Source organism: Mesoplodon densirostris, chromosome 9 (assembly GCF_025265405.1).
Source record: "Mesoplodon densirostris isolate mMesDen1 chromosome 9, mMesDen1 primary haplotype, whole genome shotgun sequence".
NCBI classification, from domain to species: Eukaryota; Metazoa; Chordata; class Mammalia; order Artiodactyla; family Ziphiidae; genus Mesoplodon; species Mesoplodon densirostris.
The window spans coordinates 18,595,959-18,737,180 of NC_082669.1; the positions used below are offsets into that span (position 1 = coordinate 18,595,959).

The 141,222-nt window shown below is 41.6% G+C and overlaps 1 protein-coding gene and 1 pseudogene across 1 annotated transcript; one reads left to right on the forward strand and one right to left on the reverse strand.

The window, feature by feature from the left end:
* The first annotated feature begins 16,651 nt into the window (after positions 1-16,651).
* Positions 16,652-46,468, forward strand: PIK3CG (phosphatidylinositol-4,5-bisphosphate 3-kinase catalytic subunit gamma). The gene is made up of 11 exons (XM_060108319.1): positions 16,652-16,696; positions 18,844-20,850; positions 23,947-24,012; positions 24,125-24,350; positions 25,799-25,902; positions 28,389-28,535; positions 29,933-30,023; positions 30,948-31,078; positions 32,059-32,170; positions 33,382-33,539; positions 46,190-46,468. The coding sequence occupies exons 1-11, from the start codon at positions 16,652-16,654 to the stop codon at positions 46,466-46,468; spliced, it is 3,366 nt and encodes a 1,121-aa protein (XP_059964302.1).
* A 32,526-nt stretch (positions 46,469-78,994) lies between these two features.
* LOC132496467 (large ribosomal subunit protein uL22m-like) lies at positions 78,995-95,755 on the reverse strand (annotated as a pseudogene).
* Between the last annotated feature and the right edge of the window lie 45,467 nt (positions 95,756-141,222).

The following is a 141,222-nucleotide window of genomic DNA, read 5'->3' on the forward strand; positions in this document are numbered from 1 at the left end:
TGCCGCAGAGCGGCTGGGCCCGCGAGCCATGGCCGCGGAGCCTGTGTGTCCGGAGCCTGTGCTCCGCAACAGGAGAGGCCACAGCAGTGAGAGGCCCGCGTACAGCAAAAATAAATAAATAAATAAATAAAAGGTACGGGAATATATTTATAGACCATGATTCTGTTGTGCAAAGAAAAAAAGGTATCTCGTTCCTGTAACTGAATTATTTTGCCTTTGAGCCTCTACTTCCACCAACAGGAAAAATTAACTTGCCATTTAAAGTCCCTCAGTCTTCTCAATTGTAAAAAGTCTCCTTTGGGTAAATATTTAGTTAACTTGAAGCTCAAACTCCCTATCAGAGAGTCTCTCCTCTTGAAGAGTCTAACCATCTCTCACATCCCAAATGATTTATGGGCACATGGAAGTGCACTTATCCTCACCACAGAGGAAGGGCAGGGAGGGCATGCTGCCCTGAGCTGGCCTCTGGGGTCCTCTCTGGCCTTTGCTGAGATGGACCCAGCTGTCCACCAGAATCAACTGGAGAGATTGTTAGAAATGCAGATTCCCAGGTCCTTTCTCTGGAAGTTTTGGTTCAGGGAGACTGGAGTGAAACTAAGAACCCACACTCTGAACAAGTCTCCCAGAGGGTTCTGATGTTTTCTGACCCTTGGAAAACACTAGCATAGCCCTGTTTCCTACCAAGTTTTGAACTTCCTGCTGTCCTGTAAAATAGGAAGGTCTCATAACCTACTGCCTTACACTAAGGTGGATGCACATGGTTTAGTATTGTCATCATCTTTGCTATTGTGAGGCATTTTGGGGCAGAGGATAGAAGGCATCCATGGTGAATCTTGGCACTGGTGGCAAATAGACGGATATTGCAATTTAAATATGCTAATCATAGAATTTTTAAAGCAGAAGTGAGGAAACAAAAGAAGAAAAAGAGCCTCTGGTATTAATTCCAGTTATTTCAATACCATTAAGAAGGAGGAGGTTCTAAGAAAAGCCACACGAAATCTCTGAGGAGAAGGAGGAACAGTAGCATAAAAAAAGTCAGAAAGAATTATATGAAATCTACTTTTACTAAAATCTACATTGAAACCTCTGATGATTATATCTTATTTTAAAACAGCTGGAAATAGAAATCAGCTATTTTTTTGGTCTATAACTGTGTAGCTTAAACATTAGATAAAATGTTTGCTCTTTCTCTGATATGTTACATAATAAAGAAGTTTAGGAGGACCTCCCTGGTGGTGCAGTGGTTAAGAATCCTCCTGCCAATGCAGGGGACACGGGTTCGAGCTCTGGTCCGGGAAGATCTCACATGCTGCGGAGCAACTAAGCCCGTGTCCCACAACTACTGAGCCCACGCTCTAGAACCTGGAACCCACAACTACTGAGCCCGCGTGCCACAAGTACTGAAGCCTGCACACCTAGAGCCCGTGCCCCACAACAAGAAAAGCCACCTCACTGAGAAGCCCGTGCACTGCAACAAAGAGTAGCCCTCACTCGCTGCAACTAGAGAAAGCTCATGAGCAGCAACAAGGACCCAATGCAGCCCAAAATAAATAAATTATTTTATTTATCTGGGAGAAGAACAGAGGCCCTCAGGCGACCTACCCGAAGAGGCGTGGCCAGATCCAAAGCTGAACCCCGGGAGCTGTGAGAACAAAAAAAAATATTGGGGGACTTCCCTGGTGGTCCAATGGTAAAGAATCGCCTTCCAATGTAGGGCACATGGGTTCGATCCCTGGTCGGGGAACTAAGATCCCACACGCCGTGGGGCAACTAAGCCCCTGCTCCACAACTATCGAGCTCGTGTGCCTCAACAAGACAGCCCACACGTGCCGCAAAATACAGAGCCCACGCGCTCTGAAGCCCGTGTGCCATAACAAAAGATTCTGCATGCCTCAAAGATGATCCCATGTGCCGCAACTAACACCCAACACAGCCAAAAAAAAAGGAAAACAAATAAATAAATAATGAGGTTTATAGCATCACTTTTGAAGCATTTTAAAATTAAATATTGTATTTTAATGAATAAATAGAACTGGTTCATACCACTTAATGTTGATATCAACAAAGTCTTCCACCCAAACACGTTTAGATTTCAAACCCCATAGAGTGATGTTTAACCTTTTAAAATCTGATGCAAAATCTTATGTCAGCCTATTTCTTCAAGAAGAGCCTTTACCTGAGGTAACAGTCAGAACATACTAGGTTGGACTACAGTTACAAACCGCTCCGAGATTTCAGCAGCTTGACTCACCACGAGTGAACTGGAGAGTTCTACTGATCCCAGTCTTTCAGGGGCCGGGTTGACAAGGTTCCATCTCAGCATGTGCTTCCAGGTTCTCCACAGCACAGGGAAGGAAACATGGCAACTTTTGACACACTTCTGCCCACATTCCATTGGTCAAAGCAAATCAGTGATCATCCTAACTTCAAAAGGGGTGGGGAATATCATCTTACCACCCGCCTCCTAGGAGATTGGAGTGTTTGTCACCAGCCCTAGTGACTATCACATCTGTTTTTGCCTTTTACCTCCTTTGGACCTCTGTGCCACATAACAATCCACACTATCTATCCCCCTGTTTGGGACCCATATTATTAATCCAACAAATTTATACTGTCAATCCAATGACAACAAAGCATTTCATTCTTTTAGAACCATTGATTTCAAGCAAGGTCTCTGTTGTTTCTTGAAACCACCATCCTTAGTATATCTCATTTTGTCAGGGCAAGGGTGCTGTGTGTAAGTTTAAAGAAAGAGACGTTGGTAGCCCCACTGTGGCAGAGGTGACTTGTTCACCAAAGTCTGAGGACCCTCCCTCCACCACATAGGATAGAGTTGCTGAGTTCAACAGGGCCTGTATTTCTCAGACCCTTGCAATAGGTGGGGTTACATGACTGAGTTCTGACCAATGAAATGGAGATGGAAATGCCATTTACCACTTTCAGGTCCAACACATATACATGCACCATCCACTGCTCTCATCTTCTGTCTGGATGTTGATGCTTGAGGCAACCTAGAAAGCCCCATGTTGGAGATGGCAGAGCCTTCAGCCTGGTCTTCAAATGACTACATGACCCAGACCTTCCACCAATTACCTACCCTGTTGATGATACATATAAACTTTTTATTAAAAATAGTTTTCTTTTTCAAGTTTATGAAAATGAACTTTTATTATGAGAAATAAACTTTAATAATGATGGCGTAGTAGGATAAATGGACAAAATGCTACTCCAAAAATGTGAATTTTTTGGTTGGCCTTGACAATGACAAAGTCAGCTAACATAATTCCTTAGCTTTCTACTAACCTCTCTCCAGTCACCTCTGTATATCCTCTGAATTACTGCCCTGTCTGATTAGAAGAGAATTTCCCAGCAAGTGAAGTAGGAACTGAATTATTATAGAGGAATTTGGAGACAGCAAGAGGAAGAACTGCCAGTTTCTGGTTCTGTAAAAGCCTTTAGTTATCACTAACCACTCAACATAGAAATAAGATATAATCACAACATCAATGACTGCCTAAGGCTGATGGGCCATATCCTAAGTGTCTCATGATAGAAATAATTCATAATGCATGAAATTAGATATACGATAGCACTTCAATTTTATCATGCTCATCAAAGCCCTGTCATCTCTAATATATTGTGGCAAACATAATGCTATGGCTTGGCCAAACCTACTTTCTTTCCCCCTGGGCACACGGATAGGCTGTATGTCCCAGCCACCCTTGGTGTTAGGTGGGTCACATGACAGAGTTCTGGCCAATGGAACGTGGGCACAAGAGCTGCGGGCCATTCTCAGACCCAGTGGAGGACTCAAGACCCACGGGGAGAGCAGAACCATGAGCTGGAAGGAGCTGGGTCCTGAACGAATGCTTAGAATAGCACCTGCCCCACCCAGCCAGCTTGGGACTATGATGTGAGAAAGAAAGAAACCACTGAGATCTTGTTATAGCGACTAGCACAGTTATCATACCCTCATGGATACATCAGGACTGCTGCATTTGCGTCAGAGAACCATGTGAAAGGTTAAAACTGAACGGGATGCTATGTAATAAAGTAATCCTCAATAAAGCTGTTAATCGAAAGAAGAAAGACCAGGAGCCCCTAAAGATGTACTCTAACCCTGCCCCTCCCCCGACCCTGTTAAATTTGGTTCTTCCCAGTTGTTTTAACACCTCCTCCAGAATGTTTCTTGCCAGGGCCAGGGCAAGAATACCATGACTTGGCCACAGCTCACCCTCTCTTGGCCTCTTCTCCCATTCTGGACTACTTGAGGAAATTTCATTCTTCTGAGCTTTGACGGCCATATATTATTCCTTCTGCTGGACTGCTCTTTCCCCCCACCTCTGCCTGTGAGATGTACCCGTTCTGCCTACCACCCCGAATGAGGCCTTCCCTTTGGAAGGCTTGGTTGGAAAAGACAGCCTCCTGCTGCAAACTGCTATTACCCTTTCCCTGTGCAGCTCTGAGGGTCCAGCTCATGTTCCCCGCTGCATGATCATGACAGGTGGACATCCTGTCTGCCTGCTAGGTTGCAAGCTCCTTGCAGACAGAAATCCATGTGCCAGCATTGGGTTGATATTCGATAATAAATGTTGAATGAGCGCACGAACAAACGGCAATGAATGCACAAGTCAATGAATAATTAAGTGGAATTCCACACAGCAGCTTGGATCAGAGACCCCTTTCCCTCCAAATGAGTCCACATGGGACCATGTTTCCTTTAGGACATTCTGCCCCGCCCGAGGGCCCTCCACTCTATATAAAGATGGAGTGTTTGGGCAGAGGTCACTGCTTTGAGAGGCAGACACGATGGTCCAGCACTGGCCTCCAGCTGAAATATCAAGATTCAGATAGAGAGGAGTCTGCAAGAATGTGGAGAAAAAAGAAGGAAATAAACCCCCAGTAATTAAGAAAATAGGGGAAGTCACTTAAACTTTAGACATTTTTAAGTAAAAATAATTTTAGGTAAGTACTAATTTTTGAACTTTTACTGACGTATAACACACATACGGAGAAGTGACCAGCTTGGGGACAGTTCCCAAATTGGTCACGCCGTGCATCCAGCACCTCATCAAGAAACAGACCATTATCAGCAGCGCAGAAGCCCCTCCCCCTCGAGTCAGTAAATACGATTTTAAAAGAAAAGGAAGGAAGGAAGGAAGGAGCGAGGGGAGGGGTGGCCAGGCATCCACTTTAAAAGAAAAGGAGAGGGCCTCCCTGGTGGCGCAGTGGTTGAGAGTCCGCCTGCCGATGCAGGGGACACGGGTTCGTGCCCCGGTCTGGGAGGATCCCATATGCCGCGGAGCGGCTGGGCCCGTGAGCCGTGGCCGCTGGGCCTGCGCATCCGGAGCCTGTGCTCCGCAACGGGAGAGGCCACGACAGTGAGAGGCCCGCGTACCACAAAAAAAAAAAAAAAAAAAAAAAAAAAGAAAAGGAGAAATGCTGCGGCAGGCAGGCGGGGACCCGAGGGGACGCTCCAGGGGAAACTCACAGCCTCACTGAGATACACCCATCAGGGCTTCTCCCGATCTGCTGAAAACTGTCTGGGCTTAAACAGACGCACAACATGGGTAACTGCAGCAAAAGCTGGCTGAGCTTTGGAGAGAAGAGGATACCTCCCAGGTACAGAGCAAGGGAACGCATGCCACTGTGTCCCCAGCCAGGAAGCAGCTGGCTCGGGACCCACGTCCCCAAACCCTTCCCACCCCCAGTCCGTGCCCCTGCACCCTTTCTCTAAACCTGGAGAGGCAGGGCACCCTCTGTGCTTCCTTCCAGCGGGACGTGACTCCTGCCAGACTCTATGCCAGGATGCAGGGCTTTGGAAGGAACATCCTGTATAACGGCCAGAGAAGCAGCTTCTATTGATATTTTGTCACCTCTGGAGCCTCAGGACCAGGGCTTTGAGAGCAGGCTCCATCCAAGCCGGTCTACTAAGTCTTCCCCTCTCCTAGGACTCTCTGCTCTGCCCTTAAACAGGAAAAATCCCAGGGATGAAGGAACCATCCCTGGCTTAGAAACTTCACTCCCTGTTTATTGCAAACAGCTTTGTCTCCGTCAGGATCATGGGACGTGTGTAAGAGGTAGATAGAGAAGAGGTAGGTGATTGGACAGGTGTGTAGGTAGATAGATTAAAATTATAGACAGTCTGCTGGTAATTCAGAAGGCAGGGTCCCAGGGATGGGTCTGGGTACCCACTATATGGGAGGATTTCCTCCTCACAAGGATGTGGTACAAGCAGTTTTTGGTCTTATATTTCTGTCGCAATTAATAAGGGAACAACAAAGAGAACTAATCAATTGGATCAGGCAAAGGGACTATAAAGGGGATATTTCTCAAGCATTGTATTGAACAGTTCCTTATAATTAACATTAGTCCAACTGGGGTCCTTCCCAAGTTCCATACTCTACACACCATTATCCTCGCAAGGTTTCTGTGCTGAGGTTTTAAGAGCAGGTAGATTACAGGGCTTTGGGTTAGAAGTTTCCATGGGAGGGAGGGGATGCCTGGGTTTCAGCTGATCTGGGAGGCTTCAGGGGTATCATCCAATATCCCTGTTGCTTCCTGTAAATTCAAGGGAATCCACTGACTTTCCAAGAAGAGATATTCCGTGCAGATTATCTAATCCACAAATAGTTACTGAGGCCGTCACTTTGTATGTGCCAAGCACTGTGTTAGGCCTGGGGAATTCCGTGCTGAACAGAGCGCTCACAGCCCCCAAGAACTCACAGTCTCGTGGAGGAGGCAGCCTGGTAGACAGCTGTCACCCCGGAGAAGCGCTATGACAATGACCTCTTAACAGCTGTGGGACCTGAGGCAAGCCACTGAACTCCCCTGTGCCTTACTTTCAACATCTGCCCGTGGGCGTCATAGTAACGCCCTTTTCCTTGGAACGTTGTGAGAATTAAATGAATTAACATATTAAAGTGCTTAGAATAATGTAAGACACGTGGAGAAGAGCTATGGAAGAGTTTGTTCTTGGTAGTGTTGATGTTACTGTTACTTCTGTGGTGATCACAAATGGAGGAAAGCTTTCCTAACCCTAATCTAGAAAGCCCTCCCAGGGGAGGTTATGCGAACTGCATACAGTGGTCTATCGGTATCCTCAGGGCACTGGTTCCAGGACCCCAGCAGATACCACACTCCAGGGATGCTCAAGTCCCTTAGAGAAAATGGCATAGTACAGTCGATAGACTATAAGGGATAGATCATAAAGGGTCTGATGTATCACGCCAAGGAATTTGGACTTCTAAAAATCAAGTTACAGAAAAATCTTTTCTGGAAATTTGTCGAGGGCTTACTAAACTTTATCGGCCAAGTTGAGCTGAACAAGGAAACTGAGAAAAGTGCCCTCAGTGGTCAATTTCTGATAATAAGAATGGAATGTCCCCACAGGCACCGGGATCTGACTATAGATCCTTGGGGTTGCATTGACAGTGACTGATTTCCTGTGGCTTCTTTTCTCTAAACTTTTACTATGATTTTTAATCACAGTCTCAATTTCAGTGCTTGTGATTGGTCTGTTCCTATTTTCTCTTTCTTCCTGGTTCAGTCTCAGAAGGTTGTGCTTTTCTAAGAATTTGTCCATTTCTTCCAGGTTGTCCATTTTATTGGCGTATAGTTGCTTGTAGTAATCTCTCAGGATCCTTTGTATTTATGCAGTGTCAGTTGTTACTTCTCCTTTTTCATTTCTAATTCTGTTGATTTGTCTTCTCCCTTTTTTTTCTTGATGAGTCTGGCTGATGGTTTATCAATTTTGTTTATCTTCTCAAAGAATCATCTTTTAGTTTTATTGATCTTTGCTATCATTTCCTTCATTTCAAACATCTGAGGCTGAACTAAAAAATATGAAAAGATGGATTCCAATGCTCTGTCAAGCTGCAAGATACCCACATGTCTGAGTCAGATAGCTACTCTACCCAGGAACAATAACCAATACCAGCTTCCCAACCAGTGTGCCTCAAAGGCAACCCAGGCCCTTGGAGATAAAGGCACTGTCTCATGCTTTGAGGAACCTCTTCCCTTTATCCCAGTGTCACAGTCAGTTCTGGCTGCTATAACAAAGTCCCATAGACTGAGTGGCTATAAAGAACAAATTTATTTCTCACAGTTCTGAAGGCTAAGAATCTGAGATGAGGGCACCAACATGGCTGGGTTCTAGTGAGGGTCCTCTTCTGGGTTGCAGATTGCTATATTCTCCTTGTGTCCCCACAGGGCAGAAACACAGCAAGAGGGTTCTTTGGGGACCCTTTTATAAGGGCACAGCCCTCATGACCTAATCACCTCCCAAAGGCCCCCCCTCCTAATAGCACCACATTGGGGGGTTAGGATTTCAGCATACAAATTGGGAGTTGCAGGGACACAAACATTTAGTCCATTGCACCCAGTGTACCACACAAATGTTGTTACTATTTACATGCGCCAGGACATGAAATAAGTTTGAGAACACAGGCCTGTCTTCTATGTCTTTCCCATATCTCCCAGTGCTGTCTTTCACAAACCCTCCAGTTCAGGGAACTGACCAGTTCACTGTCCCTCAAATACTTTTTGGCTTGAAGACTTTCCCCGCTGATTCCTCTTGCCTTAAATCCTGGACCTCCCCTTGCATATTTAAAATGCTTGAAATCCCACCCCAAGTGACCTCCTCCAGTAAACTGTTGTATTATGTAAGGACCGTGACATAATACACTTCTAAAACCACTAGGCCTACACATACTATCACATTGTACATTATTGTTTTCATCTGCATATCTTGTCTCTCTAACTAGACCACAAATACCTTCTCTGAAGGCTGTCACAAAGCAGCCTTCCTCATAGCAAATAATTCATTCTTCATCTGTTTCTAGACTGTTGTCACCTCTTACTCTGTTCTTATTTTCTAATCTGTTTGATCTTGTTGTTCCCATGATGGTTGGATGTGATAAAGATGGTCAGGCTATTTGATTGCATTATTTTCAGTCAAAATGTTGTGTATGTCTACTATATGGAAAACATGGTGTTGGATGTACGGAGATTCACAGAAGAGAAAAAAAGAAGAAAAGAGAAAAACATAGTAATAAAACAAGAGAGTGATAAGGCTGAGGGGGTTTTCTAACCTGAAAAATCTGGGGATACAAGAGGCCACAACTAGTAAAGAATTCTTCTGCATGGAGGAAATATCCACATACAGGAATGAGAATCTGGCCATTATTTCTCCCCTGAAACATTTACTACATATAGTCAAATTTTAGTGGCTATTTTAGGATTTGGGGAAGAGCAGGGTACTTACTCTCAAATCACCAGAAAAGCATGAAGTATCTGCAAGCTGAGTCAGAGAAGAGACAACCTTTGCATAATTGGACTTAGCTAAGTAGTTCCTACAGAGGCAAGGAGACCCAAGAGCCGGAGTCTAGCATTTCTGAAATAATTAGTGTGTGTGTGTGTGTGTGTGTGTGTGTGTGTGTGTGTGTGTGTGTGTGTGTGGTGTCTGGTTGGGACTTGGCCTCCTGGGTGTGACAGAGCCAGGGCAGGGAAGGAATCTGTTGAATGATCTGTGGAACAGAGCTGGTCAAGCTCCTGGTCCTGTGGTCAGCCCTACCAGCCCCAAACTCCCACCCAGCCCAGCTATCCCTCCCATTCTGGGTGAAGTACAGCTTGGCAAACTTCTAAGGTGTGGCTCCCTAGTCCCTCCCTTGAATCAACCAAGAACGCCAACTTTGAGGCTTCTAAAGCCGCCAGTTTCCTAAGGGTGTATTCCTATATACTTTGGGAAACTGGTAAGATCCCTCTAAATATTTGGGAGGGAGGCAGCCTTTGAGTTAAGTAGTTTGCCTGCTGATGTCAACTACTACAGCACTGTTTGTAGAAGGCTAAAATCCAAGAGGACTACTGTGAAAGGAAATAGATCAGATGACACAATCATTTATCTTGATGTCAGAATAACTGAGAGGAACTCGTAATTATCCATATCCAAGAAACCGTGAGGCCAAGGGCATTCTCCCTGTTGTCCCTGGGCCTCAGCTGGAGTCCATAAGAGCCTAGGTTGGAGGATGAACTCTAGTATAGGAAATCCTGGGATGGAGGAGAGGGGGTACTGGTTCAGGATCCAGAAGGAACAGAGGTCACCTGGGAGATACAGAGCTGCTGTAAAAGTGATGGAGGATGGCTTTTCTATGGATTCTCTACTCATCTGGGAATCAGGATCCCATCTCCCAGTGACCCTCTGGCTGACAGTGGGGCAGTGCTCAGCCTCCAATCCCTGGGACACCAAGAAACCTCCTTCTATTTTGTCTGCAGTCAATCATTGCTCTCAGTAAGTCTCCACCCCTAGCAGACACACAAACACATGCACACTGTATTTTCAGTCTGAGCCAGTGATATCTTGGAGACCAAATGCTTTGAAAAAATAGAGAACTATCTCACCAGCCTAAGGAAGTGAACTTCCAGACTTTGTATTTGAAAACGTTCAGCTTCACAACTCAATCCCCCGGATCACTGGGTTTCTCTTCCCTTATCCCTCTGTTACAGGGTATGAATAAGGAGTCACATGCACTCCCATGAGGGAAAATTAATTGATGGGTTTTGCAGGACTAATGGGTTTAATTTGGCTCTTTAAAAATCTTCCCACCCCCTACCCATAAGGATAACAGCTGATATTTCAGCAAAAACTCTGCAAGCCAGAAGGGAGTGGCATGACATATTTAAACTGATGAAAGGAAAAAACCTACAACCAAGGTTACCCTACCCAGCAAGGATCTCATTCAGATTTGACGGAGAAATTAAAATCTTGACAGACAAGCAAAAGTGAAGAGAATTCAGCACCACCAAACCAGTTTCACAACAAATGCTAAAGGAACTTCTCTAGGCAGGAAACACAAGAGAAGGAAAAGACCTACAAAAACAAACCCCAAACAATTAAGAAAATGGTAACAGGAACTATATATAGATAACTACCTTAAATGTAAATGGATTAAATGCCCCAACCAAAAGACACAGACTGGCTGAATGGATACAAAACCAAGACCCATATATATTCTGTCTACAAGAGACCCACTTCAGACCTAGGGACACATACAGACTGAAAGTGAGGGGATGGAAAAAGATATCCCATGCAAATGGAAATCAAAAGAAAGCTGGAGTAGCAATTCTCATATCAGACAAAATAGACTTTAAAACAAAGACTGTAACAAGAGACAAAGAAGGACACTACATAATGATCAAGGGATCAATCCAAGAAGAAGATATAACAATGGTAAATATTTATGCACCCAACATAGGAGCACCTCAATACATAAGGCAAATGCTAACAGCCATAAAACGGCAAATCAACAGTAACACAATAATAGTAGGGGACTTTAACACCCCACTTTCGCCAATGGACAGACCATACAAAATGAAAATAAATAAGGAAACACAAGCTTTAAATGACAAATTAAACAAGATGGACTTAACTGACATTTATAGGACATTCCATCCAAAAACAACAGAATACACTTTCTTCTCAAGTGCTCATGGAACATTCTCCAGGGTAGATCATATCTTGGGTCACAAATCAAGCCTCAGCAAATTTTAGAAAACTGAAGTCATATCAAGTATCTTTTCCAACCACAACTCTATGAGACTATATATCAATTACAGGAAAAAAAAACTGTAAAAAATACAAACACATGGAGGCTAAACAATATACTACTAAATAGGGCTTCCCTGGTGGTGCAGTGGTTGAGAGTCCACCTGCCGATGCAGGGGACACGGGTTCGTGCCCCGGTCTGGGAAGATCCCACATGCCGCAGAGCGCCTAGGCCCGTGAGCCATGGCCGCTGAGCCTGCGCGTCCGGAGCCTGTGCTCCGCAATGGGAGAGGCCACAACAGTGAGAGGCCAGCGTACCACACACACACAAAAAAAATATGCTACTAAATAACCAAGAGATCACTGAAGAAATCAAAGAGGAAATCAAAAAATACCTAGAAACAAATGACAAAGAAAACACAATGACCCAAAACCTATGGGATGCAGCAAAAACAGTTCTAAGAGGGAAGTTTACAGCAATATAATCCTACCTCAAGAAACAAGAAAACTCTCAAACAACTTAACCTTACCCCTAAAGCAATTAGAGAAAGAACAACAACAACAACAACAAAAAAAAACCCCAATGTTAGCAGAAGGAAAGAAATCATGAAGATGAGATCAGAAATAATTGAAAACGAAATGAAGGAAACAATAGCAAAGATCAATAAAAATAAATGCTAGTTCTTTGAGAAGATAACCAAAATTGATTTTCTTGACTCATCAAGAAAAAAAGGGAGAAGACTTAAATCACCAGAATTAGAAATGAAAAAGGAGAAGTAACAACTGACACTGCAGAAATACAAAGGATCCTGAGAGATTACTACAAGCAACTATATGCCAATAAAATGGACAACCTGGAAGAAATGGGCAAATTCTTAGAAAAGCACAACCTTCTGAGACTGAACCAGGAAGAAAGAGAAAATAGGAACAGACCAATCACAAGCACTGAAGTTGAGACTGTGATTAAAAATCTTCCAACAAACAAAAGCCAAGGACCAGATGGCTTCACAGGTGAACTCTATCAAACATTTAGAGAAGAGATAATACCTATCCTTCTCAAACTCTTCCAAAATACAGCAGAAGGAGGAACACTCTCAAACTCATTCTAAGATGCCACCATCACCCCGATACCAAAACCAGACAAAGATGTCACAAAGAAAGAAAACTACAGGCTAATATCACTGATGAACATAGATGCAAAAATCCTCAACTAAACAGCAGCAAACAGAATCTAACAACACATTAAAAGGATCATACACCATGATCAAGTGGGGTTTATCCCAGGAATGCAAGGATTCTTCAATATATGCAAATCAATTAATGTGATAAACCATATTAACAAATTGAAGGAGAAAAACCATATGATCAACTCAATAGATGCAGAAAAAGCTTTTGACAAAATTCAACACCCATTTATGATAAAAAACCCTGCAGAAAGTAGGCATAGAGGGAACTTTCCTCAACATTATAAAGGCCATATATGACAAACCCACAGCCAACAACGTTCTCAATGGTGCAAAGCTGAAACCATTTCCTCTAAGATCAGGAACAAGACAAGGTTGTCCACTCTCACCACTATTATTCAACACAGTTTTGGAAGTTTTAGCCACCACAATCAGAGAAGAAAGAGAAATAAAAGGAATCCATATTGGAAAAGAAGAAGTAAAACTGTCACTGTTTGCAGATGACATGATACTATACACAGAGAATCCTAAAGAGGCTACCAGAAAACTACTAGAGCTAATCAATGTATTTGGTAAAGTAGCAGGATACAAAATCCATGCACAGAAATCTCTTGCATTCCTAAACACTAATGATGAAAAATCTGAAAGAGAAATTAAGAAAACACTCCCATTTACCACTGCAACTAAATGAATAAAATACCTAGGAATAAACCTACCTAAGGAGACAAACGATCTATATGCACAAAACTGTAAGACACTGATGAAAGAAATTAAAGATGATACAAAGAGATGGAGAGATATACCATGTTCTTGGATTGGAAGAATCAACATTATGAAAATGACTATACTACCCAAAGCAATCTACAGATTCAATGCAATCCCTATCAAACTACCAATGACATTTTTCACAGAACTAGAACAAAAAATTTCACAGTTTGTATGGAAACACAAAAGACCCTGAATAGCCAAAGCAATCTAGAGAAAGAAAAACAGAGCTGGAGGAATCAGGCTCCCTGACTTCAGACTATACTACAAAACTACAGTAATCAAGACAGTATGGTACTGGCACAAAAACAGAAATACAGTCAATGGAACAAGATAGAAAGCCAAGAGATAAACCCATGCACATTAGGTCACCTTATGGGGTTTTTTTGTTGTTTTTGTTTTTTGTTTTTTTACAAAACAAAACATCTTTATCTGGTCCATTGGAACCTGAGTCTGGAAACACCCATGGAGAATCATCCTACAGGGATGGTACTGACAATTGATAAAATAGCCTCTGTGTCAGAAGAGCTGCCGTATGTACAGGGTTAAAAATACCCACAGCTCAGAGTAGAAGGAGGAATATAAAGGAGGCCCAAAGGCGAGTCTAGTGCTTCTGGGTGCTTCTCCAGCTGTAAACCCACCCCCCTGCAAGCCTCATGGGAAGCAAGAGGCCATAGACTTGGCCACCTGCTGCCTGGCGGCTGCAGGGGGGTGAGGCCAGGCAGCCCAGCCCAGGAAGCCGGCCTCAGTCATCCTGGGGCAGACACAGAACTCAGGGCTGAGCAGCCACAGGGAGGACGCTGGGCTTCTGAGGTGGGGTGGGGCTGGGAGGGGCTGCACCCTGCATGTGCCTGGATAGGGCTGGCCAAAGAGTTCTCCTGGACTCTGTTCCTCCCAGCAGAGGTCAGGTGGTGCTGAGGACAAACCCCCTCACCAAGCACAGGGCTGGGCCCGGGCTCAGGTCCACCTGACCCGCTGCCGCAATCCCAGCTTGGGGCATGGCTCCGATCCTGGCTGGCACTCCAGGAATAGCATAGTGTCCCTCCCCACCCCTGCTTGAGCCCATGGTCACCAGGCACCTGCTTCCTGGGACACTGCTGGGACCCCAGGAACCCCTGCTTGCCTCATGAGGGCTTGGGGGGAGATGGGACTTAGGGGCAAACTGGGGAGAAAAGGCTCCTGACCTCGTACCCACTGGGTGGGTGATGGAGAAGCCGGCACACTGTTCTGGGTGCACAGGCTGCCACGTGTGGACACCACATTGAAGCTGTCTGAGCAGTCTCATTGCACGTGCAGGTAAGACTTGGGGTGCTGGTTCTCCACCACCATGATGAGCCCCACCCAGCCGTGCGTCAGGTCACCTTATCTTTGATAAAGGAGGCAAGAATATACAATGGAGAAAAGACAGCCTCTTCATTAAGTGGTGCTGGGAAAACTGGACAGCTACATGTAAAAGAATGAAATTAGAACACTCCTTAACACCATACACAAAAATAAGCTCAGAATGGATTAAAGACCTAAATGTAAGGCGAGAAACTATCAAACTCTTAGAGGAAAACAGGCAGAACACTCTATGACATAAATCACAGCAAGATCCTTTTTGACCCACCTCCTAGAGAAATGGAAATAAAAACAAACAAATGGGACCTAATGAAATGTAAAAGCTTTTGCACAGGAAAGGAAACCATAAACAAGATGAAAAGACAACCCTCAGAATGGGAGAAAATAGTTGCAGATGAAGCAACTGACAAAGAATTAATCTCCAAAATATACAAGCAGCTCATGCAGCTCAATACCAAACAAATAAACAAACAAACAAACAAATCCAAATTTGGGCAGAAGATCTAAATAGACATTTCTCCAAGAAGATATACAGATTGCCAACAAACACATGAAAGAACGCACAACATCACAAATCATTAGAGAAATAAAAATCAAAACTACAAAGAGGCATCACCTCACACCAGTCAGAATGGCCATCATTAAAAAATCTACAAACAATAAATACTAAAGAGGTTGTGGAGAAAAGGGAACCCTCTTGCACTGTTGGTAGGAATGTAAATTGATACAGCCACTATGGAGAACAGTATGGAGGTTCCTTAAAAAACTAAAAATGGAATTACCATATGACCCAGCAATCCCACTACTGGGCATATATCCTGAGAAAACCATAATTCAAAAAGAGTCATGTACCACAGTGTTCATTGCAGCACTATTTACAATAGCCAGGACATGGAAGCAACCCAAGTGTCCATCAGCAGATGAATGGATAAAGAAGATGTGGCACATATATACAATGAAATATTACTCAGCCATAAAAAGAAACGAAATTGAGTTATTTGTAGTGAGGTGGATGGACCTAGAGTCTGTCATACAGAGTGAAGTAAGTGAGAAAGAGAAAAACAAATACTGTATGCTAACACATATATGAAATATAAAAAGAAAAAAAAAGGTTTTGATGAACCTAGCAGCAGGACAGGAATAAAGATGCAGATGTAGAGAATGGGCTTGAGGTCACAGGGTGGGGAAGGGTAAGCTGGGGTGAAGTGAGAGAGTGGCATGGACATATATACACTACCACACGTAAAATAGATAGCTAGTGGGAAGCAGCCACATAGCGCAGGGAGATCAGCTCGGTGCTTTGTGACCACCTAGAGGGGTGGGATAGGGAGGGTGGGAGGGAGAGAGATGCAAGAGGGAAGAGATATGGGGATATATATATATGTAGAGCTGATTGACTTTGTTATACAGCAGAGACTAACACAACATTGTAAAGCAATTATACTCCAATAAAGATGTTTTAAAAAATAAAAATGTAAGTAAAAATCTCCCCACCGGGCTGTTTCGCTAATATTGTGGCTATGAGGCCTTTCCTTCTACTGAGAACTAGCCAGAAAAACATTCTGTGTGTTTGTGTCTCATGAATGTATTTTTGGTTTAGGTCTACATCATTTTAATTCATTTCCACTCTCACACTTTTGACAAAATTAGTTCGAAGAGTAAAAACATATATAGTCAACTTAGCTCACGTTCGTGCTGGGCTGTGTGTGCTTTAACAGGAAATGCATTTCTGACACTTTTTAAATGAGCAATCACACGTATAATCAACTTGGTTAAAACTTCCTTCCTGGTAACTGCAACACTTCCTCTGCATCTGGATATGAAGGGAGACCCAGAAAAGCGGAAGAGTTTAGAAGCACACTGGGTAGGTTTGAATTTGTTTTGTTTTCAGAAATTAAACAAATGATCCTTCAACATCATCACCTCCGCTGCTTTATCAGGTATTGCTTCCTTCTATTTTTTGCCCTTTGTTGGGTCTGACTCGGCATAGTGACACTTCCTTCTCAGCCAGAAGATTTTTGTCTGGAACTGTTGTCTTTCACCTGATGATACTGCCACTGAATGTCTGTTTCATTGTCTAGTCCAACCCGTGTGTGTGGATATCCACAAGGTTCCGGCAATAGCTTTGCAGGTGCATCGGTCCTTTTTTGTTTTTGTTTGGGAGGAAGAGGGAGGGCGCGGGGGGCTGTGTCAGCAGCCTTCACGTTCTTACAAGTGCAAACTTCGCGATGAGTGTACTGAACAGTGTTTCTAACATCTTCTCGTAAAAGGAGAAAGCTTCACAGCCTCAACCATGAAGGAAAGCAGTGAGTATTGAGTCAGCCAGTTTTCTTCTGCACCTCGTATCTTGTAAGTGTATTTGATGTCATGGAGGCAGAAGTGATTGCTGTGTATTTGCATGTTGCCTAAATTTGGACCTATTTTATTTCAAGCTAGTGCCAATATTCCCATAACTTACAGTTCTCTTCTTTGTTATTCTGTAAAGTAGCAAAAGAGCACATAGTGAAGGTCTTAAGCTGTAAGAGACAGTCCTTTGGGACAGTTGATTTCATGTATTTACTAAGTGTAACTTCATAATATTTTAAGAGAGGGACTACTGACTTTAAAAGTAAGTTTAAACTGAGTACAGAAGTTTGGATCTAATGAAACCTGCCTTTCTTACCCTTTAATCAAACTCTCCTTTCTGGTATGTGTCAAATGCTCCACTATTTCTTAAGGAAATAAGTACTTATGAGTGTCACTGACATTAGTCCTTTAAGAAGTAAATAATATTTTCTGAAACATTAATTTTTGTTTCACTAGTTGATTCTTATTTAGAACATCTTACAAGATATTAAAGGATACTAAATTGTAAAATCAAAATACCTTATTCATATTTCAATTTTAAGATGTTTAGCATTTCAATCATTATTTGAAGAGTTTCTTACTGCAGTAAGTCACATTTATACTTAAATGCTTTGTGAAGGTAGAGTGGATAAATTGTTGAGAATCAATTGGTGAATTCTCGTTATACAGATGAAAATATTAGAGCAAAAAGAAGTTAAATAATCGATTGGGGCCCAAAAGCAGGTCCTTCCTTCCATCCCGTGGCTTCTCCAGAGGCAGATGGGATGAACTGATACAAAGTTAAAATTACCTGAATGTTCATATTTGGAGAGTACAGCCCTGGGGACTCCCCTAAGATACTGCCCTAACGGAGCAATGACAGCCACGATGCTTACACATTTCATGATTCACAGTTTTAAATATCTGCAAATGTTCTTGAGTGCAACTTCACCAATTCTGATCTTTCTGAGTTTTATCAATGAAATGACTACCTCTCCTAACAAGAAAGAAAAAAATGAAAAGAAAACAAAGACAGGAAGTTGACTAGGGAACAGATACCTGATCCAGAAAGTTTGAAAAGGGACTGTGAGGCCAGTTGGGCAAGGTGTCTGGGTCCCCTAGGAGACAAATGAGACTAAACGAAGAAGAAATAAGTCAAAGGCCTATTTTCAGAGGGGGGTTTTCGGCACCTCCCGTTGCACCTTATAAACCAGGACATGATCCTTTAACTGGATAATCTGACTCATCCATGCGCTTCAGTATGCTTAACAACAATTACCACTTAGAACTATGACAGCAGGTCAGACACAGTGCTAGATCAGTGCTTTACCTCTCTCTTTGAAAATTCAATTTTCAAACAAAAGGAAAGCAGAGAGAATGATTCATGAATCCCCATCTACCCATGGCCCATACTCAACAAGTATATTACCTTATTTAACTGTCACCTTACTTACCCCTCTGAGGTATTGCTGACCCCATTTGACAGATAGGAAACAGGCTCAGAGATTATTTAAAGGGCTCATGCCCCAGGTTCTAAGTGGCGGGGGCCAGGATTCCAAAGCCCCGGTACCCTCGTGCGCACGTCCTCGTCATTTGTCTACAGCTTCTCCTTCTGCCAGCTCGTGGGAAACCATAAAGGGCTCGTGCCTGCCCTGTGACTGAGCCCTCTTGTTTCTCCGCTCCCAGGTCACAGAGGGCATGGAGCTGGAGAACCATGAACAGCACGTGGTGCTGAGAGAGGACAACCGCCGCAGGCGCCGGAGGATGAAGCCGCGCAGCGCAGCGGCCAGCCTGTCCTCCATGGAGCTCATCCCCATCGAGTTTGTGCTGCCCACCAGCCAGCGCAACACCAAGACCCCCGAAACGGCGCTGCTGCACGTGGCTGGCCACGGCAACGTGGAGCAGATGAAGGCCCAGGTGTGGCTGCGCGCGCTGGAGACCAGCGTGGCCGCCGACTTCTACCACCGGCTCAGCCCCGACCACTTCCTCCTGCTCTACCAGAAGAAAGGGCAGTGGTACGAGATCTACGACAAGTACCAGGTGGTGCAGACCCTGGACTGCCTGCGCTACTGGAAGGTGCTGCACCGGAGCCCCGGGCAGATCCACATGGTGCAGAGGCTGGCTCCCTCGGAGGAGACACTGGCCTTCCAGCGCCAGCTCACGGCCCTCATTGGCTACGACGTCACCGACGTCAGCAACGTGCACGACGACGAGCTGGAGTTCACGCGCCGCCGCCTGTTGACCCCGCGCATGGCCGAGGTGGCCGGCCGCGACACCAAGCTCTACGCCATGCACCCCTGGGTGACGTCCAAGCCCCTCCCCGAGTACCTGCTGAAGAAGATCACCAACAACTACATCTTCATTGTCATTCATCGCAGCACCACCAGCCAGACCGTCAAGGTCTCGGCCGATGACACCCCGGGCACCATCCTCCAGAGCTTCTTTACCAAGATGGCCAAGAAGAAGTCCCTAATGGACATCCCTGAAAGCCAGAACGAACAGGACTTCGTGCTGCGCGTCTGTGGCCGGGATGAGTACCTGGTGGGTGAGACGCCCATCAAAAACTTTCAGTGGGTGAGGCAGTGCCTCAAGAATGGGGAAGAGATTCACCTGGTGCTTGACGCTCCGCCAGACCCAGCCCTGGACGAGGTGAGGAAGGAAGAGTGGCCGCTGGTGGACGACTGCACTGGAGTCACCGGCTACCATGAACAGCTGACCATCCACGGGAAGGACCATGAGAGCGTGTTCACTGTGTCCCTGTGGGACTGTGACCGCAAGTTCAGGGTAAAAATCAGAGGCATTGATATCCCTGTCCTGCCCCGGAACACGGACCTCACGGTTTTTGTGGAGGCGAACATCCAGTATGGGCAGCAAGTCCTTTGCCAAAGGAGAACCAGCCCCAAACCCTTCACGGAAGAGGTGCTCTGGAATGTGTGGCTTGAATTCAGTATCAAGATCAAAGACTTACCCAAAGGGGCTCTGCTGAACCTCCAGATCTACTGCGGCAAAGCTCCAGCTCTGTCTGGTAAGGCCTCTGCAGAGACTCCCAGTCCCGAGTCCAGAGGCAAAGCTCAGCTTCTGTATTACGTGAACCTGCTGCTGATAGACCACCGGTTCCTCCTGCGCCACGGGGAGTATGTGCTCCACATGTGGCAGCTATCCGGGAAGGAGGAAGACCAAGGCAGCTTCAATGCTGACAAGCTCACGTCTGCCACCAACCCGGACAAGGAGAACTCAATGTCCATCTCCATTCTTCTGGACAATTACTGTCACCCCATAGCCTTGCCTAAGCATCGGCCCACCCCTGACCCGGAAGGGGACCGGGTTCGAGCAGAAATGCCCAATCAGCTTCGGAAGCAACTAGAGGCGATCATAGCCACTGATCCGCTTAACCCTCTCACAGCTGAAGACAAAGAGTTGCTCTGGCATTTCAGATATGAAACTCTGAAGGATCCCAAAGCATATCCTAAGCTCTTTAGCTCAGTGAAATGGGGACAGCAAGAAATTGTGGCCAAAACATATCAACTGTTAGCCAGAAGGGAGGTCTGGGATCAAAGTGCTTTGGATGTTGGATTAACAATGCAACTCCTGGACTGCAACTTTTCGGATGAAAATGTAAGAGCCATTGCAGTTCAGAAACTGGAGAGCTTGGAGGACGATGACGTGCTACATTACCTGCTCCAGCTGGTCCAGGTAGGGGATGCACTCATCTCAAGGGATTTATCTGCATATGCACAGGTGCCCCATTCAGCTGTCTTCCAATGCCCCTTGTCCAGAGAGTCACGATCAGTCAAAGGAGATCTAATGAAACTACCTCAAAAAGTAGTAAGCTGTTCCATTTACTTTTTTACTGTCTTTGAGGGCTTGTTGACAAGCATTTTGATGACATTAATATTTCTGCTTTTTAGGAGAACCGTTCCCGTGGGAATACTTTGTTCTCATTTACTGTATCAATGATAGACTTGACTTATCAAATGCTCCCTTGTGCCAAGGCTGCAGGTGATCTACATGCTTTTCGTGTATTATCACATTTAACTCTCCCAACAACGATGATAGAGGTCAAGTTAATATTTGCATTTTATATATCAGGAAACTGAGGCACAGAGAGGCTAAGTAATGTGCCCAAGGTCACCTACTTTGAAAGACAAATTCAAACCCAGGAGGTCTGACTCCTGGCCCTGCTCTTTTCACTGCGTCCCAATATCTGGCATCAACCCAGCAGTGTCAGGATAGTGTGTCCTAGAGGAAAAACGTCATACTCTCTGATTGTATTTATCACAATTCGTAGAGTAACATCTCATATCTGCATGGGACCTTGAAAGCACCTCTCTTTAGATAGGTCTGGTACTGTGTGTCCATTCCTCTTCACATGCCTTTCCCTGGGGTCCAGAGAGACTAAATCATTTGCTAAACCCTTGACTAAATCAAGGGTTTCCTTAGGACGTTAAAGAAAGGAGGAAGAGTTCTCTTGCTCACGATAGCCATTCTCAAATTATATTGTGCTGCTTGACAAGGAAGAGGAAGGAAAGGACTTGGAAGGGAATTCTATTTTAGAGAGCAGAAGTGTTCATTCATTAATTCAACAACACAGACTGAATGCTTCCTCTGTTCTGGTTGCTGGATATAGAGCAGTGATCAAAACAGGGCTGGACTCTGCCCTAATGTAGCTTGTGGTGCATGAAGACTGACACCAAATGAGTACACATACAGGCAGATATTGAGTAACATGTTGTGACAGACACTTTGGGGAAAAGCTACAGAGTGTTATGAGAAAAGAGTCAGGGGTTCTGGGGACACTTGATTTAGATTGAGGAAGCCAGGGACAGCTCTGAGTTGGTGATGTTTGATCTGAGATGGTTAGGATTAGCCAGGCTGACTGGTGGACACCAAACTGTCTAATCATTATCTATATTTATAGGAAGTTTCTGAAGTTTTCTGATGCGAATTTTGGATACTCTCAACTTTGAATCTTCACCGTCCCATTAGGCAGATACTTGAAACGTTATATTTGGCCTTTGCTTTCATCTGTCAAATATAACCGATGTTTTTCTCTGCCATGAGTTCAGAGGCCGGCATAAACACTAATGAAAATTTTAGAAAAATCAAAGTATCCTCAGTTTTGTAGCTCTCCATAACAAAAAGAAAATAAAACAAATTTGTATGAGATCTGTTCCAAGTCCCAAGACTATCATGAATTATTTTACATTGTCATTTTCACAAGTAAACTTTGCAGCGTTGGAAAATGAATAGTGTTCTTCTTGGAAATGTTTAAGTGAAAGAGGTCAATAAGTAATATTAACATTGAATCTGTGGTCCTAAATTTGAAGAAGAGAAGTCATTTGTAAAACTATTTGAGACACTGCAGATATGGCCAAATGACTCATTCATTCCTAAGTAAAATGGTCTCCTGGTTGAGATCTTCATCATCTTTACAGAAGTGAAACATGAAGAATGTCAAAAAGGCTCACGTTTGGGTTAGAAACTTAACATTTCTGAAGTGACTACTGGTGGCTAAATAACCACAGTCTCAGAATTCAGATCTTAGCTGCAGTTACTGTGGCACCAGTTAGAGCACACCTCACCTTTGAAAGCATGGGGATAATTGAAATGTTATCAAGTCGGTATTGTTCTGATCATTTCCAAACTGAAAAACCAGAGTAAGGATTGGAAATCATACCAAAAAGCCCCCAGGCCCTAAAACAGAAAGTGGAATGGGAATATCTCTTATTTCTTAGGAAAAAAGGATAGACCGTATCTATTTATAAAGGAGATACTCTGAGATATTTAATTTTAAACCTCCCTTTATGCTTATACGTGACATCTACCCTGTAATTTTATATGTGCATGTCTAATAATCAATTTTTGTTAGTCTTACTGCTTTTAAAATTATGCACTATCGCAGACTTGCAGAAAAGTAGAGAATGGTGTAACAAATATCCATGCACCCATCAGAATTTAATTATTTTTTATGTTTTATTTTTAATTGGCTAGGCTGCAGCGGGCAGGGGCGGGGGTGGGGGGGCGAGCTTGGGACAGCCACCCAGCTGGGCCCTGTTTTCGGTCCAGCCCCTATTTTTCACTTGTCATTGGTTCTTCTTCCTGAGTCACAGGGCTGCCACCTATGTGAATATCTCTGTTATTAGCCAAGTGATGTGAAAACTACTAAACACTGCTGAACCTGAGGAGCCAGATAAAACAAGAGATTTTCAGACAAATAGCCCTGTATACACTGCATTATGGCGGGGAGTAATGACCCTTCCGTTGCAGTAGGAACCTGGGAGGCAGTACAGTGACTCGCCAGTGAGAGGCCAACCACACAACTTGAGCAGAAGAGAAGCTGTAGGATTTTTAGGATCTTCACATCTAACAAACATTTCTCTTCCTGCATGTACAGTATCCCCACTGTCTATTTTCTTTCCAACAAACGTTCTTCCCTTCCACCTTTATAGATATGTTATAGCCATCTCCACCTTTCCCTTCTATCTTTCCAGCAAATCAGGTAAGCCTTCATGGGAACAAAAGCCCTCACCCCTTCTCTCTGAAGTCATCAAAAGCACGTGATTGTGAGTCCAGAGTTCTGGCTTCTAATCCTGGTCCTTCTGCAAGTGGTTCACCCTGGCCCAAACTGTCCTTGAAAAGAAAGGATTGAACTTAAGTGACTGCTCAACTTCCCGTCGCCCTATCCATACAAACCCACTAAGGCAGAGCACGAGTTTTTCTCCGTTTCCTGTTTCCCGATTAATCAATGGAGAATGCAATCCCACAAATGCCAATGTGTTCTTCCTTTAGGCTGTGAAATTTGAACCATACCATGACAGTGCCCTTGCCAGATTTCTGCTGAAGCGTGGTTTAAGAGTAAGTACTTCCATTTTGATAAGAGCGTGACATTTAAAAAGTTACAGAGAATTGGCTGATAGATTTGGAGCATTAGTCATGATAATGGCAACCTTCTTGCTTTCACCCTCAGAACAAACGAATTGGTCACTTCTTATTTTGGTTCTTGAGAAGTGAGATCGCCCAGTCCAGGCACTATCAGCAGAGGTTTGCAGTGATCCTGGAAGCCTATCTGAGGGGCTGTGGCACGGCCATGCTACACGACTTCACCCAGCAAGTCCAAGTAATTGACATGTTACAAAAGGTCACCATTGATATTAAATCGCTCTCTGCTGAAAAGTATGACGTCAGTTCCCAAGGTACGGTGGCTCTGTTCTCTTGGTTCTCTTTCCAAATGCCTTTATCTCCAAATGCCATCAGTCCTGTGATCCTTCCTCCTTCTGGAACGCAAGTCGCACCTTCCTCAAGGTAGCCAAGAATACATTTTTTAATCTTCTGTCTTCATGGAGTAAGCGAATTTAAAGTTCCCCCTTTACAAGTTAATATTTTTTAAAACTACATATATATTTTAATGATGAATGTATAATAGATGTTAAACTCTTTGAAAACTTAAAACAGCATTATGCAGATGTAAGATGTATTTTTTAAGAGCAACTATGCACACACACAAAAAAGATTAGTTATTTCCAAATATCCTTTCTTCCCCATCTTTCAATACATGCATCTAATTTTCAAGTCCTCAGTCTTTTAAAGTAATGAATTATTGAGAAGTTATTTTAAATTTTTTATATATATGTATACATATACATCATATATAGCTATATGTACATATATATTTATATATATGTTCTTCCTATAAAAACATATATATCATCTCCTCTGTGTTCCAATGTTGTCTTCTTATCCCTAAGAAATCCTGTCCCTCAGTCCCTGCTTTAGGAAGGTTAATCACTCTTTATCTGTATTCCCATAGGTTTTGGTTGATACTACATTAAATTAAGGTCATTAACATATCTTTCTGGTCTATTAAACTGTATGAGCCTTGAAGCTAGGAATTATCTCTTATTCACATTTGTATATCTCGATCCACCACTATGGCTCATAATGGACACTCACAAACATACTCAGCGAGTATTTTAAATTTCTGAATATTTTGATTTGCCATTTTTGCCTTTGAATCTTTTCCAATAAACCAATAATGGTCTCTCCTAAAAATAATAATGGTAATAATAATCTTGCTTTTATTTTTATTGTAAGAATGAAAGAGCAACATTTGTACCAGCCTCCAGTCTGTCTGGTACCCAGGCAGTCGTTTTTAATTTATGTATTTTGCCTTCACAATTCTGAGGCTGTCATATTGCCTCCACACAACCTAACTTCCTCTTCTGAAAAAATTTCCCAAACCCTAACCGAATTCCATTTAATATGGTCTTCTGATACCTGTTTCCCAAATCAGAGGGCAGTTTAAAGCTTCACACGTTGGAAAGAAAACTACAGTAATTCCTTACCATTATCCATAAAGCATCCTTCTCCCTCTGACTGTCTGGGTATCCCATATATATTCAGATATTTCTGTCCCCTGTTGTAATGTGTGTACGTGGTTATGTTGCTCCCAGTAAGCCTGACTTATCCTGACACCCTCAATGGTTAGTTCCTCAAAGACAGAAACCTAGCCTCTCTTCTCCTGTTCCTCACCCTACCAAATATATAGAATGTTGTCAATACCTGCGGCCTCAGGAAATGTTAGAGATGATATTGGTAATTTCTTGAACTCACGTAAACTCTTGTGTGTGTTTGACAATTACAGTTATTTCCCAACTTAAGCAAAAGCTTGAAATCCTACAGAATTTGAATCTCCCCCAAAGCTTCAGAGTTCCGTATGACCCTGGACTGAAAGCAGGAGCACTGGTGGTAGGTATCGCCTTGATGTCTCTCCATGGTCTTTATGTCTTGACAATGGCTCTGCCTGCTTTGCTGGGCCTAGTGGATAAAAGCTGACGTTTATAGAGAGACAGGGAAGCTGGAAAGTCCCCAGATGGGCTTCCATCAAGAAGCCCTTCCCTAATTGCTAGATGCTAAAAACCTCAACACCAGGCAATCTTCCATCCATTTTGTTTTAAATCAGCTTTCTTGAGAAACCATTTGTAAATGAAATGTATCCATTGCAAGTGTACAGTTCAAGGAGTTTTGCCAAATGTATACAACCATATAACCATCGCCACAATCAAGATATAGAATATTTCCATAGAAATTTATAGAAAAAATTCTTTCATATCCCTTTGCAGTTGGTCCTTTCCTCCTTCCATCCTCCATCCCGGATGACAGATCTGTCTTCTATCATGTAATTTTGCCCTTTCTAGAATGTCATGAAGTGGAATCATACAGTATGTAGGTTTTCTATATGGATTCTTTTACTTAGCATAATGCTCTTAAGATCCATCCATGTTGCTGTGTGTCTCCGTGATCTATCCCTTTTTATGACTGAGTAATATTCCCTTGTATGGTTATACCACAATTTGTTTTCCATTTACCTTTTGAGTAAATATTTAACAGTGCGATAGTTGGGTCAGATGGGATGTGTGTGTATATAAGATACTGCCAAACTAGTTTTCCATTTTATAATGGCAACCGTGCCATTTTATATTCCCACCACAATGTATGCAAGTTCTGATTGTTCCACATCCTAGAGAACACTTGTTATCATCAGTCTTCTTAATTTTAGTCATTCAAACGGGTATGAAGTGGTACTTCACTGTTGTTTTTATTTGCATTTCCCTAGTGATGTTGAGAATATTTTCATGCTCTTTTGAGAAGTTTCTATTCATATCTTCCATTCACTTTTTTTTTTTTTTTTTGCGGTACGTGGGCCTCTCACTGCTGTAGCCTCTCCCGTTGCGGAGCACAGGCTCCGGATGTGCAGGCTCAGTGGCCATGGCTCACGGGCCCAGCCGCTCCGCGGCATGTGGGATCCTCCCGGACCGGGGCACGAACCCGTGTCCCCTGCATCGGCAGGCAGACTCTCAACCACTGAGCCACCAGGGAAGCCCTCCACTCACTTTTAATTTAGGTTACCACCTTCTTCTTATTTATGAGTTATTTATATATTCTGGATACAGATACTTCATCAGGTATATAGTTTACAAATATTTTCTCCCAGTCTGTGGCTTACCTTTTCATTTTCTTAGTAATGTATTTCGAAGAGCAGAAGGTTTTAATTCTGATTAAGTCCAATTTATCACTTTTTCTTTTATGCTTCATGAATTTCATGTCCTAAGAAATATTTGCTTCATCCAGTGATTCTCAACCAGGGGTGAACCTCCACCTCCTCCACCAAGGGGTATTTGGTAATGTCCAGAGACATTTTTGATTGTTACAACTGGGAGAATGCTACTAGCATCCAGTGGGTAGAGACCAGGGATGCTGCTAAATATCCTACAATACACAGGACAGTCCCCACTGCAACAAAACATTATCCAGCCCCAAATGTCAGCAGTGCCAAAGTTGAGAAACCCTGCCTAATTCAATGTAACAAATATTTTTTCCTAGAAGTTTTATAGTTTTAATCTCACATTTAAGTCTTTGATCCATGTTTAACTTTATATACAATTAGCAGTAAGCTTGCTCTCTAGCAAAAGCACACACTATCCACTGTCCTTTTGAAGTTAGAAATCGGTAGGAAAAATGATACATTAATACAGCTTCAAATTGTGTTTGGTTTTTTGTTTAGAGATCACGTCACATTTTTGATCCTTGGTGAATTTACTTTTGACTAAAACTCCTAAGATTTTCTCTTTTCGAACGAGTGGCTGCTAAACCACCTTTCTCCCACCTTGAATTTATTTCGACGTCTGGGGGTTTGGGGGAGGGGACAGGCATTGTGCCTGAATGCTAGAGTCTCATCTATTGCTGTTAAATTTCATCTTGTTACATTTGGCCTGGAATTAGACTGCATCTGATTTTTGACAACCATTTTTAGACACTATGGTAGCAACAGAACTCTTTTTTTTTTCAAACTAATTCTTAGAGGGAGGCCAGATATGTATAGACAAATAACAGCACAATTGCTCTTTGTTAGAGAGGACATGGAAGTACAAGAGTCCTACGGGAGGGGGGTATACAGACGATGGGATATGCCACACCTCTTAGGCACCTCCACAGATGCTTAGGGTTCCTTGCAACACACTTTGAGAGCCACTGGTTTAAGTGTTGTAACTTGCTCTCACTAGCATTTTTGGATTTGGTGAAAATGCCTTCTGCATTTTTACGCAAATCATTGAAAATCCTTTTCCAACTGGGACTTTGTCCGAGGTGTTTACCGAGATGCTTTGCAAGAGGGTGTGCATCTCCACCATGTGTCTTCAATTGTGTGTGGGAAACATGTGGCTGTTTTCTTACAGATTGAAAAATGTAAAGTGATGGCCTCCAAGAAAAAGCCCCTGTGGCTTGAGTTTAAATGTGCCGACCCTACAGCTCTGTCAAATGAAACAATTGGAATTATCTTTAAACACGGCGACGATCTGCGCCAGGACATGCTGATTTTACAGGTGTGCTGCTGTTAAGGAATTTTTTTTTTCAGCTATCTGAAACAAGAATTCTGTACTAGATCTAAAAACATGACTTCTACTGACCCTGTTCCATTCTCCTATTTTGTATGATGAACAGTGATCAAAGGTGACATAATAGAGTTTTCACTGGGGGAATATAGCCGTGGACCATTAGATATGAAATCTAGTGAGCCTCACAGTTCTGTGCATTCCTGAAGAGATGCATACCCAGCATTCCCGAATAACCAGATACACTTCCCTCCCCTAACCTCTTTCTTATACACCACATTCCTAGTGTGGTAACATGGAATAGAAACCTATTTACCCCCAAGTATCCACTTTATTCATATCTATAGACATAGCCAGACACTCTCGGATGCTCTCCTTAGATACATCACCTTTGGTACACATCCACATACACAAACTGAAGTGAATGATGTGATAGGAAGGAGGGAGAAGATGAACAGGTAGGTGATTGGAGAATTCATGCGGTTACATAACAAGAGTGAACAGATTATTAGAACAGAAGATGGATGGTGAAGGTATCAATGTTGATCATTTTCATATTATCTAACATAAACGTTAGCTTTGCAGATTTGTAAAGTAGTATTCTCTACACCCTAGTTTAATACTGTAGAAGTAACATAATTTCTAATATTTCATGTGATTTATTTAAAACAGGCAAACCATGGAATCTAAAATATGATACAGATGAACTTATTTACAAAGCAGAAATAGACTCACAGACATAGAGAACAAACTTATGGTTACCAAAGGGGAAAGGGTGGGGGGATAAATGAGGAGTATGGGATTAACAGATACACACTGCTATATATAAAATAGATTAACAGCAAGGACCTACTGTACAGCACAGGGAATTCTACTCAATATCTTGTAATAACCTATAATGGAAAAGAATCTGAAAAAGAATGGGAACAGTAATCATACCCACACTAGGGGCTTAATAAAAAGGATCAACATAAAACAGTCCTCGGTGAATGTCAGCTATCATTATCATCGTCGTTACTGTTGCCTTGGTTGTAGCCCAAGAGTGCCTTATGGATAAAAATGTGTAAAGATGTTAGAGTGGAACTTTTTCTATTGTGGTAAAATACACATAACTAGGAACATTTGAATAATAGATAAATCATGGCTAAAACCTACCCCCAGAGAAATCCAACTATTCTCTTCCCCAAGGTGCCTCTCAGGGACCCAAATTAACAGGCTCCCAAGGAAGGGAAACATGAGAGTACCAGGTTGATAAATAAAAGTACATTTGTTACTTACATATTTTATGTTCACTTCAATATTTTGTGTTACCAGAGAAGACTGTTGTTGTTTTTAACAGAGAATAATACATATTTATAATGGAAACGTTTTTGTGTTTTGATGCCCAGATTCTACGAATCATGGAGTCCATTTGGGAGACTGAATCTTTGGATCTGTGCCTCCTGCCATATGGTTGCATTTCAACTGGTGACAAAATAGGTATGTGGGGACCTCAGAAGATGAATAGACTGCTCATCTCATTTTAAAAGACCGCCATCCCATGGGACTTCCCTGGCAGTCCAGTAGTTAAGACTCTGCGCTTCCACTGCAGGGAGCACAGGTTCGATCCCTGGTTGAGGAACTAAGATCCCGCATGCCAAGCAGCCATCATCCCTTCAGTGTAGGCATTTAATAACGGAAAATTTACAATCATGATCCATATAAAAAGGAAGAAGATGTCCCAAGGCTGGTGCATGTGACTCAGTTTAATACGGACATGTTGAAAATATATGAATGCATGATTCAACTCCTTGTGACTGACTGTACATGGAAATGATTTTAGTGAGAACTTCTTCCTTCCTCTTTACTTCCCCACCGCTAAATTTTCACTCGTTTCATTGCACAGTAAACTTCTCTCTCACAAATAACATTTAAAAGTAGATGGAAAAATCTGTCCCTTGTTTCACCATCCCAGACTTTACATTATCAAAGCTATTACATACTCTCCTCTTAGGTGCTTTAACAGACATTTCACATTTTAACTTCAATCAAACAGATTTTTAGTCAAGTTTCCAATTTGAGAAGTAGAGAACATCATTCCCATTTGACCCTGAAATTTAAAAAAGGAAAAGGCAAAGGTTGCCAAGGGAAGAGGGATGTGTTTGGCACATTACTGCTTTTGCTTATTCAAAACCAACCCTTTCCTCTTTTCATTCAGGGAGAGTGAAAGCAGGTCCCACACTACTTCCCTATCCGCCTCCTTTTCTTTCTCTTCCTCCTAACAAAACCACCAGCACGAACCTGGAAAATAACCCTGTGGTTAAGAAAGCTCTCTCCCCTCCACTCTACAAAGACATAGCCATTCCTCCTCTGGGTCAGGCACTCAGCCCCAGTTCACATCAGACTCTGTGCATCTTCCTGCAGGAATGATCGAGATCGTGAAAGACGCCACGACGATCGCCAAAATTCAGCAAAGCACAGTGGGCAACACGGGCGCCTTTAAAGATGAAGTCCTGAATCACTGGCTCAAAGAGAAATGCCCTATTGAGGAAAAGGTGGGCTCCTGCTTCTCCCCAATCTGAAGGCTTCTGACAAGTTATCATGATACAGCAGAATAATGACATGTTTTTTAAGGGGTCTACCAGTGCCATGCCTCCTGACTCACTGGTGAAGCACCTTCCTCCTGAGCTCCTTGGGGTTTAAGCGCTTTCCCCTGGTGACACAGCAGATCTGTGCAAAACGGAGGTGCTCACTCAGACCTCGCTGAGCATTTGCTTCTCCTTTGATTATCAGGCCTGCTTTGCATAAAATTTGGTTCTGGGAAATAACTTGTTAGCACTTTTTATGACCATCTATTTCTGTCGTTGAGCAGAAAAATTCATTTACCACAGATAAACTCTTTACTACCTGGGAACACTACAGACCCTAAAAAGTAATTTATAATTTACCACTGCACCCTAATTTAAATGGTAAATTATGGATGCTCAAAATGTCACTTCCATTCCTCAGAAGTACATCCGCTGAGTCCTTCACAAGCTGTTCAGCTGCTGGTTAAAATTCTGTTGTAGAGGATTAGCACTTCTCATTTGCGTGGGTAGCAGTCTTTCGGGGAGGAAATATAATTAGTAGCATTTATTAGTCTGTTAAAATGTGGATTTGTGAACCCGTGCGTACTTTTAAGAGGTCACAAGCAAAACATATGTTCACCAACGAAGGAGGAATCATTACAGGTTCTGTATTGGCGTTGGCAAATGATGCATGGAAAGGCAGTGAACCCTTTGATTAAGTTACTGTTGGCCTTTGACTGTTGTTTCCTCCTCATGCTACTGTGATTCATTGTATCTTCACCTAAAATGTAAGTAGAGCAATGAGAAAGTTGGCTCCTAATGGACAGACCATTAATGGTATCAGGTACCACCAACTTGCTCTCTGAAAATGATTCCCAGAACAGTGTCTTTTGGGGAGTCCTTTGTAATAGATTCACGCTGCTCTTTGTAGTTAGGACACAACTAATATTTGGTTGCATTTTAACTAGTTTCAGGTGGCGGTGGAGAGATTCGTTTATTCCTGCGCTGGCTACTGTGTGGCAACCTTTGTTCTTGGAATAGGTGACAGACACAATGACAATATTATGATCTCAGAGACAGGTGAGTTTATTTTTTATAGAGTCATGTTTTTTGATTGTGGTCAAATATGCATAACATAAAATTTACCATTTTAACCAGTTTTAAGTGTGTACTCTAGTGGCATTAACTGCACTCACATTGTTGTACAACCATCACCACCATGCATCTTCAGAACGTTTTCATCTTTCCCAATGGGACCTCTGTACCCATTAAACACTAACCCCCCATCCCTGCCTTCCCCAGCACAGAGTAATTTTTAAATGGAGCTCAAGGTTGGAGCAAAGATCTAGAGGTCATTACTGTATAGGGACACAGAGGCTGTGACCACCCTACGGAGGACCCAGGAGTGAGTAACAGAAGAAGATGCAGCAAAGGAGAATTAAGAAGGACAAGCCAGACAGGAGCTAGAAAGCTAGGAAGGTGGGCGTGATCAACAGTGTCAGAGGGTGCAGAGAAGCAACAAAAAGAGTCACCCTTTTTTTGATACCCTTCAATCTAAAATGCCGTGCCTTCCTCACCTACTGCTCCTCGCTGGGTCACTGTCTACTCTGACAGTGGTCAGTACTGGCTGCATACCATGACATTTTCCTCTAAGAAATCTGGACCAATTTAAGAGTAGAGTCTGGAAAAAAACACCGTATCTGGGTAAATCGCTAGCTCTGTATGGGAATCAAGAGATAATGCATTTATGGATCATTCGTATGATAGAGAGCTCTGTAAATGAGAAGAGAGGAAGGGAATTGCGGTGGTGATGGTGCCAGTGGTAGAAATTGACCCAAAGGAGATTCAAAATGATTTCTTTCTAGCCTGCTACTCAAAAGTAAAAGGTAACTGCCCCTCCCCCAAACAGAGCGAAACATCAGTCTCTCCTGAGTTACAGAAAGAGCCTAAGAGAGTCTTGGGTATAATGATGACATATAAGCCAGAGAGTTTTGGTTTATATTTGTAAGAATAATTCTGAGACAAGAATTTTTTTAATGGCATTTGGCTGTCATTGAAAGAACACCAGAAGGATATCAAAACTACGCTTGTTTCAAAGAATGCTTTGTGGCTACTACTACACACACCTGCTAAGACAAAACACATCACAAGCAAAGAGTAAAAATAGCTCTCTCACCCAAGATAGCTCATTTTCAGGCAACTTCAAAATATTTCAAGAAATGAACAAACCAGGGTGCTGTTTGCAAGTGCTGATGCCAGTATAATGACGTCAGACATTTTCTTCTCTTAAGGAAATCTGTTTCATATTGACTTTGGGCACATTCTTGGGAATTACAAAAGTTTCCTGGGCATTAATAAAGAGAGAGTGCCATTTGTGCTAACTCCAGACTTCCTGTTTGTGATGGGGACTTCTGGAAAGAAGACGAGTCTACACTTCCAGAAATTTCAGGTAATTGGCCTCCCCCTCGACCGCCTACCAGGAACATCAACCAGATGGCGCCTGCAGCCCTCACCTCTGCCCACCCGCTTCGGGTGTGACCCACCCCCTCCCCCCAGTCGCCTCTCTTCCTTCCCCAAGTGCAAAATGATGCTTCTCAGTAAGCCCCTCTCCTAAAACCAGACAGCAAATAAAAGCATTCCATAATCAGTGAGACTGGCGAATTTAGCGCAGCAGGATGACACGGCCCTGAAGGACAGGGCTTTAAGGAAGAGCACCTGGCAGGCAGGCTTAGCCTTTGAATATTTACCTAATCAAGATGTTGCCTAGAAGATGCAAATTTTACGTATATTTTTCAGGACTCGCCAATGATGGTGAGCTTCTCCTGATTTTTGCTCCAGGTGTGTGTTTATCAGTTACTAACACAGGAAATGCTTGCTTGTCTCTTTTTGTAAAGGAGGGTCCCTTGTCTCATTTGAAACCTCGTCAGCTCAACTACAGGTTGTCCTGAGAGCCCTGGCTTGTCCCACTTCACCTGTCCACCAGGTCCTCCACGGGGCTCCCAGCTCCCTGGAGGGGGCGTCCACATTCGGCTTTCTCTTTCTATTCCTTCCTGGTCTACGTTCACTTTTGACTATCAAATGGTATTTCAAATACCCAAGGAGTAAAATGTTCACTCTTGCAAATTTAATAACTGTGAATGAACGTAACTCAGAAAAGTCATCATTGCTACTGCAATATACGTATTTTAGAGCCATACAAACACAAAACAGATCAGTAGAGGCAACAAGTGATTACTTTATGTGCACATTTGTCTCAGGCTCCCTTTAAATAGCCCCCTCCCTTAGCGCCTCTGAAACATGGTTTGATTGGTACCAGCACTTCAGGACTGACTCTTCCTCCTGCGTGTCTACTTGAGCACCACGTTAACCTTGAGAGATGACATGCGCCTTGACCTTCAGTGGAACAGGAACTGGGATGTCTTGTTTTGAAACCTGTCTGTGCTTGTTTGTTCTCCTGGCTGATTTTCGATGTGGTGGTTACCAGACTTCCCCTTCACAGCTCCAGGGGTGGTTGTCAGAGAAACTGAGATCTCTACGGCCAGATGGTCTTAGGATTTTTAGTGTGTTTTTCTGCGTAAACTCAACTGGGTTTCAGACTATTTCCAGGGATTTGACACATTTCAGTCCTGTGTTTCTTTAAGGTTAAAAGTCACACATTGTGACAATTTCCTGGAAGAGAAAAATGGTTACATACACACACACACACACACACACACACACACACACAAACCTGGAAGAGTTTTACCATTTAAAGGGGAGGCGGGAAATACTAAATTCTCCTCTCGTGGAGGTGGGGTTCATCTCCTTTGAACAAACACAGCAGCAGTAGTGCCATTTGAACACTCAGGCAGACACGAGGTCTTTTTGGCCAGTGGTTTTCTCCAGAACGACTGCCCATCTGTCCTGTTGTTGACAACATTCCCATAGACCCTATAGTGCCCGTGTCACTCCTAAAATCCCAGCAGTACTTCTCCTATAGTCTTTTTTGTTGTCATTTTAAGTTTCAAAATATTCTTTAATGAAGAGATTGGGGTTTGGGGAGGCCCCCCAGAGGTTGCCTCCCCATCTGGGCAGCTTCCACCCAAAGCAACAACTCTTTGCAGGGAGGCTGTCCTCTCCATCTGGGAGCATTTCTCCATCCTTCTTGTGACCAAAGCTTGCTTCTTGAGCATTTAGAACCTCTTTCATTAAAGCAACATCTAGGCAGCATGCGTACTGCCAAAAACACACCTTGGTAAATTTTATTGTACTTATATAGATGTCTATGTTTTGCAGTGTTGGCATACTCTCTGATTGAAGGTACGGACTTTAGCCTTAAACAGATCAGCCTGGCATTGTAGTTGAAAGGATGGGCTTTGGAGCAGGTCACCTCGAGCTTGAATCCCAGCTCTGCTGCTTCATCGCTATGGATGTGATGCACATTGCTTATCCTTTCAGAACCTTGGTTTCCTCATCTGTGCAGTGGGAATTCTAAGGCCCACCTCACGTGGGGGTTTTGTTAGGGATTATTTATGTGAAATATGTAGAAAGCTTGGCCTAGTGCCTAGTCCACAGCAGGAACTCAATCAACGGAGCTGCCACTGTCATATCCATCACAGGGGGTCCTCAAACTTTGAAAACGTTTAGGTTGAGAAGCCCTCTATGAAATGAGATCTCAAGCAGGTCTGTAACACATAAAACACAACGAAGTAGCATTGTTCCCGTTGAAGAGCAAGTGAAGGGTTCCGGCTCTTTCTCCCCCTCCTGCCCCCTTATCTGCTGGTCTCCAAGCCTTTCCCACCCTCCTCAGTCACATCAGGAAAAAGGCTGAACACATATACATATATGTGTACGATGCTACACCTGCAGAATTTCTAAAGTTTCCAGCTTGACCAAGATGAGCAGCGAGTTTTTTCATCTTTTGACTCAGACCTGCTGACAGTTTTTTGGTTTTTTTGGTTTTTTTGTTTTACATACTACTAAGCCTTCCAGAAGATATTCTGTTTCTTCGTGTTGTGCTCTCTTTTTGAGATGTAGTCCTTCGAGGTCAGGGAGCACGTCTCTCAACTCTCTAAATAGCATCCCAGGCTCTTGTAAAACAAAGCTGCCATTTCCAGGTAGGCTGGAAGATGTTGCATATAGTTACATTTTGAATGAAAGGCATCGTCTCCAGCAAATCACTAATTTTGCATTGATAAGTTTCATGAATGCACGCAGCACATTTGAATCACCTGTTGGGAAGGGTGGAGAAGAGATGGCCCACTTTTTGTTGAGCATGAGGGGAGGCTTCTCCACCAAGACTTAAAAACCTACCCAGCTCATGGTAAGAGGACGGAGTCAGGGGAACTGAAAGAAGAAAGTGTGATTCTGTCCCGCCTCCCTCTTCTGTCCAAGGTAGCTCGTTTAGCCTAGGACCAGATTCATGAGCTATTTCTAAAGAGGGCAGAGTTCACAAACAAGCCATAATAAGACAAAAAGACATAAAACCAAAGCCTACTATTTGAACCCAAGATTATCTGTTTGCCTTTGGAGCAGCATCCTACACACAGGGTGCTAAACAGATATATCGCAATGATGATGATTTTGATAAATCAATTCTCTACAGAAAAAAAATCTCTCCCTTACTAAAGAGAGAAAAAATTAAACAATGGTTTTCCCACTGGTAATGTATTTTAGAACCACTTTATTTGAAATGTCCCTGAACAATGATAGACATACTCAACATGCAAATACATTGATATCGTTGGCAAATGAAATTTGGCTTCTCATTTACTTTTATGTAAGAACGTGGGGTTTTTTTTTTCTCAATTTTAACAGTAGCAAATGCTTCCTTAAAAAAAAAAAAGCCAGCAAAATATTAAAAATATCAGGATATAAAATACCCACTATCCCACCTTCCAAAAATAACACTGTCAACATTTTAGTGGTTTTCCTTCATTCTGTAAATATTTGGTCTTTTACCTAAATAAGCTCTCTCATCAATGGTATCATTGTAGCTTTAAATGTTTCAAACTCGGTACTTCTCACTTGTTGTTTTGATTAGGAAAGGGATGACGAGGGGACATCATAATTGGAAAAACTCTGAATTTGAGTTTGGATCTGACTTCTAGTCCCATTTCAACCATTATCACCTTAAAGACCAAATTCATCAGAATTTGGTTAAAAACTGAACTTAAACAGCAGACACAATGTTACTCCCTTACTTTAAACCATTTAGTGGCTTCTCATCTCATTTTGAATCATATCTGAACATCTAAGCTCACCCTACAAGCCCCTGCCCACTCTAGCCTCTCCCCATGGCACCAGCCTTCCTTCTCTCACTGGGTCCGGGCGGCCTTCCTCTGCACCTGCCCCCAGTCTGGGCCTCCTCCCTGGAACACCCTTCACTGCCCTCTGCCCAAATGTCATCCCTCAGAGCCCTCTTCTAGATGCGGCCCCTCGTGTTATCCTGGCCACAGCGCACCGCGTGTTGCCTTCGGAGCATCCATCACAGCAGGTAGTTCCCGGCACCATCTGCTGCTTGTCCCTCCCTTCCCAGAAGCAGCTCTGGGCAGCAGGGCCATGTCTGACCTGCATCCCGCACGTGGGTCCTGAGACCTAGGATGCCCTCAGTAGGTACCAGTCGGTAGAGGAGCAATTCCTGCCCCGGGGAGGAGATGAATGAGACTAGAGAACCCCTCTGGTTTCTTCCTTCCCCACAGTACGTCGTATTCTGTGAGTTTATGAAGTGGTAACTCAGGTGCAGATTGACAAGCTGCCATTGCATGGCTGTCAGTTAATAAGCCTTCAAGATGCGGTTAAATACCACACATCCAGAGAGGAAGTAAGCCTAATTATGAAATCTACTGTTTTGGTAAATAATACAGACCTGTAAGTGTCATCTGGTGCCTAGTCATATTTGTGCGGCGATTTCCTTAGTGACATAAACATTGTTTCTTTTACCCAGTCAGAGCAGTAGTCGTGCCGATGGGACACTCAGGATAAACCTATAGTGTCCGTTCAACATAGGACAGTTTGCAAGGAGTGTGAAACTTGGCCTTGTAGGAGCAAGCAAGCATTGTGAAGATGTTCTTTGCACACAGTAGGAACTAAGCAAATGTGTGTTGTCAGATGCAGCTGAAGAAATCAGGGGAGTCAAGTAACCCCTTCACGTGCACAGCTGTGCACAGTAGGCGGCGATGAGCGTAGTCAAAAGGCACTTGCCCCTAGATGTCACTCTTAAGTAGGGTTTGATAGAAGTCTGGAGCCCCTACACGGTGTTGCTTTCATCTAGGAGGCCAGTTTCATCAGCCCCCCGCCGGGTCACCACCACGGGCAGGGTTGTCCCCAAGCCAGGGCATCCCCAGGCCCCTCACCCAGCAGGCTCAGCCCTGCCCGCAGTCTCTACGCAGAGTCCTGGCTCGGGTTCCGACGAACCTACGTTCAGAGTCCACCTCTGCAGTGGTCTCGCTCTCACCTCAGGTGCCAGGCTGTTGTTACTACTTCTGCCTTCAGTCCTGTTAACCTGCCCCTAGGCCTGAGGCCTCGCTGCCTCCTGCCATTCGCCTTGCTGGAGACTCCCGTGCTCTCCCTAACCCAGACACAGGGACCAGGGGGCCGCAGAGACCTTACCTCTGACACTCTTCCCCAGTCCTAGGCTCTGACGGCCCTTACTCGTCTGCACGTGTCTATACCTCCAACTGCCTGTACCTGGCGCCTGCCTGGCTGGGCTTTCTCAGCCTCCTGCCCCACCCTGTTTGAGTCACCAGACCCTGTTTGTCCCTATCCAAGATGGCACACCCATTCAACACACGACTACCTCTCAGGTCGTGTGCCAGGCCCAGGGAAGGCTTATGTCTTAGCAGTTGAATTCCCTTCAGATATGACTGTTCCCTAATTCACCCTGATTTTAAAGCAATGAATCTTGCCCCACATTGACCTTGACTTCGTCACATGAAGCATTCATTCGTCGTGCATGTGCGGATTATCTGCGGTGTGTTAGACACACTGCTGGGCCCAGGCGACGCGAGCAGGGGCATAGCCCCAGAGCTCAGCCGAAGAGATGCGCCCATAGCTCTGTAGTGAGGATTTCACCAACGGTTTGCAGAAGGAGCAATGACTCCTGTCCTGGCGGGTAGAAGAGGGCCGTGGAGAGAAGGGAATGTTTTTATCGGGGGCCTTAAGGTCCGAGTTCATCTTCATTTTGCCTGGCAGATGCAGGAAGTCAGAAAGAAGAACATGAGCAAGGGCATGACGTTAGGATTTAGTATCAGTATTTTAGGGACACAGAGTACCGTCGTCCAGAATGGATGGAACCTAGGTATACGTGGGCGTGTGTAGTGGAGTTTGAGGCGAGAAGGGAAATTTGGATCCAATTTGAAGCAGTGCATGGGCTGGATTAGGGGGTAGAGAGCCAAGCAAAAAAGTCACTTGGAGCTCAAATGATTAATCACAAATTAATGTAATAAAGGCCTATTATAAGTCAACCGGGAGATGAGTCTGTTGAATTGTTCCTAATATATTGAGTCGATAACGGATTTGCATCCTCTTGGGATTTACATCCTGGCCCACTGACGAGGTCGAGCTCAGCCTCCTGTATTCCAGTACTGAAGACTCCAGTACGTCCTCCTCTGTCCACACTCTCCATCAGAAGATGCCTTCAGAGAAGTGTCCGCATCAGCCATGGGTAGAAGCTTGCCTATGTCGGTGTGATTTCTCTGCCAGATGCAGACTTGCGTGGGCTTGTAGAATTGTTAGGACTTAGATGAGCTTGCCAAATTTTATCACTTTTCTGGAAAAGATATGAGCACAAGACTGGAAACGTGGCCTTGGACTGGATTTGTGCATTAATCCACCAGCATGCGGTGTCACTCGGTTCCTAAGATTAGACCCCTGTTACTTTTAAACATTTATCGAGATTAACCTTCTAACTGGCATCCTTCTCTCAGTGTTTAGTTTCTCTTAGAGAATTGTTTTGTCTTGCAACAGAATATTATCGAGGACATTACTCACCACGTTACAAAGTGTGCTTTTTATAAAGATCCTCTTGCAAAAGTTCTATCAGGTGTTAGAAAAGTTGTGTTTCTCCCAAACAAACAGTTTTTTTAAATCTTCTGAACATTGGATGAAGTAACTGATTCAATTTCCCTTTTGGCTGAAGATACATTTGAAGGCCGCCCTTAGCAAGAATATAGGATTTGTGATGTATAGCTTTAGTCTCTTTTCCAAACCCATTGTGGATCCCGTTGCTTTTTGTACCCACTTTTAATTAATGTTACTGTGACTTTTGTGTATCCAAATAATGCACCTTCAACCCTTTTTGAAACAAGGCACAAAAAAACACACACACATACATACAGTCTGTTTAGAATAGTTGACTAAAGTAGAACAGTTTAATTGTAGCTTTAGGTTTCTAATGAGCTTCTAGCTAAATCTTTGAGAAGATGGCAGTACAGCCCTTCCCCCTGGTAGACAGAGCCAGTCTGGGAATCATTTCTAAGTCCTTAAAGATGGCAATCCTAAGTCAAACTCCACAAATGCACGACCAAGTGTTGGACACACTCTTCTTTCAGATTTACCAGATTCCAGCATTACTAGGTCCTAATCATTGACCTTCTCTGTTTTGCCAAAATAACTTCTAAAGGCATTGCTTAGCCAACTCATTGATTTTTATTAAAAAAAGTGAAATTCTCTTTGACAAACCTTATTTTTTCTCCCCTGTCTCTGAGGAAGGAGACAGGGGAGAAAAACTAATAGTAATAGTAATGTGGCAGACAGAGGCTGCATTACTATTTAGGAAAATTAGGTGGGTGAGGACGTTTCTTCTCACTGATGAGTATATGTGAGTGTTGTTTCTCTCTCTCCTCTCAGCCTGGATTCTTTTTCTGGCGTTTCTGTTTTATGGCCCCGAGTCTACTTCCTCATTTTTGTAGCTGTGTACAGTAATATTTCACTTCCACTTTGTTTCTAGATGAGAATGGAGGCGTTTGGTTTTAAGAAAAATTAGGACTATTCCACATGACCTTGGACTGTCTAAAGCAGCCACAGTTCATTGGTGGTTAAAAAATTAATAATTATGCATAGAAAGGACTTTGTTTTCAGTATAGTAAACTGATAAGTTGGGCCAGTGAACGAATCAAGTCAAAGTGTTGACCCTGAAATGGTAATAGTTTCCTTTGTTCTTAAGACTTATGAGAGAGGGGTAGCTCTGTAAAAAGCAACCTTTCCTTTGGTACTGGTTGCTGTAATTAAGGCATCTGAATCAACTCTGAAATAAAGAGCAGATTGCCTACTATATAGGCTCAATCTACTTATTAGCTACTAATGGGTAGTGGTCCAGCCAATGGCAGTAACAATGTTACACTGTTCTCCACATTCACACTAGTTAACAAGTATCTTAAACCAAGTCCTGGACATCAGGTTCCTCCTTTCCCCCTTCTTCTCTGCTCCATAGTACGAAGCCTCAGCTGAGAAGGACAGGATGAGGATGCATGTGGTCAGTGGCCAGCAGCCCCGGCAGAAGGGAAAATTCTGTTGCTACAGCCAATAACTTCTGGGTGCTGTGCTTCCCCCCAAGCTCCCCAAGCCATATCCTCACAGCCCCTCAAACCACAGGCCTCTGCTGAGGCAGCATGGTCAGGAAGCTCAGACAGACCCTATGGCTGAGTCCAAGGGCAGAAATGAAACCCCTGGGGCTTGAGCAGGCAGAGCAAGGGCCCACCTGGGCCCCTCCTAGCAAGAGAACCATCTGCTATGTAGCCAGTGTGCTATATGCTTCCATCATCCCCCTCACCTCCTGGGGCCAGCGCCAAGACACCCCCTCCATTGACTCTGGTGGGAGTGGGGCTCATTTCCTTCCTGCCCTGGCCCAGCCCACCCCTAGGTCTCTGCTGTCGGAGGGGACTTTTTGGACAGGTGGTCTAGATGGCAATGTGACCTCCTCAGTGATGAGAGAAGCGTGTGACTTCTTACACTGTCAGTAATAACAGCCAACCCTTTACATAGCACTTGAATCTCCCCACAATCCCGTGACACGGGTACTGTTGTTATTATTATTCTGATTCTAAGATGAGGAAACCAAGGTCCAGGAGGTTAAGTAACTTCTCTGATGACAAACAGCTTGTCGATAATAAAGCCACGAGTTGAGTCCAGGCAGTGAGGTGTGACTGTGCGCTTTTAACCCCTGCTCCACACACCTTTAAGCAAAAGATAATTAAGTCTGTACCACGTCTCTAAGTCTGCACTGCCAAACAGAATTTACACAGTGTGTCTGACCAGTAGGGAACTTGTGGTTAAATTTGGAGATGAAATTTCGTTCTCATAGAAGTGACCCTTGGGTATGAAAATTAGAATTAACCGAATAAATTCAAGCCAGCAGAAATTCCTTATATAGGAGAGGTGGCCTTGGAGAACAACAGGACAGTTTCTTCCCTTTCATATGTCTCTCTGTGGCTACAGTGATTGGTGAATCGGTGCATTGCAACTTAAATATTTACTAAGCACCCATGGATTGGTGTTATAATGACTTGACCCCAGATTAATTTTCCTCCTCAAAATTTTCTTGTTCAAGAGTTTGACCACACAGTAGGCTCAGAGAGCAGGGGATTTGCCCGGAGCCCCCATTGTACAGAAGGCTAGAAACTAATTAAAAATCAGAATGTCCTCTAATTCAAAATCAAAAGGCATCCCCATATCTGCCCTTGTGAAAATTGTGCGAGTTGGCCAGTTAATGAGACTGTTGCCTGGGGTGAAGTCTGCCCCTAGCCTGTGTAATTGCCAAGAAATGAGAGAGACCTCACTGGGTCCTAGGCATGAGCAAAAGAAAATGATTTCCGGACGTAAGTGGAATCATTAAGAATGCAAGAGCGCTAATGCATCACAGCCGCTTCCAGGGCGCCAGAGGTGCCTGGACCAAGGCAGGAACAGCCCAAATAGTGTTGAGTCTCCTGCTTTGTGTTAAGTAAGCAGGGAGGAGATGCAGAGTTCATCTCCCCTCCAGGTAGGGAAGGGAGAGGACTAACATTTACTGAATGCTCCTTACGTACCACCCTCTATGTTGAGCATTTTATATATATTGTCTGACTTAAAAAATGCCAGAATAGTCCATGGGTTTTTGTACCTGGACAGGGTGATGCATACACAATCCAGCCTTGACATACAGAATGACACATGCCTGACCCCCACTATCATTGGGGTTACCCTGCCACGTTCAGGTGACACAGACAAGATCGTCTAAAAGCAAAAAGAAAAATCACTATTAAAATTTTGACCAGTAAACTTATATTCTTTATTTCTATGTAAGTATTTTGTGTCCATTTACCAAAATGGGATTGTACTAAATGTGATGTTTCATACCTGCTTTTTAAAACTCGCTTTTACATGCTTATTAAATACTCTTCTACAGGATCATTCTAGTAGTTACAGAGAGCTATGTAGATACTTTCATAAACCCTTTTTATCAATCTCCGAGTGTAGGATATTTAAGTTGCTTTCAAGTTTCCACAATGTTAAACAATGTTCTAATGAACATTCTTGTAGATAAATCACTGCAAAATTATCCAAATTTTTTAAAGATAAATACCTAGCCTGGAAATTGCTGGGTAAAAGGATTCTGACATTTTTTAAGTCAAGTTTATTGAAGCATAATTCAGAGAGAGCGGAATTCAGCCTTTTCAGGTGTACAGTTCTTTGAATTTTGACAAATGTATCAGTTATGTAACCACCACCACAATTAAGTTATATAACATTTATAAGTATTTTAAAGCTTTTGATGCATGTTGTCAGTCGTCTGCTAGGAAAAGTATACCATCTGCCATCTAGTCCCATCTATCATCAGGCTATGAAAGGTGAACATTAGAGATTATCCTTAAAAATTAAAAAAAAAAAAAGATTTTTCAATTTGGCATGTGAATGTTTCCATCTCATGTTCAGTTACATTTATTTGATTACTAATAAGGTTGCATATTTTTTCATATGTTTGTTATCTGACTTTATGTCTTATAGTATGATATACTATATCTTTGGCCTACATTTCTAGCCGACTGTTTATCTCTTTCTTATTGCTTTGTAAGAGCTATCAGGGGCTAGGGATGAAGAAGTGATCTGTCATGCTGCAAATATGTTTTCTCTCGTCATTTGATTCTTTTAATATTGTTTATAGCTTTTTTTTTGTCCAAATTTTGAAGTTTCCGTAATCTCTCCATCTTTTCCTTATGGATTCCACCTTGGAAATCAGCTTCAGAAAGCCCTTCCTTTCTCATTCCATGATTGTTTAAATATTTTCCCTTCTTCCATTTAAATGTTTAATTCTTTTGGAATTTATTTTGGTATATCACATGGGAGAAACTTTATTTTCCCCCCAAATTATGAGCCAATTGTACCACCCCTGTTGATCAAATAATCTGTTCCCCCACTAATCTGAGTCACCTTTATTATATATTTAATATGTACTTAGATATGTCTCTGAACTTTCCATTGTGTTCCACAAAATTTCTTATCTTTTTTGGAGAAGAATAGGTACTATATCACACAGTTTTAAATATTGTAGTTTTATAATGTGCTTTAATATCTAGGATGGCAAGCACTGTTTTTCGTTACTATACTTTTTCAGAATGTTCTCTCAGGCCCTAATTATCCCAGATGAACTTAAAAACATATCTGGGTTTAAATAGCCAATAGGAATTTTTATTCAATTTCATTATATTTATAGATTAATTGGAGAAAAATTTTTATCTTTATAATAAACAGTTTTATCACCGAGGAACATGCCATGTCACTCAACATGTTCAAGTTTTCTTTTACTTACTTCAGTAAATGTTTACAGTTTTTAAAAAATGGGTTCTGCATGTTTTGTGTAGGTGTTTATCTCAGGAATCATGGGCGTTTTGTTACTGTTATTCACAGCATCTGTCTTTTTACTTTCTAACTGGTGGCTCCTACCTATAGCATTCTATTTATTAATTTTATAGAAAGCTAGTTTAATAAAAACTAGTTACAATAGTATTTTAGTTTTCTTCCCCTTCAGTGTTCCTAGAACACAATGGTTATTTGCAAATACTAATGATTTTACCTTCACTTTTCTGATCTTATACATTTCTTTTTCCCAGACTCATTATTCAGAATGATTGTGACTGGTAATTTCAGATCATTCTTCACATCATTTCATTTTTGTCACATGTTAAATTACAGGTTACTTTTATAAAAATCAAAAGTGGGTTTTAATCCAGTACCTTATGATGAACTACTCTTGCAAGTTTCTGATAAACCCTAGTTGCCTATGGAGTGTTATTCTCTTAACATTTTACTCAGTATTTTATTTGAAATATTTAAACCTGTAATCATTCATTTCAGTTTTCTTTAATATGTCATCTTTGCCAAATTATGATATTAAGGTTGGACTATTCTGATTTTGTAAAATTGGGAACCTTGCAACTTTTTCTTCATGTTGGAACAATTTAATTGGCACGAGCATGCCTGTTGCTTCAGAAGTGGGCTTAACTCACCTGTCACCTACTCCAAGGCTTTTAGAGAAGGCACCAGCCATAGCATTGTTGAAAGCCCTCTCTCACTCAGTATTCAGAATTTATTTTAAATTTCCAAAGGTCATTCAACAATTTTGAGAGTCAGACAATGAAAAACTAATTCATCTGTTTTCTTAGTATAGGACACATTGGAAAATAAAGATGAAAACTACCTAAATCTCAAACACCACATTTCCGTCCCTTCTTTGGATTCCGTTAGCTCTTGGCAAACATTATTTACGCTTACATAAAGTTATGTGATTCCTGGATGGTGTTCAAAAACTGACTCATTCCTCTTCAGAGACTATAGAAATTTCCACCCTCATTTGCCTAGAAAAGAGATTGAAGTGAAAAGAGTAAGAAATAAGATGAAACTTACTGTATCAGTTAGTTTTCCTTGAGCACACCCTGGGTGTGTGCAACCACACTACATTGCTTCAGAGATTATAAAAGCAGTCTATGTTCTCAAGCTTTTCATCTGAGGCAGGAGACCTGCCTTGCTTGTGATGATTTCCTCGCAGGGACAGGATAATGCCATGTAAATTCCAAAACAGCCTGCTGGTCTTCAGCCTACTTCGATGCCATAACAACAGCTAACAGCGTTTTCTTTCCCTTTATCCAGGATGTCTGCGTCAAGGCTTACCTAGCCCTTCGTCATCACACAAACCTACTCATCATCCTCTTCTCCATGATGCTGATGACAGGGATGCCCCAGCTAACCAGCAAAGAAGATATTGAATACATTCGTGATGCCCTGACAGTGGGGAAGAGTGAAGAGGATGCTAAGAAGTATTTTCTGGATCAGATTGAAGTTTGCAGAGACAAAGGATGGACTGTGCAGTTTAACTGGTTCCTACATCTTGTCCTTGGCATCAAACAAGGGGAGAAACATTCTGCCTAATACGTTGGGCTAGAATTTAAAAGCTTTAAATCTGTACGGCGGTCCTCAAACTTGATTTAAAATGTCATAGGACATTATGAAAGCTGCCACTTGAGAAATATAGCTCTTTCTCTAGCTGAACTCTTCACTGGAGAAAAATATCAGCATGTCTGATTGTTTAGGTGATGTTCAATTTCAGCCTTATTTGCAGGTTTGTTTTTTTCTCATTTGTCTCCATGATGTTGGAGAACATTCTAAGTTTAAACAGCCTAATCCCTCCCTCACTGTGGCTGATGGTTTGACTATCACACTATTGAGTGCTTCTGGAAATTCTTTAGAATAATGGGTAGCATCTCTTTTCATCTGGGCTTCTTCTCAATTTGGGTTATCCTTGTGTTTCTCAGACTCTTTTCAGAAGAAAAAAATACGAGCATTGTAACCTTTGTCTCATTCCGTAAATGACACATCCAAACATCCCCTCCATGGCTGCAGATGTTAGTGATGTGCTAAAAGCAAGCAAAGCGAGCTAGTCTTTTCAGGGTCTTTTGTAATTAGGTTCTCTTACCATTGAGACCCAACAAACACAAAATGGAACATCTGAACCTTTGTACCCTGGCCCTTCTCTGCTGGTCTGGTTCCAGGGTTAAGAAGAGCAAAATTTGTCTCAACTCTGCCCACAGGGCAAACTCTCAAGTGCAATTATGATAGCCTTCTCAGCATAGAAACAGGAAATAACTAAAGGGACTCATTTGGGGCCTTTATGTTTCCACCCCCCCACTGCCTTTCTCCCTGCCTCTCTTCCTCACTTTCCACATTCTCACAGCTCTTTATGCAGAGTTGTGAAATCTTCAAGAATACCTTTACCCTAGAACTCAAAATTAGTTGAAAAGAATTTCTCCTCTAGGGATACTAGAATTTTAGGTACTTATTTGTAAAGATGTTTGGTGGAGTTTTTAAAAAGTACATTATTAAAGGAGACATTCCTGAATTTATGGATGTTTCCAAATGCCTTCATTTCAAATTTTGGTCTCAGCAGTTTTTTCTTTCTTTTTTAATGGAAGAAGATATTTAATATCTAAAACAGTTCTCCAAGTTAGGAAGAACACTACTTGCCCTATGCATCCTGCAGTTTAAAGGACTTGTACACTCCAACACATTCTTCAGATTTTCTAAAAATAATTCAAATGTCTTCTTTAAAAACTATTTTCATCTCTTAAATATTTTCTATTTATTGGAAGTGTTAACAGAGAAAGATCATTAAATTATTTATAAAATATTTTAAAATGACCTATAGTTAATAGTTGACATAGAAATAACTCTGTTAATGGTGTCTATGTTTAAGTTTAATGAGATATAAATATATATTTAATTTTTAAGTTTTCTAAATAGATACCTGTTGGACTTTGGTGTAGCCCAAACCTTTCAAGTATGCAAAAGCCCAGTAGTTCTTAACTCTGGCTGCAAATCAGAATCACCAGGGTTACTTTAAAAATGTACTCTGCCTGAGCTTTCCTGGTGGTGCAATGGCTGAGAGTCCGCCTGCCAATGCAGGGGACACGGGTTCGTGCCCCGGTCCGGGAAGATCCCACATGCCGTGGAGCGGCTGGGCCCGTGAGCCATGGCCACTGCGCCTGCGTGTCCGGAGCCTGTGCTCTGCAGCGGGAGAGGCCGCAACAGTGAGAGGCCCGCGTACCACAAAAAAAAAAAAAATACTCTGCCTGAGCACCCACCTCTGCTTGTAATCAATTAGTTTGGGATGAGGCCCAGACATCACTGTTTGTCTAAGTACTCCAGGTGATTCTAATATGCAAGCAGGGTTCAAAAGCCCTGCATGACCCTTGAAGGTGCAAGTGACACTGCTTCCTTGTCTCCTGATCCTTTTCCCAGCTCCTAAGGTATCCAGAAAAAGCTCCTCTTCCTTGACAACTCATCCTTTTAAAATCACACTTAGCACTCTGTACAGAGGACCATGCCTGTAACGAAATATTTATTCCTCTGTGTTAATAGAGAATCGACATTTTATAGCATTTTTAAACCAACAATTCCCCACCATTCTTTTGAAGAACAAAAAGAATGATGCTTTCTCATTCAGAAGAGGATGTTTCTTTATTCTTATATAGTGTAGTCAAGCTCAGACCTTGCACAAATTCCACTTTTTATTTGAATTGCTCAAGAAATCATCTTAATGATAGAAGAATGACAGAGGAATGTATTTATATTTAGCCTATTGGTGCACGTGTGTACAAATTTGCTCTTCCAAAGAACAAGTTCTTTTGTTACGCTGTTTTTGTATATATATGTATCACATTGGGGTTGATTCGTCCATATTCCACTGAAGGTACAATTTTAACTCTGTAGACATACAAATAAACAAAAACCACCTTTGTGTGCTTCCTTCATCGTCCCCGATGACCCACAACTTTTATACCTTTGAAAATGTGCTAGAACCTGGGCCATCTTGCTATTCGGAGGAGATGTTGGGGAACTACGCCTACGCTATCTTCAGTGCCAGATGAAAACAGAGATCACAAGTCAGATGGTTCAGGCCAAAGCAGCTTATATGTGTATCTAGGATGGGTTACATAATTTGCAAGCCCAGGGCAAAATGAAAACACAAGGGCCGTGGTTCACCAATCATTACAAAACTCAAGACAGCAACAGCAGAGAACTAAACCTTCTGAGCGTGCGTCACTGCCCAGCTCACAAGCCCATGGAGCTGACACTGGGCGCATCTGAACAATGGCTTCGGTGCTCAGCTTACATTTAGACCACACCTGTATGAGTGCAGGTTAACGTTCCAGATCAAAATGTTGCTTCTGCTCTAATTGAAATACCTCATCTCTATGGCTGTACATGAAGTCCTAAAACACAGGCCCATGGCTTTGGAACTGGAACTATGGCCACTAAAGTAAAGCAAAGGGGCTGTTCTAGCCCATCCCACATGACTGCATTTGACTGGCTTTGGTGATACTTTGGTGAGAGTAGGGGGAAGTGGAAACTGTAATAAAATATATCAACTCCTAGAGCAAACTCTTAATTTTAAAAAATTAACTTCGTTAAATATATCGTTTACAAGAGTCGAATTATTTTTTAAAGAAAGGTTAGATGTCGGAATAATGCATAATTTGGAGGCTGTTAGTGCTATATAAATGGAAATTAGTTATTTTTTGAAATGAGTCTGAAAAATAATTTAGAAAGTAAGTTTCTACAGCAAATTCTGGCATTTGGTAAGTGAGGCTCTCTTTGACTTGTGAAACAAATTGTCAATTATATTTTACTATGTAAAGAAAAAAGAAATTTGGCTTTTTAAAATTTCTGCTGTATTATTTTCTGTTTAATCCAACCGAATAATTCCGGTCATGAAATCTGGTTCTAGTCTGGGTGCTTGTCTGCATTTTCCAAAAACTCATCTTCAGGACAGATGCTGGGGAACTAAAGCACACACCTTGGCTTAAGTGAGCCCAGAGAGCTAGCCACTCCCTCTTCCAGACAGTCCCATCCTCCCCACTTGCATTTATATTTTCATTGCAAATTGTTAAATGTAAATTTAAATAAAAGAAGGAATCTGATATCGTGTGTTCTCTGCATACATTTTTCAATGTCTGAAGGTTCAGATATTCCTAAAATTCAAATTTTCTTTCAAGGAATCTTTACTGAGTGCCCACTACTTACTAGACACTGTGTGAAGTATTGGATATGACCAACCGTATCCAATACTAGACCAACCCAGTCCCAGTCCTTAAAAAGTTTATAATTTGCTGGTGAGAGTAGACACTTCACGATGGGGGTTGCTGTGGGTTACATTGTGTCTCCCCAAAACATATGTTGACGTCCTAACCCCTGGTATCTGTGAATGTGAACTTGTTTGGAAATAAGGTCTACAGATGTAATCAAGTTAAGATGAGGTGGGCCTTACATATACCTGGACAAAACTGTAATTCAAAAAGATACATGCACCCCTATGTTCATAGCAGCACTATTTACAATAGCCAAGACATGGAAACAACCTAAATGTCCATCGACAGATGAATGGGTAAAAAAGATATGGTACATGTATACAATGGAATACTACTCAGCCACAAAAAAGAATGAAATAAGGCCATTTGCAGCAACACGGATGCAGCTAGAGATTCTCATACTAAGCGAAGTAAGTCAGACAGAGAAAGACAAATACCATATTATATCACTTATATGTGGGACCTAAAACATGACACAAATGTACTTATTTATGAAACAGACTGACAGACATAGAGAACAGACTTGTGGTTGCCAAGGGGGCGGGGGGCAGGGGAGGGCTGGACTGGAAATTTGGGATTAGCAGATGCAAACTATTATATATAGAATGGATAAACAACAAGGTCCTACTGTATAGCACAGGGAAACTATATCCAGTATCCTGTGATAAACCATAATGGAAAAGAATATAAAGAAAAGAATATAAAAAAAGAATGTAAAAAATTTTTAAATAAAAATAAAAAAGATGAGGTGGGGGCTTCCTTGGTGGTGCAGTGGTTGAGAGTCCACCTGCCGATGCAGGGGACGCGGGTTCGTGCCCCGGTCCAGGAGGATCCCGCATGCTGCGGAGTGGCTGGGCCCATGGGCCATGGCCGCTGGGTCTGTGCGTCTGGAGCCTGTGCTCTGCAACGGGAGAGGCCACAGCAGTGAGAAGCCCGAGTATCGCCAAAAAAAAAAAAAAAAAAGATGAGGTGGGCCCTAATCCATCATGAGTGGTATACTTAACGGAAGGGAAGGAGGAATGCCTTGTGACAGAGATAGATTATAATCATGTGTCTACAAGCCCCAGGAACTCCTGGGGCTACCAGAAGGTAGAATAGGAAAGGAAGCCTCCTCCCCTAGAAGCTTCCAAGGGAGCATGGCCCTGCCAATGCCTTGGTTTCAGACTTTCTAGCCTCCAGAACTGTGAGAGAATACATATCTATTGTTTTAAGCCACTCAGTTGGTGATACTTTGTTATGGTATCCCTAGGAAACTAATATAGTGTCAATAATGAAAATTTTTGTGGGTGTTTTTTAGGGGTTAAAGGATCACATAGTTTAGGTAAGTAAAACTGTTTGATATTTTCTGCTGTTACCAACAAGATTGAATTGTGAGCAAAATACATAACAGAGTGCTAATATTCTTAATATATTAAAAATTTATAATAATTCAGTAAGTAAAAGATAAATACCTCATTAGAAAATATTTAATTCACACACAGAAAATGCATTGTGGCCATTAAGCATATGACAGCAGACCCCAAATCACTGTTGATTAAACAAATGCAGATTAAAACCTAAGTTCCTTTTCCCCATTAGATAAGCAAATATTGGTAATGCCCAGAGTTTGCGATACTTTGAAAGAGCAGTCTATCACACTGTTGAAAGCAGAGTATGTTGGTAAATTCATGCCTGGTATTTTGTCAAAATTTAGAAAATGAAGAAGGTATCTATTCTCTGACCCAGCAAGTCCACATCCAAGAATTTATCCTTCAGAAATTCTTGGACAAGTACGCAAAGACTTATGGATAAAAACAGTTGCCAGCACTCTTTGTAATAACCAAAAATTGGAAACAACTGAAAAGCCCCTCTCAATAGCACACTGATTAAATCACATCCATATGCTGGACCGCAAAGAAGCCCTTGAAAAGGCAGATCAAAATCTATTGACCACCAGGTACATCTATGACCTGCTGAGGAGTGAAACAAGGTGGTTACAGGACAGTGTTACATCAAAGTTACGTTCAAGCTAACATGTAGGTTTGCATGTGCATTAAAGGCTGGGGGATATACTCACACCAAATTGTTAGTAGTGATTTTTCTTACCTTGCATTCATTTTTTTCTCTTGGATTTTGGGGAATTTGACTTTCTATTAGTTGAATTTCTTAACAAGGGGTAAAAAAATTAAGTCTTTCATTTCTGGGAAAAAATGCAGTCTGCATGATAACCTTATCCTTTAGCTTACATGGAGCCTCATTAAAAGCTCAGAAAATTTTGTTTCTCAGAGGGAAAATAATCACGTAAAGTCAATAATTATCAAGCACTGACATCAAAGCTGTTGTTGGAACTTCTTGGCATAAAGATGACACTGGTGAAGCCTCCTGTCTTACAGGACCCTGCCTGATTGTGATCTGTTTATGCTAAAGCTCACCCCATCCATCCCCTAAAGTGTCAGTGCTTTTGGAGGGGGGCCTCCAGGGCTGCCCTCTTCAATCATTAAGCGATGCCTTGCCCGGCTCAGTTCCTCTCAGCTCTTCAAACCTGTGCAGCCCGTCTGGCCATGCTGAGCTCTCTAGCTCATGGTTAAGGCTCCCCTTGGAGGTGCAAACTGCCTCATTTTCACTTCTCATGAATGTCAGATTTTTTTTTCCTACACATTCCCTTATTAGTGCGGCTTACATCTCACTACCTGCTGCTTTGGTAAGAATTTTCTCTCCTGGGAGCTGGGCTCTGAGTCTGAGTTCACCATGCACGGGTCGATCTAACTTGGAGGATGTAATGGGGATGGGGACCTAGCAAGGAACATAAAATCCCTTTGCAGCACCTCAACAGCACTCCTCTGTGTTTCACAGCAGATGGCAAGTCATCGGAGAAGTTTTATACTCAGAGAATGAAACTCAGAATTCTTTTGATTACACTGAAGAGGTAAAGTAGGTCCCTATTGTCTGCAGAGATGCACCCACCATTACCCCCACCATTTCCAGACACGTGCAAGGTCTGTGGCTGAACAGCACCTCCCATTGCCAGATGTATAACACCAGCTGTTAGGGACCATTTGGGCCTCCCACCCAGCAGCTTGCCTTTGCATCATCACCAAGCACCTGTGCTACAAAACAACCGGCCTGTGGCTACTGAGGGCTTCCACTGGGGAAATCCCATGTCCACAAACCACTGCCAAACCCCTGACCTCTCTCCAACTCATGGTTCTGGAAACCAGAGAAGATAATTATTGGAAGCACCTCCTTGCTTAGACAGTCATTCTTTTTTTGTTTTGTTTTGTTTTGTTTTTGTTTTTCCAGTACACGGGGCTCCGGACGCGCAGGCTCAGTGGCCATGGCCCACGGGCCCAGCCGCTCCGCAGTATGTGGGATCCTCCCGGACCGGGGCACGAACCCGTGTCCCCTGCATTGGCAGGCAGACTCCCAACCACTGTGCCTCCAGGGGAGCCCTAGACAATCATTCTTCACGGTGACAGAGAATATTCTGCAGGTTTCATTGGGTAGATGGTTTTGACTCCTTTAATCTATGGAGACTGAAAGCAGTCTGAGCCTTGAGAGCTCCTAGTGGAAATGCTGGACCATTAGCCAGTACCTTGGCGGTAATCCATTCGAGAGTCTGTGCCAGATGTTGCAGGAGAAGTCTGGAGTAGGTGCGGCAGTAAAGAGAGTAGTTAAGTGGCTTTGGCATTAGACCATTCCAAATTCAAGCACTGATTGTCACGTGAAAAAGCTGTCTAATCTCTCTAAATGTCAGCCCTCTCCTCTGTAAACTGGGAGGACAGCAGTACCTCATTTGCAGGATTACTGTGCAGATGAAACAAAATAATGAAAGTGAAGCATTAAGTAGAGTGTTAGGCTCTACATTACTGTTATTGCTCAATAAATGAAAGCTGCCACTTCTCTGCTCCTTTTCAAGCAAGGCTGAAGAATCTTGAGAAATCGAAATGAAAAGTTCAATGGCATCATCCTTGGAGTGTGACTCAGGAGTATTTACAATGATGGAAATCTTAACAACTTTCTGAGTATGGTGTCTTCTGAGTAGGACTTCAAAGGAGAAATCATTTCTATTCTATGCCAACATCAGATACCAAGGAAATCTAAATAGCATCTTTCTCTGATGAGTTATTCTAATCAATGGAAATTAGTCCCTGGGTTCTTCTGAGCCTAAAGCAAGTCAGACCAACTGGAATCAACTGGCAAGGCTACTAATTCCTATTTACCTTTTTCCACCAGCTTTATTGAAGATTAATTTACATAAAATAAAATTTACCACTTTAAATGTGCAATTTGATGAGTTTTGACAGATGTATATGCCCATGTATCTACCACCACAATCAAAATACAGAACTGTTCCATCATTCAGATGTTCTCTCATGCTTCTTTGTAGTCAGTACCCTCCCATCTCTCCACTGAAATGTTTCTATCACTAGTTTTGTCTTTTCTAGAATTTCATATAAATGGAAACATACAGTATGGGGTCTTCTGTGCCTGGCTTCTTCCACATAGCATAATGCTTTTGAGATTCATCTATATTGCCTAATAAAATATAATTTAGGAAGGCTCACTTTCTGGTCAGATTTTGAAGTTCACTCTAGAGCCAAAAACAAAAAACAAAAAAACTCTCTCTCCCTGCAAACCAGCTTTCCTCCTGTTGGTTGAGCAGTAACTAAGCAGGGCTGCCTCTCAGCTCTCCTCTGGTTTGATGGTCTAGTTTAAACCTCCAGCATCTTTAAGGTCCAATTAAATTGCATTAAAGGTTACGACTGGCTCAGCTTTGGTCAGGTGTCCACCTCAGGGCCAATCAGTTATGATTAGGGATGTGAGGGTCACATGGTGAAAACATGGATGCCAAGATTTATCCCTACTACACTGGAAACAAGAGCAGGGTAACAGGCTAAGTTTCTGAAAGTCTTTGGCCATGAATGGAGATATGTAGGTATAGAAACATTTTGGTCAAGTTTTCTGATTTTCTTGCTTGAATACATCTTTGCATATTAAAAAATATACATAAAGACATTCTATTGTATTCACATTTTCTACATAGTCTAATATAGGATCTAACTGGTAGGACACAACTGCTGAATGCAAACATCACTATCATTAATTAGTAGCCATCACAATAACAAGGAAGAAAGGCAATTCAACCAAGTCAAGTTAATCTTCTCTATCTTTCACCACACAAATGAACCCAGGTCATTTACTTCTCTCCAGCTAAGTATGCAGCTGACATTTAGTGAAGGAAGCATAAAAAACGATTTCTGACTATGTGGGTGTGTTTCATGCAAACACTCTTCTTCAGCAGCTTCTGACTTCAAACGAGAACCCCAAGCACCAGCAGGCACGTTTAGTGCTTAGTATATTTAAGAAAAAAAGAATGGAAGTTATATTGTTTCCCTGGAAACCTTTTCTAAAGAAACTTGCACATGCACCTTCTCAAGAAGCAGGTGCTGCAGCCTGGGAATTCTCCCCCTGACCCCTTGCCCAGGCCATCTATTAAAGGGTCAAGTCCAGGGCTTCTCAGCTGTAGCTGTAGGAGCAGTGACTGGGCTTATTTGCTTAAGGTTATGTAGTATCAAGTCTTTCTTTACCGGCTGGTTCTATGAGAAAGATTCTCCCAGGTAGCTTTTGGCAGTTTTTGAAGCATTTGCCAGTTCTGGCTTACCAAAGGGAAGTGGACGAAGCCCTATAGTGTATATCAGAATGGGCGGTGGGTGTTCCCCAGGCAACAAGAGGAGATAGCTCACTGATTATCATTAGTTATTTGAATCTGAATTCCCAATGCTCTCATGTTCAGATTAGATTAAAATGGCCTGGAAAAGAGCCATGCATATTTAGTGTCAGTTCCAGGACCTTTTTCAATAGCTATGATCTTATAGAGTCCTTGGGTAGGGTTACAAAGACAAACAAACCCAACCTATCAGATTTTACATAATTTTAGGAAATTATTGATACCTTGATTCCTAAAGTGCCACAGGAGCAAGGTTGAGGACGATTCCTACTTGGCTCAAAGGGATATAATGTGAACCAGGAGACTTACATAAGTAACTCCTCCCACTGCAGCACTTCACCGTCCTCTTCCTGTTTCCTCCCCTTCCCACCTTCATAACAACCAGGGCTGTTATCTGGAAGAAATCAGCCTGCCTCTTTAACCTTTTCCTCTAATTTAGGGGTGCTTATCTTGGGAGGTCCATGTTATTTCTTCTTTAGGAACTCTTGACATCTTAAGGCATCAGCTCAGTATCTTGGTTTCAGGGTCCTCCTCCATGTCCAACATCAATAGAACAAATGAAAAGCAAGCAAATCACACAGGGAAAGAGGGTATCATTCTAAGATATGGAAGAGACTGCATGACTCTATTTAACAGGTCAGGAGTACAACTATAACAGTGACTAGTCTTGGAGAGACAAGAGAAAGAAATATTAGCCAGAACAACACTTACTCCAGACCCCTTACTAAGCAAGTCCTCCAAAACAATATTCCCATTTCCACTTGAAGTCATCCTCACCACTTAGGATGCCATGAGGTCAAGGCTGAATGTATCCAATTTACTTTCACGATAATGTCCTTTCTCTTTCAACATGATTATCAAACATGTATGTGTCAGGATCCATGGAAAATCTTGGGAATTCAGAATTAATAACAGACAATTCCTTCAGAGACAGAGTAATTAAGTCTCCTGACTGTATCTTTTCCTGGCTCACATTTAGGAAAAAATCACATCGCCTAATTAATCTGGATAAAGTAGTATTTAGGAAAAACTTTCTTGCAGCAAGTTGGCTTTTCAAATATTCTAAAACACAAGAGCTCAAGTTCTTCAAATGTTTATTACTGATGAATGATTGTTACCCTTCCTAGCCTTTGCTCTTCTTAGAAGGAAAATAGAGCCAGCAACCCAAATTAACATAGGATTTGTGTAAGCAAGAACCACCATCAGCTCACCTGCAAAATTCAATAAAGGCTCATCATTTTCTTAGAGGCCCTGCCCTCTAAGTTCAATCCTCTGTTTCTGCGAATCACAAGTGAAATATGCTATTGATTCATAACTAAAAGCTGCATTCCCTTTTTCTCAAATTTCCTAGAACTCTCTTAAAATTTTATATTTATCTCAGTGAAATATGTAGGGCATATTTTGAATTTTTGGAATATTTTGTCTTCACCAAGTATGTCAATTGACTTGAGAATACTTTGAATTTACACAGTTTTGGATAGAAAAACTGCAAAACAGAATCAAAGATTTCAGAATGTCTAATTAATTGGACTAAATAATCAAACGGCTGATATTGTGACAACTAGAATTACTAGGATCTAAATGTATTCAGATTTTAAAAAATCATCTCATGAACTTTCCTTAGACAACCACAAAATACACCGTGGACACCAGCAGACCTAACATCCATGAGTTCAATTACTGATGGGCAACTCTAAAGATCCAGTGTATGTATTAACTGATTTTTTGTGTGTGTGTAGGAAACCAACTTTGAACCCAAGCTGTGAGGCTCATATAAGGAGGTGAGGCATTTAGCTAATGAGCGAGTCTTTTTGACCCATCACATCCACATCTCTACAATCTTTTTGGGTGTCCATCAAAAGCGTATACAAGTGTGATGTAGCGTCACTTGTTTGTTGCTTTGTATGTTTAGTAGTTGTCTATGTTATGCTTTTACACTTGGAAAGTCCATTTATTCACTTGTGCAACAAAAATTAGTATGAGTTAGTCATTGGGGATTCTGCAGTGAACAAATACAGGGCAAGTCCCTGTTCTCATGGACCTGCATCATATGGTAGAGACAAAAAGTAAACAAATGAGGTAATTACAGAGTGTAAGTGTCATTAAGGAAATAAACAAGGTGATTTGTTAGCAAGTAAATGCAGCAGGATAACCATACATAGATGGGTCAGGAAGGGCCTTGTGGGGAATTAACATCAGAGTCAAGACTTGAAGTAAGAGAATTAGGACGCCAGCCCTTAGTTAATTATCAACTGTTGCTGGAGAAAATTAAGTACCTGTAGAAATAGATGATGCCATTCACCTATTCCAGGGGTACTTGAGCGTCAGAAACCATCTATGGGATGAATACGATATGTTTAAATGACTTTGCATTGTACATCTGCTTTTTGATGACATATTTCAGTCGTTAGGATAAAACAAAGACACTGCTTGGGCTATAATGTGTTATTTCATTAGCACAATCTCCTTAGAACAAAAAATATCTCTTCCAGCTATTTTCTGCTACCAGCGTAAGTTTGCCTTAGAGCAAAAGTAAATTTAATGTACAAGATTCAATTGTATTTCTATACATTTGCAATAAACAACCTGAAAAAGAAAAAAATTTGATTCATAATAACATCCAAAGGGATAAAGCACTTAGGAATAAATTTAACAAGTAGTGCAAAACTTATACCCTGAAAACTATAAAAACATTATTAAAAGAAATTAAAGAATATCTAAATAAATGGAGAAGCATCCATGCTCATGGATCAGAAGATAACGTTGTTAGGGTGGCAATACTCCCCCAAACTGTTCTACAGAATCAAGACAATGTTCAGGAAAATCCCAGCTGGCTCTGTTGTAGAAACTGACAAGCTGATTCTAATTATGGAAATGCAAGGGATTCAGAACAGCTAAAACAATTTCAAAAAAGAAAAACAAGGTTGGAGGACTTAACATTTCTCATTTTCAAAACTTAACTACAAGGGTACGATAATCAATACCATGTGATACTGACATAAGAATAGTCACATAGATCAACGGACTAGAATTAAGAGTCCAATTTAAGAATAAGCAAAGGATATGAATAGATAGTTCTCTAAAGAAAATATGAAATAGTCAATAAGCACATGAAAAGATGCTCAACATCATTAGCCATCAGGGGAATGTAAATCAAACACTCAATGAAATACCATTTCCTACCCACTAGGACAGATAATCAAAAAGAGAATAATGAGCGTTGGTGAGGATGTGGAGGAATTGAAACCCTCGTACACTACTGGTGGGAATGTAAAATGGCACAGCTGCTTTGCAAAACAGTCTGATGGTTCCTCAAAAGATTAAACATCAAGTTCCTATATGACCCAGCAATTCCACGCTTAGTTATATATCAAGAGAAATGAAAACTATGTCCACATAAAAACTAGTACAAAATGTTCATAACAGCATTATTCATAACAGGCAAAAATTAGAAACAACACAAAATTCACCAGTTGGTGAATGGATTAAAATGTGGTGTACAACTGAATACTATTCAGCAATGAAAAGAATAAAGTACTTTTATGCTACAGCATGGATGAACCTTGAAAACATCATACCAAGTTTATGTGAAACAAGCCAGTCACAAAAGGCACATATTGTATGATTTCATTTATGTTAAATGTCCAGATTTGGCAAATCTATAGAGACAGAAAGTAGATTGGTGGTTACCCAGGCCTGGGGCAGGGCGTGGTAGGGGAGTGACTATTCGTGGTTATGGGGTTTCTTTTTGAGACGATGAAAATGTACTAAAATTGGTTACAATGATGGTTACACAACTCTGTTGCTATACTTTAAATGGGTGAATTGTATGGTATGTGAATTATATCTCAATAAAACTTTTATATTTAAAAACGGTAAATCAAAGAGAATGTTTGTATGTGTATAACTGAGACACTTTGCTGTACAGCAGAGACCGGCACAACATTGGAAATCAACTACACTTCAATAAAAATAAATAAATAAATAGATAGATAGATAGATAAATGCAAATTGGAGATAATACCAGGAAAATCAATGCTCCTATCATTGAAACTTAAGATCAGAAGAGTCAACAATTTACTAAGTCAGGTTACCTACCTTGTTTTCAGGTGTGACCTCTGGGTAATGACACTAGATGAAAATCTGTTCTGTTTACTGGCCCTTAAGAAAAAAAGCACACACGAGGTGCCTCAATAAACCACTCCAGTTCTGACAGCAACTCCAGGAACCAACAGAGACTTCCCTAAGGCCAACCTCACGTTAGATTTTAGGCTAATATTGATCTCTTTCTATTCTAGAACTATGACTCTGGTACTAACATATTATGCCTCTGTTCTATTGGTCTCATCTTGGGCTTGGCTCTTTACTGCAAATGCTAAGCAAAAGTCTCACATCTTATTGATAATTTAGGACAAGAGTGATGCTGTACAAATGAGTTACTTGCTCTCTGCTTCCACTTCTCCCTGTTGTTATTTCTAAAATGAGATGATCTGACCCTATTAATTTCAAGGGATACTGTGGCAAATGAACTGCATACAAAAGGAAAATTATTACCTACTAGAAACAGCGTCATCTTAAAAAATGATATGATATTGATTACTATTTTACAGCTTTGCCAAACTCAAAAGGTCCTTTTCTTTGTTCCATGGGTGCTTTTAAGTGCCTTAATTTAAGGTTATTAACTTCTCTTTGCCAGATGCCTTTAGTATCCGCAGCTTTTAAGATACCACAGTCTTCCGAAAATCTGAAACCAGTGACTGGCGAGTGTGAGGAAAGGGGCTGAAAAAATAACGTTTCCTGCGGGAGGCGAGCTCTCTAAGTATTTAGAAAAGAGAAAGAGAAGAGTGGCGGGGAAAAACTAATATGAGGCTTTTAATTTGGGGTTCTATCAGTTTTCCTTCTACCCAGCATATTTAGATGGTAGCCTGCCCTCAGGTTATACTTTATATGCATTGTCTCCAAAGCTGTCCTAGAGTGTTTTGGCTGAGGCATTCCTCATCTAGAAAAGTTTGATCACGGAATAACTATAATTCATTTTAATGCAGTAAGAGCTTGCCACACTAAGATAGCCCTTTCTCCAGATAATGTTGTCCTTAATTTGTGCTTTTTTTTCAGATGCTTATGCTCATGGAATCCTAGTTTCCTTAAAATTGTGAAATTTTTGTCTTTAAATGAAATTCCATTTCGGCACAATGATTATTGAATACTTTATGTCGCTGGGGGGGTTAAGAAGATGACTTAGATACAACTGTCGAGGATCTTTTTAGAGTCTAATGAGGGGATAAAGGGCACAAATAACTTGGATACAAGGCAGAGCATGACAAGTGTCAGCCATCAGCATGGGTATTCAGTTGATGATTTTCCTACAGCTTTCCTTCCGTGTTTAATTCCCAGTAGCTGCTAAGAATTTGAATAAATTTGAATAAAATGCAAATATTAAACAATCATCCCAAAATGAGATCTTCTACACACTATTATATATCATTTTCTCCAGTTTGCTGTCCTGGTTGAAGACAACACTCAAGCCCTCTGATACTCCAGCACTTTGATCTCTTTTCATGGGGAGATTTGCATCCTCTAAAAGAACAAACCACGATAAGTCAGAAAAGCAGAGGAAGCTTTCAAAAATAAGCCAGAGACTCTATTAGAAAACTGTTTAATTCTCTATGAGCTTAAAAGATCCAGGTGTTTTTAGATTCTCTCAACAGTTGGATCGTTCTTTAGATAGCTTCCGCAAAAACACAGGTAATACTAACACCTTAATATCCACCAATGGCATGCATAAACATTTGAGACTTTCACAAACGCAAAACTCCAACTCCCTTTATGCACTACAGAATTAATGGAACGTTCTCTCAAAGCAAACAGTGAGGTTTCTCTCTGGCAGAGTTATAGAAAAACCTTTTCTTTTAGACGATGGTTATAAAGGCTCTTAATACTCTGAGTGTGAATGCCATCTATTTGTACCATGTGTCATATCCATTATATTTTCTCGTTTTCCTCTAATGCTTCAACTACTAATGCTGCAACCTAATATCATATCCACTATTAAACCTGAGAGTTTAGTCTTGGATAGGCCAACCAGATAAAGCTCGCTAATAAGTTTGACTGCCCAGCAGTTCTAGTGAACCTGTTAAATAGTTGTGCCATGACAAAACACCCTGATCCCATATGAATTCACCTATGTCTCCTATAAGGCAGGTTGATTCTGCCCCCAAGAAGTTTTACTGAAGTTCATTTGCTCATATTCAAAACCCCTAAGTAGACATGGATTTCTTTTCCAAGAGCAGACAATAAAATACAAATAAAAACAAAACAAGCAAACAAACAAAAAGAGAAAGCACTCCCCAAATGATGTAATTCAGAGGATGTACCAAATATATCAGCCATGATGCCTGTCTCACCACAGTCCAAGCTAAGGAGCTCTGCTTTGCTCCAAGAGACTGTGACCTCACCCGAAGACGGTTGAATATGAGCCAGTCCATAGCTTGGCTAATGACACATCAGGTATCCTGGCATAGAAAGTTGATGAAGATGAATCCTTGTCTTGAAATTTTTAAACTAAGAAATATTGAGGAGGGCATAAGGGCCTCACCCTCTCAGTTTCTCATGTCCATAATGGAAATGATAATAATATTAGTATTCACAACATGGCAGAGATTAATCAATAATAGTGAAGCACTTGGAACAATATCTGGCACTTAATAAGCATGCAATAAATGCATTGTCATCATCAGCATCATCATCATGAGTGGCTGTCTTCTATTCAGAAAACCTTGCATGAGAACGCATATGTAACAATACATGTGTAATAAGCTGAAAAATAAAAGGAATGAGGGATGACCAGCCCTACCAGATATGAAAATTAAAAAAAAATAAAGCTACTTTAAGTAAAATGATATGGGATTCATGTAGAAAGAGGCAGATAAAAATTTTTCCTGAAATTGACCCAAATATATATGGAAATGTAGTGTATGATAAAGGTGGCATTTCAACTTAGTAAAGAAAAAATGTTATTATTAATAAATTATTAATAACTATTTTTAGAACAATTCAGCAGCTATGTGGAAAAAAGTAAAATAAAATCTGTAACTCACCCATTATATCAAAATAACTTCTAGATAGGTCAAAGATTTAAATATAAAAAATGAAGGGCTTCCCTGGTGGCGCAGTGGTTGAGAGTCCGCCTGCCGATGCAGGGGACACAGGTTCGTGCCCCGGTCCGGGAGGATCCCACATGCTGCAGAGCGGCTGGGCCTGTGAGCCATGGCCGCTGAGCCTGCGCGTCCAGAGCCTGTGCTCCGCAACAGGAGAGGCCACAACAGTGAGAGGCCCGCGTACCGCAAAAAAAAAAAAAAAAAAAAAAAAAAAAGAAAGTAATAGAAGGAAATATGGATGAATATTTTTACAGTATTGGGAGATGCTTTTCTAGGATGAAAAAAAATTCTGAAGGCATTCAAAAACTACTGACTATAATTGAAAGCAAATGTTTGGGGGGAAAGTTAGAAGCAAATGTTTGGTGGAAAAATCATGAAGTCAAAAGACAAATAGAGAGAAATATTTGCAACACAAGTGAAAGTCTAAGGCCTAATTTCTATAAAATACAAAGAGCTCTTAAAAATCAGTAAGAAAGGAGTTGACCTTTCAATAGAAAAATGCACTAAGGGCATACAAATGACTAATAAATATAGGGAAAATATTTAATTTCTTTATAATTCAATAAGTATAAATTTTAAACAAAATTAAATATCAACATAAGCTATCAGATTAGCTAAGACTTCATTTATAACAATCAGCATTGAGAAGGTGGGAGAAACTCTTTGATTCACTGCTAGTGGGGGTAATTTGATCATATATTTTCAATTAGAAATGTACTTTCCCCTTTACCCAGCAACTGTATTTCTACAGACTTGGACAAAAATACAAGAGTATGTATAAAGATGTTCATTGCAACATTGTTCATAAGAACAAAATACTGGAAACAGTCTAAATGCCTGTTAATAAGGCACTGGTTAAATAAATTCCAGGCTGTAGAATACTATACAGCCATTAATAAAACCAAGAGTAGATGTATATATTGCCTTTACTGACACAGAAAATGCCCAAGATGTATTTTTAGTGGAAAAAACAAAATGACAGAAGAGAATGTTGAATATGAGTCCATTTAACCATTTCAATATCTATATAAACATGCATTATAATATTGCATATAAATATGCAATATAAATATGCCCTATTTATGTATTCATATGTACATAAAATACATACATATTAAAATACATGAATGAGGCATATTATGCCTATATCTATAAAATACATACATATTAAAATACATGAATGAGGCATATTATGCCGATATCTATAAGTAGCAGTAGTACTAGTATGTGTGTGTGTGTGTGTCAGTAGTATTTGTATACACTTCAAGAGTATCCCCAACTCCTAACCTCTGGGGAGTGGGGTGGTGGGTAGGAAGCAAGGCACTCAGAAAGGAAATCAAGAACCTTTACTTTTTACTCTTATATTACACATTCCTGTGCTGTTAGAATATTTTTATAATGAATGTATATTATTTTTATAATTTTAAAAACTCAAAGAAATTCATTTTTTTAATCCTGCTGTGGCTCCTTCTGGAGAAAAAAATAAAGCCCGAACTCCTTAGCCCACCAAAGGCTGCCATGATTTGTTTCTTATCCGCCCCTCCCTTTCAGCCTATCATCTCCTATAATCAGAACTGCCTTGCCCTTCCTCTTTTGCTCCCCTCACCCCCTTGGGGATAATTTGCCTGTCCGCTCTCAGATCCACTCCCTGCCCTTCTCCCTTTGCTCTGTCACAGGAAACTACATTTCCCAAGCTCCCTTGCCCTTCAGCTTCCGGGTGGAGTTGGCCAGCAGGAGCCCTGGCAGGAGCTGCGAAGAAGCCAGGGTATTTCTCCCTCTCTCTTGGCCTCAGATCATCATCTGACTGTATCGCCAGCTGCCGTGGGACATGGTCTTCCATGGACCTAGCGTCTGTAGGCAGGTCTACTCTGGTTGCTGCTCCCACAAGATGGTCCCAGATCCCAGGCTCTGGTAACACCACTCTTTGTCCCTCCAGCCCGACTGCAGGTAGCAGCTTCCTGCTGTTGCTAAACTTGGAGCTGTCTCCCCACCTCTGTTGGACTTCTTAGCTCTTCCACTGGCCATGTAACCAATTTTCTGCCTTAAATTTTCTCCTTTTGAGATACCTCAGGTGCCGTGTGTTTTCCGGACTGAGAACGATGCCCTCTTCCCTCTTCCCACGGTCATAAAAAACGAACACCGTCTGTTGTACCTAACAGCAATAAGCACAGTAAGTACTCCAGTACCTCTGGGCTTTTGTTGAAGTCATTCCCTCAGCCTGGAATGTCATTCTTTCCCTTGTCTTTCAGTCAAAACCTTACACATTCCCTAAAGCTCAGCTCAAAGCCCGTCTTCTCCAAGAATCCTCCTCTACATCTCACACGTATTCACCCCCTGCCTGCTTTCCAGCCACATGTAGAGAGCAAGTGGATTATCCCAATGCCCTTTGTGTCAAATATTGAATAAAATGCTCTAGTGACAGGCGACATCTTAGGCCAATCAACTAACACCTTACTGGCCATTGGGTTATCATTTTCTTCTGTTTTGAAAAGCTGAGACGTAGTCACCTCATCATAGAGCCTTCCCTAACCACCCTATAAAATAATACATCCTTTTCTGGGGAATCATAATTGCCAGTAAATTCCAGAGTCCTTTGTTTGGTTTTATTTTTTCAATGAGCTCACTTTTGCATGTAGGTGCCTTTTAATACCCCTTTTCTCTTCAGTTTGGTAATAAATGGCTCCACATTCGTGCTCCAGTTCAATGAAAGTTCTTTTTAAAGGCAGTGCCAGCCAAAGTGTAGTCACGTGTATACTGTCCCAGCGTGTAGATGCATTTGCAGAAGCCGACCCCCAGGGGTCAGAATGAACAAACTACCTGTGGACTCAGGGTTTTGATCATTAGCTCAAGAACCCTCAGCTCTGTTTCCCTGGAGAGTAATCACTTTTCTGTTGTGAGAGAATTGGGGCTTTCCCCAAATAATTTTTGACTCCTCATCACCTGGTGATATAGGAGTAGGTCTGAATGACAGAGAGAAGATGATGTCAAAATCATGGTGAGTAAGCTAATGAACGTTTTGTATATTGCACAAAAACGTTCCTGATCTGACAATTCTGATGACTATTTTAAGTCTTCCCTAATCCTTTAGCAAAGAAGAATGTTCCTTTCTGCTTTGCCAACTTAGACCAAATAGGCCCTCTATTCACACCAGCAGAATTCTTCCTCCTTGTTACAAAACCACAATATGTATATTTTCAGGGGAAAATTTTCCTTATATAAATTTAAGTTATAATTGAGAAACGCTCTTCAGAAAACCATTTTCACAGGTGCACATTTTTATGTGACCTCAGTTTATAGAGTGTAGCAAAGGCAAACAGTTGAGAAATGCTTCATGTTTAAAGTATTTATGGCACTAAAATTTCAGATTAACACTTAATCCCTCGGTGGATATCCCTATCAGGAGAGTTGCTTCTTTAGATTAGAGTGGAAAATTACTCCCTTAGGAGGAAACAAAAGTCCCAGAGTTTCCTGTGTCCCCATCGACTTCACTTTTGCCCACAGAAGGACAAAGAACAGCAAAGGGCCCTATGCATGGAGAACAACCAGGCTTGCGGCACCAACGTTAACCCAACTTGCATCTGAGTTCCAGCAACCCCACTACCACCATCCTTGGACATTATCAACATTGCAAAACCCTCTAATCATCTATTCCCTTCCCCGCTCTGTTCCTCAAGCCCAAGTTCCCACTATTCGCCTCCATCTTAAGACCTACTGTCAGCTGTCATTCCTCGTTTGATGGTAAACAAACACTTTTATTATTCAAAGACGTTCCCTGCCCTCTATGTCCTCTGCTATCCTTGCAGAGAAGGAAACTCCAGTCTCCACTCTCGCAGAGGCTCCCACTTCTCTGCAGTCATCTGGGGTAGAAGCTGTGCTGTATTTTCAAGCTCTGCTTGTGTGCAGAATCCTACCATTTCCACTTCCAAATTTTAATACTGCCTTTAGTCTCTCATTGTCATTCTTGACTCTGACCTCACTACACGTTCACCTCAAACTCAGTCACTTGTGTCACCACTTTCTTTCTGGAGCACTTTGCAGAAGACCATTCATAAACTACCTTCGTCTCCTAATACCTTGAGCTCTCAAGACCACACCTTGAGTTTAATTATTCCCTAGAATTTCTGTTGTTTAAGCCACCTGGTCTGTGCTATTTTGTTATGGTAGCCCAAGCAGACTGAGACAACACCCAGTATTAACCTAGGCTCTCTATTTGAACTTTTATACTCTACTCTGAAACAATGGGTTTTCTTATGCAAAATTCAGATACATAGGTTTAAGGTCAAAACATGAAGTCAGATGACACTTGACTCTGTTATCCTCTGTCTCCTCCTCTGTAAAACAGGGATGAGAGTTCCTTCTCTGCCAGCTTCACATCATTGCTGGGGCAATCACGCGAACACACTCAGCAAACCTGGACGCACCAGGAAATGCAAGCATCATGCAATCGGGCCCCTGGCAACCTCTTGAGCTCAGAAGGGAGCTGCACGTTATGAATGTTGGCTCCTAGTTTCCTTTTTTACCCAGAGCAAGCAGTTATTATAATTCTTAGTTTAAATAATTAAATGGGAAAGTGTCCAGAGGCAGGAAAACTTCAGGCGGTCTCTACCAGGGAAGTCTCAAGACAGTCCAAGAGGGAACCTGGGAAAACCTGAGCCAGAGAAAGGAAGAGTAAAACAAATTTCAGGTTAAAGAAGAAACAGAGCCAAGAAGCTAAGAGAACTCTGGCTTCTTTTCCCAAGGCAACAGTCTGTCTCACAAGCAAAGGCCCTTCCAAGGGGAAGAGGGAGAGCATCTCCTCTGGCTGTCGGGGCTGGTGAGGGTGTAATCAGGAAGAACAAATCTGACTCCATACTGGATCTGTTTCTTTTTCTTTAACCTTTGTATTCTATTGCTTTTGCTACAAGTTACTCACTAAAGGGATGGTGCCTATAGCTTCAAGTATACACAGTGGCGCATCTCCAGGAACCCCATCTCCCATGCCTGCGTGTTAAGCTAAAATACCTTTATTTAGCACAGGGGAAACATCCTGACCAGGCCCACCTGTGAAAGGCTGCAGGAAAGAAAACAATTAACACAGCCCCTCCAGAGTCTGGCCGGAACCAAAAACTATTTACGACCACTTATTGCCTTTTTACTTTACGTCCTCACCTCCTCCTCTTTGTTCTAGAAAAGAAACTAGCAACCAAACTTGGGCAAAATGGTTCTTTGGGACACTAGTCCACCATCTTCTCAGTCTGCTGGCTTTCCAAATAAAGTCGCTATTCCTTGCCTCAACAGCTCATCTCTCGATTTATCGGCCTGCCGTGAGGCAAGCACTCAATCTTGGACTCGGTAACAAGGGGAGGGAAGCGTGTACTTGAGGCCTAAGAGAAGACAAATCACTTGCACGGAGCGTGAGTAAAAATGAAAGCAACGATGAGAGGAAGAAAGCAAATGGCCTGAACTTGGACTAAAATAAATTCCGTCAAACATGATTAAATACACACAATGCCTAGAGCAAAAGCAGGAGCTCAAGTTCACACATCAGCCAAACCACAGTCTCTCACCAGAGCAGCCCAGACACAAAAGTGGTCGGGCGGAGCACCTGCCCAGCAGGGCGGGATGAAGGGATGCCGCACCAGAGGGCCTGGCAGCGTCACACACTCGATAAGGCCACCTCCAGATCACTGCAGACCCCAAACCAAGAAGTGCACAAGACAAACAACGCTAGGTCAGCACACGCGTGCTGCACTCCCAGCTCTACCACTTCCAAATCCGGACTCGGTGATAATTTACTACACATTTCAGGACCCCAGTTTTCTCTTCTATAAAATGGGTTGATAAAAGTGGCTTGACTGGACTTCCAGGATTGTTGTGAGAATCAGAAATTTATAAGAGGAAGCATTTCATAAATGGGAAGGAATCACACACGAGTGGGGTTGGATATAGGTATTTCCACAGAGCCGCATCCCTGGGACTTGAGCACACGCGAGCTTACATACAAGCTCTCTGGGGGCCTCAGCAGTGTTCATTCTGAGGAGTGCCACTTGCTTTCTGGCGAGCTGGAGCTGTGGCACAGCAGAAGCCGTGGTGGCTGTAGTAATGCTGCCCAGGGCTCTCTTTTCTCTCCCTCCTCTCTTTCCTCAGAGCCCTGCCCAGCAACAGCGAACTACAAGCCCTCCAGACTCCCGCACTCCCCACCCACTTCCCCCTGCTCGGATTCCTCATCTCCCCACTTCCCCATCAAGGGCATTACTCACGAGAACCAGGCCTGCTGCCGGATTCACTGTACCCTCCACTTGCCTCTACCTTTGATGCAACAAATGATGCCCCTTTCTCCTGCCAGTATGGGAATCGTGTTTGCCTTGGCCAGGAGGTCTCAGGGATAACAGTGGGGATTCCCTGTGATGGGCTACACCGGCACCCCAGGCCCAGAGGGAATGTGGGGGCCCTCTTGGAGCTCCCTTAGGGGCACTGAGGCAACTGGGGGGTTATGGAGGGTCTCAGGGGAGGCTGTGGTCCTGGCTTCATTCCCTCTCCATGCACTCAGGCTGCAGTCCCCCGGCACCACACTGTCACCTGGCGCAACCCTGGAAGGACTCTCCCCAGGCCCTTGCCTCCATGGGCCCCAATGCACTGGCCCACCCCTCCTGCTGTCTTCACCTTTTCCTGGTTTCCCCCTCTCCCATCTTTTCAGCCCAAATTGGAACCGAGGTCTCTGACAAATTCAGTCACGCAGAGCTCACCGTGTTTTCTTTCCTTTTCCCCTTTGTCAGAAAAACAACAACAAAACCTCTGTGCCCACCATCCAGTTTGGTGGTCCCTTGTTTACCAAGGTTTACTCACCAACAGGTTTGCTCCCAACTCCTTGGTGTTTGAGCCCCCAACTCCAGGGACAGAGATGAGTTTCAATCCACTGGCGAGATGTTGAAGCCCTTGAGAGGGAAAGGGGGCTTGGAGGTCCATGATGATAGAATGAACGTTTTTTTAGTGCACTTCACAATTTACAATGTCCTTTTGTGACTACGTTATTTTGTTGGAGCCTCACGACAGCTATATAAGGGAGGCTGTTCAGATGAGAAATGTGGACCTCGCAAAGGTCACATAACTTGCCCATCAAACATCTGAGCTGATTAGAGATGGTCCTGGAGCCTAAGTCCTCTGCTTCTGACTACTTGCCCTCCACGAGTACTGGAACCGAGGACGGCTCTGGGGTAAAGACGCTCCCGCCCCAGGAGAGGCTGCCCGTAGCTGCAGAGCCGGCTGAGCAGTAACAGGGACCGAAAGGGTGAGAATGGAGTCCCACGAATGCCCCCGATGGAGGCCCGCTCGGCCAGAGGTCCCTTCTGCTCCTGGAGCTGGCTTTCTCCCAGGTGTACAGAAGACTGCATCTTGCTGCCTGTCGAACGGCAGCCTGTAGGAGGCTTCCTTGGAGGTGAGTGAGGAGAAACTCCAACTCCGTGCCCCTCAACGTGGGCCTCACTAGAAACACCTGGAAGCCTTGTTAGACCTACTGATTGTCTGGCCCCCAGGTGATTTAAATCTCCCCAGGCCATTCTGCTGCGCAGGGAGGATGTAGAATCACTGCCCCAGCTGATACGAATGAGTGAGGCTGATAAGTGAGATGATGCGAAGGGTGGCTCACAGAAGAGGGGTACCCCAAAATTGAACCAGTGTACTGTCACCTCTCCACTCTTTCCCCAAACCATTCCCTTTTAACTTGAGTTTCTGAGTCCTGCAGTGCTGGTTTGTTCAAGGCTCTAACTTTCTGCCAAATCCCAATGCCCAGCCAGGAGTCTCAGTGCCCAAGAAGTGTCCCCCATCTATTCTACAGACAATTCCAAAGTGTCACTCCCTGATGGAAAGGAGTGCCAAGGAGAAGGGTGACTGGCTGGCCAAGGACCCACAGCGTAAGACGAGGAAGTGTCTGCACAGAGATACCAGCTACCACTCAGCACTTTCAGTGGAGACACAGGGGCCTCACAGAGTCACTTACACTCGCTAGCTTTCCTTTCAGGCATTTATCTAACAAACTCTCTGAACCAAGCTTCTCCCAGACACCCACTGCTCACTGCCTCCCTGGAGCTAAAGCAAGTAGCACCAGATATATATATATATATATATATATATATATAATCTCCAGCACCAGAGTCAGAAGCACCCCCCAGAACCTAGTAAACAGCTTAATCATAAGTCCCACCACCTCAGAGAGCCCCATGCACCAGACCAGGTCACAGGAGCAGGGAGGCTAAATGTGGTCTTATTTAATGTGGGAACAGAGGGTTCTCTACGCGGCATAGGCAATACAAAGGGAGAGGGTAGACGCTCCTATCACCTGTTTCAATTATCCTAACAATAACCTGTGAGATAATAACTATGATCTCTGTTTTACATCTCGACAGAAGCCCAAGAAAGACCCATCTCCAGAACCTAGGAGTCACTAAAAGCAAAAGCGTTCATACACGGGCCTCAGGTTCAGGGGAAGGTGGGTATTGACTGCTTGTCAATAGCAAATCTGTGCAGAGAAGTAGGCGCTCTAGAAATTCGCCAACCCCTGGTGCTAACTCAACCCAAGGGAGAATATTATTCCATAAAAAGAATGAAGTACTGAGTCATGTTACAACATGATGACCCTTGTAAACATTATGCTAAGGGAAAAAAGCCAGTCCGAAAGGACCACATATTGTAGGATGCCATTTATATGAAATGTCTGCAATAGGCAAGTCTGTGGAGACGGAAGGTTGATTCCTGCGGGCTATGGCTGGGGCCGGGGGTGGGGTGGGGAGGAATGCTGTGTGAATGCTAATAGGTACGGGGCTCTTTTTTGGGGTGAAAAAAACGTTCTGGAATTAGATAGTGGTGATGGTTGCACAACCTAGTGCATTTATTAAGAGCCACTGAATTGTACACTTTTCATGGTATGTGAATTATATCTCAAAAAAAAAAAAATCCAAGGGTGATGGGCTTCAAAATTTGAAAGGTGCCTAGGGTTCCCTGAGGCTTTCAGGGGAGCCTGAGAATCCCCTGTACAAGGTGTCTCAGTTAACAAGTGGCAAAGGCAAAGCATAAGCCAAAGTTTGTCTGACTGAATAGCCTGCTTTTCTTCCGTCCAAGGTCAAGTTCAGTCAGTCCCCTAACTCAGCAGCAATGCTCCTTAGCTCAGGCCGGCTGCTCTCCTCCTAACATCTCACACAGGCCCTCTGTCCCGAGGAGTCGGTGTCCGGGTTAGGACGCCACAGCAGTGAAAGAGGACGGGCACCGTGGGCCTGAGCCGCCCTTTGGGAGATTGGGGGAGCCCAGTGGTGCTGCTATGGACCAGGGTTCCAGGGAGCTCAGAGCCACAGAGGGAACAAGGTCTTTGCATGATCCCAATACCTTTCCTTTGAAGCTCTGGTTACAACATGAATTATTATTATTATTATTTTTTGCGGTACGCGGGCCTCTCACTGTTGTGGCCTCTCCCGTTGCAGAGCACAGGCTCCGGACGCACAGGCTCAGCGGCCATGGCTCACGGGCCCAGCCGCTCCGCGGCATGTGGGATCTTCCCGGACCGGGGCACAAACCTGTGTCCCCTGCATCGGCAGGCGGACTCTCAACCACTGCACCACCAGGGAAGCCCTGAATGATTATTTTTAACTAAAACATGTTAATGGAATATTTTAGTCTTATAATAATTTAAAAATTACCTCATATTCTCTACATTTTACAATTAATATATATATTAATTTAAATAGATATTCATCTTTTGTTGCAATAATTCTTTTCTTTAGTAATAACTGTTATATTATCATGTTTAGCATTTTTCTGCAATAATATAAACATTAGCAATGAGATAAAATACTTTATCTTTGCTGCTGCTGAATAGTGTAGCAACTAATGTTTACAATCACACAATGATTCCACTTGTCCACTTAAAAGGTTAAAATTACAGTTACATCTGTATCTTTAATGATTGCCTATGCTAAATAATGTATATCTGTTATTGGATAATATAACTTTCCTTTTCTGTTGTGACACATATTTTAAGCTTTTTTCAAATGTTGAGAGTTTATTAAATCTTTGATATTCGTTTGTGTAGCTCAACGTCTTAGAGATGGTCATTTACATGGTAATTAGAGAAATAAAAATAGATGATCTATAAAGGAAATGATAATGTTCTATTTTAAAATAGCCCATATTTATTCTGTAGTCCAGAAAGTATGAGGAGCAAGTCTAGAGCCAGAAGGTAATTGTGTGTTTCACGGGACTATTTTCGATAACATGAAATTATTTATTTGTCCTTTACCTGTTTGTGATTGTTCTCCCTCTAGATTGTAAGCTCCACGAGGACGGGGACTGTCCCTGTCTTCCTCACCACCGTGTTGCACTGAGCATGCAGGACAGCAGTCAAGCAACCTGAGGCCAAGGGAGAGAGATGAAGAGCTGGAGCATCAAGGAGAGCTGGATTTGTCCTTGTTAACTCAAAACGCTCCACCTCATTCAGCTGCACAGGAGGACACGGCTCCACTGAGGCATAGTGTCCCCTCTTTCTACCTTAGACGCAGTGAGCAGACCTTGAGAAGAAATGGGACTTTCGGATATTAAAGAGGTGAGGCACAAGATCTGCTAAAGAGAATCTGATAATGGAAGTTGGGTGTGGATAAAAGGGGAGTCCTGGGCCACCGGAAACAGCAATGATTAGAGTCAAGTCCAAGGCTATTGACATGCTCTCTCCTATTTGCTTGATGAAGGGATTCATGGTGGCTAATTGCATCCCATGGACACAGATGGCAACCAGAGAGCTAACTCTTCCAGTCTAAGTGGTGATAGCTCCGTCTCCCTGATCTTCCAAATAAATTCAAGCATTCCATGAAGTGATATCAAATGCACACATTTGATTCTCCACATTCAGGATAGCAAACCTGGCTAAGTGCCCACCCTCTGCTAGAGACTTAACATGCATCCCCTTGTCTGCCTCTCACCATAATCACAGGATGTAGCTCTCACGATTCCCAGTTTACAGACAAGGAGTCTGTTGAGTATGTGGGGAGTATGGATTAGTACTCAGGCAGCCTGGTGTCAAAGCTTTGTAGGCTTAACCACCACATCTTACTGCTCCCTGCTACCGTCGCCTTCTTAGTAGAACTCCACGGAGTTCCCTTGACAAGGCTAATAGCCCAGGAACCCTGTGCTCTGACCTCAACTGGGACTTGTTTACAAAGCTGGCCCTGCACTTATCGACAAGGGAGGTTCCAGTTCACAAAAGTTAGTAGATTAAAAAAATAAAGCAGTTGTCAACAACTGCCTACGTGACATTTTATTTTGAATTTTCATCGCATTGGAAACCAGTCCTGTTGTTCCCATTTTGTGAAAACGAGAAAAGCCACAAAGTGTCAGTGACACAGCGGTCGCCAGGTCCTTCCTCTCTGTGATTTGGCCTCCTCCTGCTGTAAGAAAAGTTAAGTCATTGAGGATAAAGCCTTAGGAAAGAGTTCTCACATTCCAAATATCTATCAATGCATCAGTGCATCTATCAGTGCATCACTTCTATCAGTGCATCACTTACTTCTCCTTTCCAAAAACAGGACTTTTATTCACATCTAATTTGTTCTCCTTCAGAGAGAAACTGCATTTGAATAAAATCATCAATACCACCTGCAGCGCTTCGGCACGTGCACATGAAGTTATTTCTGAAACTGAGGACTGCGGGCTTGGAGCAAGGGAAGCATCTCCCTGCAAAGTTTCACTTGGGATGTTCTGGATTTCAACCTGAGCCACTGCCTGTGACTCCTGTCTACCTTCAATGCCGGCTCTGCAGAAAGGCTGCCCAGCCATGCCAGACTCTTTTCCGAGGCTGTCCCTGGAGGCGGGTGCTTGTGGAGATCCTTTGTCTATTTAACAAACAGAATATGGTTCAAAGAAGGATCTAGGGCAACCTAGAAACTGAAAGAAAGCAATGGGGAGAGACTGTCTTAGCACATCTAAAGCCTAGAGCCTAGAAAAATAGAAGGATGATGGAAGAGGTTGCTACAGGAAGACTTCTCCAAGGCGTGGGGACCTAGCGTCAGCAAGAACAGGAAATCAAAGGGACACTTTCTCCCTTCGTAAAGCTGTGAAGCTGTGGCCTTCCTAAAGATGAAGCCCACACTGACTGTTATGAGGAGGGCGGAACGCGATTCGAACTTCATCTCCCTGCCTTGAACTTGCAAATAACAGTTCCCCCTGCCTGTTCTCTGAAGCTGGCTGGCAAGGTGCTGCAGAAGAGTGTTCCTTGTCTCTTCTCTGGATGAAAACAGCAGGCATAGGGTACCCTCTGAGGGAGCCCTGCCACCGAGCTGTAATGAACCAAGCCCCCATCTGTATCTGAATCAGCTAGGGAACCTATTAAGAATTCAGAGTCCTGGGCCCCATCTCAGACTTACTAAATCAGATTTTCTGGGCGGTGGCACCTGGGAATTTGCATTTTGCAGATGTAGGGGATTCTGAGGAATGGTAGCGTTTGGGAATCACTGGATTTGAGAATTAAAGACAAACTCTTAGAAAAATTTGGCCCAGGTGAGACTACAAACATTTTCAGAACAGTATTTTTTTCAAGCCCCCTCCTGTTACTATGCAAACAGGAGCTGCAGATTCATTAGAGGACAAAGGATCTGTACACAGAAAGGTGGCATCCAATTCACTTAAATGTCTGTCTTGCTAACAGTGCAGTCTGCTGTTAAATGGTAGTTTGCCCTGAACAAAAGGAGCAGAGACGCCGGTGTTGCAGGTGAATCTGACTTGTGCTTGCAATTGCCATGGAAACGGCAGCCATTATCGCTAGCTAGGATCCCCTCCCAGGCAATCCTGCTGTTCTATTTTAAAAGCTACTGCTTCTGCTTGCTCCAGATTGGAAATCCTGCCTTCTTGGGGCATGGTGCTGAGGGTTTATAAATGTGTATCCAGAAAAGAAGTAGATAGGGAATTGTGCTTCCCTGTCTCTCTGTTTTCTTCTCTTACACGTCTTCCAAAAGCATCTCAGCATAATCCAAACAGGATGGAAATTCTTCTCATCTCTTAGCACAAATCTCATCTTGTCTCTGGCTTGTAGGGGAATAGGAGAGGGTGAGTTTAGGGTTGAAATAATTCATTTGCCTTCCTCCTTTCCCTTCTTAATCGGTAGGCCTAATTATAAATGCATCTGCGCCAGGATTTTAATTAAGTTGAAATTTTCAAACATTGTTTATTTTACACTGAGTGAAGGGGAAATTTTAAAAGGATGAATATGAGGGGAAACAATGCCACACTTTTGTTCTAGAAACCAGATGTTAACGTTGGGCACGCCATGCACCGTCAGCGCTGTATCTTACATTATGAATTGAACATTTTATCTTTGCCTAAAAATGGTAAAATAACAGCAGCTACAAGCATATGGGTTTATCATATGCTATCACATGGGAAACAAGGCTCCAGTGGCTATGTCCTCACCAAGGGAACTCTCCTCAGAATCAGGCCTTCCCCCTTCCAGGCTCCCAAAACCAAATGCTCCTGGAGTATATTCATCTCCTCAGGGGCAGATTCACATCCATGAATTCCCCCCAAACGGAATGTCAGATCGTTCACTGACAATGAGAAGTACCTCTCACAGGGACAGGAACACATATATTATATAACCAGTCCTTTCTTCCCCGGTTGGTCAACACAGGGGAAGCCAAATAATATAGTGGTCAAAATGCTATTTTGTTCATTTACCATCAGAAAAAATAAATAACGTTTTAAGGAATAGGATACTAAAATCCCTCATAAGATTCATTTCTGTAAGCAGAACCAGAGAGGAAGTCAGATAATAATCAGAGATCGCCTAGAGAGCAGGAAATCAGAACAAAGAGTTCTTCAGTGCTTAAAAGCATTAGGCTGACATAGCCTGATGCTTCCACCTACAAGATGTGACTGGTCTGGCCAGTGGGAGGGGATTATTCCCTCTGCCCTGGACAATGGTTTGGAGGCCCTTGCTAACTGTTCCTGGTGACTCAATTTCCTATGCTCTCAAGCTGATCACCATGCTCCTGATTTTCATATTATTTCTTGGATTCAGGTTAACATCAGTCAGGTTACTGTCTCTGTGGACTGGGCCTGCGGGTGGGGGAGGCATTGTCTTTTTTTTTTTTTTTTTTTTTTTACATCTTTATTGGAGTATAATTGCTTTACAATGGTGTGCTAGTTTCTGCTTTATAACAAAGTGAATCAGTTTTACATATACATATGTTCCCATATCTCTTCCCTCTTGCTTCTCCCTCCCTCCCACCCTCCCTATCCCTCCCCTCTAGGTGGTCACAAAGCACCGAGCTGATCTCCCTGTGCTATGTGGCTGCTTCCCACTAGCTATCTATTTTACGTTTGGTAGTGTATATATGTCCACGCCACTCTCTCGCCTTGTCCCAGCTTACCCTTCCCCTTCCCCATGTCCTCATGTCCATTCTCTAGTAGGTCTGTGTCTTTATTCATGTCTTAAAGGCTTTGCATATTCCAGGTTCTGTATTCTGTGCTAAGCTGTGTTGATTTTATAGTTTAACTCTCTGCCAGCGACCTTATTTCAATTTCTCAAGAGCAACCTCTCTGCCACTCCCAATAGGTGGGCAACATATCTGAGTACACGGTTACATTTCTTCAGATTTTCAAGCTATCCCAGCTTGTATTTGAGAAGACAGTAATAAATTCACAGCCCATCTCTTCCTTAGCGTGGAGCTGATAGTGAGCAGGGCTGAGCCACTTTCAAATGTCATTACAGGGGTGTCGTGGGTTGCTTTAGAGTTGCCACCGACCTTCTTGTCCTTGTCTGTCTTCTCCTCTGGTTACCACGTGTCCATCACCAGTCACCCATTAGGTGAACGCTTGTATCCTAGACTGAGAGGAAGGGCTAGGAGCAGCTGGGGGGTTAGGAGGGTAAAGCAGAGGCTGAGCAGGGACATGCAGATGGGGACATAGGGCCACCGGGCCACTCTTTGGAGGCACAGCACAGAGACCAGTTAGATAATTTATTTCAATTTGTTCTATTAAAATGTTTGTATTTGTTGAACTGAACGTCTATTGCATGAAGGTACTTGATTTTGCACCTAACTTACTGGTATTTGGGTAAATTCTAGTAAACGGCTGGAAAGAGGGAACAAGCAGTTAATATAACCCCTAGAGGCCGGTTGCCCTCTTTACGTTACTAGGGTAAAGGGGCTGGGGGCTCGAGTTCTGAAAGCTTCAGCCTGGAATGAAACTACCACCCGGAAAGGAAGGATCAGGTCAGGGCAACAAAACAGAATGTAAAAAAAAAACCCAAAACAGATAAACAGGGCCACTCAGCCTGTTACCGACCCTCCCTAACCTGTCCCCTACAAGGGTCCTTCTGCTGCCCCCTGCCATTCCAGCCAGCAGAAGACCCAGCTCCGTTTGGGACAGGCTGTGGGCGGGGCTGCTTTATAGGATCTCGTTTGCGGGGCGGCGGGGGGGGGGGTGGCGGGGGGGGGCGGGCGGAGTTCTCCTGGGTCTAACGCAGGCGCGTTGCTCACGGGCTGCAGACGGAAGTGCGCCGTGCAGGTCTCTGCGCAGGGTCAGCCGCCCGTGTTGCACCGCAGTGTCGTGGGCAGCGCTTTTCCACACGGCCCGCGGGAGTCGAGGTGTCAGGCGCTGCAGTTCTGCGTTGGGAACTCTAATCCTTCTTAGATGCAAGGCCTCTGCACGCGGCCCCCTAAGGCAAGTGAAACTACACGAAGCCCAAAAGAGGAGATTAGGCCTTCTCACCTAGGTTCCATTTTATTTTTCCCAGCGACTCCAGTGAGCTTTGCCGGTGACAAATGCGTAGATTCCATAAGAGATGCGTGGGGTGAGGGCATCAAGGGGTGGAAGCCTCTTTGAGAGGTCCAGGCATCACCTTCCCCTGCCCTTGGACCCTTAACTCGACTTCGAGCTTGTGGGTCTCCTGGGCTGAAGCAGAAGCCGTTAGCTCTTGGCTACCGGGGCACCGTTAGGGTTTCTGCATGGAGAGTGTCAGCTCAGCATTCAGCCTCCACCCTGGAGAGACAGCTGGCTCCCGGAGTGGCCTTCGTGGGGCATTTGTGGGGCTCTGCAGCAGTCTGAAGGCATGCAGAATCCCAGGCTGGGCCTCTGCCATCTCCAGAAAACTGGGGATCTCACCTGAACGAGGAGAGTCTTAAGATTCTGCTGGAAGAGTCTGAGGTTGTTTAACTTCACTCGCTGTATTGAGAGTCGTGCTGGTCCAGGCTGATCCCGAAGGAGACAACAACAGGTTCCTCTATGGAGCTAGTGGGGGCTACTCTGCAGGTTCCAGAGTAACCCCGGGAAGGAAGAGATGAGATATGCCCCGGGATCTACCCAAAGTTAAAACCTAGGACTTAAGTAGAGGCAACCCAGATAAGCAAAAGGACAGTTTACCAATTTTAGGCCACAAAGATCCTAGCGCCTTAAATTTGCAATGTAGAAACAAGATAATGTTGGATAGGATTCAGGATTCCTGTAATGGATGTTAAAAAGAGTTGATTGAATAGACATTTTCTGAACCGGTATTAAACTTCTATGTAGGAAGAAAGGAGGAGGAAAGGAAAAGTGGAGAGACTGGGAAATGTTTTCTCATTTGGAGGTACCAGAGTTTTATTTCTTTTTTAAGTAGAACCATTGGAACTACCCAACTCTACATTGACTAATTGGTGATAGTATATATATACACATATAAATGTGTGTGTGTGTATATGTATAGAGAGATAGATATATATATAGTATAAATATATATATAATGTTTTAATTTGGAGACATAAAAAAGCTAGGCATAGGGAGATCAGCTTGGTGCTTTGTGACCACCTAGGTAGGTGGGATAGGGTCGGTGGGAGGGAGGGAGACGCAAGAGGGAAGAGATATGGGAACATATGTATACGTATAACTGATTCACTTTGTTATAAAGCAGAAACTAGCACACCATTGTAAAGCAATTATACTCCAATAAAGTTGTAAAAAAATAAATAAATAATAAAAGGGCAGAAGCAAAAACAAAAAACAAAAAAACTAGGTGTATACCATGAAACAACATCCAAATAAAAGTGAAAGGGGGTAAGAACTCCAGAATTTGAGCTTAATTACTAAGAAAATGTCTACTTGAAAAGCTGTAGTAGCGCAACACACAGGTGAGTCCTTCTTTAAAGAAATCAGTTACGGCATTAAAACCATTCATGCATCTACACACTCTAGTTCTGCAATACTTCCTATTGCAAGTAAATTCATATTCAAAATTTTAAAACTGTCTTCAGTCCAATTAAAAGAATAAAAATAGTTTAAAACTCACTAATTTAAAACAAAGCATCTACACTGGAAAATTCCACTGGTTTACAAAGACAGTCCCCAATTTAGGATTTTTTTACTTTACAATGGTGTGAAAGCAATATGCATTCAGTAGGAACCACACTTCGAATTTTGAATTGTGATCTTTTCCTGGGCTAGCAATATGTAGTGCAGTACTCTCTCATGATGCTGGTGAGGGCAGGAACACAGCTCCCAGTCATGAAGGTAAACAACTGATACAACCACTCTATCTATCTAACTCTATTGTTCAGTTTTTCAATTTCAGTACAGTATTCAATAAATGACATGAAATGTTCAACACTTTATTATAAAATAGGCTTTGTGTTAGATGATTTTTTGCGACTGTAGGCTAATGTAAGTGCTTTGAGCATGTTCAGGCTACGCTAAGCTATGACGTTTAGTTGGTTAGGGGTATTAAATGCATTTTTGACTTCTGATAGTTTCAACTTACTATGGGTTTATCAGGATGTAACCCCCTCATAAGTCCAGGAAGATCTGTACTGTATTTTCAAACTTGAACCATTTGAGCTATCTAGCTCCACATGAACTAAATGACCGAAGCTAAGGTTTCTAGAGTGGACGATGGTGTCTGTGAGTGAAACCCTTTTCATTCAACTGCTTGGGAGGATCCGTAGCCTGATGGGCAGCCCCTACCCTGCTCACCTGAGAGCAATGACTATGAGCCACAGCCCTGCCTGCTCAGTGTCACCCCATGCAGAGTGTCACCTTGAAGAGTCCTTCTTACATTACAGCAGAAGAAAGCCACACTAGCTATTCAGTCTCTCCTTCTTCTGTATGAACAGACAACTTAGGATTACCAGGCATAAGAAGAAAACCAGCAACAAGAAAGTGAGACCAAGATAAATAATTGGAAAAACAGAAATAATTCAGGAAACAAAGCAATTTTAATGAAAATCCTCAGAGAGATTAGCTATCCTTAAACCAAGAAGATACTATAAATAAGGAGCAATCATAAACAGAATGAACCATTAGAAATGATTAATTACTAATATTTTTAAAAATGTAATAGAAGAATGGAAAAGTCAAGGACATTGCTCAAACCTTAGAACAAAAAGACAGAAATTTTAAAATGAGATAAAAGTTGAGACAACTTTATGTTTTGTATATTTTACCACAATAAAAAATTTTAAAAGTTGAGACGACTAATTCAGCAAGTCTAGCATTCAACAAATCAACTTTCAAGAGAGTGCAGAGACCATGAAGAAGAGGAAATTAGCAAAGAAATAATGAAAATCTTTTAAAGCCACATGGTCACAAATCTTCCAGTTGAAAAGATCTATTAAATACCTAATTCAAGAATTTAAAAATACTTATTCCTAAACATGTTACTATGAAATTTCAGAACACCAAGCATAAAGAGAACATCTTCAGGGCTTCCCTGGTGGCACAGTGGTTGGGAGTCCGCCTGCCGATGCAGGGGACATGGGTTCGTGCCCCGGTCCGGGAGAATCCCACATGCCGTGGAGCGGCTGGGCCCGTGAGCCATGGCCGCTGAGCCTGTGCGTCCGGAGCTCTGCAACGGGAGAGGCCACAACAGTGAGAGGCCCGTGTAAAACACACACACACACACACACACGCACACACACGCACACGCGCACACACACACACACACACACACACACACACCTTCAACTCTTCCAGAAAGTAAAAACAAGTCAGCCACAAAAGAACAAGCCAAACTAGCATCTGATTTCTTATTAGTAACAGTGGGTGCTGGAAAGCAATGGAGCTATGCTCTCAAAGGTCTAAGAGCAAATAATTTCCAATCTGTTGTGGACTATCTTGGACTATGAATCTGTATATTTCCTGTGTGTTTCTTTAACCTCTTTACCTACTCATGTGAACCCCTAGGGTCTATTTTCTTCCACTCAGTTCTACTCAGATAGGCATGAGTCACCCACTTTGGAAGCAGCAACAAAGACTATAAAATTAAAAGGAAAAAGTCTTTAGACAGAGGACCAGATGGAAAGATACATCTGCATGCTTGAAGGGCTAGTTTTTCCACTCTAAAGCCTAGATAAAATATGTACCAGGAAAGGGAAGAAAAAGGCAAAGGGACCACTTCAGAAAGGAATGAAGAAAACTCTAAGAGAGGAATTGGCAGGATGGGGAAAGCTTTTATGACAGATGTCACTTGGTTGCCTGGAAACTGATTTGGTGCTGGGCTGTCCACACTGGCTGCAGTCTCTAGTGAGAAACTCCACCCTTATTGTCAATGGCTGGTCATCATCCATTGAGTGTCCAGTTTGATGGGGCACTCATTCGTATGGGTGGATTATCCACTCTCTGATGGTGTACCTAAGATATTTTGTGGGATGTTGGTAACGTGAATATATCAAGACAGGGCTGGACAAAACCAGTTGAAAATTGCACTGTCCTGGTTATACTTGAATACTATACCCAGCCAAACTATCAAATGTGTTTACAAAACTGAGATACTTTGAGACATGCATATCTCAAATGTTTTATACTATTTTTAAGAAGTTTCTTGATCTATTTTTGCAAAATGAGGGAGAGAACCAAGAAACAAGAAGTTATGGGATTCAGGAAACAGTAGATGCAATACAAAAGAGCAGTTAAAGAAAGTCCTGGTATTTCCAGAATGATAGCTGTAGTCCAGATCTAGGAAAAAAGCAATTCCTGTAGAAGTAGGAGGATGGAGTTCTCTGGACGAAAGGGAGGTCTATGAGAGGGTGATCTTGATGGAAAAGATGGTGTATGGACAGAACGTTTGTGTCCTCCAAAATTCATATGTTGACATCCTACCCCTCAGCATGATGGTATTAAGAGTTGGAGTCTTGGGGAGGTTATTAGAATTAGATAAGTTCATGAGGGTAGAGCCCTCATGAATGGGATTAGTGCCCTTTTAAGAGTCATGAGAGTTTGCTTCCTCTCTCTGTGCTCTCTACCATTAAGGATACAATAAGAAGTTGCGATCTGCAACCTGGAAGAGGGCCCTCGCCAGAACCCAATGGCACTGGCACCCTGATCTTGGACTTCCAGCTTCCAGAACTGTGAGAAATAAGTTTTTGCTGTTTAAGCCACCCAGTCTGTGATATGCTGTTATAACAACCTGGTCTAAGACAGATGGTATGATGGAATAGAATTTGTCAAAGCCAGTGCTTTAAGAAAAAAACAGAGAGAGAGAGAGGCATTTAGAAACTTAAAAATAAAACTCCACAAGAAAAATATATCTAAATATGTGGCAAACTCAAGTACATAATGGTTTTAAGAAATTTCTAAATTATAAGACAAGAGAACTCCATTCGACTTTCTTACAAATTTCTAAACTGTAAGAAAAGAAATCCTCCTACCGGTGCTGAGTTTATATCATTTGGCTCAGTAAAGAAGTGAAAGTATTTCAAGCACATAACTTGGGCCAGCATTTGCACAGGCCTAATAACACAAAAGTTGCTTTTTTGGCTTGCAAGGAAGACTTGACTGTGGTAGCAGAACAGAATACAAATTGGTAATCTTGATAATGTAAAAGGTAAAAATGACAAAAGGAGGGCCATGGCAGGAGGAGGAAAGCTAGAGAAAAGAATGGGGAATGATTTTCTTTTTATAAAGCTGGGAGTCAATAGATAATGCTGAAAGTTGATGTCACAAGAAACAGGTTGAGGTAAATTATTTATAATCACAAAGATAACCAATAGAAGAACCTGGAGGGCCTCCCTGGTGGCGCAGTGGTTAAGAGTCCGCCTGCCGATGCAGGGGATACGGGTTCGTGCCCCGGTCTGGGAGGATCCCATATGCCACGGAGCGGCTGGGCCCGTGAGCCATGGCTGCTGGGCCTGCGCATCCGGAGCCTGTGCTCCGCAACGGGAGAGGCCACAACAGTGAGAGGCCCACATACCGCAAAAAAAAAAAAAAAAAAAGAAGAACCTGGAGAAAAAAAATAATAAGATAGACATCTAGTATTGGAAGAGTGGAGAAGAGTGTCACATATGAGAACTAATACAAATATTTTTTAATATTGACTGTCTTCGTTCAGGCTGTTATGACAGAATATCATACAATGGCACTGGGAGGTTTAAACAACAGAAATTATTTCTCACATTTCTGGAGGTTGGGGAATCCAAGAACAAGATGCCAGCAGATCTAGTATCTGGTGAGAGTACTCTTTGTGATTTACTGGGGACTGTATCCTCATGGGAGAGGGGGAGGGGAAAGGGAGAGGGCAGCAGGGGGAGAGAGAGGGGGAGAGGGAGAGAAAGTTCTTTACTCCTGTGTCTCTTCTTATAAGGGCACTAAGCCCATCTTAACAGCCCCACCCTCATGACCTAATTAGCCCACAAGTGCTCCACCTCCAAATACCATCACACTGGGGATTATGGTTTCAATATATGAATTTTGAGGGGACGCAAACATTCGTTCCATAGCATCAACTATGGAAAGTGAACCTGAGGCTGGAGAGAGGTGGGGAGACTATTGTTTATTATTGTATACTCCTCGATGCTCTTTGATTTATTTTGAGCAAATACTTGCTTTGATTAAAACATTTTAGATGCATTTCAGGAATCACCTCCTCTGTGAAGCCTTCTCTGACCTCTCTCTACTAGCAGAGTTTGGCATTCATGATGCCCTGGTTGTACTTATACCAGATGTTATGGCCTAAATTGTACCCCCTCAAAATGGATATGGGGCGCTCTAACCCCCCATGTGACTATATTTGGAACTAGGGCCTTTAAGGAAGTAATGAAGATTAAATGAAAAACAACAAGGTCCTACTGTATAGCACAGGGAACTATATTCAATATCCTGTAATAAACCATAATGGAAAAGTATATGAAAAAGAATATGTATGTGTGTGTGTGTGTGTGTATATATATATATATATATATATATATATAACAATCACTTTGCTGTGCAGCATAAACTAACACATTGTAAATCAACTATACTTCAATAAAATAAATTTTTTAAAAAAAGGTTAAATGAAGTCTTAGGGGTGGAGCCCTGATCCAATAAAACTAGTGTCCTAGTAAGAAAAGGAAGAGACACCAGAGCTTTCTGTTAAGTGAAGACACAGCAAAAAGGCAGCTGTCCCAAAGCCAGGAAGAGAACTTTCACCAGAACTTGACCATTTGACCATGTTGGTACCCTGATCTCAATTACCAGCCTCCAGAAATGTGAGAAAACAAATTTCTGTTGTTTAAGCCACCCAGTCTATGATATTTTGTTGTAACAGCCTGAGCTAATACACCAGATTCTACTGCCATGATTTGATACATCTTTGTCTCCTCTTCTGGATTATAGACTCCTGAGAGCAAAGCCCCATATTAATATAACTGCCATATATTGAGGACTTACTATGTGCCAATCACTGTATGAGGTACTCACACGCTATCTCATTTAAACCTTACAACTTCATAACATCAAAACTATTATCCTCATTTTACAGATAAAGAAACTAAGACTTGAAGAAATTATGTGGTTTGTCTAAATTCATTAGAATCCATTTATACCTGGCTCACACCACTATACTGCCTTCTGTCTTCTGTTTCCTTGCCTCCTAGCAGTTCCTCACACATAGCTGGTTTTGCGAGGTTGTTTGTTAATTTCTTGGATAAATGTATTCCAGTGTCATCAAGGGGAAAGCACTTGTTTCTCCTTACAATAATATATTCCTGAACTTAATGTTCTTGAACACTCCCACCTCCAATAATAATAAAATTAAATAAAATTTAAAATCCCCTCCTCCAGACAGATCCATCTATATAACTTGCAGAGCTCAGTGCAAAATGAAATTACAGGGCCTCTTGTTCAAAAATTATTAAGAATTTCAAGAGCTTCCAGGTTGGTGAACACATGGAGACTTGGGGAGAGTGGTGCATCATGGAAGCTCCACGCTCCTTCCCACATACATTGCCCTATGCTTCTCTTCCACCTGGCTGTTCCTCAGCTAAATCCTTTTATGATAAAGTGATAAGCATTGCCCATTCTGGACACCCACTTTGCTTTATTCACAGAACGGCCCACCCCAGCGATCTCTCCGCAGCAATATGTTGAGATCTTCCTTGTTCATTTTTCAGCCTCAGAGTCCTCCACTGGGTGCCTTATCTACCCAGTCCCTGCTGATGGACATTTTCCCTGTTTCTAGTCTTCTGCTATTACAATGAATTAAAGAAAAAAGAAAGAAAGAAAGAAAGAAAGAAATTCACAATGGCAACAGCAGAGCATTAAGTGAAGTGCAGGGCCCTTCTACGCACAGGGCTTTGTGTGAATGTACAGTCACATGCCCATGAAGCCAGTCAGCCCCACCTGCAACATTTTCCTCTTATCTTTCTTTTGAAATCAGTCATAAGTCTAAGTTTCTAGCCATCACATATGCAATTGTTAGTCACACAAGAGCATAGGTTCAGGTAGGGTGAGGGTAATTGTGCATCACAGACCCTTTTCTCCTTTGTTTCTCTGTTTCCTGGAAATGGTTCATCTGTCTATCAAGAACCACCACTTAACACTAATTCAAAAAGATACATGCTGGCTTCCCTGCTGGCACAGTGGTTGAGAGTCCGCCTGCCGATGCAGGGGACACGGGTTCGTGCCCCAGTCCGGGAAGATCCCACATGCCGCGGAGCGGCTGGGCCCATGAGCCATGGCTGCTGAGCCTGCGCGTCCGGAGCCTGTGCTCTGCAATGGGAGAGGCCACAACAGTGAGAGGCCCGTGTACCGCAAAAAAAAAAAAAAAAAAAAGATACATGCACCCCAATATTCATAGCAGCATTATTTACAATAGCCAATTTATGGAAGCAATCTAAGTGTCCATCAATAGATGAATGGATAAAGAAGACATGGCATGTACACACACACACACACACACACACACACACATATATACATACACAATGGAATATTAGTCATAAAAAAGAATGAAATTTTGCCATTTGTAACAACATAGATGGACAAGTATTATGCTTAGTGAAATAAGTCAAACAGAGAAAGACAAATATTGTATGTTTTCACTTACATGTGGAATCTAAAAAATAATACAGACAAAATGAATATAACAAAACAGAAACAAACTCGCAGATACAAACCAGTGGTTACCAGTGGGGAGAAGGGTGGGAGGGCAAGATAGGGGTAGGGGATTAAGAGCTACAAACTATTGGGTTGGCCAAAAGGTTTGTTCATTTTTGTCCATAAGATGGCTCTAGTAGCACTCGGTTGTCTTTAACTTCATTCGAAACAGTTATGTTAGATTGTATGTGATAGCTGTCATCAGCGTACATTTAAAAAAAGACTTATCAAAATTGGTGAATTTTTGTGTAGCCATTTTAATGAAGATGGAAGAAAAAAGCAACATTTTTAGCATATCATGCTTTACTATTTCAAGAAAGGTAAAAACACAACTGAAATGCAAAAAAAAAGATTTATGCACCTTTATGGAGAATGTGCTGTGACTGATCAAAAATGTGTCAAAAGTGGTTTGCGAAGTTTCGTGCTAGAGATTTCTCGCTGGATGATGCTCCATGGTCAGGTAGACCAGTTGAAGCTGGTAGTGATGAAATTGAGACATTAACTGAGAACAATCAACGTTATACCACAAGGGAGATAGCCAACATACTCAAAATATCCAAATTAAGAACTGAAAATCATTTGTACCAGCTTGGTTATGTTAATCACTTTGATGTTTGGGTTCCACATAAGTGGAAAAAACCTTCTTGAGTGTATTTCCACACGCGGTTCTCTACTTAAACGTAATGAAAACCTTCCATTTTTAAAACCAATTGTGAGGGGTGATGAAAAGTGGATACTGTACAATAATGTGGAGTGGAAGAGATCTTGGGGCAAATGAAATGAACCACCGCTAACCACACCAAAGGCCGGTCTTCGTCCAAAGAAGGTGATGTGTATATGGTGGGATTAGAAAGGAGTCCTCTATTATGAGCTCCTTCCGGAAAACCAAACGATTAATTTCAACAAGTACTGCTCTCGGTTAGACCAACTGAATGCAGCACTCGATGAAAAGCGTCCAGAATTAGTCAACAGAGAATGCATAATCATCCATCAGGATGACGCAAGACTGCATATTTCTTTGATGACCAGGCAAAAACTGTTACAGTTTGGCTGGGAAGTTCTGATTCATCCACTGTATTCACCAGACATTGCACCTTCGGATTTCCATTATTTAGGTCTTTACAAAATTCTCTTAATGGAAAAAATTTCAATTCCCTGGAAGACTGTAAAAGACACCTGGAACAGTTCTTTGCTCAAAAAGATAAAAAGTTTTGGGAAGATGGAATTATGAAGTTGCCTGAAAAATGGCAGAAGACAGTGAAACAAAAGAGCAAATACGTTGTTCAATAAAGTTCCTGGTGAAAATGAAAAACGTGTCTGTTATTTTTTTTTTTTTTTTTTTTTTTTTTTTTTTTTTTTTTTTTTGCTGTACGCGGGCCTCTCACTGCTGTGGCCTCTCCCGTTGCGGAGCACAGGCTCCGGACACACAGGCTCCGCGGCCATGGCTCGCGGGCCCAGCCGCTCCGCGGCATGTGGGATCCTCCGGGATCGGGGCACGAACCCGTGTCCCCTGCATCGGCAGGCGGACTCTCAACCACTGCGCCACCAGGGAGGCCCTGTTATTTTTATCTAAAAACCAAAGGCACTTTTTTGCCAACCCAACACTATGTATAAAATAAATAAGCTACAAGGATATATTGTACAGCACAGGGACTATAGCCAATATTTTATAATAACTATAGATGGAGTATAATCTATAAAAATTTGATTCACTATATTGTATACCTGAAACTAATATAATATTGTAAACAAACTATACCACAATAAAAATAAATATAAATAAATAAATAAGATACAAGGATGTAATGTACAGCACAGGGACTAAAGCCAATATTTTATAATAACTTTATATGGAGTATAATCTATAAAAATATTGAATCATTATGTTGTATACCTGAAACTAATATTGTAAATCGACTATTCTTCAATTTTAAAAAAAGAACCAGCACTTGAGACAGAGAATTCTCAATAGACATGCAGAGCTGCATTAGTCAACAACAAAAGTAGTAGTGGAATGTGATAAATTAGCAATGGGAGTTGAATGCCTATGATCCAGATTTTACTCCAGAAAGGGGAAATACATAAAACTCCATATAAATATATTACCAAATTGGAAGATATATTAATTACAGGAGATTAAAACATTTGGCCCATTGCCTCACAATCTAATTAATCTTTGAATACATTCAGGAGTTAACATCAAAGCTGCCAACAGCCCTAGCAGAATTATTCCATATGGAGTGCTCCATTCTCAGTCAGTGGTTTGGAGTTTTTAAACCAGGAATTGCAAATCCAGTGTTTCTAGGAGCCAGACAGGTACTTCGATAAGTGAGGTCAGCCAACTGAGGACTTGGGAAACTGGAGACCACTTCTGGGCCTCTACTGCAGCTGTTCCCCTGGTCCAGTTGACTCTTAGCAGTGTGGACTGATATGGTCTGAGCTTCTGAATTTTCAAGCAAACCCAGAAATGAGTTTTCACCAAATTGTAAATGTGTAAATGTTAGCAACTAATTTTAATAATTAAAAGAAAAATATGGTCAAATAAGAATTGTCTGGGGGCTGGAAATGGTCATGAGCCCTTAGCTTGAGCCCTCCATGACAAAAGATTCATTTTATCGTACAGAGTTCAAGACAACTAAGTTTGGACTAGAGTCCCATATACAAATCCATCACTGGCAAGAACGCTTGAGTGGCTAGGTTGTTTGAATTAGGAAGAGCAAAGAGGCTAAGCCAGTGCTTTGCAAACTCCACCACTCCAGAGGACATTTGGCAAGGTCTGGAGACATTTTGTTTGCTTATTTGTTTTTTTGCAGTACGCGGGCCTCTAACTGTTGTGGCCTCTCCCGTTGCGGAGCACAGGCTCCGGACGTGCAGGCTCAGCGGCCATGGCTCACGGGCCCAGCCGCTCCGCGGCATGTGGGATCTTCCCGGTTCGTGACCCTGCATCGGCAGGCGGACTCTCAACCACTGCACCACCAGGGAAGCCCTGGAGACATTTTTTATTGTCTCAGCAGGTGGGGATGCTACTGGCATCTATCTGGTGCGTAGAGGCTAGGGATCCTGCTAAATATCCTATAATGCAGAGAACAGTTCCACAACAAATATTCATCCAACCAAAATGGCAATAGTGCTGAGGCTGAGAAATCAGCTCTCAGGCAGTGATTCACCCCCCAGAATGTGGCTCTCAGGCCAAAGCTTAAAATGCAGATTCTTGGGCCCCAACCCAGGCTGCTCAGTCTTATGCCCTGTAACACCCAGATATGTGCATTTTAGAAATCTTCCCAGGTGATGTTAATGCATGCCAAAATGTAAGAGCCATTGAACTGAAATAACCGATCTAAAGACTCATTTATATCTAGAGAGTTACCATGGTATGTTTAGCAAGGATGTATGTTTAATGAAAACAGAGAAAACTTTTACTTTTAAGCTGCAAAATACTGCACAGACAAAGCAATAGCATCAGAATAATCCACCCACAATCACAGCCTGTTCCAAAAAGACAGGAGTTATAAAGAAGAAAAACTGTCATCACATCTTTACCCTCCAATACAGAAGATCATTTCCGAGACTGCTGAAGATATTTTTTAAGTTTATCAACATGAAAAACAAAACAGCTATAAAAATCACAATTTTAAAAGCAATCTGTATTCCTCAAGCATTGCAAATTGAAGCATTTGAAATTAGGATGTGGGAAATTAAAGAGAATATATTATAGATATCCTTACTGCCACCTTCAATACATGTCATAGCAATGGGGAAACTAGTCTAATCTTTATAAAGCAACTTATATGTAAGTTTGTTTTGTCACTTTCCATTAATACTAAAAATGTAAACTTTAAAAGAAACACTGCCTGGAGCCCTCGCTCACTTGTGGGGTGTATTAGAAGCGTCCCCATTCCAGAAAGGTCAATAGATACTCTTCCCTTCTTCTCTGTCCAGTTAAGTCCTCACTAGAGTGAGCTGCTGTTATTCACAGAAGTTCATCCCACCCCTGGAAGGTCAGGCATGTGTAGTGGTCATCATCCATAGTGGACATAAATGGAAAATTCAGCCCAGAAGCATAAGCACAGTTAAGGGGAGATTTGTCCCTGGGCTGACGCAATAAGAATTTCAAGGCTGTAAATCCAGACAAAAGGACTGGGAGAAGTAGCTTCCTGGGTAGTAAAATCATTGCCTTGTATGCTGGTGTAAGTTTTTTCTGACTTGGGGCTTATATAAAAGGCAACTTTGCAGGCTGACAAGACCACTGAATTCTAAAAAGGCATCTATAACATAAAGCCTTATATGGAGAGCCTTCCCACACTCTGGCAAACTTACCTTGTTGATAACCTTTGTGCTGTCCTTTTTCACTGCTTTCGCAGGAAACCAATATAAAATTGGCCATACCTAAGCCAAATGGCCATTACTGCCTATCCTCAAACCCAGATGAGCTTCTGTGGTCTGGACTAACTCAGAGTGAGGAAAAAAGTTGAGAGACATGGCTTACCCTGGGGAGCAGAGGTATAGGGGCTCATTCCCGGAAGCAGCACTATTACTTCTTGTCCACAGAGGAAGGAGAGCCATCAAGATCCTTAGGACAGGGCTTCCCTGGTGGCATAGTCGTTGAGAGTCTGCCTGCCGATGCAGGGGACACGGGTTCATGCCCCGGTCCGGGAAGATCCCACATGCCACGGAGCGGCTAGGCCCGTGAGCCATGGCCGCTGAGCCTGCGCATGCGGGGCCTGTGCTCCGCAACGGGAGAGGCCACAACAGTGAGAGGCCCGCGTACCACAGAAAAAAAAAAAAAAAAAAAAAAAAAATCCTTAGGACATTACATAAAGAAAACACTCTTGAGTTTACACTTTAAAAAAACAAAATCCTTAGGACAGAAAAGACAACCCTCCGGGGCCTCCCTCCCCTCCCAGCATCACCCTAATGACATCCTTGATAATCACACAAGGCCACCCAGCCCCTTATTGGTCCTTGGGACTCTCATACCGCCTCTCAATGCCTGTCCCTCATTCCGTTCAAGGCTCTCTACCTCCCTCCCCAACAGATAGATATTCAGGGTTCATTCTGCAGAGTTCTTTCAAGTTGAGATGAATGTGATAAAACTCACTGATGTGTAAAGAAAGCAATTTGTTACCTCTGTAGGGGTTCAGAATAAATCACCCCCAAATATGCCACTTTGGCATCTTGATTATTTTGAACTAAGGTACTTGAGAGACAGCTGGTGCAGGAAGAACACTTTGACCCACCTATGTCTCCCTGAAGGAGGAGAAATCTCCCATGTGAAAGGTACCCTATACGGGGAGGGAAGAAAGCATCCCTGGTTAATCACCAGAGGTAGGGCATTTAGGGCCAACAAGGGCAAACAAGGCAAACTTGTTACTTCATCGTTTTACTATTTTGTCTTGTCAATTCCTCACAAATTGTTTCCTTGTCTAAAAGGTATAAAAGTTTCCTATTTTGGTCACTTCTTTGAATCTCATGTCTTTGTGGGGCTCCAGCACATATGTACATATATAATTAAATTTGTTTTTCTCCTGTTAATCTGTCTTTTATTACTAGGGATTCTCAGTCAAGCACCTAGAAGGGTACAGGGAAAATTATATATCCTCTCCTATACCTCCTTCCAGAGAATATTTATATTTTAGAAGCTGTTAATAACAGAAAGGTGATACTTAACCCAACATAACTGATCTGTAAAGGTAAATTTTCAAGGACCAAATCTCCCCAGTGGAGATCTTACACCCCTCAAATCATCTTGGGTAGTCAGAACGTGAGCCATGGAAAGATGGACCTTGTAAAGACAAGTCAGTTGGTGATTTCTCCATCATTCAAATCCATCAAGAAATGGAGATACCCTTTCCCAAAATTATGTTTGAAAACAAAAAAGTTAGATAGCATTCTACCTGGAGCATACGGTACAAATTCCTTTATCTTCAAATACAAAACCAGCCAATTCCCAAAGACAGTGCACTTCAAACTGAAAAAGCACCCAGTCATTTTCCATGACCTTTGCAGGGAATGGGAGGAAATAAGAAAGACTGTCTCTCCCTCGGCCTCATTCTGAATCAGTTGCCCATCTATGAGCTGAACTTCTCCTATGCAGATAGCACAGATAGCCGTTGTCTCGTCATCTAATGTCCCTCTGCTAAGACTAACGATGGTTTTAAAGCAGGCTGTTACATAAGGAAGAGTTTTCTATTGTTACAATAAACATTAAGGTACAGATCTGAGAAGGTGGCAAAGTACTTTCAAAACCACAAAGAGACATCAATGAAAAAGAGCGGCAGCTCGATAGAAAACGCTAGAGCATTGAGCCTCTGTCCTGCTTTGAGTGCCAATTCCTGCCCTTCAGGTTGTGTGGTCCCAGCTGAGGCAGGGAAAGGTAGGCTCAACAGCCTTTAATAGTTTACAGCTGAAGACCATTTAGGTATCAAGCTTTCTCTCAAGAGGAGAAGAGCCCAGGTGGCTTGGGGTAGTGGGTCAAAGACCAATTTTAATCTTGAGTCAGAAGACTAGTAAGAAAGTTTAGCTATAAAAGGTATGGAATGAGTGCTACGCCTGTCATTAAGGGAAAAGGTAGCGTGAAACGAAGGAAAGAGAGATGTAGCATTTCAGTCCCAGTTCTATCACTAAGTTATCATTATTCACTGGAATGTAAGCTATATGTGGGCAGGGACTTTCTGTTTTACTCACTGCTATATTCCCAGCACCGAAGAACAATGAGTGGCACATATTAGGCGCTAAATAAATATTTACCAAATGAATCAACACATTATTGCTGTCTTGAAGAAGTCAAACAGACAGCTCTTAGGGACTCTTTCTTCACTGATTCTTTCTCTATTTGCCCCATGGCACCACTGCCCTGGTCAGAAGAGCATGAGCGCGTGAGCGGCGTATGTGAAAAGAAGCTGATGAGGTGATGCCGGTGATGCCCTGGAGGAAAGTTGCAAGGCCTGAAGGTACAGTTGGGGAACGTGGGTGGCAGGTCGACTGGTCAGAAGGGAAGAGCAGCCTGAGCTACCTGTGAACGCAGAGAAGCCGAGGTTGGAGGAGGAAAGGAGAGCTGCCAGGGCGGCAGCAGGAGCTGACCAGAGGGACTTAGTTGAAGCAGAGCAGGAAAGCTGTTGAAGCGGCCAGTTTTCTGAGGGCTTTGGCTGAGGGGCTAGTGGAGATGAGCTGTCAGCTACAAATGGAGCCAGTGAAGGAGACGGAGAGCAGAGGGAAGTTGACGTATTAGGGCAGACTGGTCATAAAGGAAAGCAGGCGGATACTGGACTCGCCATGTTTGCCCTCCATAGAAAAGAGAAGGCGGGCTTCCCTGGGGGTGCAGTGGTTGAGAGTCCGCCTGCCGATGCAGGGGACACAGGTTCGTGCCCCGGTCCGGGAAGATCCCACATGCCGCAGAGCGGCTGGGCCCGTGAGCCATGGCCACTGAGCCTGTGCGTCCGGAGCCTGTGCTCCGCAACGGGAGAGGCCACAACAGTGAGAGGCCCGTGTACTGCAAAAAAAAAAAGAGAGAGAGAAGGCAAGAGGGACAGAAGAGAATCTTATCAGACATCCTGGAGTTTCCATGATGGCCTTAATGTTGTGTCCTTTTATTGTTTTCGCCAAAGGTATCTTGGCCTTGGTTCTCTGAAAAATAGAGCCTTCAGATTTGGTGGGTTTTTTCTCCATAAAAAGCATTTGTCTTTCATTGTTGTTGGTTTTTGGGAAACAAATGGTAAAATATATACACTGTGGAGTCTGAATTTCCCCATCACAGAGTGTGAATGGGATGGTCCGGTTTCAAAGCTCCTGAATATAGCCTTTGGTGTGGGTGACACTGTCTTTGGTATCTCACGTGGAGGTGGGAGGCCTTCCACCAACTTGGCAAAATAATGGCAACAAACCTCCACGATCCCAAAGCCACCTCCATGGTGGTATCGGATGTGTTTCAGGTACTGGCCTCGCCCTGAAGTGGACTCAGCTGTATATATTCAGCTGGATCTGAATTCCACATTGTGGTCTCTCACTGCCATATCTTGTGCTTCTAAGAGAACCTCCTCCATTATTTGGGCCCCTTTGTTGTCACTAAATTCCAGTTGAGCTAAAGCCTGGTCAGTGGACATTCCTCGAATCAGTTTTGCCAAATACCACATCTTGTCTTTGCTGTACTTTGTCTTCGACAGTGGTAGATTTCAGCTGGCCTCTGAGGAGGTGCTTCAGTTAGTTGTGGAGGCTAAACAATTTTTTTCTCCCATTTTCGAGAAATTTCAAGAGAAGCACTGGTGTGGATATGTGATTAGGGTAAAATGTTATGAGATGAAAGGAACCCCAAGACCAGCTTCCCCCTCAGATTCTGCATCCATAACGCATCCAAACGTTCCAGGTTTGCCACTGCCATCTTTCCTGGAACTTGTAAGTTGTTTATTTGGGAATGTAATTCTGGGAGTGATAGGGCAGGACAGGAGAGGGGAACAGGGAAGGAGAGAGAAACAATACAAGGATATGAAACTGAACTGGCCATTGCTAAGGACACCTGGTGCTCCATCCTGACCAGACCTTCTGAAGAGCTGATGGAAAACACCTCTGAACTGTCAACAGAGGGGAGGACATGGGGAACGGTTGTTAATTCCCCCACGCTTCTGGGCTGTGCACAGGTCGGTTCCCACAGGCGTCCCTTGCCTCAGCATCATCAAAACCCCAAGGCCAGAACTGAGAGGTTCACTGCACAGGCTCAAGCGCATCCGCACGAGGTCCATCAAAGCCCACAGGAAACTGGTCATCACAGCAGGGGCCGGATAGGAGGTGGGGCTGGGAGGTTTGGACATGGGGCGCAGTCACACCTGGCTTCTCTCTGATCTGCTGGTGTCCTGCCTCTAAGTCCAATTCATCACAGCGTTCTGATCAAGGTGGTGGCTAGTTGCAATCTTTGCAAGGACTTGACATAAAAGGACTAGTGGGACAAGCTGCAGCTAGTTTACAGGCCATTGTTCATATTTAAGACTTCCCTCCTTTGCCATAAACTGAGATCATTGCTTCTCAAATTTTTCATATTAGAAACATCTGAGCAGCTTTTGTAAAATCCTTAGCCTAGGCTGTAACCCAGACAATAAATCAGTGTAGTTATCTAATTAGAAAATTAACATCGATAATAGCATTACCTAATTGACAGACATTGCTCAAGTTTCCCCACTTGTCCTCTCCTGTCCTTTTTTTGTCCATGATCCAATCCGGGGTCAAATGCTTTCAGTTCTCCCAACTGCTTGGTGTCCTCCAGCCTGCAAGAGTTCTTCAGTCTTTCCTTATCATGACCTTTACACTTTTGAAGAGGACAGGTCAGTTATTTTACAGAATGTGCCTCTGTTTGGGTTTGCCTGGTGATGTTTCATGATTCGACTGAGGTTGTACATTTTTGGCAAGAACATCTCAGAAGGATTATTGTACACTTCTCAGTGCATTATATTATGGTTATATGATGTTCATGTGTCTTACTAGGGGTGATGTTCATCTTGATCACCTGGTTAAGGTGATGTCTTCTAAGTTTCTCTAGTGTAAACTTATAATTTTCCCCTTTGTAACCGATATATATCTTGTGGGGAGATTCTTTGAGACTATGCAAATACCCTGTTTCTCCTTATACTTGGCTCACTAACTATAGCATCCATCAGTGGTTCTTACCTACCACACTTAACACTAGGTATGTGCCTAATGTTGACTTTCTATATTCTTAATTCCTTCTACATTTATCAGTTGGAATTGTAATCGAAGTAAGAGCTAAACTTGCCTTTAAATAACTCAGAGAGTTTAACAGCCCTAGATAAAGGGGTTGGTTTGGGGCTTGACTGGAGGAATAAGTGAGAAACAAAACTATTGGCGTGAGTAGCGTGAAATTAGATACATGCTGGTAGTTTTCATTTAGGGCCTGATAATTTCACTGGATACGGAGAGCAGCCAGAGATGAGGAAGGCATAGTTGGGAAGTGTTTCAGGTATGAAACATAACACAGCAGTGTCTTCTAGAGTAAAAAAAAAAAAAAAAAGTTGGCAGGGTGGGTGCAAGAGGGTGACTATGTGATATCTGTATCGAAAAGGAACACATTTATGCAAATATCCCAAGATGAATATCAGAAGAAAAGAAGGGCATAAAGGTACCAGCTACCAAGATACAGAACAAAAGCAAAAGAGGAAAAGCTGAGCTTGATACATCTGCTCACAGGAAGACAGAGAAGTTGTCTGAGGTGACAAAAAAGGTCGGGGGGTAGGGGGGTGGGCAGTGAGGGGAGACTTCAGAAGAAATGAGGAAATAAGGAGACAGCTGGTGATCCCAGCAAAGGAAACTGGGAAGATTAGCTAGAGGTGGAAAACTCCTGAACCAAGAAAAGAAGAGAAGTAGGTCTGGCAGGGTAGGAGTCTGGCAGTCCCATTTCAGAACAAGGGCCTTGTCACTCAGGGGTCTGGGAAGAAAGGAATGGAAGGAAGGAAAGGAAGGCGAGAAGGACAAATTGAGTGTAAAGGGCATCCCAGCCATGAGCTTTTTAGTGACAATGACAACAAGTCAGCTCAAACCACCTTAAGCAAAAAGAGACTCTCTGGGCTCCCAGATCTGGGAAAGTCAGGATAGGAGCTGACAGAGGGTTGCCAGCCCCCAAAACTCAAAGTTATAGGACCTTGTCTCTCCCTCTCCTCCCTCCCCCACGCCACCATCTCTCAGTTCTTTTCTCTTGTGGGTATATTGCCCTTACGGCTTCCCATCTCGGATGGGCTTCCTCTGTGCAGACAGGGAAGATGGCTGCCTGTATCTCAAAGCTTTCATTGTCTCAGCTCAGCGGCCCTGGAGCAAAGACAGACTACTGTATCCCAGCATCTGCCTGTCAGTGCCAAAGAAGAACTCTGATTGGCCCTCCTTGGATCCCAGGCCCACACTTTGAACCAGTCACTGCTGCTAGAGGGATGAAGCACTGTATGATTGGCCAGGCCTGGGTTAAATGCCCATACAGTGCTTTGGAATCTGGGTGGGACAAAGATGAATAGAACCACTTAGAATGGCAGTTACCCAAAGTAAAGAGATGTATTCTTACCACAACAAGGGAGGGCAGACTTGCTAGGAACATCAAGAGATGCTTCCTACTGAAGACTCCCAGAAAGAACTTCTGGAAATAATAATAGTCAATTTTATTATAATAGCAAGTATTCCTTGAGTGCTTACTATGTGACAGGCACTGTCCTAAGCCCTTTTTGTGTATTAAAAGCTCATACCATGCCTAGATACTATTATTATCACCATTATACAGAGGAGGAAACAGACACAGGTAGGTTGAGTCACTCGTCCAAGGGCCCACTGAAAATAAGCAGTAGAGCAAGGACTTCATCCAGGCAGTCTAAATGAACAGCCTGTGCTCTTAACCACTGACATAGGATCTGAGCAAGGTAGACATTTGAGAAATAAAAATAAAGTCAAATAAGAAAAAAGAGATTGAAGGAAGCCACGAAGGAGGGTTGATTAAATCCCCACAAAGAGGTTATAGGGCCTCCCTGGTGGCGCAAGTGGTTGAGAGTCCGCCTGCCGATGCAGGGGATACGGGTTCGTGCCCCGGTCTGGGAGGATCCCATATGCCGCGGAGCGGCTGGGCCCGTGAGCCATGGCCGCTGAGCCTGCACGTCCGGAGCCTGCGCGTCCGGAGCCTGTGCTCCGCAACGGGGGAGGCCACAACAGTGAGAGGCCCGCATACCGCAAAAAAAAAAAAAAAAAAAAAAAAAAAGAGGTTATAAACCTATCACAGCCAGTGATATTATACCACTTACAGACAGTTAGGACTTAGACACTTAGAACTAGACTATAAAAACACTGCTTGGAGAAGTCTGGAGGTAGGTACTGGAAGAGAAAGAAGAATGTGGAAGACCAGTCCATTGTATCCATGGGGAACTCAGATGAGGCTACTGATATTTTTTTCCAAATCTTTTCTATTTTGGTAAAATTTACCATCTTAACCATTTTTAAGTGTACAATTCAGTGGTATTAAGTACATTAACACTGTTGTACAACCATCACCACCATCCATCTCCAGATGTCTTACCATCTTACAAAAACTGAAACTCTGTACCAGTGAAACACTAACTCCCTATTCCCCTCCTCTCCCTGGGCCCTGGCCACAACCATTCTACTTTCTGTCTCTGTGAATGTGACTACTGTAGTATCTCATATAAGTGGAATTATATAGTATTTGTCTTTTTATGACAGGCTTATCTCACTAAGCAAAATGCCTTCAAGGTTCATTAACGTTGTACCATATGTCAGAATTTCCCTCCTTTTTAAGACTGAATAATATTCCATTGTATGTATATGCCACATTTTTGCTTATCCATTCATCCATCAATGGACAAGGCTATTGATTTGTTGTTGTTGTTGTTCAGTGGTGGAATAGGGAAGAATTTAGAACATGTTATTGTACTAGGGAAAGTAATAAATAGGCCGTTAGGCATCTTCTTCTGAAAAATACTCCTTGGACTTGCCTCAAATTAACGGCGGTAGACCAGGAGTAGAAGAAACCCCCATGTTCATTGCAGCCTTGTTTACAATAGCCAAGATATGGAAACAACCTAAGTGTCCATCGACATATGAATGGATAAAGAAAATGTGGTATATATACACAATGGAAGATCACTCAGCCATAAAAAAGAATTTCATCATTTTTAACAACATGGATGGAACTTGGGGCCATTATGCTAAGTGAAATGTCAGAAAGAAAGACTAGTACCATATGATCACACTTATATGTGGAATCTAAAACAGAAAACCAACCTCATAGATACAGAGAACAGATCGGTGGTTGCCAGAGGAGAAGGTTAGGGGTGGGCAAAATGGGCGAAGAGAGACAAAAGGTACAAACTTCTAACTATAAAATAAATAATTCATGAGGATGTAATGTACAGCATGGTCACTATAGTTAATAATACTGTATTGCATATTTGAAATTTGCTAGGAGAGTAAATCTTAAAAATTCTTACACACAAGAAATTATGTATGTGTGGTGATGGATGTGAATGTCTTATCGTGGTGATCATCTCCCAATATATACAAATATAGAACCATCACGTTGTACACCTGAAACTAATGTTGTATGTCAATTATACCTCAGTTTTTTTAAAATATGAAAGTACATGTGAAGCACTAAGTCAATAAACAAATACTGGTTACTATTAATACTATATTAGAAGTGTTAGTATTGGTCCAGGAACCTATATTCTTATTAGGGTTTTTCAATAAATTTATATAATGTGAAAAAAAATAGAAGGCATCAAAAACACTAAACCAAAGCTTCCTGTGACATACATAGGTTGCTTGGGTAACATGTATATCTTTATAATAAACCTGAAAGCATGAGGAAAGAGAATGCCTATAAAAAGCTTTTGGGACATGTACGGTGGTGGAGATGAGCCAGGCATTACTGCTCTCCTAGGAAATTAGTTGCTTGAAGACTGCTTCAGAAAGTGCGGTTCAGAAGAGTCAGCCCAGGAGCCTGTCCGTGGGGCGGCAGTGATCCTGGGAGGTTCTGACCCAGCTGTCATTCTCTGGGCACTGCCCTCCGCCCTTGCTGCCAGTGGCTTAGAGCCCCGTTACCCTTTGCCCCAAGGAGCATGTTGCAAGATAACTCAGACGTTCAAGTGCCCTCTAACTCTCCATGCTATTTCCACAGCTTTGAACTTGCACCCAATTTGCCCTTGTATTTCTCATCTGTGAATTTCTGCCAGTATTTTCTCTATTTCCTCTAGCCCCAAGGCCTCTCTGACCTCCTTAGGGGCCACTTCATTTTCTACAAAGACCCAGAGGAGCATTTGGATTGACCGGCTACATTCCGCCAAGCATCCAACTCTGGCTATAGCAATCTGCCCCAAGAAAGACCTTTAAACTTTCATTCAGTCCTGTCTTTTAACCTTTGTCATTTCTGAATATAAACATTAAGGCTGAGACTGAGAATGAGCTGTCCCTTTTCTCATCCCATTTCATTACATATGAAGCATTGTCCCATTTTAAGACATTTAGAGGCATTTCTCACATTCTAAAGTAACTGTGTTCAGCAACCCTCACAGAAAATTCTATTATATTCTTGTCTAATCTTATTTGCTAAAGTTTCAACCTGCTATTTGCTGAGGGAGAGATTGCTTCAATATTGATTGTCCTCCGGTATCTTTTCTTCCCTTCTGTTACGGTGATGGAACCCTTGATTGGTAGACATTTACGTAGATGTTCAGTAAAAAGATTGCATTGTTCAACCTCCTGTACCATTAAGTGTGGTCATGTTACTAAGAGCTGGCCAATTGCATGTGATGGGAAATATGTTCAACTCTGGGATGTGTCTTAATGGAGCAGCATGCCCATCATTCCTCCATTTTTGCAATGTGGGTATGGATGTAATGGTGTGTCCTACTGGACTGTGTGGGTAAGGGCAATATCCTAAGTATCATAGACCAATAAGGTGGAAAAAACTTGGATCCCTGAATGACCTCATGGAGCAAAACCTCCATCCCATGCCTGGGACCATCTACTTCCTGACTGTAACATGAGAGTAGATAAATTTCTACCCTGTGTAAGTCACAGTTACTTTGGGTCTCTGATAATGCAGCAGAACCTATATAATAAATACACTTGTAGATACACTTAATAGAGATGATCTTCAGTATACCAGATGTAGTGGAAATGTGTAGAGAATTTGAAGGAGGCCTTTCCTATGTTTGGGGGAATTCCCCATCACATAAGTCTCAGTGGAAGATCCTAATCCTTGATTTCACCATCCCTGGAAGTTTGGGCTCAGGTGTGTAATCCAGTCTTGGCCAATCAGATGCTTCTGCTCAGACTTTAAATCTGGAATGAATGAGGCAAAGAAGCTGGAAAGGTCAAGAATTCATTGTGCCCTGTGTAGCCCACAGGGGCACCCAAACATTTAGTGGGAACAGCAGACATATCCCTATCATGTGTCCTTTGGCATGATTTGGGCTCTGATTCTCACCTTGGTTCTGTGTGACCTTCCTGGAGATGCTGTGAATTACTCCAAGGGCCTTTTGTGAAATTGCTTTTTTGCTTAAATCAATCAGAATTCCTTTTGCTTGCAACTAAGAATGCTGACCCACATGCTCAGGTAAGAACTACCACACAATTAACTGTATATGTTTTTGCTTTTACAACTGTTTCACTTTAATAACATACTCATACGAACCACTAAAAGTTACTGGATATTTTTCAGCTTTGACCATCATATCGTGTGGTTTTTCATCTTCATACTAAAGACTAAAACTAGAAGGAACCCTGGGGACTGTCCTGCCCACTTCCTTCATTGAGGGACACTGAGACTTAAAGATATTCTTTCTCATTTCAGTGGATGAATCTCATTTCTATGCATGGTCTCTGATAACTTCTCCAACTAAATCGAAACCATTCCAGATTAAGGGCCTGTCTCTTCTTATGCTGAAAATTTATTTTAGAAATATAATGAGTTACTTCTGTGTTCCGTTACACAGACCACCGAAGGAAATAAAAAGACTATTGGGCCCAGAACCAATCCTAAGAAAACATCACCAATGGTCAAGAGACTTGAGAGGGGGACAGTTTATAAGTTTCCCTCAGGGCAGCCCTATTTATATGTATTAAAAACAAGCATGGCTTTTTTTTGGCGGTACGCGGGCCTCTCACTGTTGTGGCCTCTCCCGACAGGCTCCAGACGCACAGGCTCAGCGGCCATGGCTCACGGGCCCAGCCGCTCCGCGGCATGTGGGATCTTCCCAGACCGGGGCACGAACCCATATCCCCTGCATCGGCAGGCGGACTCTCAACCACTGCGCCACCAGGGAAGCCCAAGCGTGGCTTTTGAATTTACCTCTAATTATCTCCCATTCCTTGGCAAATAATGCTGGTCACTCTGTAGTATTTTAAAGTGGACAAATACATAGTTTTCCAATCTTTCTTGAACTGCTCTCAGACACCTCTTCTCTATGATGCAGTTTCGGTTTGTTGATGATTGCCTGCTTCCTTAAACTTCCATATCATTAAGGTAAAGCTGTCATGACTAAGTTTATACTCATACACATATCTCTTCTATATTATTTAGGATTAGGTTCAACTGTAAGAAACAGAAAAACTCTAAATTACCGTGGCTTGGACCAAGATATAAATCTGTTTCTCCCTCAATTAAGAGAGTCCAGAGGCAGCTGCTCGAGGGCAGTATCATCAAGCCTCAGGCTTCTTTGTTACTATTCTGCCACTTTAGCTTGTTGCCTCATGTTCCAAAATTGCTACTGAGTGCCAGTGATCACGTCTGCATGACACCCAGAAGAGATCAAAGAACTCTCTCTTTAAGGACACTGTCGGAAGGTTACACGATACTCCTTCTTATATCTCATTGGACAAAATACGGTTAAACCTAACTGTAAAGCAGACTGTGGAATATGGCCTTTTAGTGCAGTGATTTGCTATTCCAAATAAATTTGGGAAGAGGGAGAGAATGAACGTTGGGTAGTACTGTTTTGCTTTTCTGATAGATTCCATGTTGCTTTCTGAGTAATGGATTCAAGTAAAGTCAAGTGGAATAAAGAATATATAGTAATTAAGAGCCCAGTCACTGGAATCAGACTAGCCTATTTGCAAACTTACTAGGTTTGTAACTTTGTACAAAATACTTAACTTCTTTGAGGTTCTGTCTCTTCATCAGTAAAATGGAGACAGTGATGCCTACTTCATAGTGTTATTACACAGATTAAATGAGATTTTATATATATGGCAGATTAAAGATGGCCACAATCTCTTTGATATTCCTCCGATTGAGAGGTGAGGTCAGTGTCCATTCCCCCTTGAATCCAAGTGAGCCCTATGACTATTTTGACCACTAGACTATGGCAGAGGTGACTCTATGGCGCCCATTCAACATCATCTGATGCTGGAGTTGACCTAGTCACCACTGGCTGTGTGACCTTCTGAGGGTATAATACTAGCTGGAATTATTTTCCCTCTCTCATAATTTCACAGACTAGATCGAGTTAGAAAAGTATCCATATTTATAGTCCCAGCTTCTACTTCTATCTCTTGGAATCTTGTTCTTGGAAGCCAGCTGCCACCTAGGAAGTATGACCACCCAGAGGCCACCATGCCATGAGAAGCCTAAGCAATGCAGAGATGGGGGCCAAGGAGCACTGGGGGGCCAAACATGTGAATGCAGGTGCCATCTTGGAAGATACCTACTGAAAACCCCAGCTGCCCTAAGGGATGCCATGTAGATCCTAGACAGATTGCCCAGCAAAATAAAAATGTTGTTTTAAGCCACCAAGTTTTAGGGGTAGTTTGTGCACAGCAGTAGATAACTAGAACAATGTATATAATAAGCACATGGTAAGTGCTTGACTGGGGTGCTGACCCTGATTCAGGTTTAGCAGTGAGTACCCAGTGACTGTTTGGAAGTCCTCCAGCACAATGATGCCCCGGGTGAAAAATATCACACATTGATAAAGAAGCACATATATTACTTTATCACTCTTGTGTTTTTACTATTTTGATTTAGTTGGTTTCCTTTGTAATACTGTGCATTTTCTTTTACACAATTAAATACTTTATGCTGAGATAAAGTCCATAAATTTTCAATTAACTTCCAAAAGAATACATGACAAAAAAAAGGAATAAGAAAAAAAAAGAAATTAAGAATCCCTGTTGGATTGCCAATCATTAGAGAAATGCAAATCAAAACTACAATGAGGTACCACCTCACACTGGTCAGAATGGCCATCATCAAAAAGTCTACAAACAATAAATGCTGGAGAGGGTGTGGAGAGAAGGGAAACCTCTTGTACTGTTGGTGGGAATGTAAATTGGTAACTGCCAATTTACAGTATGGAGGTTCCTTAAAAAACTAAAAATAGGGTTACCATATATCCAGCAATCCCACTCCTGGGCATACATTGGGACAAAACTATAATTCAAGAAGATACATGCACCCCTGTGTTCATAGCAGCACTATTCACAATAGCCAAGACATGGAAACAACCTAAACGTCCATCGACAGATGAACAGATAAAGAAGATAAACACACACACACACACTCACACTCACTCACACACACAATGGAATGTTACTCAGCCATAAAAAAGAATGAAATAATGCCATTTGCAGTTACATGCACGGACCTAGAGATTATCATACTAAGCGAAGTAAGTCAGAAAGAGAAAGACAAATACCATGTGATATCACTTATATGTGGAATCTAAAATATGACACAGATGAACTTATCTACAAAACAAATAGACTCACAGATATAGAGAACAGACTTGTGGCTGCCGAGGGGGAGGGGGTCAGGGAGGGTTGGACTGGGAATTTGGGATTAACAAATGCAAACTATTATACAGAGAATGGATAAACATCAAGGTCCTCTTGTATAGCACAGGGATCTGTATTCAATATCCTGTGATAAACCAGAATGGAAAGCAGAGTCCCCTTCCTACCCGCCTCCACAGCTATACAGTGGACTGTATTTATTTTAAGCTCTACAGCTTAAAATAAATTTATTGTGTTAAGCCACTGAGATTTTAGAGTTACGTTATTTAGCCTACACTTCCTAGCAGAGTGTCTAATTATAGAAGAATACATTTATACCCATCAAAGAAAGCCTACCAGAAGGAGAGACTATGATGAGGACAGAAGAGTTCAGCCAGGCTAATATAAAAGGATGGGAGGGACTCTGAAGACTGTAGTCTGTCTCATAGATGACCTCCGCATGGCCCGTCCTGCCCTAGAGTCCCTTTTTACCCAGGCTCCACCGTCTCCCCCATGCAGACTCTTGGGCTCCTGGTCTTTTCCTTGAGGCCGACCTTTGGCCTCCTCTAGGCTTCTTCCAGGTTCGCTGAGAGCTGGCTGTCACTCAGTGCTGACCTCTGCTGCCTTTGAGCACTGGCCTCTGCCTCTCCTTGGCTCAGGTTGGTCTCCTTGGCTTCACCACATGCCTCATTCTCAGCCTTGGCTTTAGGTCTCCTGGCTTGAATCCCACCTAGGACCCAGAGGGTCCCCTGCCCAACATTGCCTGATGCTAGAGTTAACCCAGTCACCCTTGGTTGAGTGAACTTCTGAGGGTTAGTCCAACACTAGTTTGGATTATTTTTCCTTTCGCATAATTTCTTTGAGCTGAATAAGTTCGAAGAATGTCTGTATTTATGCTCTCAGCTGTTCATGTTATCAATCATATATCACATGAAAGAAAAAAAACCCTATTTATCAAGCACCTTACTGTCTGTCAACCAATGTGTGAAACACTTCTGCATTTCATTTAATCATTGCCAAAATGCTCGTTTGAGGGAGGTATTTTAGCTGCACATTTCCAGAAGGAAAAAAAAAATGAAGCGCTGTAAGATTAAGTTATTGCCTAAGATCGTACAGCTAGAAGTGAAGCAGGGAATCTGAACTAGATTCATCTCTTCCCACAGCCCATTCTCTTTCACTCCACAGTGTTGACTCCGACCACCCCATTCTGGTATGATTATTCAAACAAGGCATATAAAGTTCTAGGGGGGCCTGGGGAAAATAGAAAGTGCAAATGTACAGGACCTTTCCTGAGCATCAGACTATTTCATATTTCTCTTGATAACTTGAGTCATGAAACAGACATAAGACCATCATTTGCCAGTGACATTAAGGTGATCAGTTGAGCAGCAGTAAAACATAATCATGGTAGAATTTAATAAACACGAAACTTCAGAAGGGAAAATGCAAATGCACACTTCAGAGGATCAGTTCTGTAAAAGTTTACTAAACATATTCTCAGGTTCATAGTGACTCAGCAGGACAACCCTAATGATACATTTTGATGTTGGTGATAGTGTCGCATATTGTGGTGTTATTTTTTTGAAGTATGACTCCAGGAGTTGTTAGCAAAAGCATGACGTGCAGAGACCATGATGTAATTTTTCCACCCTGTTCAACCTTGGTCAGGACTTCATTGGATTATGTGGCCATTTTAGAGCCATTCAGTTGCGAGGAATATCTGAAGATCTTGGGCATGTTCCAGAGGCCAAGCAATAACAATTATTAGCTTGGGGTAAAGAGCCTTATTAACAAAGCCAGGGGACCAGGGTTATTGAGAAGGAGAAGAGATCAGTGATTAGGATGAAAAATCAGGAATTTCAGTCACTGTAGTAGTGTTTTTCTAAGTGTGCCCCAGAGCCATACCCATCAGCATCACCTGAGATGCATGTAAGAAATGCAAATCTTGGGAAAATCCCAAACCTACTAAACCAAATTTCTGTTGTGGGAGGAGAAAACCCCACAAGGATTATGCACACTGAAGTTGAGAATTTGTGCCAGTGGTTCTCAGCCTTAGCTGCACGTTGGAATTACCCGGAGACCCACCTCAGAAATTCTGATTAATTGGTCTGGGATGACTCCAAGACATCAGACTTAAAAGCTCCCCAGGTGATTGTAATGTACACCCAAGGTTGACAGTCTCTGCTTTGTGCTAAAACGTAATGCCAGCAGGCAACTGTCCAACTTCCATTGAATCTAGTTTAACACTTTAACTAGATAATTCCTTAAAATTTGTGTCACCTTTCCAACATAAACGCATTTTTTTTTTTTGCCGTACGTGGGCCTCTCACTGTTGTGGCCTCTCCCATTGCGGAGCACAGGCTCCGGACGCGCAGGCTCAGCGGCCATGGCTCACGGGCCTAGCCGCTCCGCGGCATGTGGGATCTTCCCGGACCGGGGCACGAACCCGTGTCCCCTGCATCGGCAGGCGGACTCTCAACCACTGCGCCACCAGGGAAGCCCGCATTTTCTTTTTATAAGTGATTTGTCTGTTCTCTTAATCAGGACCTGAGACTCAAAGTGATTGTGAACAAAGTTATTATTTTCTCAGTTCTGGAGACTTCACTCTCCCTTTCATTCCAGTTTTTCTCACACAGTGGCTGTGAGGTATGACAAAGAAAAATATTATAGAGTGCTTTTAAACAATGGTGTATGTCAGAGCCCCTTGGTCCTCACTGTGGTCTTGCTATTCTCGGTGGTCCTGCATCGTATTCAACTCCAGGTAGAAAATCTGCTCATTAGAATTGAAGACGATGAGTGCAAGTTTATTTGAAGACATATTTGATCAGAACCCAGAGAGCAGGTGCTTTCCCATTTGGAGAAGTGTCCTCGTGGTTATCAGGTACAGCAGACAACTCTTCCATATCAGAAAAGGAACAATTACTGCTGCCGATATTAGCCATTTGAGCCTTAGATTAAACTGGAGTCGTTTACCAGGGAGCTTTGCACTCTGGACCTTATCTGATTATGTGATGACATTAATTGGCCCCTGAAGGTACTTGACTGGATTTTTGGTAGAGACTCTTCCCTTACACTCCTGAAATTACACTTTAGAGAACTCTTTTTTCTGTATAGATGTGTAATTTTGCACATTATCTTTGTTTAAATTGTGGTAAAATACACTTAACATAAAATGCAGTATCATAGCCATTTTTCTGTGTACAGATCAGTAGTGTTAAGTACATTCACATTGTGCAACCAACCTCCAGAATTCTTTGCACCTTGCAAAACTAAAACTCTACCCATTAAACAACTTCCTATTCTCCCCTCCCCACAGCTGCACATATCTTTTGAACAGGAGAGTCATCAGTTTAATCTTCTTTTTAAAAAGTGTCCTAAAATTCATTGGTTTACTTAGTTTTAGCCACATTTGCCAGTCCAATCTTATGAAATCAAAATATTTTCTTTCTCCTTCACGGGTCCACATATCACTGAGGTAAGACATCACATACTCCAAAAACAAAAACATCCTGGTTTTTCTTTAAATAAAATGTCCACTTAAGTTAAATGTCCATTTAAAAAAGAATAAAAGTGGAATACTATAAATTGAATTTCTCTTGAGAGAAAATCTAAAATTTTGATAATACCTGTGCTGGAGAAATAATAACTCTCAAATATTGGTGGGAGAGAAAACTAATTCAACAGATTAGACAATCTATGTCAAAATTTCAGTTGTAGATATCTTTTCACCAGCTATTCAACTGCCAAGTCTTTACAGATATATTCACAAAAAATAAAAACAACTTAAATGTTAATCAATAGGAAACTGGTTAAATACTTTCTGTATACAATATAATGAACTATTATACAACTGTTAAAAATAGTGGGATAGGGTTTCCCTAGTGGCGCAGTTGAGAGTCCGCTTGCCGATGCAGAGGACACAGGTTCGTGCCCCGGTACGGGAAGATCCCACATGCCGCGGAGCAGCTGGGCCCGTGAGCCATGGCCGCTGAGCCTGCGTGTCCAGAGCTCCGCAATGGGAGAGGCCACAACAGTGAGAGGCCCGCGTAACGCAAAAAAATAGTGGGATAGCTCTGTGTGTGCTAATATGGGAAGATCTGCCATTATATATTTAAAAATATATAATGAAGTGAGTGTGAACATTTTTAATTATATACATAGACACACACACATATAAATACAGGTGTCTGGGGATACATTCCCTTTTCTTGAAGGATATACAAGTAATTATTAACAATTGGCCCTTTGGGGGAATTCCCTGGTGGCGCAGTGGTTAAGAATCCACCTGCCAACGCAGGGGACACCGGTTCGAGCCCTGGTCTGGGAAGATCCCACATGCCACAGAGCAACTAAGCCCATGCACCACAACTACTGAGCCTGCACTCTAGAGCCTGCAAGCCACAATTACTGAGTCTATGCGCCTAGAGCCCGTGCTCCACAAGAGAAGCCACCACAATGAGAATCCTGCTCACCACAATGAAGAGTAGCCCCCGCTCGCCGCAACTAGAGAAAGCCCACGTGCAGCAACGAAGACCCTATACAGCCCCAAATAAATAACTAAGTAAATAAATAAATAAATAAATTTGTAAAAAAAAATATTGGTCGTTTGGGAAAAGAGGCTGGTGATTGGGGAGGGGTGTCAGTGGGAAGGAGCACATCTATTTTTCATTTACACCTCTCAGCACTATTTGAATTTTTTAAAACATGGGCTTGTATTACTTTAAAAAGGTTTTAAATGTCAACATAGTTATCTAGTCAGTGAGATTATGCAACATTTAAACTTTACTCTTTATCATTTTCTCTATATAAAGAAGTACATTTTAAAAAAACTGTTCACTTGAAAAGCAAATCAATAAAACATGAAATTTTATTTCATGACTTAGATATTTGGGCAAATAATTACTTTCATGACCAGTTTAAGTCATATAGTCTTCCATGTTTTATGTCTCTACAATAAAAAACCAAATCAAACTAAATCAACCAAACAAACAAACCCTGTTTTATTTTCTTTTTTGACAAGAGAATAAATGGCATTTACTAAAAATCCCCTCAGTTTCCTTCTTAATGTTCTGCAAAATGTCTTTGTAGAAGCTTTGTAATTTTATTATTTATTTAAGCTTTAGTATAGGATTCATAATTTTCTATAGATTTTGCTTAGACAGTTTTGCTCAAAGATTCTGTTGTTCCATTGAATAGAATATGACATCTATGGATCTCTCAGGGTATGAGACACTTGAAGATTGCCCTTGCAATAACGTTGTCTTTTATTAAGATTGCCCCTTTTTCTTCTTCCAGTCTGGGAGTTAAAAAACTTTGTTGCAAGTGAAAATATTCTACTTTTCTCAGGTCAAAAAGACATAGTCTTAATATCCATACTCTTAACACTCAGTGCAGTAGAACAAAAGGTCTTCCTACCACTGGAAAGAAGCTCAGGATTTCCATATATAAGAAAATATTTCCTTTTTTCTGTTGTGAATGGGACATGTGATATCAATTATCTGGTTATTATAGTTAACATAATGTTTGTCTCCAGGCATGAATAAACACATTGAAGAGCTATACAAATCAAAGGTGTCCTGTAAATCAGCAAATAAGCCACACTGTTGTAACAGATCAGTTCTTGATGACTTTATAAAAGAAGATATTTTTGTTTAAAACAGATCACTTTGAAAGACAATAAACAAAACTCAAGCTCACTCTTAGTTACCAGAATATTAGAGTTACAGAGAAGTCCAAGCTACTCTATATAATTTTAAATGGTGTTCCTAATTGAACTCATCCTACTGTGTCCCAGCATAAAAATGCAGAATGTACTTAGTTAGAATTGAGTAATACTCATTGGAAAATAAATTTCTGGCAAATGTACAAACTATGTGTGGTTCCCATAGAATTAAACAAAAATAGATCTTGTTCAAAATAACAATAAAAATCCCATGGGACTGACTAATAAAAGATGGCTGGCACAATTTGAATTCCGTTACAAAGGCTAACGAAGAACTTTAAAAAGTGGTAACAGTAGAATCATCATTCTTTGTAGCTGTGGCAGCCATCTTGGAACTACCCTGGTGACCATGACTTCAGAGAATTCAGGCTACTAACCACACTGGAAAAAACAAAGCTTGTTTCTCTGTATTTTGGGATTTTAACAAACCAATAGTGGACTGTACAGACACCGCAGACTTTAGGCGTTATGCTGATTAGGGAAGAATCATACCTTAATTACAACTTCTTGTTTATGTGTGCTAAAGTTTCTTAAATTTTATTCCATTGATCAGAGGTTTTTCTTGCTCTCAGATTCTAAAAGAAGAATAATGTGATCAGAATATATTGTTCTTTAAGTTTTTTTACCTAAGGATGACGATTATCACATCAGATTTTCAATTCACTTTGCTTACTATAAATATAGCATAGTCCCAAACCCCTTCCACTGTCATATAATTTTTACTGTATTCAATAATAGCAATTGATTTATAACCATAGCTAAATGGTTATATAATTTGTATATAGTTATAAGAATTTTCGTATAATAAGCTCAGTAATCAGGAAAAAATCCTTTATTCTGAATATGTGTCTTGGAAAATACAGTCATTTAAAATATAGTAATGATTCCAATGTGCCTACTTTGTTCTCTGGGAAGAGTCTCCTAAGAGATATCAGGAGGAAAAGGTTCCAGTAAGGAACGCATAAAATGCAAACAATTTGTGTGTATGTATAAGTGTCAGTTAGCAGGTTTGCCCTTGGAAATGTCTGGATGGGGTTATTCCCCACTCCCCAATCCTTTCTAAAGAGAAGAAAAAAATTTCTGCTGGCTGCTGTTGGTAGGACAAATGACCAGGTCCATCCAAGCCCCAGCAGACTAGAGAGGAGTTCTCCACAGGACCTCACTCCTGCTGGTGCACAGGGGTCCTGTCTTCCCATCTCAGTGGTCTTTGAGTGGCCATGAGGTACCACGGAGTCATAGCTAGTATCAGGGAAATTGTCTCTCAAAACTGGTTGGACATACTACAGTATGTGTTTAGAATGGTGTTATTACTGAGATGTATGGTGGCAGAGTGGAAAGAACGTGGATTTTGATGTTAGACCCAAAGTTAATATCTTGGTTCTACCTTTTCCACCTGTGTCATCTTATACAAGTCATTTATCTAAGCCTTAGTTTCTGCATCTATAAGACAGGGATAATAATTATTTCATAGATTTTTGGAGAGGAGTGAATGTGATTACATTTTTAGTGTGTCTTACATATAAAAATATAAAAGTATAACTGCTGTAGAGTCACATTAGATCCAGTCCTTGAGGCAGTGCCAGACAAGACATGAGGAAATGCTTTCTCCCTGCGGCCATTTTCCCTGACACACAACATAGACAAGTATGATTTCTGAGGGGCTGTAAGGGGTATGTCCACCATGCTGATGGGAACCCATTGAGGTTTGCCTTGCTAATGGCAGAGAGAAAACTAGTTAGAGTAGACAACGTTCTCCTTGCAGCCCCAAATTCCTACCACTGGGCTAGCTGATGCTTGAAATTCTACAAGTAGAGTTTCGTTCCTTAGTTCCCTAATTAGAATACCCCTGAGAAAGAAAACATATCAGACCTTTCTACGTTATTTTCTTTTTCTGCCTCTTGGGAGAAAGGACTTGACCAAATCCTTTCTTGAGAGCAGTGTTATAGAGAATACGAGCCATTGGGTAAGGAGAAAACAGAGGAGGGAAAAATCACTAGTCAGCTTCTCTTGGGTCATGTGAAATAGTTAGCTCCCTCTGTCCTGGGAACATTCTCACCATTAACTAGTAAAGAATCCTAGAACTAGTGCTTTAAAGGAATTGTTGCGTTAGCTAGACTTGGAGATGAAATGTCATTTTCTGCAATTCCTCCATAACTAAGTTGTCTTTTACTCAAGATTCTGATATAATGACACATCCTAGAGGCTTAGGAAAGATATCCCTGTGATAGTCTACATTCTTAGTGCAGACATTATATGTAAAACAGGAGTGCAAGTCTTTTCTCTACAAACACTGGAGAACAGAAACCAGTTCATCCTCCATAACACTGTTCAACTGTTCTGAACAAACTGCTGATAACTTCTTTAGTGCTTCTATTTTCCTCTCTTACTGGTAGATCAAGTTCTTCAAGGCCCAGGACTCAGGCTGGCTTACTTCCTCCTGTCTTTATCAGGGCAACTGCAGCAGGAGCTACAGTGGCGGCAGCTTTGATAGCCCTCCCTATCTCTGTCCCTCTTTTCCTAATTGCAACTTGGATGTGGTCACCCTTTTCCTTTCAGATGCACCTACAGGAACATGACAGCTTAGGCTGCTATTTTGCTGTAATGCAAAACTACATTTTAAACATTGCAGTAATTCCACAGTATTTGAAATTACCGTATTTATACCTCACATATAATATCTCACATGTTATGGATAAGTTAGAAAGGTCCCCAAAATGAAGGTGATACCTGCTTTAAACAAAAAAAATCCCTGGATGGTGACTAGTGTTAACAATACTGTACTGTATACTTGAAAGTTGCTAAAGATATTAAATGTTCACACACACACACAAAAGTTGGGGAGTAAGGGGAGGGGGAATTGGATGGAGGTAGTCATAAGGTACAAACTTCCAGATATAAGATAAATAAGTCCTGGGGATGTAACGTACAGCAGGATGGCTAAAGTTAACACTGCTGTATGGTATATAGGAAAGTTGCTATAAGAGCTGATCCTAAATCTTCTTAACACAAGGAAAAAACTTTTTTTTTTTTTGGTAACTATATGAGGAGATAGATGTTAACTAAACTTGTGGTAATCACTTCACAATACATGTATGTCAAGTCATCATGCTGTAACTTTAAACTTATGTAATGTTGTATGTCAGTTGTATATTAATAAAGCTGGAAAAAATACCTATTTATTGTCAGGAGTAAAAAATAGTAATAATAATTCAATTGATGCTTGAATAGTAGTCTATGTGAGATGTTCTGGGATATAGTCTTTGACTAAAATATTTTTCTCATTTAGTCCAATAGTTGGATATAAACTTAGTTGACCTGGTTCTCAGGATAGCTGGAGCCTTTTGTTAGGGCTCAGCCCTAGACCTCCATTCTCCATACAACCGAAGAGCAATATGGATGCTACGTAGCCTAAGAGCTTCACGTTGCCATGGGAAACATGGCAGCCAGCCGAAGAAACCCATGCAACTCCTGTGCAGTTTGCTCAGAGCTCCTTCTTTCAAGTTCCTCTGCCTTGACTGCTACTGAGCCTTCTCCCTCAGTCACCCAGTTTGTTGTACCTTGCCTCTCTAGAAAATAAGTCCCTTTAATTTATGACCCAGCTATCTCTAGAAACTCGAAGTGCTTTAGAGACATTTTCTCATTCAACCTGCAATAGACCCAGAGGACACAGAGTTCCGTTATTGCAACAATGAAAATTAGGTGCACATAGTCTAAAATATTTGCACATAGCAAGCTGATAAAGCTTCTGAGACAGGAATCAAAGCCTAATCCACTAAAATGTGATTGCCTCATTTCTTTAGGACCCAAGATTTTTGGGGTGTGCCATCACTGCAAAAGTATATGAGGCAATGCTCATCAAAATGAGCTTACCAGGGCTTCCCTGGTGGCGCAGTGGTTGAGAGTCCGCCTGCCGATGCAGGGGACACGGGTTCGTGCCCCGATCCCGGAAGATCCCACATGCCGCGGAGCGGCTGGGCCCGCGAGCCATGGCCGCGGAGCCTGTGTGTCCGGAGCCTGTGCTCCGCAACGGGAGAGGCCACAGCAGTGAGAGGCCCGCGTACAGCAAAAAAAAAAAAAAAAAAAAAAAAAAAAAAAAGAGCTTACCAAAAGTGAGGATAAATGCTACTTAATAAATGGAAAGAACTTCCTTTCTGATAGAATTCAACAAGCATGAGATTGTCACAATCAGAATCAGTTATCTTTTCCAAATTTAGGTGACCTTTTCTAAGTGGAGCAATTGAAGTCTAATTAAACACAAAGAAGCTACGATTTCACTCAAGAATCAATTTATACATCCAAAAATTATTTCAGTGCCAAGGCTCTGCTTACTTTTACCTGAAAAATAATTAATAGAGGATTTTTTAAATGTTGGATGTGCACACTGAAGTATCTGATATATTCTCACAAAGAATATATGCAGGGGTTTTATTAGCTACTTTTAGGCGTCAAAGACGAATAAAAGACTTGAAGAATAAAGTCATCGATAACGAAAGCTGCCATCAATTTTGCATGGGAGAACTAGTCACCTAATTAGCTAGGGAGATAAAAATGTTCCTTACCAGACTGTACCTTTCATTTGTGACAGAGGGGATGGGTGGAGGATCAACAACAGGCTTCTTAGCCAAGATCAACTTAGCTTCAGGAACTCCACGGAGAGGATTAGCATAATGAGAAGAACTGAGAAGGATCCAGCATGTTCTTTTCTCTGACCTGATAGAAGCAAGTAGTGAAATATTCTCCTCAGGCCTGGTGTGTCCCTATTCACCACCATTCCTCACACTAAGGAAGGTTTAGGCATTTAATAACAATAGCAGTTCTTACACTTAGATGGGACTTAAAGTGTTTTCAAAACACTATCCTATCCTTTCTTGTTTTGTCCTCACCCAGCCCATTATCTCCTTTTACCAAATGCAGACACATTCCGTCTCTCTGAAATCCAGGCTGCAACCCCTCTTCAGCACCATGTTGAGATACAACCCAGAGGTGGGGGCAGATAGGAGGAAAACATCTGTGCCCCAGCCCCTCAAAGGCTGAGAGCAGAGTTACAGCCTGACACAAGGTCAGATTCTTACAGGGGCAGACAATCTACTGGACCTCTGGAGGGCATTAAGGACAGAGGCTTCTGTGCCCTCCTGCCCCCAAATCCCTCCTTTGTAGGCTGAGTCACTGTGTCAGATGAAGCAGAATGTGTACTGTTGTGAAATAGGCCCTGTAAGGTATCCCAACCTTCCAACTTCACACAGTGTGTGCAGACTAGCCCACTGCAGAGTATGTCTAGAGCAATCAGTGCAGCTCAGACTGGATCGGTGGCAGCACACAGAACCCATCATGAGGTCCACCATGAAAAACTGTACATTCTGACTCCAAATGTACATAGACAGTAGTTCCTCCCCGTCCTAAATTAAGTTAAAACAAAACACATTCAACATTTTCCAAGAAACAAAGCATGAATCCATTTTATAGATCAAAGAATACCAAGGTAACTACTGGCAGTGGGTTTCAGAGAGATATACCTTCATTTTGAAATTGAACCAAAATTCACATCTTAACCTCCTGAAAATAGGGTGGTTTTTTTTTTTCTTCAGAAAATTCCTAGGTTTTGGTTGCAGTGGTAGAGTGTGACACCTATTGGAAAGACCACCTTGCTTTGGCACACATGTTACTTTGGATAGTGATGCCAAAAACTCAGCCTCTGTGCACCAGTGCCGAATCAAGTCTTGGAGACCGAGTTTTGGGTGAAGTAAGAAAGAATAGCTTTATTGCTTTGCCAGGCAAAGGGGAACACAGTGGGCTCTTGCCCTTGAAACTGTGTGTCCCAATCCGGGAGGCTGTGGTGAGGAGTTTTATAGCAATGGTTCAGAGGTGGGGTTGCTGATAAGATTAGGGTGTGTGCAGGGCCTGCACTCCTTTAATCTGGTCTCAGGTGATCTCTTGAAGACTTCTCTGGTTCCTTTAATCTGGCCTCAGGTGGTCTTCTCTGGAATGAAGAATGCTGACATGCTCCATTTGTTGGGGGTTTTAGTTCTGTAAAGAGCTCAGAGATATTGTTATGTGTATCCCTTGAAGCAGAACCAGGACCCTGCTACAAGGCTGCATTATTGTTTCTTGGCTGCTCCTTCCTTGTCTGCATTCCCTCCCTTCCCTGATTAGCAATGGTTTGAATCTGCCCTTTGGAACTCAGAGAAGGTCATGGAGGCTGGAGTCTTTTCCCTACAAACAAGAAATGGGGACATGGAATGTCTTCCGTGCCCAGGAGCCAATAGGGTCCTGCTCGATTTCAATAGCATCACGTCTCCCAAATGCCCCATAAGAAGTAGTTTCCTGTTTTATGTACAGGTAGAGATTTCTGCCCGTCACTGTAGCATTTTTCATTTTATAATTTCAAAATACTTTGAAATACTGTTATTACCACCATATTTTTACAAAAAGGAAGCTGAAGCCTGAAAAGACTGTCCAACAATTAGAGTTAGTTTAGAGCAGAGGTTGTCAAAGTGTGGGCAGAGGATCCCTGCAAGCCCCTGAGACCCTTTGGTGGGTCTTTGAGTGCTTCCTTTCCAATCACATATCTGTGTGAGGTGGGATTTTCTTCAGATACTTCAACCAAAACTATATATGGTAATGGTGTCGATGTAGAAGCAGATTGGAGAATCCAGTTGCCTTTAGTTAGCCTAGACATTAAAGACATTAGCAAAATATAAAACGATGCCATTCTTCTCACTGAATTTTTTTCTCTGCAAAATATACTTATGTGTCATCAAATATGTTAATATGTAATAGGCTCTTTATTGTTACTTTAAAATGAAACACTAAGTATTTTTTAATTGCTCAGTTTTAATTTCTAATATGATAAATAACAATAGCTATAGCTGATGTAAACAAAAGCTCTTTGGGGTCCTCAATAAATTTTTAAAGGAATCTTGATACTAAAACATTTAAGATCTGCTGGGTGAGGGAATAAAACTCCGTTAAAAGAGAAAGTCAAATCCCATTATCAAAAGAGAATTAGAAGGATGGATTTGAAATTTAAGTGAAGAGATCAATGTTGTAGTTAAAGGAAGAAAGAATTCTGAAAGAAAAAAGATATTTTCAGTAAGACTAAGAAAAAGATAATGTTTTAAGCAAAAGATCCATATGCAAGGACCAAAGAACATGGAAAAACAAAATTCAAGCAATGACCCTCTCCTTCTGAGACTTTTGTGGGAATTTGCTTTTGAAGGGGAATTTGGGTGTATTGTGCTAGTAGACTGATAGCAAAATCACCGGGAAGAAAGGGAGTGTTGTTAGTAATGGAAGCGTTGTGAATGGATCAAGATATTTATAAGTCTAAGATCTGTTAGCTAAATTAACATGAGATCTCAAGTTGACAAATGAGTTGATTTTAATTAAACGACAAGTCAGGATCCAACTTAAATGTTTAACAACTGTAAATTGGTTAACTACATGAATACATCCTTACGATGGCATATTCAGCCAATTATGTTCTGGAAAAATATTTAATGACTTAGAAAAATATTCACAAATCAAAAAGCAGGTTACAAAACAATATTTGGAAAAATGTAAGTATAGAAAAAAGATAGGAAGGCTGTAAACCAAAATTGTTAATACAATCTCTGAATGATAATACTATGGGTGATTATTATTACATTTTCCGTGTTTTACTGTGTATTTTAAATTTCCCAAAACAATGATAACAACGATAATAATAGTACAAAAGTTTTGTTTTGGTAGAGATGCCTAACATTCTTGTTTAGCCCCAATTTGGAGCTATCTCTTACCCAGATAAACCACACCCATTGACTCCCCCTTCCTTTTAACAAATAGCCCCAGGAAGTCAGTCTCTGCCTTCCACTTACAAGGGCCGAGGAGCACTTTGTACTGGTTTTGAATTCAGCAGCTCCAGCATGTGCTAATTGATTTTATTCTGCAACTTTAGAATTAGATGGTTTGGAGCAGAATAATGAACTCTCCCCAAAGTAATGAGTGCAAATTAATGAAGTATATCCCCAGGATTTCCTGTAAGAATCTTTCATTACAGTGATAGTTAGGAGTTTTTACAAGTACTTATCATAAATAATTTATTGCCTCCAGTGGCATGCTAAATACCTTAACTGACTGTTACTATGGGAACATCAGTGTCCATATACAGTTTAATTCTATTCCCGGAAGCTGAAATAAAAGTCGGCATTATCTTAACATTACAAATGTGAGGATTTAGGCATTCAAAAGCTAAGTAGCTGGCTAAAATCCAACAACAAGTCAGAGAAAGAGCTGAAACTACCCTGCTGACACCTAAGTGGGGACACTTGTGCTAGAACTGGGAGCCTCCTCAAAGGGTGTGCATGGTCTGCGAGCTTGGTTTGGCACAGACTCTTCAATACTAGGTTGATACCAGGACAGCCTATCACAAGCTCAGGGTGGGTGCTGATAGTCTTGTTACCTAGAAGCAGTCTACAAGAGGAAGAAGAGGGTGGGACTCCAAGGCTCTGCATTACCATTAAGGGTGAAGCTAGCAAACCAAGGCACTGAGAAAGTACTCACCAGCCAGTGACCCTTCCTTTGCCTAAGGAGGAGAAGCCACGGAAAGCAGGAAGGGAAGGAAATGTATGCATGCATGAAAGAGAAAGCACTGAGAAACAGACAAGTAAAAGGAGGGCTGTTTCATTTTAAATAAATGTGGCACAGGGAAGAAATGCAGAGGTTTTTTTGTTTGTTTCTTTTTAATTTTATTTTATTCATTTTTTTATACAGCAGTTTCTTATTAGTCATCCATTTTATGCACATCAGTGTATACATGTCAATCCCAATCTCCCAATTCATCACACCACCACCCCCACCCTGCTGCGGCTTTCCCCCCTTGGTGTCCATACGTTTGTTCTCTACATCTGTGTTTCAATTTCTGCCCTGCAAACCGGTTCATCTGTACCACTTTTCTAGGTTCCACCTATATGCGTTAATATACGATATTTATTTTTCTCTTTCTGACTTACTTCGCTCTGTATGACAGTCTCTAGATCCATCCACGTCTCTACAAATGACCCAATTTCATTCCTTTTTATGGCTGAGTAATATTCCATTGTATATACGTACCACATCTTCTTTACCCATGCATCTGTCCATGGGCATTTAGGTTGCTTCCATGACCTGGCTATTGTAAATAGTGCCGCAATGAACATTGGGGTGCATGTGTCTTTTTGAATTATGGTTTTCTCTGGGTATATGCCCAGTAGTGGGATGGCTGGATCATATGGTAATTCTATTTTTAGTTTTTTAAGGAAACTCCATACTTTTCTCCATAGTGGCTGTATCAATTTACATCCCCACCAACAGTGCAAGTGGGTTCCCTTTTCTCCACATCCTCTCCAGCCATTGTTGTTTGTAGATTTTCTGATGATGCCCATTCTAACTGATGTGAGGTGATAACCTCATTGTAGTTTTGATTTGCATTTCTCTAATAATTAGTGATGTTAAGCAGCTTTTCATGTGCCTCTTGGCCATCTGTATGTCTTCTTTGGAGAAATGTCTATTTAGGTCTTCTGCGCTTTGGCTATTCGGGGTCTTTTGTGTCTCCATACAAATTTTAAGATTTTTTGTTCTACTTCCATAAAAAATGCCACTGGTAATTTGACAGGGATTGAATTGAATCTGTAGATTGCTTTGGGTAGTATAGTCATTTTCACAGTATTGATTCTTCCAATCCAAGAACATGGTATACCTCTCCATCTGTTGGTATCATCTTTCATTTCTTTCATCAGTTTCTTATAGTTTTCTGAATACAGGTCTTTTGTCTCCCTTGGTAGGTTTCTTCCTAGGTATTTTATTCTTTTTGTTGCAGTGGTAAATGGGAGTGTTTCCTTAATTTCTCTTTCAGATTTTTCATCATTACTTTATAGGAATGCAAGAGATTTCTGTGCATTAATTTTGTATCCTGCAACTACCAAATTCATTGATTAGCGCTAGTAGTTTTCTGGTGGCATTTTAAGGATTCTCTATGTATAGTATCATGTCATCTGCAAACAGTGACAGCTTTACTTCTTCTTTTCCAATTTGTATTCCTTTAATTTCTTTTTCTTCTCTGACTGCTGTGGATAGGACTTCCAAAACTATGTTGAATAAGAGTGGTGAGAGTGGACATCCTTGTCTTCTTCCTGATCTTAGTGGAAATGCTTTCATTTTTTCACCATTGAGAATGATGTTTGCTGTGGGTCTGTCGTATATGGTCTTTATTATGTTGAGGTAGGTTCCCTCTATGCCCACTTTCTGGAGAGTTTTATCATAAATCAGTGTTGAATTTTATCAAAAGTTTTTTCTGCATCTGTTGAGATGATCATATGGTTTTTCTTCTTCAATTTGTTAATATGGTGTATCACATTGATTGATTTGCATATATTGAAGAATCTTTGCATCCCTGGGATAAATCCCACTTGCTCATGGTGTGTGATCCTTTTAATGTGTTGTTGGATTCTGTTTGCTAGTATTTTGTTGAGGATTTTTGCATCTATATTCATCACTGATATTGGTCTGTAATTTTCTTTTTTTGTATTATCTTTGTCTGGTTTTGGTATCAGGGTGGCCTCATAGAATGGGTTTGGGAGTGTTTCTTCCTCTGCAATTTTTTGGAAGAGTTTGAGTATGGGTGTTAGCGCTTCTCTAAATGTTTGATAGAGTTCACCTGTGAAGCCATCTGGTCCTGGACTTTTTGTTTGTTGGAAGATTTTTAATCACAGTTTCAATTTCATTACTTGTGATTGGTCTGTTCATATTTTCTATTTCTTCCTGGTTCAGTCTTGGAAGGTTATACTTTTCTAAGAATTTGTCCATTTCTTCCAGGTTGTCCATTTTATTGACATAGAGTTGCTTGAAGTAGTCTCTTAGGATGCTTTGTATTTCTGCGGTGTCTGTTGTAACTTCTCCTTTTTCATTTCTAATTTTGGTGATTTGAGTCCTCTCCCTCTTTTTCTTGATGAGTCTGGCTAGTGGTTTATCAATTTTGCTTATCTTCTCAAAGAACCATCTTTTAGTTTTATTGATCTTTGCTATTGTTTTCTTTGTTTCTATTTCATTTATTTCTGCTCTGATCTTTATGATTTTTTTCCTTCTGCTAACTTTGGTTTTGTTTGTTCTTCTTTCTCTAGTTCCTTTAGGTGTAAGGTTAGATTGTTTATTTGAGATTTTTCTTGTTTCTTGAGGTAGGCTTGTATAGCTGTAAACTTCCCTCTTAGAACTGCTTTTGCCACATCCCATAGGTTTTGGATTGTCGTGTTTTTATTGTCATTTGTCTCTAGGTATTTTTTGTGTGTGTGTGTGGTACACAGGCCTCTCACTGTTGTGGCTTCTCCAGTTGCAGAGCACAGGCTCTGGATGAGCAGGCTCAGTGGCCATGGCTCACGGGCCTAGCCACTCCGTGGCATGTGGAATCTTCCCGGACCAGGGAATGAACCCATGTCCCCTGCATCGGCAGGTGGACTCTCAACCACTGCGCCACCAGGGAAGCCCTGTCTCTAGGTATTTTTTGAGTTCCTCTTTGATTTCTTCAGTGATCTCTTGGTTATTTAGTAACGTATTGTTTAACCTCTATGTGTTTGTGTTTTCTACGTTTTTTTCCCTGTAATTGATTTCTCATCTCATAGCGTTGTGGTCAGAAAAGATGTTTGATATCATTTCAATATTTTTAAATTTACTGAGGCTTGATTTGTGACCCAAGATGTGGTATATCCTGGAGAATGTTCTGTGTGCACTTGAGAAGAAAGTGTAATCTGCTGTTTTTGGATGGAATGTCCTGTAAATATCAATTAAATCTATCTGGTCTATTTTGTCATTTAAAGCTTCTGTTTCCTTATTTACTTTCTGTCTGGATGATCTGTCCATTGGTGTAAGTGAGGTGTTAAACTCCCCCACTATTATTGTGTTACTGTCGATTTTCTCTTTTATAGCTGTTAGCAGTTCCCTTATGTATTGAGGTGCTCCTATGTTGGGTGCATATATATTTATAATTGTTATATCTTCTTCTTGGATTTATTGCTTGATCATTATTTAGTGTCCTTCCTTGTCCCTTATAACATTCTTTATTTTAAAGTCTATTTTATCTGATATGAGTATAGCTACTCCAGCTTTCTCTTGATTTCCATTTGCATGGAATATCTTTTTGCATCCCCTCACTTTCAGTCTGTATATGTCCCTAGGTCTGAAGTGGGTCTCTTGTTGACAGCATATATATGGGTGTTGTTTTTGTATCCATTCAGCAAGCCTGTGTCTTTTGGTTCGTGCATTTAACCCATTCACATTTAAGGTAATTGTCGATATGTATGTTCCTATTATCATTTTCTTAATTATTTTGGGTTTGTTTTTGTAGGTCCTTTTCTTCTCTTGTGTTTCCCACTTAGAGAAGTTCCTTTAGCATTTGTTGTAGAGGTGGTTTGGTGGTGCTGAATTCTCTTAACTTTTGCTTGTCTGTAAAGCTTTTGACTTCTCCATCGAATCTGAATGAGATCCTTGCTGGGTAGAGTAATCTTGGTTGTAGATTCTCCCCTTTCATCACTTTAAGTATATCATGCCACTCCCTTCTGGCTTGTAGAGTTTCTGCTGAGAAATCAGCTGTTAACCTTATGGGAGTTCCCTTGTATGTTATTTGTTGTTTTTGCCTTGCTGCTTTCAATAATTTTTCTTTGTCTTTAATTTTTGCCAATTTGATTACCATGTGTCTTGGCATGTTTCTCCTTGGGTTTATCCTGTATGGGACTCTCTGCCCTTCCTGAACTTGGGTGGCTATTTCCTTTCCCATGCTAGGGAAGTTTTCGACTATAATCTCATCAAATATTTTCTTGGGTCCTTTCTCTCTCTCTTCTCCTTCTGGGACCCCTATAAGGTGAATGTTGTTGCATTTAATGGTGTCCCAGAGGTCTCTTAGGCTGTCTTCATTTCTTTTCATTCTTTTTCTTTATTCTCTTCTGCAGCAGTGAATTCCACCATTCTGTCTTCCAGGTCACTTATCCGTTCTTCCTCCTGAGTTATTCGGCTATTGATTCCTTCTAGTGTAGTTTTCATTTCAGTTATTGTATTGTTCATCTCTGTTTGTTTGTTCTTTCATTCTTCTAGGTCTTTGTTGAACATTTCTTGCATCTTCTCGATCTTTGCCTCCATTCTTTTTTCAAGGTCCTGGATCATCTTCACTATCATTATTCTGAATTCTTTTTCTGGAAGGTTGCCTATCTCTGCTTCTTTTAGTTGTTTTTCTGGGGTTTTATCTTGTTCCTTCATCTGGTACGTAGCCCTCTGCCTTTTCATGTGGTCTATCTTTCTGTGAATGTGGTGTTTGTTCCACAGGCTGCAGGATTGTCGTTCTTGCTTCTGCTGTCGCACAATGCAGATATTTAGATGGAAAGACTAAGAGATATTTAAGTAGCAATTGTCAAAGGGCACGAGTGACAGCAGAGTAGCTTCTGTCCCCCCCCCATCATCATCATGCATGATGGCCCTTCTCCAGGTCATCTTGTAATCCTCCATTTTTGGTACAGGGAAAAAAACAAACAAGCAAACAGAAAAATCCCAGAAAAGCTAGATCGAGAAGGTCCACATTGTATGTGGAGGTTAGAGTCTAGGAAAACAACGTTATAGTCAACTGACTTACAAAAGAAGATTATTTTCTTACAAAATTGATATAAAAAGCCTATCCTCCTACTACCCATTATTTTTTTATATTCTTTAATACTGTTTAACCATCATAGTAAATAATATTTAATAATGCTTTATATAAATACAAATTATTAATTGAAAAGACTAGTATTTAAAAGACTGTTTACTCTGGTCTTGATAGAAGCTATAAGTTACTCTAAGGCAGGGTCAGCAAATATTTTCTGTAAAGGGTCAGATGGTAAATATTTTAGGCTTTGCAGGCTACAGAGGATCCCTTTAAAAATGTAAACATTATTCTTACCTCAGCTGTACAAAACATAATTTGCTGCCCCTGCCCTAAGCTACTGCAGCAGGCATAAGGTCCATAAAGGGCAGGAGGGCAGAATGGATGGATCATCTGTATCCACCTCCATCCCCTGCACAGATTTGGTCCATCTTGTTCACACTGTGTCACCAGCCCCTAGAAAAGTGCTTAGTGCACATTAGGCCTAAGTCCATAATTGTTGATTCAGTAAATGATTGCTAGATTCAGATGGCTGAAGAGAAGTTTCAGTTTGTGGAAAATCTTCAGTTCCTCCTCGCTTCATCCTTCTTGTTCAAAACTAAAAAGTAATTTGGTGTTGATTCTTTTCTACTACGAATCCTAGTGTTGAGAATCCACAGTAATAGGCCTTTGCTCTCTTCTGGCCAACAAGAGTCTTATCAATAATGAGATGACTAAATATTATAACTTCTAGCACAATATGTTATACATGGCCCAGCATCTAAATGGAAAACAGTATTTAGAGAGAGTTAAATATGTAACAGAGACCTGTTTTCCATGCAGATCATCCTGAAGAGAGGACAGGTATTTCCTGATGAGTGGAAGGAAACTAACAGTTCCTGAGCCAACTTTACACTAATGTGTTATACACATTATTTAATATAATCCACATATGTCATGACAAGGTAGAGAATATTACATTTTACGGGTAGAAAACTGAGACTTGGGGAGTTTGAATAACGTGTTCAAGTTCCAAAAATTAGTTAGTAAGAAAACATGATTCAAATCCAAGGCTGTCTGTTCTCAAACTTCAGGCTTTTTATATTATACCTGACTATAGTAGAGTATGTATTTCTAGCTCCATCAACCATTTGCTTTGTGACCTTTGAGATGATCACTTTACCTCATTCGTTAGACACAAATATAAATAGCTACCCACCTGTCAGGGAGTTGAAAGAATTCATGAATGTTACAAAATACAGCACATAGCACTACCTTGTCCTCAATAAATATTTGCTGAATTTGAATTTTGCTGAATATCTGAATTGGCTGACAGTCATGAGAAAGGAGAGAAAAATATGTGGAGTAAATGCCTGATTTATCATCCCTGAGAGGGAGAAGAGAAAGAAGTACAAAATGCAATTAAATGATTGTGTAGTTGAGGGTATAAACTCAGCCAAAGTGGGCTGCAAAGCAGGATTCAGAAATTAGAAGAAGTTGGGTTTCTAGGAGAACTAACATAAATTGTACATTAACAATTTTCAAAGGATTTTTGTTTTTGCTTTTGTTAGCAACAGAGCCTTTCTTCAGAAACCTTATTTTAAAGCCCAGTATAGAAAAGAAATACAGACCTCTTCTTAGCCCTGGTTTCTGATTTCCATGGTGTCCCCTAAGAAACTTTTATGGAACCCCTCAGGCTAGCTCAGGGCATGGTTGGAAACTTTCTGCTCTTATATCTGCCTCTTCCCTCAACACCCAATCAACCACAGGATGTATATTTAATAAAGGGGGCTGTTCTCTTTCTTGTAATAACACTATAAATACCTACTCTATAGAGTGTTTTCCTGTTGATGGTTAACACAGTCAGAGGTTGAGGCATCCTTACGCATGGTTTGATTCAGGCTCTAAACGATGAGGTCAAGAATATCTGTCTCTCCGTTTTTCTACATTGCATTCTCTGTGAATACTCCATTCTCAGACAGGCTCTCTCTATTTGTGGCAGAGATGGCCCTCAGCAATTTCGGGCTTAGATCATCCTCAGTCCCTACAATCTTGGGAAAGAGTGACCCTTGCTTAGTAGCACAAGTCCCCTTAAAAGGTTTGATTGACTCATCATCAGTCACGTGCTCATCCCAATCCAATTACTATGGTTGGAGTAATTCAGAAAATAGTTGGCCAGGCCTGGCTCATGGTCTCACCCTTAGAGCTGGGGGGAAGCCAGTTCTACCAGAACACAAGGGTCGAGAAGGATGGGTGTGAAAGGTGATGCCCCAAAGTGATACCGAGCACAGAAAAACACATGCCCACTCTGCTGCTCAGAGACGTGATCACGATGAGCCCAGGACAGGGAGATCTGAAGACCATGTTAATTGAAGTGATGATGTAAGAAAAAGGCAGAAGTAGAATTCAGGAACAAAAAGTAAAGAAAAAAGATGGAAAAAGTGTCCTGTTGGCAGTGTGGACTTGTGCTTCCACAAGGAGAAGGAAAGGACTTTCAGTCTCTGGAGGGAAGGCAAATATATTGTGAAGTCATCCAAAAGACTATTTGTCTTCAGGAGAAGATGAAAAGTAGTCAACAAGGGCCTGCAGGAGGATTTTGTGTGGGAATTCAGATTGTAAACTCACTGGGGAAGACTTCAAGAGACTTTTTTTGCAAGGATTCAGTTGCCAAGGGTGAAAGAGCAGAAAGAGCAAGACTTGAGCCTTAGGAGTAAAGCAATTTCTTATTTATTTTGGACACAGTGTCTAAAGAGTTAGAGCAGTTGGCTAGACACAAATAGCACTAAGCCAACCAAAGATAAAGACCACTTCTATGGCAGTGTAGCATGGTGGTTAGATGCTCAAGCTCTGGAATCAAGTTGATATAGGTTTAAATACTGACTTCATTCATTTGTGATGTGGCCTTGACAAGTGACTTGTTCTCCCTGGACCATGGCTTCCTCATCTGGAAAATGGGGATGATAGTAGTTTCTAATTCATGGTCTTTTGTGATTTAGGATTAAAAGAGATAACATTTGCAAAGGACTTCATACAGTGCCCAGCACATAATAAGGGTACATAAATGCTGGTGTTCATATTATTTAGAAACAAAATGGTTGATAGTTACCATGTAGATATTGTATGAATTATATCAAAACATGAAATCTAAATCAACTAAGTGAAAAACTGCATTGCCTCTGAGAAGAACGTTGGAAAGAGACATAAATGAGAGTAGACTAGAATTCCTGAATATTTTACTTGAAATAGAGATGTCATTGCAGTATATTTTTTCATTCATTCATTCAAGAATTTTTTGTTAAAAGCCATTAAGTGCCAGGCACTGCATACAAGGTGCTAGGGATAGAAGGAAAAAGGTAAAACTCTCAGCCTCATAGTCTAGGAGAAACAGAGAAAGAAAAACATAAACGGTATCAGAACAGCAGGATGAGAACTACCTAAGTAGAGTTTTGTTCACAGTGTGTGATGGGAAAAGAGCAGTGAGCGGCCCACTCTGCCTTGACATTCTATGGCTCCAGACAGCATTTGAATACAATCCATTTCATATTTGCAGGTTGGAGGTAAAGAGAAGTTCAGTAACATATAATCTTAGAAGGTCACATCTAGAAACAAAACTGGCAAATGTTAATAATTGCTGAAGCTAGATGATAGGGATTCTTTCTGTTATTCTCCCTATTTTTATGTGTCTTGGAAAATTTGCATTTTAAAACTTTTTAAAAATGGCAACTGAAATCTAGTTTCTCGGAGCCAGAAAAGAGCGGTGAGGCAGAGAAGCACAGGGCAGCAGCCATAACCAGGAACATACAGATGCTTAGGCAAAAGAAAAAATTGTGCCTCACTTGATATGGACAGAGAAGTAAATAGAAGAAAGTAAGGGGTAGAGACTTGAGAAAGCCCATTTAAGGCAGTGAGAGCAAGGGGAAAGGAATAGAAATGGAAAGACAAGTGGGAACAAAAAAGGGGAAAACTAACAATAACCAGAAATTCTGAACACCCACTTACCAAAAAACTAAAAATAAAAAAGAAAGGAAAGGAAAAAAAAACGAGGAAGGAAAGAAAGAAAAATGAAAATCATCAAAGCAGACCTAGATGAAAGCATTATGGTGAAGCTGAATAACAAGGGTAAAGGCACAAGCAAAAAATTATTCTCTGAGATGAAAAGAGATTAGGATTGTGCTCCAAATAAGTAATAGGGAAAGATAAAACAGAAAGATGCTCCACGAGGAAACCAAGTCCAGAGGGAGAGTAAGAGTTCAGATAAGCTACACAACACAATGTCAATTTAAGGTGCTGCAGTGTAAAGAAAATTTTCAGAGTGAGGTTGGGTTACTTTTGGGAAGATCCACATATACGCCTTGACAAGTTCTTCCCTTCCTTCCTTCCTTCCTTCCTTCCTTCATTTCAATAAGTAGTTTATTAATCTTGTTCTCTGGCAATAAACCAGAAAGTCAATCACAGAGCTTAGAGCCTAGCAACAGAGACAAACAACTAAACAAGCAATTATAATAAACTGTGGTAGAGCCCAGACAGGTAAGTACACATGGCAGGTCTTCACAGAGCAGGCTTCATTTCCATGCAGGGAGTTCCCCCAATCCAGGGGCTGGGCCTTGGGCTTTGTAGGTACAGAAAGCTGACCTGCTCCCATGCCAACATCCATCTCTTGGGGAAGGACACGCTTTAGTCAAGCTCACAAAAACATAACCACCAGAAGGCCAATTTATTTATTTATAGTAAGAGAAACAAATGTGAAAGATTTGGAGATTTTTATTCTCTGATGAGCACATTCTTTCATGATAGACAAATCTAAGTGGGCTTGGCTTAATGAGACAGGAAGGAAGTGGGCAGGGCACAACTGTTAAAAGAATTAGAAGGGGGACACAGTCGTTGAGAAAAACAAAATATAGCAAAAGCTGGTTAAAACCAACTAGGGCCAAGATGGCGGAAGATTTGCCTTCCATTAGACATTGAGCCTCATTATACCTTCACTGTAATACATTAGCATGCTAAATGACACACCCACCAGCAACAGGACAGTTCCAAGGCTGACCATAAAAAGCCAAAAAGTGGGAGGTGGTCCCATTTCTGGAAATCCCACCCCTTCCCCAAAATAGTTGGAGTAATCTTCCCACTCATTAGTGTATGAAATTACCCAGCCCATTAAAAACTAACAACTCCATACCCAGGGCCCTCTCCCGTTCTGAGACAGCCCATATTCTGTCAGTGGAGTGTGTATCTTCCTGTGTAGATCTGCTTTCACTCTACTCTCTACTAACTCTTGAATTCTTTCCTGTGTAAAGCCAAGGACCCTCACCTGGCGGCCCATCTCAGGGACTCACTGGAGACCTGGGACGTAACCATTCATTCTCTCGCGCCCTCTTCTCCTTCATTACCATCAAAGGATTGCTAAAGAGAATGGGTCACAGCAAAGGGGTGAGAGATGGATGCTCTTCATGCCCAGTGTGACTGAGCACTGATAGCCTGGTGCGTGCTATCAGTTGTTATCTGCCTCACAGAAGATACTGGTGTTCATGGGTCAGGGCACCATCCCTCTAGCCACTGCTAGAGAAACTGTCACAGTCTTTCTTTCTCAGTATCCTTCTATTTATTTCTATTTACACATTCATTCTCTAGATACAATCCAATATAATTAACTAAGTATAATTTTCTTAGATATAATTGCCATTCTGTCTTGCCCCTCTAAGGTGATACACAGATTATCCAGATTATATTTGGGTGCTCACAGTCTGTTGGGTCCTCTCTAGGTAGGTCTGGTTTTATCTATAATGTTTTAATTATTCCTATTTTCATGTTCAAAGTATAATTTTAAACTCATTTTAGGGGGTGTGCTGCCTATTTTCCATTTATTAGGTCTACTCTTTAGCCAGCTAAGGTTGTGTTTGGCCAATAAATGGGACATCAGAGATCAGAGAGAAGGAGGAAAATGAGGTTGGGACATTTCTCCCCCTTTTCCCCTTTTGGCGTCGGGGTGGTTATGGTTCCTGGTGTTGCTAGTCCCACTGTACCTTGTTGGTCTCCCTAATTCCTGTCCACACCATCGTAAAGTCTCTTTGTTAAACTCTCCTCCATTATCTACTTTGGACATGCCCTCTCTTCCCTGTTGGAACCATGATATAAGTTGGTGTTGACTTTAAACCCATATATTACAAATGGGAGGTAAAGGTAAATAAGACTGGAGCACAAATATGTAGCCAACTAGTTATATAGTAATAAAACCCCAAAGAGCTAGGAATTTAATCTTTGGGGCTGTGAAAGAACAAATGTTAGGTATTACTTTCCTGAAAAATAAATAAATGAAGTAAAGTAGAATTTTGGGTTAGGTGGGGGTTTTTTGTATTTTTAAATTTTTTTTTTTTTTTTTTTTTTAAAACCTCTGAGGGTGATGCCAAGGCATCAGTATTTTTTTTTTTTTTTTTTTAGATGTTGGGGGTAGGAGTTTATTAATTTAATTTATTTATTTTTGCTGTGTTGCATCTTCGTTTCTGTGCGAGGGCTTTCTCTAGTTGTGGCAAGCGGGGGCCACTCTTCATCGCGGTGCGCAGGCCTCTCACTATGGCAGCCTCTTGTTGCAGAGCACAGGCTCCAGACGCGCAGGCTCAGTAGTTGTGGCTCACGGGCCCAGCTGCTCCGTGGCATGTGGGATCTTCCCAGACCAAGGCTCGAACCCGTGTCCCCTGCATTAGCAGGCAGACTCTCAACCACTGCGCCACCAGGGAAGCCCTTTAAATTTTTTTTAATTAAAAAAATGTTTTTAATAAATTTATTTATTTTATTTATTTATTTTTGGCTGCGTTGGGTCTTCACTGCTGCATGAGGGCTTTCTCTAGCTGCGGCAAGCAGGGGCTACTCTTCATTGCGGTGCGAGGGCTTCTCATAGCGGTGGCTTCTCTTGTTGCGGAGCATGGGCTTTAGGTGCACGGGCTTCAGTAGTTGTGGCACACAGGCTCAGTAGTTGTGGCGCACAGGCTTAGGTGCTCCGTGGCATGTGGGATCTTCCCGGACCAGGGATCAAACCCCTGTCCCCTGCATTGGCAGGCAGATTCTTAACCACTGCACCACCAGGGAAGCCCTAAATTTTTTTAAAATTGAAGTATAGTTGATTTACAATGTTATGTTAATTTCTGCTGTAAAGCAAAGTGATTCAGTTATACATATATATATTAAAATATTTTATATATTTTATATATTTATATATAATATTTTATATATTTTATATATATAAATATATATATATTTATATAAAAATATATTTATATTTATATATTAAATTTATAAATTTATAAAATTTATTAAAATTATAAATTAAAAAAAAATATATAAATATATATATATAAAATATATATATATATATAAATATATATATATTTAAATACATAATAATATTTTATATATTTAAAATATATTTTAAAATTCTCTTTATGATTTATCACATTGAATACAGTTTCCTGTGCTATACAGTAGGACCTTGTTGTTTTATACATAATAGCTTATATAGGCTAACCCCAACCTCTCACTCCACCCCTCCCCCATCCCCCTCCCTGTTGGCAACCACAAGTCTGTTCTCTGTGTCCATGAGTCTGTTTCATAGATAGGTTCATTTGTGTCACGTTTTAGATTCTACATATAAGTGTTATCATATGGTGCTTGTCTTTCTCTTTTTGAGATACTTCACTTAGTACGACAATCTCTAGTTGCATCCATGTTGCTTCAAATGGCATTATTTCATTCTTTTTTATGGCTGAGTAGTATTCCGGGGTGTGTGTGTGTGTGTGTGTGTGTGTGTGTGTGTGTGTGTGTGTGTGTATACCACATCTTCTTTATCCATTCATCTGTTGATGGACATTTAGGTTGTTTCCATGTCTTGGCTATTGTGAATAGTGCTGCTATGAACACAGGGGTTCACGTAGTATCTTTTTGAATTACAGTTTTGTCTGAATATATGCCCAGGAGTGGGATTGCTGGATCATATGGTAACTCTATTTTTAGTTTTTTAAGGAACCTCCATACTGTTCTCCATAGTGGCTGTTACCAATTTACATTCCCACCAACAGTGCAAGAGGGTTGCCTTCTCTCCACACCCTCCGCAGCATTTGTTACTTGTAGATTTTCTAATGATGGCCATTCTGACCAGTGTGAGGTGGTACCTTACTGTAGTTTTGATTTGCATTTCTCTAATGATCAGTGATGTTGAGCATCTTTTTCTGCACCTATTGGCCATCTGTAGTAAAATAGAATGTTTAATTTAAAAGGAAACTTAAAGAGTGTCAAGTTTCTTAACAATGTATAAAATTGAGGCAAATAAGGTTAAGTGGCTCACCTAAGACAACAAAGTTTCTTAACTAGAGAACTGAGAGTAAATTGGCTTTCTGGTTCTTAGTCCTTTGCTACTCTGTTTCTTCCAGGGAACATTATTTTAGTTTCTAGAAGAAAGACAGCAACATGGGTGTTTTACAGTTTTCTTTCATTGGATAAGAATTCCAAAAAAGGGAGGGAGAAGGAGGTAGATGTTGTGGTTTTAAAACGTGCCCACTGTTTCTTTGATAATGTAACCAAGCAGGACCCCATCTTCCCAGGACAGATCCTTCCCTCATATCCTCTGCTGTAGCTCCTCTCTGAAGTACCTAGATAACAGTATCTGATGCACATTTCCTGAGTGGTTTTACAGATGCTAACACCCTCGCTAAATGGAAGGCTTTAGCTACTTGAAGACCCAGAGCAGCCAGGCCTAAGGATTAATGATGTTAACCCCTGTGATACCACCCTGTTACCTCACCATCAACCAATCAGAGTATTTTGCACGAGCTGATCACAAACCCTGGAACTCCCCTCCCTCGCCTGTCCTTTAAAAATGCTTTGGGGCTTCCCTGGTGGCGCAGTGGTTGAGAGTCCGCCTGCCGATGCAGGGGACACGGGTTTGTGCCCTGGTCCAGGAGGATCCCACATGCCGCGGAGCGGCTGGGCCCGTGAGCCATGGCCGCTGAGCCTGCGCGTCCGGAGCCTGTGCTCCGCAGCGGGAGAGGCCACAACAGTGAGAGGCCCGCGTACAGCAAAAAAAAAAAAAAGAAAAAGAAAAAAAAGAAAAATAAAAAAAAAGAAAAATACTTTGTTGAAACACATCTGGGAGTTCAGGCTTTTTGAGCACTAGCTGTCCTGGACTCCTCATAGGGTACATTGGCTCTACTGCATGCGGGTGAGTGGACCCAGGTTTGGTTTGGTAATAATAATTCTCCCTTTAAGAGGTGGAGCTAGATTCCTCTCCTCTTTAGTGTAGGCTGGATTTACTGACTTGCTTCTAACGAACAGAATATGGTAGAAAAGATTGTGTAACACTTCCAAGACTGGCTCAAGAAAGGAAATGTGACTTCCTCCTTGCTCTCTCTCTGGGACATTTGCTCTGGGGGAAGCCAGCTGCCATATTGTATGGACACTCAAGTAAACCTGCGGAGAGGAGCTAGGACCAATTGCCAATAGCCCTTTGAGTGCGCCATCTTGGAAACCGATTCCCCAGCCCCAGCACAGCCTTCAGATGACTGCAGCCCTAAATTGCATCTCGACTTCCATCCAGAGCCAGAACCACTGCTCTAAGTTTCTCCTGAATTCCGAACCCACAGAAATTATGAGCTAATAAATATTTGTTGTTTTAAACTGCTAAGTTTGGGGGTAATTTGTTACATAGCAATAGTTAATACAGTAGAGAAGAGGAAGGAAGGAAGAAAAAGAGAAAAAAGGGAGAAAGAGTAATCAGAAAAAAATGCTGCTTATAAAACATTCTTGCACAGCACAGACAAAAATGTTCAGAGAATAACTAAAAACCACAGAAGCCCAATGAGTTAGGGAGGTGCCAAATCAACATATTTGGAGCACAGAATGTCGTGGTTTCTGTAAGAATATATGAAAAAAATGTTTTATAATTTTAAAACGTGCAAAGTGCCACTCTGATCACATCGATCAGACTGTGGTCTGTACAAGCCCAATATTCTATTTATGATTGTGGGAGAAGATTTTGTGGGAGAATATGATTACTCTTTATGACAGTAATCTCTGAAGTCAAGAGAATATGCTCATTATTTATAATTTCACTCATATATATAAAATATATATTTATATATACATACATATGTACACACGTATGTATATTTAGAGAGAGACTAAAAAAATATTGAGTCCTCTATCATTTTTTTTTTTCCTTAAAATTGCCTCCAAGCTCCAGGAGTTTATCCTTCCATCTAAAATCCTTGTGACTGTCTTTGCAGGAAGATCTGGGAGCCAAGAGGCAAAGGAAGCTCTGCTAGTTGAGTGTTAATATTTGGGGAGGGGATGGCTATCAGAGACGTAAGCCCCCATAAAATAACCAAAGTGACAGTAATTACCCATCTCAACAAAAGATTTAATCTGAATGAAAATCAGTTGATCATATTGTCAATTAATTCTGTGGTTTGGGTCTTCAGGAAAGACACAAGTCCTTCTTGCTAAGTATAAATACCTCCCTATGAGACTCTCCTTTTGTGGATTTACGTTACATTTCATACAGGATGAGGGGGCCCTCTGAACTTTCTCCTGATTCTGATATTTGTGGATGTCATTCCTCCTAAGTGTGGATTATTTCTCGTCTAGTGTTTGATTCCTTTACCATTCAGCTTTCATCTTCTCAGACTCAACTATGGACCAACATCAAGGAGGAAAGCAAAGCTAAAGACAAATAAATATAAAAACTAAAGTTGAGGGGCTTCCCTGGTGGCGCAGTGGTTGAGAATCTGCCTGCTAATGCAGGGGACACGGGTTCGAGCCCTGGCCTGGGAGGATCCCACATGCCGCAGAGCAACTAGGCCTGTGAGCCACAACTACTGAGCCTGCGCGTCTGGAGCCCGTGCTCCGCAACAAGAGAGGCCGCGACAGTGAGGGGTCCGTGCACCGCGATGAAGAGCGGCCCCTGCTTGCCACAACTAGAGATAGCCCTTGCACAGAAATGAAGACCTGACACAGCAAAAATAAATAAATTAATTAATAAACTCCTACCCCCAACATCTAAAAAAAAACAAAAAACTAAGGTTGAATTTTTTCGAACATGGTCATATAAAACATAATAACTTGCTCCCAAACGAGCAAGGACGTGTAATAAGAGAGTAGCTGCGTTTTGTGCTTAGAATCAGAAGAGTCATCAAGTAAAATGCCTAACCTAGCGTGTGTGAGATTGGAGAGGGGGGTCAGGTTGGGAGACAGAGATGGTGAGGAGGAGGCAGGGAGTCGGCACGCCTAGCACCACGGAGGCAGCCGAAGGAGTGGGGGTCAATCAAGAAGAAGAAATCCCTGAAATTAAAGAAGAAATGAGTCTATCCTGTGATAAACCATAATGGAAAAGAATATAAAAAAAGAACGCATATATGTGTATAACTGAGTCACTTTGCTGTACAGCAGAAATTAACATAACATTGTAAATCAACTATACTTCAATTAAAAAAAAAAAAGAAATGAGTCAGCCTAGCTTGGGAAAGGTAAAAGAGGGCACTGACTCGAGTAAGTTTTACTGAGAGACAGACTAATATATACAAGTTAGATGGAGGAGAAATTGGTCCTTGGTTTGATAGCTAGCTGGATGAGTAAGAAAGTAGGAACTAAGTAAAGAAATATCAGTAAAAAGAGAAGACGAAAACAATAGGAGAGTTTACCTAATGTTGGGCTTTTTTTTCCCCAGAGAAAAGAGAAGTCTGCAATAACTTGTGAGTGACACCGAGACTGCTAGGGGGTGATTCATGCCCATGCAGTCCAGCTCTGAAAGGAGAGCCTCTTAGGATTATGCAAGTATTAGGGGATGAAACAGGACTCCTTCTAATGCTCTGGGATTGTACTGTTTATTTTCCTAATGGGAGACTGTATTTTCAGTGGCAGAGGAAAACGTCTGAGAGTTAGAAAGCATAATAAAGTTCAGGAGGAAAAAGAGAGTTCCTGGAACAGACTGACTTACCACTGCATTTGCAAATAATTCCCCTACTGTTAAAATAAGCCTTTGGCAGATAGATTCAGTTTGCTTCTGGAGAAAAGGGAAATAATGAAATCCATTACACCAGTGCTTTTGACTATTTCACTGAAGGAAGCTAACAAAAGAATAGCAGTAATTGGAGGTGCTCCACACTTTTTGATTCAGATTAAAAAGTTTTCGTAATTTTATTGCAAAGACTAGTAGTAGCAAGCGACAGAATAATACCTCATGCCTAAAATTATGCTGCAAAAAGGAGATGACAGACTAGACTTTCCCGTCTCTTAAAATCAATAACAGAATGACCAAAAAGAGCTTGAATGGTGCCTTTATCTGAAGAGACAGTCGTCAATACGAGACATAAATCTTTTAAAAATAGAGTCAGCATATGGGTTGCCTTCTAACTGTGTGAAATACATAAAAACGCTAGAAAAATGTGATTAGAATTCCAATACATTATGGATAAAGCTTGAAATAAGGCAAGAATATTCATGCAGCCCTCTGCAATATGCATAACAATAGAAACCCTGAAAATATACTCCATGGTAAAATGCTAATGAAACATTAATAAGCAAAATTTTCTGTGCATAATCAGTGAAAGCAGAGAGCTATTAAAGATTGGAAATCTCTTATTTAGGGAAAAGTGCAGCTATATAAATAAAGAGGACAGAATTAGAAATGGTAGAAGCAATCTGTTCGGTGGATCAAGGAATCAGGAGAAAATAATACATAAAGTGTGATCCCAAACTTGTTTTAAAAAATAACAACTATTGTCTCTGGATATAGGGAATATGGGAAATTCTAATATTTTCTTAGTATTTTCTTGTTTTTCAAATAATATCATGTATTATTATTTAAAATATTATTTTAAAAAATTGTGCCACAGATTTAAGGCCAGTACACTGTATAAATAAGGGAAAGAGCATATGTAAGTTGTAACCTACAAAAATAATATTATTATAAGGATGACAAGAACAGATGGATTCTGTTTTCATTTTGGTGACAAATACGTAGGTCTAGATTCAGTGTAAGCAACTATAGAGTGATTGAGGCAAAGAAGAGGAAAAAATATTTTTTAAATGAGAAAAGAAAATTGAATTTTTAATAGAATCTTAAAAGTAAGATCTTTTAAAAGGTGAAAGGAAGCAAAACAAAATTGGAAGAGATATTAAATAAAGAGAATGTTAAACAGAGTTGATTTCCTATAGAGTTTAAAATTATAACATCTTTGTACATTGTATAGGATGTGAAGTATTTCTATTGAAACATACCTAGAATCATAGAACTCTAGATCTAAAAAGAACCTTAGAGATTACCTAGTATTTAATTCCTTCATTTTGTAGAAAAAACTGAGACCCAGAAAGGTAAAGTGCCCAAACCTAGTCGTCAGCATTCAGTGCTCGTTTTGTCTGGCTTTACCGTGGTTTATGGCATGTGTGAGCATTGAGTCTTCCTCTTACAACTTCCAAAAAAGAGAAGGAATGTTCATTAGGGCTGGGCCATGACATGATAGTGCATATTTTAAAGGGATGTGTTCAACTTTTCTAAAACTGAAGGACTGGATAACTGACAGGAAACTTAAAGAAAAAAGGTAAGCTACTTGTAAATTGAGTGGAGAAAATTGAATGGTGGGGTGGGCACGAGGGATGTCAGTGAACTCAGAACTCAGGAAGCATGAGTAAAAGAGATTAGCCAGTGGAGACTGACCTTGAATCAAGGGTAGAATGTGACAGCTCTCTATAGAACATTGATGGTCGATGAAAATGATGACATTGTAGGTGTTTAGGGTCTAAATTTGTAAAAAGATGGATAGACTGAGAAATAATTTTTCGTGGAAAGCCAAGTAGCCAGGTTTTCCAGAAGTCGTGAATGGAGAACAAAGGGTTGATAGAGTTCTTCTGTTCAGAGAACTATGACAAATAAAAAATAGGAAGAAAAAGGAGGGTAGGTCAATCAGGAGATGTGTGACACAGAACACTGAACACAAGAACACAGAAATAAGTTAGCTTTTTAAGGAATTATTTGACATAAAATAGTGCATTCAAGCCTTAGGAAGAAAATTCTGGGTAAAAATAAAAATGCACAACAACCCCCAAAATATATAAAGAGTGGGTAGAGATATTTAAATTTAGGTTTCTGTGATATTAACAATTATTAAATCTGAACTATAAAATGAATAGAATTTCATGGAAGAAACTCATCAGTGTATAAATAATGAAAGGAGAAAAGATTAGCTTTGGATAAATATTACAATTGTGAGTGTTTCAAGTTTTCTCTCTTTTTATATCACCCAGAAAAAATTGTTTTAAATTAAAAATATTGGGACTTCCCTGGCGGTCCAGTGGTTAAGACTCAACTCTCCCAATGCAGCGGGCACGGGTTGGATCCCTGGTCAGGGAACTAAAATCCCGTATGCCACATGGCACAGCCAAAATAAATTAATTAATTAATAATTAATTTACAAAATTAAAACCATTTATGAAGTCTTATGACTAAAGCATTGGCCAGCTTTAAAAAAAAAAAAAGATTGTCAAGTTTTTTTTCATGACTAATGCTGACCTGTTTGTCCCCCTACCCACTAGAATCAGAGGCTCCTGCAATTATACAATAAAGCCAGCTTGGTGGGGGACTCAACAGGGTCCCTGCACACTGTGGGGAAATGTATTTCAAGGGAGGTAGTTTTATGGAAGTTTTGGTAGTTTTGGTAGTATGGTAGTTTTATGGCTACGTTTTGCCAACTTCTGTCTCGGGGACTCTGGCTCTGAGCTGGGGATCTGCATAATGTTATCAGCTGCTCTGGCCCTGCTGCTAACATCCTCTGCCTCGATTTAATAGCAGAAGATGGCATGCTTATACCCAATACCAGCAGTCGACTAGGAGGACGCAATTCCACTCACCTCCAAATTAATTAGGTCCTCCAGTTTATACACTCTCAGACTCATCCTATATTTCTTCATAATTATGTAATTTGTTTTCTATTTATTTGTGTAATGTCAGTCTCCCTGACCAGAATGTAAGGACAGGAACCTTTTACTTCTATCCTAATTGTCCCTTTGTGTAACCAGAACTCCTAGCACTCTGTGCCTGGCACAGAGTAGGTGCTTTAAATAATGTTGACTTCATGGTAGAATTCTCTCAGAGAGCCACTACAGCTGTTAAAGGAAATGTTCCTCAATCTATGTCAAACAGGTAACTTGCCACATTTTTAATCCTGGAAGATAGGTGCATTTCAAATATCTTTCAAGACTTATTCTTATTCATTTTGCTTAGTGCAACTCTCAGCATTAGTATTTTTGATTCACTGGGATGTACTCCAAAAATAGGAAATCAAATCTAAATACGTAAATTGGACCAGGAAGTAGCGTCCTGGACATATTATTATTCTTATGTATGATAAACTCTCTTCCCAATCGCTTCCCATCCTCCCTGGATTATTTCATACCAAAAAAGGCATGCTTTTAGAGCTCTTCGTCCTTTAAGTGGCAAGTTCTATTTAAATACATAGATAAGCCTTGTCATGCTGTGCTGTATTAAGAATGAAGTACTACTGTAAAGGAACATTTCAGTTAAAACAATACTTTTGGTAGCTTTCCATGTTTCTTCAATCCTTCCTCATCTTTTGGAGACCTTGTGAACTTCGGGCCTGCCTTAAAAGAAATTTTAAAAAAATCAAGAACTAAGCAACAGCTAGAAATGCCATTATGATATTAACATTGTCATAGATGCAAGCATACACAAGCAGTAAATATTTGATTTCCTAATTATTGCATGATCCTAGTATGACAGCGTCTGTGAGAAATCATGGGGAACACTATATGTTCAAATCTTTGCTCAATCCTTACATTTTATAGAGTTTATGTGATTTTTAGCTTGTGTCCAGCCTTTTAAGACGATAGGCTTATTCTATTAGGATCCATGGAAAATAACACATTTCGTGAGAAAACAAGATCTTGCCCAGTCTTGAAGTACCAAACAGTGCCTGGAAGAAATGATTTAACAAGATTTAACCTTAGGTGCCCTCACTTGAGTTACTATGATTCATTTCAGATGTTATCTTCATTTTCCTGGTAGCACGGTAATATCTTAGAAAAGATGAGGTCACTAAGCTGCTCTACAAATACACCTTTCCAGTTGATGCAGTTTATATATATATCTTGCTGATTCTGTTTCTGCTACTAAATAGCTGGGAAACCTTGGGAATGTCATTTTTAATCTCCACCTGGCCTCATTTTCCTCATTTACAAAGTAAAGCAGTTG

Bases quoted from the DNA above. Each gene is read 5' to 3' on its own strand.
- PIK3CG (XM_060108319.1), top strand. From the start codon at position 16,652: ATGAAGGGAGACCCAGAAAAGCGGAAGAGTTTAGAAGCACACTGG. The intron at 16,697-18,843 runs GTAGGTTTGAAT...CTCCGCTCCCAG, and splicing joins AGAGTTTAGAAGCACACTGG to GTCACAGAGGGCATGGAGCT. The intron at 25,903-28,388 runs GTAGGTATCGCC...GTTTTCTTACAG, and splicing joins TGAAAGCAGGAGCACTGGTG to ATTGAAAAATGTAAAGTGAT.